The sequence below is a fragment of the Pelophylax lessonae genome (assembly GCF_965119305.1).
Source record: "Pelophylax lessonae genome assembly, chromosome: 9".
In the NCBI taxonomy this organism is placed as follows: domain Eukaryota; kingdom Metazoa; phylum Chordata; class Amphibia; order Anura; family Ranidae; genus Pelophylax; species Pelophylax lessonae.
The window spans coordinates 96,295,041-96,425,265 of NC_138776.1; the positions used below are offsets into that span (position 1 = coordinate 96,295,041).

General features: G+C 44.2%; 1 protein-coding gene across 1 annotated transcript; it reads left to right on the forward strand.

Moving 5' to 3' along the window:
- Window positions 1-68,058: 68,058 nt before the first annotated feature.
- CYP17A1 (cytochrome P450 family 17 subfamily A member 1) lies at window positions 68,059-105,832 on the forward strand. Its single transcript, XM_082268287.1, has 8 exons — window positions 68,059-68,398; window positions 72,234-72,372; window positions 78,505-78,734; window positions 90,779-90,865; window positions 91,889-92,101; window positions 93,553-93,722; window positions 96,244-96,347; window positions 104,933-105,832. Exons 1-8 carry the CDS (start codon window positions 68,084-68,086, stop codon window positions 105,208-105,210), a joined length of 1,536 nt encoding a protein of 511 aa, XP_082124413.1. The 5' UTR covers window positions 68,059-68,083; the 3' UTR covers window positions 105,211-105,832.
- Window positions 105,833-130,225: the final 24,393 nt, after the last annotated feature.

Sequence of the window (130,225 nt, forward strand, 5' to 3'; positions counted from 1 at the left end):
GTAAACACTACTCATAGATAAGGTGAATCTCCTAAACAGGGGGCACAGGCAGCAATAAAAACTGACGGGTGTTCTACTCCATCTCCACTCTATCCAAAGCTAAAAAAAGGTTTTACTTTTAGTCAGGGCTGGCGCTACCTGTAAGGCGATCCAGGCAGCCGCCCCCGGTCCCGGAATCGGTATGGACCGGCGGGTGCGGGCAGCGCCCCTCATGTTGTGCTGTGCCTGTGCTCACCTGGGTGCTTTTGTGAGCTGAGTGAGTCAGGGGGTTGAGGGCTCCAGCATCGGAAATCTTCATAGAAAAGCATTGAGGTGGTGCCACGTATGCGCATTAGGTTTTCCCCTGCCGACGACGTCAGCCAGCGGGGGGGAGACCTAATGCGCATGCGCGACAAAGAACAGCGGAGTAGTTTGACTCTGCGCCGACACCACCGAGGTAAGTCACTCACTGAAGGGGTTTTAACCCCTTCAGCAACTTGGGATGGGGGGCTGGTTAGCACTGGGAGGGAGAGAGTGGCGCTGACACAAGTTTAAATTAAAACTGCCAATCTGCCACACACCCCCTGTTACATGGTCTGACTGAAACAGACTGAAGTTTAATGCAATATAGCAAAACGTTTTGTGTTGGGGCCATACACTTCCATAACATGATGGTAATGTCACATTACCATCATGTTATGGAAGTGTATGTGTAGTGTACTACACGACATGGTCTAACTGTAACAGACAGAAAGTTTAATGCAATAGTAAAACATTTTGGGCTTATGGAAGTGTATGTGTACTAATGCGCATTGTGCCGCACATTAACATTAAGGTAGCCTGTTCGTTTGAAAGACCCGCATAAAACACCAAAAAAATGTACATTCAGCATTTTAGGCAATGCAAAGCATGTTCATGTTTTTTTTATAAATTCTTTATTTAAAGGCATGCGGTACAAACAGAAAAAAATCAACATGACAAAATAGTAAAATACAAGTGATTGCCACCGGTGGTAAACCTCAAGATATGAATCGGTCTAAGAGTGCATATCATCGCAGCAGATATGGCAAGTGCATAATAGAACGACAACATAAGTAAATACGACCAAGCATGTTTTCCTGCTCTTTGTCATATAGAATAATAAGATAAAGGAGCATCCGGGCATGCTGGGGGGGCTCCAGGAGTGACCTCCACCGGCATCTGTCTTGAGGCCGGTAAACGAGGGCGAAAGAGTTCAGCCCGGGGGCGACCACCAACACACGCACCACAGTGTCATCCCGAATTTAATCATACCCGAGGACCAAAAACATTTTTTCAAATGTCAAGTAACAAGGATAGCACCTATAAGTGTACAGAAACAGAAACGAGCAGAGATAAACAGAGGGAAAGTCATGGTAGAAGAACTGGAGAAGAGAGAAAAAAAAAGGGGGGGGGGGAATGTAGAGAGGACCTGCCGCGAAATGAGTGTCAATTTAGGTGATGAGATTCCTGTACTCCGCAGAGTACACTAATTCATGCCAGTAAAACCACTGATCAAGAAACTGGTCCCTTGTGCCCTTCTCCGTGGCGACAAGATCTTCCCCTTCATTAATGTGGGCAACCTTCTTCAGCCACACGGCCACTGAGGGGGGTTGGGTCTGCTTCCAGAACATGGGGGATACAGCTCCTAGCTGTTGTAATTAATATCTGCAAAATAGATTTCTTGTAGGATGCCCTCGGGAACTGGTGATGATGCAACAGAAAGAGTGCAGGGTCTAAAGTGAGTTTATGGTCAGTGAACTTCTGGGTGAGTTCCAATATCGCGGACCAATACGCCTGCAGGAGGCGGCATGACCAGAAGACGTGAAAGAGAGAACCAGGCTCCTCCCCACATCTCCAGCATAGGTCGGAGCAGAGTGGAAACATTTTATGGATCCTGGCCGGGGCATAGTTCCACCTGGTTAAGAGTTTGTAACCTGCTTCCTGGTATTTAGAGCAAACAGAAGTTTTATAAGAGAAGAACAGGAGCCTCTCCACCTGGAGATCCGTAAAAGACAATCCCAGGTCTCGTTCCCAACGCTCAATGTATGGGGGCCAATACGTAGGCATGGGAGTTGTCAATAAGCATGTTCATGTTCCGATGCACATTGCGTTGCAGATCATATGGGTTTGTGATATCACATCGTGAGCCGAGCATATGGGGGGGTGGCAATTTTTGTTTTGCCTAGTGCGCCAAGAATATTTGCATCGGCCCTGCCTTTAGTTATACTTTAATGCATAGCAACCAATTATTGTCCACCACATACAGTATGTACCCATGCTCTTCAAGTGCTTTCTTGTGCCCTTAGTTTGGATAGACTCTCCATATTCACATGACCTTCTAATACTAAGGTCTTAAACGCTTTGCCCCAAACAGGGCAATTCACACTTATTTCACCCAAAATGTCCTTAGGATTCCAAACTATCAGATCCACATTAATAGATCAGGAATACTGTAGATAAAACAGGAGATTCTCCATAGTGTAAACCATTTCCTTTAACTAAAGGACAAAACGCGTTGATACAACTTCCGGCTACGGGCGAGACGCATCGTCACTTCCTGGTCACACTGTGGAACGCACGCCAATTGCGGCGTCCACGAGCTTGTGATACATGCGATACCTAAGTACTATGTTTGTGAGTATGTTTTTGACTTTTTGATTGGCAATAAATTGTTAAAACATACTTCACTATGTGCGGTCCTTTCATGTTTTAATGGTAGATATGGAGGCGGATCACACCTACCTTTATCCAAGGATATATGAACACACCGAATGATCCCTGAAAGAAGGCTTTTGTGTAGCATATAATTCAAGCGCAAACAATCTGGCATTGTGGTGAGTGGGGAACCAAGAGGGGTCACCTATCACCTTGGAGCACCTTAGAATTATTTTTGCACCTGAGCTCTTTATTTGGATCACTTCACAAGGACTTTTTTATCAATTGATTTATTTATTTTCATTTATATCAATTTATTTATTTATACTATATCACTTGAATTGCTATTGTAGTTTTTTATGCCAGCGCTGCTTAATTTTGGTTTTATATATGTTTCCTTTAACTGATTCCTGTCCAGTGACGTACCGGTACATCCCTGGATAGGAAGGGTGATATCTCGGACATCACTGCTATGGAGTCACTAGATTACTTTTACAGGTGGCTAAATGGGGTCCCATCCCCTTTACTGAGCTCTCCGGGGAGACTGGTAAGGATGTGATCGGCAGCATCCGGTTCCTGGGACACAATAAGAGGATCTGATGTTGTTCCTCCCACTGTGTGACGTCAGAAACCAGAAACTACTGGTTTCAGTCTCATGTAAACAAACCACTACTGGCTTGTGAAAGCATCAGATCAAACCGTTCTTGGTTTGATCAAATGCTTTGGAGGCAAAAGGAGAGATATGGGGCCTAATAGACCCCAGATCTGTCCATAAATAGAAATACTAAAAAGGTGTAATGTATATCAGCGCAACTAAATGCGTATCAAAATGAAGTATCAAAAAATATTGTGGCTGCAATATCAAAGTGGTGAATCACTACACATAAAATCAATAAATATATAAAGTGATATTGCGCTACAATAAAGTGCTAATAACAAAATTTGCTGTTCTATTCGAACAGCAAAAAATGCTGTGCAGTGCAAATAACAAAAGTTGCTGTGCAAAGGTGCAATAATTAAAAGGGTTGAAGAAATTACTGAATATATCAACAAATCAATCAACATAAAATAAACATAAAACATATGTGTCGATATGACTCCTTAGTATGAACACTAAATTAATCGATACGCGTCTAGGGGGCGGAGACACCACGGGCGAGATCCAGCTACAGGAGCTCAATGCCTACCCAACCCGCACAGCTTATGTGCCTACAAATGTGAGTTTTAATATTTGGATTATTTAATAAATACCTTATATACAGAGAGCACTAGATTTGTTTTCCATTTATTCCCATTTTATGACGGAGAATGGGGAAATACAGTGAGGACAGAGCCACCCTAATTATCGGTGCAGCAACCAGGGAGCACTCAGGACCTAATGAGAGGATTGAGTCTACCCATTTGTCTGGGGATACTATAAAGCTGTTTTTGAGCTAGTGGTGAAACACTGGTCAAATTATAAGGTGAGAGGCCATACATCACTGGTGGTGGGATCGTGAGCACCTGAATGATCCATTGCGGCAGCTGCACTTATTTTGGCACTTTAGAGACTGTTTATTCACTTGAAATCACTTTAATGGACTAGCACCTTGCACTTTTTCGATTTATCTTTTCAATTGATGCGATTAAGCTAATTTTGACATGTTATTTTAGTGTTCATACTAAGGAGTCATATCGACACATATGTTTTATGTTGATTGATTTGTTGATATATTCAGTAATTTCTTCAAACCTTTTAATTATTGCACCTTTGCACAGCACAGCAACTTTTGTTATTTGCACTGCACATCATTTTTTGCTGTTCGAATAGAACGGCAATTTTTTGTTATTAGCACTTTATTGTAGCGCGATATCACTTTATATATTTATATTCTCTCCATAAATAGGACCTGTCATGGCCCATGCTATTACAAGGGATGCTACTTCAGAACTTTTCTGATACCTTGGTGGGCTGCCTCACGAACTTCCTGGAAATCAAAACCCCCTCTGCTTCACCTTGGCTGGTTTGAGACACTTTAAATGTTTTTTTTTTCTGCTATGTCTGACACCTCCATGATGGCTGAAGTCACTTGAAATGATGAAAAGAAATGTAACTAGTGTAACCATCACATCAAAGAATTGGTAAGTTGCAATATAAATAAAATGTTTGCTTTGGCTTTATTACCATTCAGTGCCAAGGTGGATGTACATGCATCAGACAGTGGCTCTGCACAGAGGACAGGACCCAGCACTTGTCTGAATGTGCCCTTATATCACTGTCAGCAGAGTTCATCCTTGCACTGTACTCTGCACACTCTGATGTAAACGGGCTCTGGAAATCTTAATTTAAGGTGGAATGCTGATGTAAGGGGGGATGGGGGGGTACTGATGACCAGAGACCCCCTTACATCATATTTCCTTTTTACACCAGAATCTGCAGAGCTCCCTCTTATATCAGTGTCCTCCTCAAACCCCTCTTACTTTGGGGTCCCCCAGTCATACTCCCCTCTTACATCTGTGTCACTTCCATACAGTAATCAATAAAAGACCCAGCGACCAGGAAACTTGTGTACAAAAAATTTTTTTTTTTTTTTTTTTAAATACATAAACAGAGATGCGGCCGTTGATCCATAGCAGGCTATGTGAAAAGTGAAGAAAATATAGTAGGCACAATATCTGTTAAATGAATTGTTAGTGAATTATTAATAATAATTAAATATTATTTTAAATGATGAATAATTCTTAATAATAATTATTTATATAGTATTTTAAATAGTGGATATTCAGTGAATAAAAACTAAAATCTCATGTGCAGCATGAAGTGCCTGTGTTCCAATAAGTTAATATATATCTATAAATAATAAATATTAAATATTCATAAAACCCCCAACAAATATGTGCCAGTGAACAATTGATGTGATGCGGTAAAGCAAATAAATCAGAATCAATATATATATATATATATCCAAAAATACAAAAAAATTTAAAATATTTTTTGTCCACACAAAGTGCAGGTGCAAAAAACAGAAAAAAAAAAGTCAAAAAAATCTTATTAAAGTGCAATGCATAGATAGAAAATATTCACCAGGTTAAATAATGCCATCTTAATTACAAAATTAAAGTTCAATTAAACATAGTCCATGTTGTAATCCTCCCGTGACAAAAGTGCCAATGTGCTGATTAAGACAATTCCAAGGTACTCACAGTGTATCAGTGAAGATCCTTTCACCACAATAATCAATGCGCCTAGGTAAACTCACCAGATATTTTGCTGGTAAAACCAGCAGCCAAGCCTTATTCACATTAAATTACACTCTGGACTCCTCTCTCCTTGATCTCCACAGCTCAGCTCAATCAAATGTAGAATCACATGGAGGAACAAAGAGGAATGCCACACATAGTGTTACACTGTATGACTATAGGTATTTTATTTACAATCTAAGTTCAAAACACTCACACTAGGGATCTGTGCTTGTATATTATGTCCACTGCTCTAATCGTCTGTTAGCAGGGATAAATTGTAGCAGTGCTTCCTTCCAATCAGACGGTGCTGTCTCAGCTTCCTATCGCCACGCCCTACAGGTTTCGTCACCTGACTTCTTCTTCTACTGCCCGAGAAGTAGTCAGGTGACGAAACTGGTAGGGCGTGTCGATAGGAACCTAAGACAGCACCGCCTGATTGAAGGGAAGCACTGCTACAATGTATCCCTGCTAACAGACGGTTAGAGCAGTGGACATAATATACAAGCACAGATCCCTAGTGTCTGGCAGACACCAACTATTGTGAGTGTTTTGAACTTAGATTTTAAATAAAATACCTATAGTCAAACAGTGTAACACTATGTGTGGCATTCCTCTTTGTTCCTCCATGTGATTCTACATTTGATTGAGCTGAGCTGTGGAGATCAAGGAGAGAGGAGTCCAGAGTGTAATTTAATGTGAATAAGGCTTGGCTGCTGGTTTTACCAGCAAAATATCTGGTGAGTTTACCCAGGCGCATTGATTATTGTGGTGAAAGGATCTTCACTGATACACTGTGAGCACCTTGGAATTGTCTTAATCAGCACACTGGCACTTTTGTCACTGGAGGATTACAACATGGACTATGTTTAATTGAACTTTAATTTTGTAATTAAGATTGCATTATGAAACCTGGTGATTTTTTTTTTTTTCATGCATTGCACTTTAATAAGATTTTTTTTCACTTTTTTTTTTTTTCTGTTTTTTGCACCTGCACTTTGTGTGCACAAAAAATATTTTGAATTTTTTTTGTATTTTTGGATATATATATATATATATATGCACAGTGCCTTGCAAAAGTATTCAGGCCCCTTGAACTTTTCGACCTTTTGCCACATTTCAGGCTTCAAACAAAGATATAAAACTGTAATTTTTTGGGAAGAATCAACAACAAGTGGGACACAATCATGAAGTGGAACGAAATTTATTGGATATTTCAAAGTTTTTTAACAAATAAAAAACTGAAAAATTGGGCGTGCAAAATTATTCAGCACCATTAAGTTAATACTTTGCAGTGCCACCTTTTGCTGCGATTACAGCTGTAAGTCGCTTGGGGTATGTCTCTATCAGTTTTGCACATCGAGAGACTGAAATTTTTGCCCATTCCTCCTTGCAAAACAGCTCGAGCTCAGGGAGGTTGGACGGAGAGCGTTTGTGAACAGCAGTTTTCAGTTCTTTCCACAGATTCTCGATTGGATTCAGGTCTGGACTTTGACTTGGCCATTCTAACACCTGGATATGTTTATTTGTGAACCATTCCATTGTAGATTTTGCTTTATGTTTTGGATTATTGTCTTGTTGGAAGACAAATCTCCGTCCCAGTCTCAGGTCTTTTGCAGACTCCATCAGGTTTTCTTCCAGAATGGTCCTGTATTTGGCTCCATCCATCTTCCCATCAATTTTAACCATCTTCCCTGTCCCTGCTGAAGAAAAGCAGGCCCAAACCATGATGCTGCCACCACCATGTTTGACAGTGGGGATGGTGTGTTCAGGGTGATGAGCTGTGTTGCTTTTACGCCAAACATAACGTTTTGCATTGTTGCCAAAAAGGTTGATTTTGCTTTCATCTGACCAGAGCACCTTCTTCCACATGTTTGGTGTGTCTCCCAGGTGGCTTGTGGCAAACTTTAAACGACACTTTTTATGGCTATCTTTAAGAAATGGCTTTCTTCTTGCCACTCTTCTATAAAGACCAGATTTGTGCAGTATACGACTGATTGTTGTCCTATGGACAGAGTCTCCCACCTCAGCTGTAGATCTCTGCAGTTCATCCAGAGTGATCATGGGCCTCTTGGCTGCATCTCTGATCAGTCTTCTCCTTGTATGAGCTGAAAGTTTAGAGGGACAGCCAGGTCTTCGTAGATTTGCAGTAGTCTGATACTCCTTCCATTTCAATATTATCGCTTGCACAGTGCTCCTTGGGATGTTTAAAGCTTGGGAAATCTTTTTGTATCCAAATCCAGGTTTAAACTTCTCCACAACAGTATCTCGGACCTGCCTGGTGTGTTCCTTGTTCTTCATGATGCTCTCTGCGCTTTAAACAGACCTCTGAGACTATCACAGTGCAGGTGCATTTATACGGAGACTTGATTACACACAGGTGGATTCTATTTATCATCATTAGTCATTTAGATCAACATTGGATCATTCAGAGATCCTCACTGAACTTCTGGAAAGAGTTTGCTGCACTGAAAGTAAAGGGGCTGAATAATTTTGCATGGCCAATTTTTCAGTTTTTTATTCGTTAACAAAGTTTGAAATATCCAATAAATTTCGTTCCACTTCATGATTATGTCCCACTTGCTGTTGATTCTTCACAAACAATTACAGATTTATATCTTTATGTTTGAAGGCTGAAATATGGCAAAAGGTCGCAAAGTTCAAGGGGGCCGAATACTTTCGCAAGGCACTGTATATATATATATATTGATTCTGATTTATTTGCTTTACCGCATCACATCAATTGTTCACTGGCACATATTTGTTGGGGGTTTTATGAATATTTAATATTTATTATTTATCATTTATAGATATATATTAACTTATTGGAACACAGGCACTTCATGTTAGCACATACTTGCAATAGCAATTTTTTTCATATGCTGCACATGAGATTTTAGTTTTTATTCACTGAATATCCACTATTTAAAATACTATATAAATAATTATTATTAAGAATTATTCATCATTTAAAATAATATTTAATTATTATTAATAATTCACTAACAATTCATTTAACAGATATTGCGCCTAATATATTTTCTTCTCAATTCCATACAGACTTTAAGGTGCTGTGGGCAGGCTTGGGTGTGCTGCAGGCTGTTGGTCCACTTTCCCCTTACTTCTGGTCTAATTCAAACTAAAGAAAAAAGCAAGCAAGCACCATGATCTCACTGTGCACCTTTCCGGATCCACCCTGCCGCCCTGGCTGGCTCTGCAACTACACATGCACAGTACAGAGCCGCTGGGAAACCAGCAGATTTTAAGGAGCTTTTCTACTGTTCAGGGACATTTATGGACAGGAGAAATGTGCTCTGTTTTTACAAACTGTCCATGAATGTAGTCATTTGGCAACATTGTAAGTCACCTTTATGAAGGATGCAAGTCAGCACAGTAATATGACATGCAATATATAAATGTACTGAATACAGTATACAAATGTCATATTGCAGTTCAGTACTGTAGATCTCCAGACATTCTGGGGCCACAAGTCTACAGCCATAGTACCTAACAGAGTTAGCAACAAAATGGAAAAAAACAGAAACCTCAGCCAAATCGCACAATTCTGTAGGAAATGTGTGACTTGGCATTAGATTTGGAGTAGAGGTCAAATATATGAGCCTGTCTGAAAATTACATTTCATTCTTCAACAGTTTAGATTAGTCAAAACAATGACAGATGACTGTTAACTGGCTGCCAAGAATCACATCATTTTGTCTATTGCTCTTTGACTTTGAAAAAAGTCCCAGCAGTAAATGTGTATAGCCAGATGATGAACGTGGTATGTGGAGTACATATAATAGATCCTTGGATCATGGTGGCAATACCTTGACATCATCATGTGTTTGAAGACCTTGAAAGCTGCAGCTGGATGTAGGAGAGCTAGACAAATCAACAAGCAAGAACAAAACATTAGAAATCTTCAAGGCTTTCTGTACTTGTAAAACTGAAGTGCTCTAGAATTTCCTGGTAGAGGGCTGCGCTGACTTTGGACTTGATAAAACGCACAGGTGTGTCTGGGCACACCCTAATTACCCTGTGAGGTGCAGATTCTGACTGTGAAAACCCCTAGTATTTTACCAAAGCCCCCTAACAGGGCTCCTAAAAAAAATTGTAAAAAAAAAAAAAAAAAATTGTAAAAATGTATAAAAATAAAATAATACAAATAAAAACTACTGACACCATCCACTGCCCCACTGACACCAATCTCTGCCCTACTGACACCGCCAGTATATATACACATGCGCACACACACACACACATATGTGTTTGAGCTTTGAGGTGCACAACCTAATGCGAAAGGCTATGCATACCTAAGGTCATCACTGACTATGGAAACTTCAAACTGGGCCTCATGCAACTTAGATTCTGTGCCTCCCCACTTTTCCAGACTCTGGGACCTTGATTTCCAAATGAAATGCTAAATTTTCCACAGTCCATGATGATTTGGGGAGCCATGTCATCTGCTGGTGTTGGTCGACTGTTTTAACAAGTCTCACATGCCAATTGTAGGCCTATCTATCTACAGTACGCCAAACACCACTGTCCCTGTCCCCATAACCATCTGTACCAGTGCACAAAAAATTATGTCAGTGTCCCATCACATTTGTACCAGTGCACAAAACATCTGTCAGTGTCCCATCACATTTGTACCAGTGCACAAAATATCTGTCAGTGTCCCATCACATCTGTACCAGTGTACAAAATATCTGCAATAGTGTACCATTGTGACATCTTTCAGTGTCCACTGGAGGCCGATCAACATCTGTCAGTGTACAAGTGCACAAAAACCTCTGTCAGCGTACCAGTGTCCCACCAATAAATAAAACATTTCTAAAGCGCCCCTGTCCCACCGTGCAAAGGTGAATGCACAGGTTGGTCCCGTGCACATACATAAACAGCAATAGCACTACACATGAAAGGTGACGCCACGAACGTCAGAGCGAGAGCAATAATTCTAGCCCCAGACCTCCTGTGTAACTCTAAACTGGTAACCAATAAAGGCTTATAAAGCTTTGCATATGAAGATTTTTAAATACTGAAGTTTGACGCCATTTTACAAGCGTGCGCAATTTTAAAGCATGATATGTTTGGTATCTATTTACCCGGAGCGACACCATATTTTATATTGTACCAAAAATGTGGGTATTATATTGTCTCTGTTTGCATTGCAATTCATTAAAATGTATTTATGCGTTAGTGTGTAAAATTGCGTTTGAAAACTGCTGCACAAATACCATGTGATATAAAAATTAGCAAAACCCACCATTTTATTCTCTAGGGCCTACAAAATATATAATGTTTGGGGGGTTCTAAGCAATTTTCTAGCAAAAATACAGATTTTTACTTGTAAACAAAAAGTGTCAGAAGAAGGCCTGGTCTTAACCACTTAAAGAGGAAGTAAACCCTCCTCTGACACTTGTACCTATAGGTAAGCCTATAATAAGGCTTACCTATAGGTACTGTAAATATAGTTACATAGTTACATAGTTAGTGAGGTTGAAAAAAGACATCAGTCCATCCAGTTCAACCTATGATGTGTGTGTTTGCTTTTAACCGTACATTGTATACCCCTGTATGCTGTGGTCTTTAAGGTGCCCATCTAATAGTTTTTTGAAACTATCAATGCTCCCTGCTGATACGACTGCTTGTGGAAGAGAATTCCCAGGGCCAGATTAACGTAGGGGCTATTGGAGCTGCAGCTCCAGGCCCCTACCTTTATATAGGCCCCGGGTTGACCATATTCACTGTTACCGCTCTTCTGTCACTTGTAAACACAGAAGTCTGGCTTCTATGCTCGCTTCCCCAGGCAGCACCCTCAGAACCTCCCCACACAGCACGAAGGCCGGACAAGGAGGGACAGTTGCCGATGCATGGATGTGTTTATGGGCTTCAGAGACAGCATCCCATGTTGAATTAGGCATGCATGGCTGCACCCTTCCTCCTCTGGGTGCATGCCAAGGCACGGCCCTTAAGGCCCTTCAAAATCCTCAGCACCAAGCCCATGATGCTCTTAATCCGGCCCTGAGAATTCCACATCCTTACCGCCCTTACAGTGAAGAACCCCTTACGCATTTTAAGGTTAAACCACCTTTCCTCTAGTTTTAGTGAGTGGCCACGTGTCTTATTGTATTTCCTTACTCTGAATAGTTTGTTCCTTATGCTAGGGTCGCCAGTACAGTATTTGTACATTGATATCAGATCCCCCCTCAAACGTCTCTTCTCTAGAGAGAATAGGTTCAGTGCTTGTAGTCTTTCCTCGTAGCTGATGTCCTCCATTCCCCTAATTATTTTTGTTGCCCTTCTCTGGACTCTTTCCAATTCCAGCACATCCTTCCTGAGAACCGGTGCCCAGAACTGGACAGCATACTCCAGATGTGGCCGGACCAGAGTCTTGTAGAGCGGGAGAATAATCTCTTTATTTCTGGAGTGAATCCCCTTTTTTATACATCCCAGTATTCTGTTGGCTTTGCTTGCAGCTGCTTGGCATTGCATGCCACTGCCAAGCCTGTTGTCAACCAGTACCCCCAAGTCTTTTTCCATCCTAGACTCCCCCAGAGGTTCCCCCCCTAGTGAGTAGCATGCTTTCTGGTTTCTGGCTCCCAAGTACATTACTTTACATTTATCAACATTAAACCTCATCTGCCATGTAGTTGCCCACCCCGTTATTTTGTTCAGGTCCGCTTGTAAGGTTTCCACATCCTGCATAGAAGATATTGGCATGCTTAGTTTAGTATCATCCGCAAATACTGAGATTGTACTAGATATCCCCTCCTCTAGATCATTTATGAATAAATTAAACAGGATTGGTCCCAGGACCGAACCCTGGGGGACCCCACTTTCCACACCCGCCCAATCCGAGTATTCCCCATTAATCATCACCCTCTGGACTCTCCCCTGGAGCCAGTTCTCTATCCAGGTATTCACCTTATGGTCCATACCTACCTTCCTTAGTTTGTACAGTAAGCGTTTGTGGGGAACGGTGTCAAAGGCCTTTGCAAAGTCCAGATACACCACATCCACAGGCTTACCTTTATCTAGGTGGCAGCTCACTTCATCGTAGAAGGTTAATAGATTGGTTTGGCAAGAACGATTTTTCATAAATCCATGCTGATTACTACTAATTATATTGTTTTCATTACTAAAGTCTTGTATGTGGTCCCTTAACATCCCCTCCAAAATCTTGCAGACTACAGATGTTAGGCTGACAGGTCTATAGTTACCCGGGATACACTTCGGCCCCTTTTTAAATATTGGTACTACGTTGGCCTTTTTACAATCTGCTGGCACCATACCCGTCTGTAAACTATCCTTAAAGATCAAGAATAATGGTCTGGCAATCACCTGGCTGAGCTCTTTAAGAACCCTCGGGTGCAAGCCATCCGGTCCTGGTGATTTATTTATGTTAAGTTTCTCAAGTTTAGTTCTAAGTCTATCTTCTGTTAGCCATGGGGGTACTTCCTGAGGTGTGTTGTTTAGTTTGGCCTTACAAGCTGGGTTCGTGTAGCCCCCCGATTCTTTTGTGAAGACTGAAGAGAAGAAATTATTTAACACTTCCGCCTTTTCCCTGTCCTCAGTGGCCATATTCCCTTTGTCATCTTTTATGGGGCCAATGTGTTCTGACCTCGCTTTCTTACTGTTTATATACTTAAAGAACTTCTTGGGGTTCTTTTTACTCTCTTCCGCTATATGTCTCTCGTGTTCTATCTTAGCCGCCCTGATTTCATCTTTACATTTCTTATTACACTCTTTGTAATGCTTGAATGCTGCCAATGACCCCTCAGCCTTGTATTTTTTGAAAGCCTTTCCTTTAGCACTAATATGCATTTTTATGTTGGAGTTTAGCCACCCAGGGTTTAATTTTGCTCTTTTAAATTTCTTTTCCTTTGGAATGCACTGGTCAATACCCTTGTTAAGTATGCTCTTGAAGCACTCCCATTTTTCCTCCGTTGTACCGTTTAGGAGATATTTACCTTAGATGCATCCAGTGACGTCACTGGCGCATGCGCTCTGAAGGAACGGCTGCTGGTGCCGTTCCTTCAGAACTCCGTGCCGTGACCATCCGCTCCCGCGCGTGTGCGCGACATCACTGCGGCTCCGGTCAATCAGATGGCCGGATGCCGCGATCCCGGAAGACATGTCCAGTCGCCCGTCATCCAGCTAAGCGGGCGGCACGGCGGGGGCTCGTTCTAAGGTAAGTATTTCATAATGAGCTAGTATGCGATGCATACTAGCTCATTATGTGTTTCTCTTGCAGGGTGAAAAAGAAAAGAAAAAAAAAAAAAAGGGTTTACAACCTCTTTAAGTCCCGGAAGGTTTTACCCCCTTCCTGACCAGGGCCTATTTTGCGATTCGGCACTGCGTGAATTTAACGGACAATTGCGCGGTCGTGCGATGCTGTACCTAAACTAATTTGACGTCCTTTTTTTCCCACAAACAGAACTTTCTTTTGGTGGCATTTGATCACCTGTGCGATTTTTTGATCATGCGCTATAAACAAAAAAAGAGCGTCAATTTTGCAAAAATAACAATATTTTTCACATTTTTTTATATGAAATTCCCCCCAAAAAATATGTAAAAATCTAATTTTTTTAACATTTTAGGCCAATTTGTTTTATGCTACATATGTTTGGTAAAAAAAAAAATTGCAAAAAGCCTATTTTGATTGGTTTGCGCAAAAGTTATTGTGTTTACTAACTAATGGAAAGATTTTTGTCATTTTTGTTGTTTTTTTTTAACGAGTAATGGCGGCGATCTGCAATTTTTTTTGCGGGACTGCGACATTGCGACGAGACAGATCGAACCCTTGACTGACATCTTTGACACTTTTGGGGGTACCAGTGACATTTCTACAGTAATCAGTGCTATAAAATATGCACTGTTACTGTAAAAATGACACTGGCAGGGAAGGGGTTAATTTTATTGGAGAGGGAGGGGTTAATGTATGCCTGGTGCTTACTAACGTGTGTGGGGGGAGGTGACTGAGTGACACAGGGACAGATCGCATGTTCAGCTATGCTTAACCCTGCAATCTGTCACTGTTTGTCACTTAGGAGATCTCCAGACTCGATTCCCCGACGATCGGGGAAGAGCGGCGGTGATGACCGCCGCTCCTCCCCTGGCCCGACTCCCGCTGTGACTGAAAACAGCGGGAACGAGCATCCGGCGGCGCGTGAGCGCCGCCCACAAGGGGAGGAGTCCAGCGACGTAGGTCTACGTTGCTGGACGGAATCGTGCCACTTTGCTGCAGTACAGTCCCAGTGACTGGCCGGCAAGTGGTTAAAGATACTAATCATCCAATTGCTTGGTACTTTGTCTGATGTGTCTGACAGTACAGCTGACGTAGGGTCGCTGTACACTATTATTAACCATAAGGATGCATTGTCCTCAGTAAAATGGGCATTATCTGGGTCTGATCTCTCTCGTAGGCACTCCAAGTATTTGCTGGAGAGTCTGAATTTCTGCCTAATAAAAAAATATTTTTGGTATAATAGGGACTTCTATTTACAAACCAAGAGAGTCGCCATGGGGGCTCGGTTTGCTCCCAGCCTAGCAAATATTTTTATGGCACACTGGGAGGAGGAGGTTATCTTCACAAACCGACCCCTCAACTCATTTGCTATCGGCGATTCATAGACTACCTTATTTTGATCTGGAAAGGGGACCTTTTGAGCCTCGAACAGTTCATGGGAAGGTTGGATGCCAATAGCAGGAATATCAAATTGACTTGGAATGTTAGCACAGAGAAAACGGTCTTTTTAGACCTTGTAGTTTTCAAGGAAGGTGATAGGCTTAAAGCCCGTACCTTCTTTAAGCCGACCGATCGTAACTCTTATATTTCTAGAAAAAGCTGCCACCATCAGCTGTGGTTGTGCAACATTCCGAGGGCGCAATTGCTCCTCGGATGTTGATTACAAATCACAGTCTCAGATGTTGGTGGCCAGATTTCTTGATAGAGGTTACGATTCCCCCTTTATTAATGAGGAAATAATAAAGGTCGGCTCTATTGAAAGGGAGGAAATCTTAGCTGGGTCCCGTAGGACATCACCAAGCAATGAATTTAGCCTAATATTGGACTTTAATGTCCAGTATAAAACATTTGAAAACATTGTGGCTAAACATTGGTCTATATTGAAGAATGACCGTATTCTGGGTCCTGTTCTCCCAGCACGGCCCAAGTTTATCTACAGGAAGGAAGGCCCCTACATTACGGGACCGTGTAGCACCAGGGGTGGTTGATCCCCCAGTGACTGTAGATAGAAGGTTATTTCCCCTTCTGAAGGGTTTCTTTGCATGCGGCAAGTGTGCTGCATGCAGGAACTCTAAAAATAACCTTAAGAAAAGGAAGGAATTCACAGCCACTGCTACCGGAGAAAAGCACCTGATAAAGCACCTGATAAAAGATTTCATAACTTGCGCCACACAGGGTGTCGTTTACATGCTGCAGTGCGGCTGTGGGCTGCAATATATTTGGAGAACATAGAGGGCCCTTCAGGTGCGAGTAGGGGAGCATATGAGTAAAATAAGACAGGGTAAAATCAAGCATAGTGTCCCCAGGCATTTTAAAAAATGCCATCAGCGTGACCCTTCAGGTTTGCAATTCTGGGGCTTGGAAAAGGTGGAACGCCATTGGAGGGGTGGGAACATTATCCGCAAGCTGAGCCAGAGGGAATCCTATTGGATTTACCGCACACACGTATTATCACCTGGAGGTTTGAATGCCGATTTCGATTTGAACTGCTTTGTTTCTAATAGGTAGAATCTTTCTTTGGGTATAGGTGTCATTATATGTTTTTGTATATGTATTTATTAAGGATCTTTTATTGCTGATTTTAGCTTGATTAATTTATTGTTTTAACATATTTTAATATAGTCCTTGATATTCTTCTCTTCCTCAATTAAATTATGTAAATGGGTGGCCGTGGTTTACGACACACTCAGTGTTATATATAGTGTCACAACACTATTTATTATACATGATTTTATGCATTTTAAGGAGATTTATTTATTGATTATCAGTTAGGATGCCCTGCTTTGGAAAGATGGCATCCGGTGTATCAATTATAATATTTTCCCCTTTTTAGTGTTATATATATTGTATTCAGCAGGCTTTTTTATTTAACATCCGGGGTTAATAACAGAGGGCTGGCCTTTTCACGAGGAGGACGCATTTGTGCTGCCTTCCCGACTTCCTGGTTTGCCGTAGCGTCGCGTTGCTAGGCTATGGCATACTTAACATCTGGGGTAATTAACATAGGGCTGGTCCCATTATGAGGAGGACGCATCCATGCTGCCTTCCCTACTTCCTGGTTTGCCGGAGCGTCGCGTTGCTATGCTACGGCGTATTTAATGAGCGGGGTCATAGAAGCATCTCCAACCCCGCTGACGAAGTCCCGCCCATTGACGTAACGCGTATGGGGGGAGGAGTGTGGCGTCGCCCGCGGCCGTCTATGGAGAAAGAGGCTCCACTGTACATGCCTGCATTAAGCACTGTGTCAGTGCTTTGTTTGTAAGTAAATTTTTAACTCGTTAAATAAAAGTTTAAGGGAGACAGAGAGCACTTAGATTGTATTCTTTCTCCCCTGTATGGATGACATGACCGTATTGAGCCCAGTATCGTTGCAGAGGAATTTTGTCGTTAGTGCTGATCGTTTTTGCCTGCTGACCCCTAGTGGTCAATTGTAGGAGGTGAGAGCGCTGATACTCACTGGTGGAGGTGTTCACTAATTTGGTGTGTTGTTCATCCTCTTTACACTGAAGGCATCTTGATCTTGGCACCCTCATATTTCTCTCTGGACCATTATGGACTTTTTACTATACCATATATTTGTCATCAATTTTAGTGCTGCACTTATATTTGTTTATGTTCTCTTTTGAGGTTTTGTTGGTTTGACCTTACCCTAGTGTCCAGCTGCTTTGTTCTGTTTAGGGTAGTGATTAAGCGCTGAATATTTTTTCTGTTTATTATGTAGTTGCAAGTATGCCAATGCTGGGTGTGAGAAATAACTTGTTAATGTGACATTTTTTGAAAATAATAACAATTTCATTTGGGTACAGTGTTGCATGACCGAGCAATTCTCATTAAAAGTGTGAGAGTGCTGAAAGCTGAAAATTGGCCTGGGTAGGAAGGAGGTGAAAGTGCCCAGCATTGGGGTGGTTAAACAGGTGTCCAGCAGACAGTTGATTATAAAAGGACGTTACTTAAGAAAACCCCTTCCTATTTCATGCTATCAGCAATGGCACCATAGGGAAGAGAAATGTCACAACTTTGAACATGGCATGGTTGTTGGTGCCCGACGGGCTGGTCTGAGTATTTCAAAAACTGCTTATCTACTGGGATTTTCACACACCACCATCTCTAGGGTTTACAGAGAATGGTCCGAAAAAGAGTAAATATCCAGTGAGCGGCAGTTGTGTGGACAAAAATGCCTTGTTGATGTCAGAGGAGAATGGGCAGATGATAGAAAGGCAACAGTAACTCAAATAACCACTCATTACAACCGAGGGATACAGAATACCACCTCTGAATGCACAACACATCAAACCTTGAAGCAGATAGGCTACAGTAGCGGAGGATCACACCAGGTGCCACTCTTGTCAACTAAGAACAGGAAATTGAAGATACAATTTACACAGGTTAACCAAAACTGGACAACAGAACAGGGGCGTACCTAGAGCATTTGGCACCCGGGGCGGATCCTATATCTGGCACCCCCCCCCCCCAGGGAACGAACATTGACGTGTCATGTGTAAAATGTATGGAGACCCCCTTTTACATTACACAGAACCCTTACCCCTGGACCCCTTTACATTACACAGCCCCCGTACCCCTGGACCCCTTTACATTACACAGCCCCTGTACCCCTGGACCCCTTTACATTACACAGCCCCTTTACCCCTGGACCCCTTTACATTACACAGCCCCTGTACCCCTGGACCCCTTTACATTACACAGCCCCTGTACCCCTGGACCCCTTTACATTACACAGCCCCTGTACCCCTGGACCCCTTTACATTACACAGCCCCCTTACCCCTGGACCCCTTTACATTACACAGCCCCTGTACCCCTTTACATTACACAGCCCCCTTACCCCTGGACCCCTTTACATTACACAGCCCCCTTACCTCTGGACCCCTTTACATTACACAGCCCCTGTACATTACACAGCCCCCTTACCCCTGGACCCCTTTACATTACACAGCCCCCTTACCCCTGGACCCCTTTACATTACACAGCCCCTGGACCCCTGGACCCCTTTACATTACACTGCCCCCTTACCCCTGGACCCCTTTACATTACACAGCCCCTGTACCCCTGGACCCCTTTACATTGCACAGCCCCCTTACCCCTGGACCCCTTTACATTACACAGCCCCCTTACCCCTGGACCCCTTTACATTACACAGCCCCTGTACCCCTTTACATTACACTGCCCCCTTACCCCTGGACCCCTTTACATTACACAGCCCCCCATTGGAACCCTTTACATTACACAGCCCCATCCCCCATACAACCCTTTACATTACACAGCCCCCCAATATAACCCCCTTACAATACAAAGCCCCCACCAATAGAACCCCTCTACAATAAATCCCCCCATAGAACCCCTATGCAATACAAAGCCCCCCCCCCCATAGAACCCCTATACAATACAAAGCCCCCCCCATAGAACCCCTATACAATACAAAGCCCCCCCCCCCCATACAACCCCTATACAATACAAAGCCACCCCCCCAAAAAAAGAACCCCTTTACAATACAAAGTCACCCCCCCTCAAAATAACCCCTTTATAATACAAAGCCCCCCCCCCCCCTCAAAATAACCCCTTTACAATACAAAGCCCCCCCCGCCCCCCCTCAAAATAACCCCTTTACAATACAAAGCCCCCCCCCTCAAAATAACCCCTTTACAATACAAAGCCCCCCCGCCCCCCTCAAAATAACCCCTTTACAATACAAAGCCCCCCCCTCAAAATAACCCCTTTACAATACAAAGCCCCCCCGCCCCCCTCAAAATAACCCCTTTACAATACAAAGCCCCCCCGCCCCCCCCCCTCAAAATAACCCCTTTACAATACAAAGCCCCCCGCCCCCTCAAAATAACCCCTTTACAATACAAAGCCCCCCCGCCCCCCCTCAAAATAACCCCTTTACAATACAAAGCCCCCCCGCCCCCCCCCTCAACTAACCCCTTTACAATACAAAGACCCCCCGCCCCCCCCCTACCTTTTTAGGAGGAGAGCAGAGGAGGAGGAACTGTTTAAAGCAGAGAGGATGTGAGAGACTCACTGTCACTCCCGAGCCCTGAATACACAGCGATCGGCACCTCGGCGGGAACTGCAGAAGTTACTATGCTGGTTAATGAGCAGGTGATTGGTTGATAGGCGGTCCTAGCAACCAATCGCCTTCTCATTAACCAGCATAGTAAACTGCGGCAGCGCCGATCGCTGTGTATTCAGGGCTCGGGAGTGACAGTGAGTCTCTCACATCCTCTCTGCTTTAAACAGTTCCTCCTCCTCCACGGTGGAAGCAGTCTGGCGGCCGGCCCCGGGTGTCACCCTGATCTTCCCTGACACACTGACACCCCCCTAATGTGTGGCACCCGGGGCGGACCGCCCCCCGCCCCCCCTATTGGTACGCCACTGCAACAGAAGATTTGAAAAATGTTGCCTGGTCTGATGAGTCTCGATTTCAGCTGAGACATTCAGATGGTAGGGTCAGAATTTGGCATAAACAAAATAAAAGCATGGATCAAACCTGCCTTGTATCAACGGTTCAGGCTGGTAGTGTAATGGTGTGGGGGATATTTTCTTGCCACACTATGGGCCCCTTTGTACCAATTGAGCATCGTTTAAATGCCACGGCCTACCTGAGTATTGTTGCTGACCATGTCCATCCCTTTATGGCTACAGTGTACCCATCTTCTGATGGCTCCTTCCAGCAGGATAATGCGCTATGTCACAATGCTCAAATTATCTCAAACTGGCTCTTGAACATGATAATGAGTTCAATGTACTCCAATGGTCTCGATAATCACCTGATTTCAATCCAATAGAGCACCCTTTGGGATGTGGTAGAACCGGAGATTCGCATCATGGATGTGAAGCCGAAAAATCTGCAGCAACTGCGTGATGCTATCATGTCAATAGGTACCAAAATCTCTGAGGAATGTTTCCAACACCTTTTTGAATCTATGCCACGAAGAATTAAGGCAGTTCTGAAGGCAAAGGGGGTCCAATCCAGTACTAGCTATTAGGTACCATAAGGTGTACCTAATAAAGTGGCCAGTGAGTGTATATACACTATATTGTTAAAAGTATTGGGACACCTGCCTTTACACACACACATGAACTTTAATGGCACCCCAGTCTTAGTCCATAGGGTTCAATATTGAGTTGGCCCAGTCTTTGCAGCTATAACAGCTTCAACTATTCTGGGAAGGCTGTCCACAAAGATTAGGAGTGTGTCTATGGGAATGTTTGACTATTCTTTCAGAAGTGCATTTTTGAGGTCAGGCACTGATGTGGATGAGAAGGCCTGGCTGGCAGTCTCCCAGAATAGTTGAAGCTGTTATAACTACAGAGGGTGGGCCAACTCAATATTGAACCCTACGGATTACTGCTCCACTGACACCATCACAGCCTTTTTGACACTGTCCAACTGACACCGTCCATATTTTAATACATTTTAAAATGTTTGCTTACAATACATACATATTTACACACACACACGTGTGTGTTTGAGCTTTGGGGTGTACACACGCACACGCACACCAATGCATTTTGTGTAATGTGTGTTCACATTAATATTACAATGGGGTGTGGAGGCACATCATTTATCCCAAGCTTCACAAATAAAATACTAATAATGTGAATACTACATTATTAGTAATTCAGCAACATGTCAACTTATTATTCTGCCCAGCCCTGAGTTTCAAGAGAAAGCCCTGTTTACATTTTAAAGAGTGGAAATGCACACTCCTGCTCAATTTTTTTTTGTGTGATTTACACGCATTTTCGCATGTTACTTCAAGAGAAGTAAGGCCCTGTTCACATTTCACAGAGTGTGAGCGCACTCCTGTACACTCCCTAAATAAAAAGGCCAGACAGGACAGCGAAGAAGGCAGACAAGTGGCGCTTCCCCTTTTGGGTGGAGCGCCACTTTAAATTAGTATCTGACTAGGGTTGAGGGAACCCGGACTATTGTTCGGGTTCGTACCGAACTTTTGGGTATTCGGTACCCGGACACGGACCCGAACATTTCACTGTATGTTCGGGTACTGTCCGTTGTTCGATAATGTTATTTGATGTTTTGGCGCGGTTTTAAAGGCGCGGTTTCAACAGGTGCAAGGCAGCCAATCAGCAAGCGTTTAACTAGTGTGCCCTTAGAAGCCCCCACAGCCATGCCTACTAATGGCATGGCTGTGAATGGCCAGTGGAGCATGTGACCCAGACTCTATATAAGCTGAAGTCACATAGCGCCGCGCGTCACTCTGCTCAAACTATACTAGGGAGAGGTTCCTGATACTTTTGCTGAGGGAGAGATAGGTGATTACTGTAGGGTCAGGCTGGAGATTGCTTTGAGGGAAAGAATAAGAAGAATCTTCTTTAATCAGACAGCGATCTACATTGATTGTATTGTTTGGGGGTGCAGTGCATGATCTTTTTGCCTGGAGGGAGAGATAGGAGATTATTGTAGGGTCAGGCTGGAGATTGCTTTGAGGGAAAGAATAGGAAGAATCTTCTTTAATCAGACAGCGATCTACATTGATTGTATTGTGTGGGGGTGCAGTGCATGATCTTTATGCCCTGACCTGAGCCAAGTGAGGAGGAGAATGGAGAAAAAAAAAACTTTTATCAGTCTGTAAGGTGGGCGGCGTGCGGTGCTGCACATTCAATGCAAGCTGAGTGCATATGTGTCTGCTTAATCTGCATTTAAAAAAGAAAAACTGGATTTTTGACTTACCGTAAAATCATTTTCTCTTAAGCTCATTGACAGACACAGAATCCATATCTTGATATCCATAGGGTTATACTGCCCCCTACAGGAGTAGGACACTAGGCAGAAAAAAAGTTCTGGCCACACCAATGGGCAGTCCCAGGGGGTATACCCTCTCTCTCCCTGCTATAGGATGTAAGTTATGTAACAAAGCAGTGTCAGAGACTCATACCAACCCAACTCAAAATAGAGGGGCGGGTACTGCGTCTGTCAATGAGCTTAAGAGAAAAGGATTTTACGGTAAGTCAAATCTTAATCTGCATTTAAAAAAGAAAACCTGGATTTTTGACTTACCGTAAAATCCTTTTCTCTGTCGCTCATTGACAGACGCAGAATCCATATCTTGATATTCATAGGGACGTCCAAAGCAGTGCCATAAATGAGGGGTGGGATAACAGAAAAAAACCCAATCCAGAAGGCCAACAGAGCCAACTAGAAGAACAGAGAACTCATCAAAACAAGAAGATGAGACCCACCTGGAAAAAACAAAACCCCCGAGGTAGACCAAGGTCCCCTCAAACAGCAGCCTGCAAAACCTTGCGGCCAAAAGAGGCATCCGCCGATGCCAGCACATCAACCTTATAAAATTTAGTAAAGGTATGAACCGACGACCAGGTAGCCGCCTTGCAAACCTGAAGCACCGACGCCTGATGGCGGAAGGCCCAGGAAGCACTAAGAGCCGAGTAGAGTGCGCCTTAACAGGGAACGGAGGAACCTGACCCTTAATAGAATAAGCCTGCACCACCGTCTGTCTGATCCATCTGGAGATAGTCGCGGCAGACACAGGCAATCTAGGGCCATCCGTGATCACAAAAAGTAAATCAGCCTTACGAAAAAAGTAGCCAAGTACACCCTAATCGCCGAACCACATCCAAGGAGTGTAACGCAAACTCCCAAGGATGACTGGGCTTAGGACACAGGGAAGGCAACACAATATCCTCATTCAAGTGAAAATCGGAAACCACCTTAGGAAGGAAGGATGGATTCGGACAAAGAACCACCTTATCCTTATGAACCACCAGATAGGGGGAACGACAGGACAACGCAGCCAGTTCTGACACCCTGCGTGCAGAAGTGATAGCCACCAAAAAGGCCACCTTCTGGGATAAGGTAAGCAAGGGAATCTCCCTAATATTTTCAAAGGGAGGTTTCTGGAGAACCGGCGGGAAGGGCGCGCGCACCGGTGGAACCAGGTGCCTCACCCCCTGAATGAAATTCCGCACCAAAGAATGAGTAGCCACTGGCCTCTGGAAGAAGATTGCCAATGCTGAAACCTGACCCTTGATAGTGCTCAAGGCCAGCTTCTGCTCAACCCCCCGTTGCAGGAAGGCCAATATCCGAGCCACCGAGTAAAAACGCGGAGGAACCCCGAGGGACTCACACCAAGCGATACAAGACTTCCATGTGCGATGATAGATCTTTCTGGAAGTCGCTTTCCTCGCTTTAATCAGAGTAGGAATAACTGAAGCAGACAAACCCCTGTCCTTCAGCATCTGGCTCTCAACAGCCAAGCCTTCAAAGCCAGCGACCGTAAAGCAGGATGGAAGATTGGTCCCTGAGACAGCAGATCCTCCCTGAGAGGAAGTCGCCAAGGAGCGTCCGCGACCAGCCTGACCAAGTCGGCGTACCAGGCCCAATGAGGCCAGTCTGGAGCCACAAGGATGACTGGAATTCCCTTCGCCTCTATCCTGCAAAGAAGTTTCGGCAGCAACTTGAGAGGAGGAAAGTCATACAGCAGCTGATACTGCCCCCACGGAGCAACCAGTGCGTCTGTGGCGTCCGCCAGAGGATCGCGGAAGCGGGCTACAAACCTCTTCACCTTCCTGTTGAGCCGAGATGCCAACAGATCCACATCCGGGGTGCCCCAACGAAGGCACAACTGGTGAAACACCTCTGGATGAAGAGACCATTCCCCTTGATCCAAGGTCTGACGGCTGAGAAAGTCCACCTGCCAATTTTCCACGCCTGGAATGTGAACTGCGGAGAGAGATGGAACAAACCGTTCCGCCCAACGAAGAATGCCGGCCACTTCCATGGCCGCCAGAACACTCTTGGTGCCCCCCTGGTGATTGACATAAGCCACGGCCGTGGCATTGTCAGACTGAATCCGAACCGGGCAGCCCCGAAGATGCTCGGTCCAGTGAACCAGGCAAAGCCTGATCGCTCTCAGTTCCAACACATTTATCGGTAACCTGGATTCTTCCAGGGACCAGAGCCCCTGAGCAGACAGCCTGCCGAGAACCCCTCCCCACCCGGATAGACTGGCATCCGTGGTGACAATCGTCCAATAGATCGGAAGAAAGGACTTCCCCTGACTGAGCATCGGAGACCGAAGCCACCAAACCAGAGACTCCCTGGTCCGCCCGCTCAGCCGGATCCGATTGTCCATTGAATCTGGATTCCGGTTCCATTTGAGAAGAATCTCCTTTTGGAGCGTCCGCGTATGAAACTGAGCAAAAGGTACTGCCTCGAAAGATGCCACCATCAGTCCCAGAACCCTCATGCAAATCTGAAGGGACAAGCCAGTTGGTGGACAGTAACAACTGAGTCGTCGACTGAATCTTCTGGAGTTTCTCCGCAAGGCGAAACACTTTGGCCAAGGACGCATCCAAAGTCAGGCCCAGATAGTCCAGCCTCCTGGAGGGAACCAGGGATGACTTCTGCAGGTTCACCAGCCACCCAAACTCTTCCAAAGAGGTCATGATGATCTCCAAGTTTGCCAACAAAGCCTGCGGAGACTCCGCACGGAGGAGGAGGTCGTCCAGGTAGCCCAGAACCGTTATGCCCCGCTGCCGCAACAGTGCCAGAACTGGGGCCAAAACCTTTGTGAAGACCCGTGGGAGCAGAGGTGAGACCAAAGGGTAACGCCACAAACTGATAATGGTCCTCTCCCACAGCAAAGCGCAGAAAACGCTGGTGTCCTGCGTAAATGGGAATGTGAAGATAGGCATCCTTGATGTCTATGGACGCAAGAAAATCCCCCTGATGCAGGGAGGCCACCAATGTGCGAATGGACTCCATCTTGAATTTTTTTCCCGGACAAAACAATTGAGCGCCTTTAAGTCCAGAATTGGACGCACCTTGCCCTCTTTCCTGGGCACTGTGAACAGGTTTGAGTAAAAACCCCCGAAAACGTTCTCCACAGGGAACCGGAACCACCACTCCTTGTTGCATCAAGTCCTGCACTGTCCCCAACAGAGCCTTTAGGCGATCTGGGGACAGTCGCATATTGGAAGGGAAGAACCGCATCGGTGGAAGCGATCGAAACTCGATCTTGTATCCCGACCGTATGACCTTGTTAACCCATTTGTCTTGAATCCTGGAGAGCCACGGGTCCGGGAACCGGCGAAGACGCCCCCCCACCCCTGATATGGGTGGGGGCGCACCTTCAGGCTGAAGTGGTCTTATCCTCAGGTCTGGAAGGACCGGATTTTTGCTTACCAGACCAGGGTCTCTTGAAACCCCCTGGGGGGGCTTTGGAGGGCTTCGCCTTGTCACCCGCCCCGGAGGAGCGAAAAAACTTCTTGTGAGCTGAAAAGGAAGGTCCCCATCTGCGACGAGGTTCCTTACTCTTAGTAGCCTGTGGTAGAAAGGTGCTCTTGCCCCCAGTGAGACCCTTGATAATCTCATCCAAGGTAGCACCAAACAGGCGATCCCCCTGAAAAGGGAGATCAGTCAAGACTTTTTTGGAAGCCTGATCCGCCGACCAGCACTTCAACCATAGCATGCGCCGGAGGACCACCGCCGAGATCGACATACACCCCAGCAATGGAGCAGCGTCCAGCGCGGCGTCACAAACTGTAGCCCCTGCACCATCTGCTCCAGCAACTCCGCCACGGCAGGGGGAGACTTCTCCCCTCCAGGTCATGGCGTAACAACTTGGCCTATTCCGTCAACGTCTGCGAAACTAGAGCAATGGTAAACACTGGCCTCAAGGCCGACCCTGCCAGGGAGAATATGGAGCGGGACACAGATTCCGCCCTACGATCAACCGGATCCCTAAAGGACGGGGAATCCTCATACGGGATAACAGTAGCCTTATTTAGTCTGGAAACCGGCGGATCCTCCGAAGGTGGCACAGTCCATTTATTAAGGAGGAACTCTTCAAACGGGTAGCGCCTAGCAATCCGTTTGGGCATTCCAGGGGGTCGTTTTGGACGGACCCACTCCTTTTTAATGATATCGTCAAAGCATTTGGGAAAGGGAAAAACCTTCGCCACCCTGGAGGGCTTGCGAGTGCCAAAGGCAACTTCCGTAACAGCTGCATCCGCAGGTGCAACCTCCAGTTTTAGGGTCTCCCGGACAGACACAATCAGTGCGTCCACCAGCGCCCTGTCTTGCGCTATGGCGGAGGCAGAAAGGTCATCCTCACTATCGGAGGAGACGGGGCGCGAGACAGCAGCCCCAGAGGAGGGACCCGCAGCAGCAGCAACTGGCTCAGAATCAGAATCTGAGGCATCAGACGAGACAGGGTGTCAGGTCACCTGTGGCCAGGTGACAACTGCACCCTGTTGGAGGCAGGGGCGCAGCGCAAGGTAGTGAACCCAATAGCAGACTGCTGGGGATGGACCGGAACGTGAGCCCAAGATTCCCCAGGGCGCGGGAGTCTAAGACCCAGCAGGTGTTCACCAGAGCCTCTAGTGGTGAGGATAGTCTTGGCTGCAGCTGGGCCCAGGTCGCGGCCCCTGGGGTCCCCCAGGTCACGCTCCGTAGGGAGAGAAGGGAAGCAGCCACTCAGGACACACAGAATGGTGATGGGTAAGCCGAGGTCGGGGCTAACAGGCAGACAAGGGTAGTCAAGGGACAGGCCAAAGGTCAGGGTAACAGGCAAACAGGAATAGTCAGAGACAAGCCAAAGTCGGTACACAGAAGAGTAGTTCAAGCACACGGCAAACAGGAAACCGGAAACTAACACTGTTGAACAGCAAAGCAGACCTGCAGTGCACTGGTTAATATAGACTTCCTGTGATCACCTGGGCGGGGCAGGAACAGGAAGGAGAGGTGATAAAAAAGGAACCAGAAGTGCAGTCTGACCTCTAATACAGACATGATGGGACAGGTAAGCTTGCCAAACTATTGCAAGTCCATGACAGTACCCCCCCCTCTTACGAGGCCTCCCCCTACCCCGCCTGGGCCCGGGTTTAGAGGGAAACTTCAGATGAAACCTTTTTAACAGACGAGGTGCAAAGACCTCCGATGCAGGAACCCAAGACCTCTTCTCAGGACCAAAGCCTTTCCAATGAACAAGGTACTGGAGAAAGCCTCTACAGAGTCGGGAATCCAGAACTTGACTGACCTCGTATTCCTTAGGAATGGGCAAAGGCATGAGGAGACCAGCAGGAGGTTGTGTGGAGGATTGAGACTGAGCACAGACATGACAAGCCTTGACATAGTCTTTGACCTCCGAGCGGAGATTAGGCCACCAGTAGTGACGGCTGATGAGTAAGAAGGACCGGAGAAAACCCGCCACCTTGGAATCATGTCCCCAACGGAGAATCTTAGCTCTTAGCTCAGTGGGGACAAAGGTCTTACCAGGAGGAATTTTTGAGTCCAGGGTGGTAGAATGGGCAACAATGCATGAAGTTGGGACGATCGTCTCAGGTTCAGGAGTGGACTCCTTGTCCAAAGTGTCAAAGGACCTGTGGGGAAGAATCACCTCATCTGATTTCTTACAAAACGCATCCCAGTAATCGCTGTATGCAGCGGGAAGGTCAGAAGATACTGATGTGGTAGCAACCGGAAGTCTCTCCTTTGGAGTCATCTTGGAAAGGCATGACAGAGACATGAGGAGCCCCAAGCCAGGATCTGCCCAGAGACCCAGTCCACATGGGGAGAGTGGAGCTTTAGCCAAGGAAGGAGATGACATCGTCCAGACCGACGGGAATGGTTCTTCCCGCTAATTCGTCCTTCACTCGGTCAGAGAGACCCTGCAAAAAGGTAGCGACCAGGGCCTCATTGTTCCAGCTCAATTCAGAACTGGAGAGCATATTGTCCCACTGAACGGGATTCTTGGCGGAGACGTAAAAGAGCACTTGCCGCTGAAGAACCCCGAGCCGGCTCCTCGAAGATGTTACGAAAGAGGTTTAAGAAGTCGGACAGGTTGGAAACTACCTGATCATTCTTCTCCCATAGGGAGGCAGCCCAGGCTAGAGCTTCACCAGAAAGGAGGGAAATAATATAGGCTACCTTTGCCCGATCTGACTGGAAGTTTTGCGGCTGAAGCTCAAAATGGATGGTGCATTGGCTAAGAAACCCCCTTGCAGGCCTTGGAGTCTCCAGAAAAACAGATTGGAGGAGGTAATTGCAGCGAATGCGAATCTGCGACATGGGCGACAGGCCCAACCACTGGTGGCTCTTGGGGTTGCGGATTCGGGGTTCCCAACGAGGTCTGAAGCTGTTCAAAGCGGGAAGCCAGATCCTGTAGGAATCGCATCACCTGATTCTGATTAGCTTCTTGCGTCTCGAGTCTGCGAACTAAGCCCTGTAATGGATCGTCTGGAGGGTGCGGCACGTCGGCCGGGTTCATGGCTGTTCAAACTGTCAGGTCACCTGTGGCCAGGTGACAACTGCACCCTGTTGGAGACAGGGGCGCAGCGCAAGGTAGTGAACCCAATAGCAGACTGCTGCGGATGGACCGGAACCTGAGCCCAAGATTCCCCAGGGCGCGGAGTCTAAGACCCAGCAGGTGTTCACCAGAGCCTCTAGTGGTGAGGCTGGTCTTGGCTGCAGCTGGGCCCAGGTCGCGGCCCCTGGGGTCCCCCAGGTCACGCTCCGTAGGGAGAGAAGGGAAGCAGCCACTCAGGACACACAGAATGGTGATGGGTAAGCCGAGGTCGGGGTAACAGGCAGACAAGGGTAGTCAAGGGACAGGCCAAAGGTCAGGGTAACAGGCAAACAGGAATAGTCAGAGACAAGCCAAAGTCAGTACACAGGAGAGTAGTTCAAGCACACGGCAAACAGGAAACTAACACTGTTGAACAGCAAAGCAGACCTGCAGTGCACTGGTTAATATAGACTTCCTGTGATGACCTGGGTGGGGCAGGAACAGGAAGGAGAGGTGATAAAAAGGAACCAGAAGTGCAGTCTGACCTCTAATACAGACATGATGGGACAGGTAAGCTTGCCAAACTATTGCAAGTCCATGACACAGGGGTAGGCGGGGGTCGCTTTTTAGCCCCCCGTCCCTGACAGGCCACCTCCACCCGGGACACAAATGACTCCAGGACCGCCGAAAGCGCATCAATTGTGAGCGGAGAATCGGAGGGCCCTGCGGCCACCTCGAGGGGATCAGGTGGGGACACATGTGCAGCAGGGTCCATGGCAACACCAGGGGAACCCGTCAGCAAAATATGACAAAATTGAGAAAAAAATTATTTCTTTTTTTTTTGCAAAATGTCACCCAGCGCTACAGCGCCCCTCAGTGGTCAGACAGCGTGCCTCGAGACCCCTGCAGAGAGAGAAGAGAGACCCCCAAAAGGCTCACCACACAATGCACCAGAGTTCAAAAGGATAGCTCTCAGCGCTGTCCACATGAAAAGGAAGTCCTGTGGAGTGATCTTCCCGAAACTAGGGAGGGGCTACGCCCCCTCACACACCCCCAGTAACTCCCACAGCAGCCCAGCTCTGCAAACAAACGAGCTGTACCAAGATGGCCGCCACCATGAGCCACACGAGTGACAAAAACTGACTACCTATCACAGTTTCGGAGGCCCTAAAATTCCAAGATAGCACAAAACCCCCCCAAATGACCCCATTTTGGAAAGTAGACACCCCAAGCTATTTGCTGAGAGGCATGGTGAGTCCATGGAATATTTTATATTTTGCCACAAGTTCCGGGAAATATATATATATATATATATATATTTTTTTTTTTTACACAAAGTTGTCAGTAAATGATATATTGCTCACACATGCCATGGGTATATGTGAACTGACACCCCAAAATACATTCTGCTGCTTCTCCTGAGTATAGGGATACCCCATGTGTGAGACTTTTTTGCAGTCTAGCCGAGTACAGGACCCCGAAAACCAATCATCGCCTTCAGGCTTTCCAAGGGCGTAAATTGTTGATTTCACTCCTGACTACCTATCACAGTTTTGGAGGCCATGAAATGCCAAGACAGCACAACCCCCCCCCCCCCAAATGACCCCTTTTCGGAAAGTAGACACCCTGAGCTATTTGCAGAGAGGCATGTTGAGTGTTTTGCAGATCTCACTTTTTGTCACAAAGTTTTGGAAATTGAAAAAAGAGGAAAAAAAATGCATTTTCCTGTTTTTTCTTCATTTTCCCAAAAAAATTAGAGCTGCAAAATACTCACCATGCCTCTCAGCAAATAGATTGGAGTGTCTACTTTGCAAAATGGGGTCATTTGGGGGGGGTTTGTGCAATCTTGGCTTTTTATGGACTTCAAAAGTGTGATAGGTAGTAAGGAGTGAGATCAACAATTTACGCCCTTAGAAAGCCTAAAGGTGCGCATTGGTTTTCCGGGTCCTGTACGCGGCTAGACTGGCAAAAAGTCTCACACATGGGGTATCATTGTACTCAGGAGAAGCAGCAGAATGTATTTTGGGGTGTCATTTCACATATACCCATGGCCTGTGTGAGCAATATATCATTTACTGACAACTTTGTGTAAAAAAATAAAAAAAAATAAAAAATTTTTTTTCCCTCGAAACTTGTGGCAAAATATAAACTATTCCATGGACTCACCATACTTCTCAGCCAGTAGCTTGGAGTGTCTACTTTGCAAAATGGGGTCATTTGGGGGGGTTTTGTGCCATCTTGAAATTTCAGGGCCTCTGAAACTGTGACAGGTAGTCAGGGGTAAAATCGGCAATTTACGCCATTAGAAAACCTGAAGATGTGGATTGGTTTTCGGGGGCGCGTACACAGCTAGGCTCCCAAAAAGTCTCACACATGTGGTATCCCTGTACTCAGGAGAAGCAAAAGAATGTATTTTGGGGTGTCATTTCACATATTCCCATGGCATGCATGAGCAATATATCATTTAGTGACAACAAAAAAAAAAAAATAATAATTTTACCGAAACTTGTGGCAAAATATAAAATACTCCATGGACTCACCATGCCTCTCAGAAAAAAGCTTTGGGTGTCTACTTTTCAAAAAGGGGTCATTAGGGGGGTGTTTGAACAGTTCCGGCATTTTATACTCAATCTTATCCACACATCACCCACTCTTCTAACCACTTGAAAACCAAGCCTTTTCTGTGCCTTTTTGTTTACATGAAAAAATATTTTTTTTTTACTAGAAAATTACTTTGAACCCCCAAACATTATATATTTTTTTAAAGCAGAGGCCCTATAGAATAAAATGGTGGATGTTGCAAATTTTTTTTGTCACACGGTATTTGCGCACAGATTTTCCAAACGCAATTTTTGCGAAAAAAATACATTTTTTTTAATTTATTGCACAAATACACTATATAATTCCAATTTTTTTGGTAAAATTTAAAAGATGATCTTATGCCGAGTTCATAGACACCTAACATGACATGCTTTAAAAATTGCGCATGCCTGCGCAGCGACAAAAACGTATGTACATTTTTGAAAACCTTTAAAAGTCTCTACAGGTTACCACTTTAGACTTACAGAGGAGGTCTACTGCAAGAATTACTGCACTCGATCTGGCGATCGCGGCGATACCTCACATGCATGCTGCAATTGTGGTTTACATATGACACTAGACCACCGCTTGCGTGCGCCATTGCGCGCAAGCACCGGGGGTAAGGGGGGGGGCTCAATTTTTTTTTTTTTTTTCTTTTGCTTTTTTATGTTATTTTGACACCTTTCCTTTAATTTTTTTTTTTTTTAAATCATTTTTATTGTTATCATAGTGAATTTAAATATCCCCTATGATAGCAATCTGTGGTGACAGGTACTCTTTTTTAAAAAAATTGGGGTCTTTTAGACTCTAGATCTCTCCTCTGACCTTAACGCATCTGACCACACCAAAATTGGTGTGATAAAATACTTTCCCAATTTCCCAATGGCCCTGTTTATTTCTGGCGAAACAGAAGTCATAAAATGCTCGTAGCCTCCGGCATCTTAGGCCATAGAGATGATTGGAGCCATTCTCATCTCCAATTAGCTCTATGGTTAGATAATTAAACCACCGGCTGCACTCTCGGGTTAACCGGTGGGACAGGAGAGCCAGAGAAAAACCATGGAAGGCTGCGGAAGGCGGCGGTGGGGGGGGGAGGCCCCTCCCACTGCATGTAAAAGCAGTCTAGCGGCCAATTACCTGCTAGAATTGCTTTTACATGTAAGCCGACCGCTGGCTGTAAAAAACGATACCAAGATGATGCCTAAATCTGCAGGCATCATCCTGGTATAACCACTCAAAGTCCAGCAACGTACCAGTACATTGCTGGTCCTTGTTTGGCATATAGGTTTTTTTTTTTTCATGCAGCCTGTGGGCTGAACGGAAAAAAAGAGAACCTATCAGAAATCAGCACAGGAATAATGCGTAGTATTACTCATCATTAACCGCCCAAACAACCACCCACTGAATTTAATGATGGGTATACACGACACTATCCACGTATACCAAAATAGGATTTTAACTGCAGTGCTGAAATCAGAAAATCACCACAGCTGCTATCAGCAAAGGTATCCATATATGCTGAGCGCAAACGCTGTTTGTGTCAGAATATATAAAATCAATGCGTGGTAGCCGACAAGGGACCTGCAAGAGAAACAGGTCACAAAAGAATGAAAAAACAAACAAAGGACATTGAAAAAAAGTATAGTAGGAAGGAGTAGAAGGACATATAAAATGACTGACAACAACAGTTTTTGGATCTTCATCATTAACCGCCCAAACAACCACCCACTGAATTTAATGATGGGTATACACGGCGCTATCCACGTATACCAAAATAGGATTTTAACTGCAGTGCTGAAATCAGAAAATCACCACAGCTGCTATCAGCAAAGGTATCCATATATGCTGAGCGCAAACGCTGTTTGTGTCAGAATATATAAAATCAATGCGTGGTAGCCGACGAGGGACCTGCAAGAGAAACAGGTCACAAAAGAATGAAAAAACAAACAAAGGACATTGAAAAAAAGTATAGTAGGAAGGAGTAGAAGGACATATAAAATGACTGACAACAACAGTTTTTGGATCTTCATCATTAACCGCCCAAACAACCACCCACTGAATTTAATGATGGGTATACACGGCGCTATCCACGTATACCAAAATAGGATTTTAACTGCAGTGCTGAAATCAGAAAATCACCACAGCTGCTATCAGCAAAGGTATCCATATATGCTGAGCGCAAACACTGTTTGTGTCAGAATATATAAAATCAATGCGTGGTAGCCGACAAGTACCTGCAAGAGAAACAGGTCACAAAAGAATGAAAAAACAAACAAAGGACATTGAAAAAAGTATAGTAGGAAGGAGTAGAAGGACATATAAAATTACTGACACCACAACAGTTTTTGGATCCTTTTATTTTTCTTTCTAACTGTTCCTTTACTTCTTGATTTGGGAGGGACTGCGATCTTCTGCGATCTTCTCTTCCAGCTTGGGTCTCTCAAAATGTCGATGGACATCCAACATCCTTCGAGACCCTGTGTTTATGTGCCCTACACTGTGTCGTGCTGTACCCTACGCTAATAATCCACTAGTGTATGGTAGCGCTCGAAACATTCCCCGATGCAGAGACCAGGTTGGTCAGGACATTTGGGACAATAATAACGGGTGTCACGCCTAAATCCGCGCTTGCTACAGACACGACATCTTCTTTGGGGCCATCTTTGGGTAGGGGTACTCGGGAGGACATGTGAAAAATGCCTCTCAAGCAGCCGGCTCACTGCATCTGGAAGGGGAAGTTGGGCAGGCATGCCTCCTGGGTACAGGTAGGCAAGGATGATCTCTTCCTGGAATTCCCGGAAAGATCCAGTTCGTCCTGACGCCCTGTATAGGACAAAGGCGTTCAGCATAGCCAATTGGTATAGGTAAACAGACACTTTTTTGTACCAGCGTCTGGCTTTACGGGCAACTAAATACGGCGCCAAAAGCTGGTCGTTAAGGTCCACCCCTCCCATATTAAGGTTATATTCGTGGACACAGAGGGGTTTCTCCATAACGCCAGTTGCCGTAGGAATTTGGATCGTCGTGTCTGGGTGAAGGGAGGACAGAACATAAACATCCCGTGTATCCTTCCACTTCACCGCAAGTAATTTGTCCGTTTTCAAGCAGGCTCTCGCCCCCCGACTAAGACGGGAATCTACAAGCCGTTGGGGGAAGCCCCGGCGATTAGGTCGCACGGTGCCACATGCGCCAATTTGTAAATCGAGAAGGTGACTAAATAGTGGCACGCTTGTATAAAAGTTGTCCACGTACAAATGGTACCCCTTTCCGGATAAGGGTGACACCAAGTCCCAAACGATCTTACCGCTGCTCCCTATGTAGTCTGGGCAGTTGGGGGGCTCCACACAGCTATCTTTTCCCTCATAGACCCGGAAACTAACTGTATAGCCTGTGGCCCTGTCACACAATTTATACAGTTTGACCCCGTACTTGGCACGCTTGCTGGGGAGGTACTGTTTCATAGCAAGGCGGCCAGTAAATTTAATCAGGGACTCGTCAACGCAGACAACTTGTTCGGGGGTAAACAAGGCTGCAAACCGCTGATTGAAGTGGTCTATGAGGGGCCGAATTTTGTGGAGCCGATCGTATGCAGGGTCTCCCCGAGGACGACAGAGTTTATTGTCGCTGAAATGCATAAATCGCAGAATTTGCTCGTATCTCGTCCTGGACATAGAGGCAGAGTACATGCGCATATGGTGAACTGGGCTAGTGGACCAATATAGCCGCAATTCACTCTGTTTAGTTATGCCCATGTGGAGGGAAAGGCCCAGAAAGATCTTAAATTCGGAAACCGTTATAGGTTTCCAGCCGAATTGTCTGGCAAGGTGTGAATTTGGGTTGGCGGCGATGAACTGTTGTGCATATAAATTTGATTGATCCACAATAGATCTGTAAAGATCTTCCGTGAAGAACAGCTCAAAAAAGTTCAGGGGCGTAAAACCAGCTGTCTCCACGTGGATTCCAGGTTGGGCGGTGAATGGGGGAAGTACTGGCGCTGTAGTATCAGTGGGTTGCCAATTAGGAAATGCCAGCGCATCAGGGAGGGCACTATGGGCTCTACGGGCCTGTCTTCGAATACGCGGTGGCTGCGGGCCACTACTTGTGCTAGCCACCGCACCAGCTTCAACTGCACTTAGGGGACTCGCCACGTCACCAGGTCTTACTGCAGTGCTGGTTGTACTAGGTCCAGGTTGTACTAGGCCGCTGGCGCTTGCCAGGTCGCCAGAAGGATGAGCGGCACTAGTACCCACACTCTGCTCCATACGAGCACCCTGCGATTCCTGCATCACAACAACTTCAGAATGGGGTCGGGTACGCCTGGGTCTAACAGGGACCCATCTGTCGTCGGAGCTATCTGTCAGGGAGCCGCTGCCGTCATCAGGTTCATATACTGACACTAATTCGGTCATTGTAGCTTCCCCTTCGCTATCAGATGACTCGGTCAGCATAAAACTGATAAGCTCTTCATCCCTGTACGAACGTTTGGTCATTTTGGTAACTAAATTTACTCGTACAGTGATGCGACTCACAGGTAATAAAAGCACCTGGTTGTCGAAGATTATTTCAAGCGCTACAAAAAAAAAAACTGCTAATGCTAGCAGGGATCAGGCCTGACTCTGCTAACACAGCGGTTTTGTGTCTTGTGTTTTTTTGCAAGTGACAGTAATCTATTGATTACTACACTTGCCTGGGTGAAAGGGTTAAACGCAGGTGCTGGCCGGAATCAGTACTGATCGTGCAAACACCGCGTTTTGGGAACCCTAAACTATGGGGGCGCTAGTATAGTTCTGATCAGATCAGATATTGATCTGTTCAAACACTATACTAGAAATGGAAGTGTAGGTGCGTGCGTGCGTGTGTGGCAATCAAGGGGTTACTTCTAAACTATGCGCTGGGGATCTGGGGGGGTGGCGGGGACCCTAAACCTCCTTTGGGAAAGAAACTAGCTAGCTAGCGCAACCTCAAGTCACAATGACACCAATACAAAATACAGTAAAAACAGTATATTATGTGTGTATTAGTGCTAATGTGACAGAGGGTGTAGGGGTTAACGGGATGTGATCAGGGGGGGATCAGGGGTTTAAATCTTTATTGGAAGGGACTGGCGGGTATCCTAAGGATAAAAGGAACGGTGGCAAGTGCTAAACCTGGTCACAAGTCACACTTATACGGGTATATAGAAAATGCTATATACTGTATACAGTGTGCGTTGTGGCAGGGGGTGTAGGGGTGATCAGGAGGGGATCAGGGGATTAAATCTTTATTGGGCGGGTGGCGGGGACCCTAAACCTCCTTGGGACACAAACTTAGTCGCCTGCGCTAATTCTGATCACAATGACACTAATACAAAAATACAAAAACACAGTATATTACGTTTGTATTAGTGCTGATGTGACAGAGGGTGTAGGGGTTAACTAGCGGTGATCAGGGGGGGATCAGGTGGGATCAGGGGCTTAAATCTTTATTAGGGGGGGGTGGCGGGTAATTCAAGTGGAAAAAGGGGGGTCGCAAGCGCTAGACCTGACCACAAATCACACTTATACGGGTATATAGCAAAATGCTATATACTGTATACGGTGTGTGTTATGGCAGGGGGTGTAGGGGTGATCAGGGGGGGGTCAGGGGCTTAAATCTTTATTGGGCGGGTGGCGGGGACCCTAAACCTTCTTGGGACAGAAACTTAGTCGCCTGCGCTAATTCTGATCACAATGACACTAATACAAAAATACAATAACACCGTATATTGCGTTTGTATTAGTGCTGATGTGACAGAGGGTGTAGGGGTTAACAGCGGTGATCAGGGGGGGGTCAGGGGAGATCAGTGGGTTAAATCTTTATTAGGGGGGGTGGGGGGTAATTTGAGTGGAAAAGGGGGGGTCGCAAGTGCTACACCTGTTCACAAATCACACTTATACAGGTATATAGGTATATGCTATATGCTGTATATAGTGTGTGTTGTGTCAGGTGCTGTTGGGGTTAATTGGGGGGGCGATCGGGGGTGAAATGTGCCTATCTAACTGTGTGTGGGTGTGCTTGGTGCAGTACTCACAGTAAGATGTGCTCTCCTCTCACGCTGGATCCAAAAAGACCGTTGTGGGGGGAGGGCACATCTCCTCTAAGCCTGTGTTTACATTTCACAGGCTTAGAGGATGATCTGATTGGGCAGGACCGATCAACAGGTCCAGACCAAAAATGATTGGCCTGGACCTGATGACTGATCGGTTCTGAACCCAATCGAGTCATCATCGGCGGCGGGGACGCGCGGGAGCGCGCACAGGGCCGGCAAATTGTGCTGACGTAGGCCTACGTCAGTTTGCCTGGCCGGGGCTGAGTGCCGACGTAGATCGTCGTGCGCCGGTCGTAAAGTGGTTAATTGCTTAGTTTTCAGCAGCTTAGTAGATGCTCCTTACTTATGCGTATGCGGTGGTGCAATACATGTTTAAACTTAAATGTGCTATTATTACATGCTCTGGATGGCATTGTGTTGCCGATATAGAAATGGCCAGCAGAGGAGTGTTAATTTTGATGATGTCAATTTTTTATTTAGTTTTAGTTATAGTCTTATGACTAAAATGCCATTTTAGTTTTAGTCGTATTTTAGTCTTAGGACTAAAATGCCATTTTAGTTTTAGTCGTATTTTAGTCATCTGAATTGTTTTAGTTTTAGTCGTATTTTAGTCGACTAAAATTGTGTTAATTTAGTCGACGAAAACGTTTTAGTCGGTTTTAGTCGACGAAATTAACACTGCTCAGAGCTCAGCAAACGTGGACCACGTGCATGTAAAAAATGATACAAAATTCCATAGCGTGACACTGTATGGTTGTTAAAAGTGCATATATCCCTAATGTGCAACCAATGATGAAGTTTGCACTCTTTGCAATCCACTTGATAGAAAATAAAGTGCTGGAGTGAAAAAGAATAACCTCCACCAATACTACAAACTGCTTACCAGACATGCAAATGAGTGTAGCCAAAGGGAGTTACACAAAATAAATGTGTGCCAAACTTCAATCAAAGAAGCGACCATCACCCACATGCACAAGCTGCTTACCAGATGCATACACTAAAGTGCCAGTATAAATTATCACTTTGCTTCAGGGAATAAACCCAGTGGCAGGTGATCCTATGGTGTGCCCAACCTTCAGTCAAGAGCGTGACCACCACCGACATACAAAAGCTCCTTACCAGATGTATACAGTAAAAAGGCAATCTCCGATGCCAGCGCACTCAAGATCATGCCTCCAAACGATATCCCCAGCAGGTATCAAGTCACAGGTTCCGGTCCCTTCATGTTTGTATTAGAGGTCAGACTGCATTCTGGTTCCTTTTTATCACCTCTACTTCCTGTTCCTGCCCCAAATTCTTCACAATACTTAATATTTTGTGTTACGGCACAGATTAACAGTTTAGCGCGGCTTACTTTGATATAAGCTGTGTAACTGTGCTCTGCGACTGATAGCTGTGTAACTGTGAAAAAGTAGGCGCTGGTAATCAGTGTGTGTTCCAGGTGTGTTAGGGGGTATTAGATTGTCTACACCAATCAATTATGTCCAAAAAGATAAACCTAATTTACCAATAAATAGATAGTGGACTTTAAAATGATCTATAATACCATAATGTGAACCATTTGTAATAACAACCTAGTAAAAAGGTGAAATATATATCTCTGTGTCTATATAAAATTGGCGACTTTTAGTGATAATAAAATTGCAATTAGTGACACTTGTGTTATAAAACCTTATGTGACATAAAAACGCATGTAATTAGCAATAAAATCTATAAAATCTGTAATTCATTTGTATTTTTGTGCAATAGTTGGAAGAAAGTCCGTGGTAAATTGCAATTAGTGACACTTGTGTTATAAAACTTTGTGTGACATAAAAACGCATGTAATTAGCAATAAAATCTCTAAAATCTGTAATTCATTTATATTTTTGTGCAATATGTGAAAGAAAGTCCGTGGTGATTAAATAAAATCTTCAAAGTGCTTTTGTGCTCAAATTTGTGCTCTTGATAAAATTCAGCAATATTTGCTTCTTACCAGATGGCTTTAGGCCACAAGGACCCAGATCGCTTTTGATCCCTTTAAGGATAGATCAATCCTCCACCGAGTTCATCCAATCCAGGGATAGGTGGTAAATGTTCCAATCTGGATCTAGACCACAGGATAGGGTCTAAAACCAGGCACCTTCACCATCTATAATCAGCTGTGTAACTGTGCTCTGCGACTGATAGCTGTGTAACTGTGCTCTGCGACTGATAGCTGTGTAACTGTGCTCTGCGACTGATAGCTGTGTAACTGCTCTGCGACTGATAGCTGTGTAACTGTGCTCTGCGACTGATAGCTGTGTAACTGTGCTCTGCGACTGATAGCTGTGTAACTGTGCTCTGCGACTGATAGCTGTGTAACTGTGCTCTGCGACTGATTGCTGTGTAGCTGTGCTCTGCGACTGATTGCTGTGTAACTGTGCTCTGGGCCTGATTGCTGTGTAACTGTGCTCTGAAACGGATTGCTGTGTAACTGTGCTCTCCGACTGATTGCTGTGTAACTGTGCTCTGCGACTGATTGCTGTGTAACTGTGCTCTGTGACTGATAGCAATCTGTGACTGACCGTGCTCTGTGACTGATAGCAATCTGCGATCTGTGACTGACTGACCGTGCTCTGTGACTGATAGCGATCTGTGACTGACCGACCGTGCTCCGAGATCGACAGCGATCTGTGACTGACTGTGCCCCGCAACTGACGGTGCCATGCGACTGACGGTGCCCTACGACCGACCGTGACTGACGGTGCCCTGTGACTGACTGAGCGTGCTCTGTGACTGAGTACCTGGGAAGACTGGTAAGTATATTAGCAACTGGTGAGTATCTTAGCGACTGGTGAGTATCTTAGCGACTGGTGAGTACCCCAGGTTTAGTACCAGGGGAGATAGAGGTAGTGTAGGTAAGGAATAGCAGGTCGTTACCATTATCCCCATAGAGTAGTGGGTAATAATGTCCGACAGGATTGCGGATGCCACTTAGTGCACTTCTTGCTCCATGTATGCGTTCCTTGATGAACCAATCGAGGACGAATACTGCTGTGCAGGATGTGTGCGACTTGTTGCTCTGGAAACCCAGATCCTGGATCTAGAAAACATAGTGGCAACACTGCGTAGCATCAACAACCTGGAAAGGAGCGTGGACATTACCCATCAGGCGCTGGCAGGGGCTGGCATAGAGGAGGGAGGAGTAGAGGAGACGCAGGCATCAGAGGTAGGCAGCTGGGTCACCTTTAGGAAGGGTAGAGGGATGAGGGTCAGGGAGGCCAGTCCTGAGTTGGTACACCCTAACAAATTTGCCAAGTTGCAGGTTGAGGGGGATATCAGCTCAGGAGGGGCAGTGCTGGAGCAGGCGCCCTCCCCCAGCTGCCAGGGGAGTGGCAGCTGCAGGAGGAAGGGGGGCCGAGATTCAGGAAAGGTTAGACAGGTTGTGGTAGTTGGGGACTCAATCATCAAGAGGACAGAGAGGGCAATCTGTCGAAAAGATTGCGGTAGCCGGACAGTATGTTGTTTACCGGGCGCTCAAGTTCGGCACATCGCGGATCGGGTAGACAGATTACTGGGCGGGGCTGGGGATGACCCAGCGGTCATGGTGCATGTGGGCACTAATGACCAAGTAAAAGGAAGGTGGAGGATCCTAAAGAATTATTTCAGGGACTTAGGTAATAGATTGAGGAATAGGACCTCCAAGGTGGTTTTCTCTGAAATACTGCCTCTACCTAGACCCAGACAGGAGAGGCAGAAGGAGCTTAGGGAACTTAACAAGTGGCTGAGGAATTGGTGTAGGAAGGAGGGGTTTGGGTTCCTGGAGAACTGGGCTGACTTCTCAGTCCGCTACCGGCTCTTTAGTAAGGATGGGCTGCACCTTAATGGGGACGGTACAGCTCTTTTGGGAAGAAAGATGGCCAACAAGTTGGAAGGGCTATTAAACTAGGAGACGGGGGGGGGGGAGGGCTCAGAAGTAAAGTTAGTCAGGAGGGAGCAAAGGACAGAAGGCAGTAGTAGAGTCAGCAGTGACAGTAGTTCCATAATGTCAATTGGGGGGTCTGTGCGGGAAAACCTCAGCCCAAACAGGAATAAACATAATCACCATTCACGATCAACTTCCACAAAACTAAGAGGGGTATATGCTAATGCCAGGAGCCTAGCTAATAAAATGGATGAGTTGGAAATGTTAGTACATGAGGAAGACATAGACCTTGTGGGAATAACGGAGACTTGGTTCGACCCCTCACATGACTGGCTGGCCAATATCCAAGGGTATTTAGTGTACCGGTAGGACAGGTTAGGAAAAAGAGGGGGAGGGGTATGTCTCTATGTCAAGAACAATGTAAGGGTGGTAGAGAGGAGTGATATTACGGAAGGGATGAGTATGGAGTTAGAATCCGTGTGGGTAGAACTCCATAGGGAAGAAGAAAAGGGAAAAGTAATTGTTGGGGTTTGCTATAGGCCACCCAACCAAAGGGAGGAGGTAGAGCTGGAATTTTTATCACTGTTGGGTAAAGTGGCAAAATTAGGATCAGTCATCATATTGGGGGACTTCAATTATGCCGACATTGACTGGGAAGAGGGGACTGCACACTCACAGAAGGCCCGTCTATTCACAGAAACCTTACAGGACAACTACATGTCACAGTTGGTGGATTTTCCTACTAGAGAAAATGCAGTCCTGGATCTATTGATCACTAATGACCCAGACCTAATCTTGGAGGTAGGAGTCCAGGACAACCTGGGCTCTAGCGATCACAGGATGATCACATTTAGTGTAAAATAACAATATAACAAGGCAAGTGGGGAACATAAGAACCCTAAACTTCAGAAGGGAAAACTTTCCAAAATTGGGCTCATTGATGGAAAGGGTAAACTGGGACCAAACCCTGGGATCACTGACCACGGAGGAAAAATGGGAATGCTTTAGGAACATATTAAACAAATGCATCTTGCAGTGCATTCTTATGGGAAATAAATTTAGAAGAGACAAAGCCAAACCTGGCTGGCTAAACCGTAACATTAAAAAACTTATTAGGGGAAATAAAATGGCCTTCAAGAAATATAAATCAGAGGGCACAGTATTGGCTTTCGAGCAATACAAGGAGGCAAATAAGAAAAGTAAATATGAAATCAAAATGGCTAAAATCAACTTTGAGAGACAAATAGCGGAGGATAGTAAAAAGAACCCAAAGAAATTCTTTAAATATATCAACAGCAAAAAAACTAGGGCAGAGCATATTGCACACATAATTAACGATGATGGGAGGATGGTTACAGAGGACACTGAAAAATCAACCGTGCTGAAAAGGAGGGGTACACTGACCATGACTGTATAGATTGTAGTAATACACAGGTCTTGCCGCTATGGCTAACAGAGGGTGAAATCAGGGAAAGGCTGGATAAAATTAACACAAACAAATCACCAGGCCCGGATGGCGTACATCCAAGAGTACTCAAGGAACTCAGTAAGATTATATCTAGACCACTGTTCCTGATCTTTGCTGACAGTATTATGACAGGAAATGTACCAGGGGATTGGAGGAAAGCTAACGTGATACCGATATTCAAAAAGGGGCAGAGGCATATCCCGGGAAATTATAGGCCTGTCAGTTTGACATCGATAGTATGTAAACTTCTGGAGGGGATGATAAGGGACTATATCGTAGAGTTTGCTAAAGACAACAACATCATCAGCAGTAATCAGCACGGGTTTACAAATGGGCGTTCTTGTCAAACCAATCTCTTAACATTCTACGAGGAGGTGAGCTGTGAGCTAGATAGGGGCACACCAGTGGATGTGGTGTCCCTGGATTTCGCTAAGGCGTTTGATACAGTTCCCCACAAGCGCTTAATTTATAAAATAAGGTCTGCAGGTATCGACCCCAGGGTTTGCTCTTGGATATGGAACTGGCTAAAAGGGCGTGTCCAAAGGGTGGTAATAAACAGCGCATACTCAGACTGGTCTGAGGTGGTAAGCAGGGTCCCCCAAGGCTCAGTCCTGGGACCAACCTTGTTCAATCTATTCATAAAGAGGACGGGATCAGTAATTTCGATATCAGTTTTTGCAGATGACACAAAATTGGGCAGGGCAATAACTGCACAGCATGAAGCAGATATCCTACAGAATGACCTGGGTAAAATAACAGAGTGGGCAATGACATGGCAAATGAGGTTTAATGTGGAGAAGTGTAAGGTTTTGCACTTGGGGACTAAAAATATAAAAGCACAATACACGTTAGGGGGGAACCCTTGGGGGGAATCAAAAATGGAGAAAGATCTGGGAGTCTTGGTAGATGATAGACTAGGCAATAGCATGCAATGTCAAGCGGCAGCTGCCAAAGCCAGCAGAATATTAGCATGCATAAAGAAAGGGATGTATTCCAGAGATAAGACTATAATCCTTCCACTTTATAAAACTCTGGTCCGACCACATCTGGAGTATTCTGTCCAGTTCTGGTCGCCAGTCCTCAGGAGGGTTGTGTTGGAGCTGGAGAGAGTCCAGAGAAGGGCAACTAAACTGATTAGGGGATTGGAGGACCTTAATTATGAAGAGCGTCTGCAATCACTTAATTTATTCTCCCTGGAGAAGAGACGCCTGAAAGGGGACATGATAGCAATTTATAAATATCTCAATGGTGATCTCGGCATAGAAAAACAGCTATTCAGTCGAAGGGATTGCATGAGGACTCGAGGGCATACAATGCGATTAGAGGAGAAGCATTTTAACCTCAGGCAACGTGGGGGGTTCTTTACTGTTAGGGCTACAAGATTGTGGAATTCTCTACCACAAGAGGTGGTTTCTGCGGGAAGTATGGTGGCTTTCAAAAGACTCTTAGACGTACATCTCAAGGATCAGAACATTCAGGGGTATGTGAGATGATTACAGCCACACACACCTACACAGATTGAACTGGATGGACTATTGTCTTTATTCAACCTCCCCTACTATGTAACTATGTAACTATGTAATAAAAACCCATTTAGGGGGAAAAAAGTTAATTGCGGCCTAGTCTGCATATGTTACAGTGAGATTCACCCATTGCATACTGTTGTATTGGGCATTGCAATAAAAACCCATTTAGGGTAAAAAAAAAGTTAATTGCGGCCTAGTCTGCATATGTTACAGTGAGATACACCCATTGCCTACTGTTGTATTGTGCATTGCAATAAAAACCCATTTAGAGTAAAAAAATAAATAAATTGCAGGCTAGCCTGCATATTTTACTGTGACATACACCCTTTCTATACTGTTGTTCTATTCCGCTATTCAATAAACACCCATTTAGGGGAATAATATTAAATTGTGGCCTAGTCTGTATCTGTACGTGTGAGATACACCCGTTGTATACTGTTGTTCTATTCCGCTATTTAATAAACACCCATTTAGGGGAAAAAAATTAAATTGCGGCCTAGTCTGCATCTGTACGTGTGAGATATATCCTTTTAGATACTGTTGTTCTATTCTGCTATTCAATAAACACCCATTTAGGGGACAGAAAGATATTAAATTGCGGCTTAGTCTGTATCTGTCCATGTGAGATACACCCTTTGGATACTGTTGCTCTATTCTGCTATTCAATAAACATCCATTTAGGGGACAGAAAGATATTAAATTGCGGCTTAGTCTGTACCTGTACGTGTGAGATACACCCTTTGGATACTGTTTTTCTATTCTGCTATTCATTAACCACTCTTGTAGGTCTGACGACGTAGACCTACGTCGCCAGACTCCTCCCCCTGTAGGCGGCGCTCGCGCGTCGCCGGAGGCGCGCTCCCGCTGTTTTCATTCACAGCGGGAGTTGGGCCAGGGGAGGAGCGTCGGGGAATCCAGTTTGGAGATCCGCCCGCCTGTGTAAACAGAGCGGGCGGATCTCCTAAGTGACAGGGAGTGACAGATCGGAGTGTTCAGCATAGCTGAACATCCGATCTGTCCCTGGCTCACTCAGTCACCTCCCCTCCCCACACGTTAGTAAGCACCAGACATACATTAACCCCTCCCTCTCCAATAAAATTAACCCCTTCCCTGCCAGTGTCATTTTTACAGTAACAGTGCATATATATAGCACTGATTACTGCAGTAATGTCACTGGTACCCCCAAAAGTGTCAAAAATGTCAGTCAAGGGTCCGATCTGTCCGCCGCAATGTCGCAGTCCCGCAAAAAAAATCGCAGATCGCCGCCATTACTTGTTAAAAAAAAACACCAAAAATGACATAAATCTTTCCCTTAGTTAGTAAACGCAATAACTTTTGCGCAAACCAATCAAAATACGCTTATTGCGATTTTTTTTACCAAATATGGGTAGCAGAAAACAAATTGGCCAAAAATGTAAAAAAAAATTGGTTTTTACATCTTTTTTGGGGGGAATTTCATATAAAAAAATGTTACAAATATTGTTATTTTTTCAAAATAAACGCTCTTTTTTTGTTTATAGCGCAAAAAGTAAAAATCGCACAGGTGATCAAACACCACCAAAAGAAAGCTCTGTTTGTGGGAAAAAAAGGACGTAAATTTCGTTTGGGTACGGCATCGCATGACCGCGCAATTGTCAGTTAAATTCGCACAGCGCCGAATCGCAAAAAGTGGCCCAGACGTAAGACAGCAAAATGCTCTAGTGGTAAAGTGGATAAACACCCATTTAGGGGAAAATTAATAATTTTGCAGCGTTTGCTGATTATGTTACTGTGGGATATACCCTTTAAATTTGTTTGGCGCATCTCCTTCCACCACCGAGGATTGCAGGGAGCTTCAGTTGGCCTCCTGTTGCTAACTCCACCTACTCCGCTTCCTCATCCTCATCCTCTACCGCCTCCGCATCCGGAGCAGTGATCATTTCCAAGGCTTTCAGGGCAGTCATTCACAAGTGGCTACGAGGGTGGGTTCCTGCACCCACAAACGCCAGGTACACAATTATCCAGCAAGGGCACAGTTCTGGAGGATGACGAGGTGGAGGATGAGGAGGAGGAACCATGTTCACAGCAGGGTGGCACCCAGATAACTGATAACAACAGATACTACACTTGATCTCCGAGGGTAGGTTCCTGCACCCACAAACGCCAGGTACACAATTGTCAAGCAAGGGCACAGTTCTGGAGGATGACGGAAGTGGAGGCTGAGGAGGAGGAGGAGATGGAGGAGGAGGAACCATGTTCACAGCAGGGTGGCACCCAGATAACTGATAACAACAGATACTACACTTGATCTTAGGCAAAAGGTCGAGAAGCGATGCTGGTGGCATTCCCACCTGACAGCGGGGGCACAGTGGAAGCACAAGGCGAAGGCAGAGGAGGAGGTCGCCAACGCATTCAGGGCACCGCCAGCACCTCAGAAGGCAGGGTTAGCATGTATGAAATGTGGAAAAGCTTTGTCGGCACGCCAAAACAACCAGGACCACCAGCTGTTTATTATTTATTTTTTTTAAGCCCCTGGTGTGTGAACACACTCAGACTATCACCCGGTGGGTGCATAAAAAGGTGCACACCAAAAAAGTGAAACACAAAAAGTGCACAGGGTGTACACATGGTCCTTGACCCTGATCCCCTGACAAGGCTCCTGACAAGGACTAGGGTACTTACACTGGCTAAGCTGGCCAAAACCAGGCAGCCCCGTTCTTTAGGAGGTTTGCTGAAACAGACCACCCCAAGTACTAGGTGGGGCTCTCCCGAAGTGAGACCCCATGAGAGAGGGCGAACCAAGCCAGAAGGCCATATCCACCCCCTCCCAAGACTTTCAGGGACAGGCCCAAGGACCTACACCCTACTAATCACGCTGTGCAAAATAAAGTGTACTGCCACAATAAAAAACACAAAACGTGAGACACACAACACATAAAAGTGGGTAAAGGGATAGTGGAGAAATGCAAGGTTAGTGCCACGTTGCAATACTATGGCAGGCCCTTCGGCCAGGAATACAAAATTCCTCTGGTCCTGACTCCTGACCAAAAGGCCCGGCCCTAGAGGCAGGTGTGAAAAATTTGTGTAGGAAGTGCAGTCTCCTTGGTGCCATACTCAGTGTTGCCATCCACCGTGAATTATGGCACCCTTAGACTGCCACTCCAGGGGCACATACACCACAGACTTTTCAGAATCCCGGTCCCTGGCAAGACCAGTGCAGCCCCCGTCCCTACCAGAAGGCCTCAGAACTTAGACAGCTTTGGGAGAGCCCGGCCCACAACCAGGGACACACACCTTTTCCAAGGCCAGACTCAACCCAGAAGGGAGAAAAAGCCCCCGCCGCCATCACCGTTTCTTACCATATACAGTTCCTTACCATTCCTTACGTACTATACACGTACTGAGTGACGGGTCTGCCCCCTTCAACTTCTGGGTCTCCAAATTGGGCACATGGCCTGAGCTTGCCCTTTATGCCTTGGAGGTGCTGGCCTGCCCTGCAGCCAGTGTATTATCTAAACGTGTATTTAGCACGGCTGGGGGCGTTATCACAGACAAGCGCAGCCGCCTGTCCAGAGCCAATGTGGACAAGCTCACGTTCATTAAAATGAACCAGGCATGGATCCCACAGGACTTATCCGTACCTTGTGCAGAATAGACATATATACCGGCCTTACCCAGCCATTGTTGGATTTGATCTTTCTTACTTTTTTGGGGTGTACCCGAATTTACATTTTTTTTTTTTATTAAAAACCAAAACCTGTGTTGGCTACCTCGTCTTCCTCCTCCACTGCCGCCGCCGCTTCCACCTACACCGCCATATCCACCGCCGCCTCAACCTCCGACTCCATATGGGCCTCGTCCTCCTCCTACATGATGCAAGATGATTATTTTTAATTTTTCAGTTTTATATGTTATTTTTAGTTATTTCCCTATCCACATTTGTTTGCAGAGCACTTGTCATGCTCTTAAGATGATTTTGCTGCCATTTGCAGCCCTTTATCCCTTTCCATGTTTGTTTTAGAGCCATTTTAGTGCTCAAAAGTTTGGGTCTCCATTGACTTCAATGGGGTTCGGGATTGGGGTAAAGTTCGGGTTAAGTCCGGTTCACGAACCCGGACTTTTTTTTCAAGTTCGGCCGGACCCGCCGAACCCGGACTTCCAGGTGTTCGCTCAACTCTATATCTGACCCTCTTTCATCCATAGCTACACTGAATGTGATCTTTGTTTCTACAAAATGTATGTATGAGAAACTGTTTTCTCCGGCAGGAGAACTGCATATTTTGCATCTTTGCTCCTTGTTTTTTCTAAAAACTGAATAAAAAGATTTAAATACAAAACCTGAATTCATAATCATTACAATGTATTTAAAACACAGATACTTGCACTAAGCCAGAAAGGAATGACAGGCTGATAGCAGGCACTTCTCCATCCAGCTCCATGTGAGATTACACATTAACAGATGCGCCCGCTGTCAGCCTGTCATTCATTTGTACAAGTTTTCTGGTCGGAGCTGTTTTCCTACCTCATCACCTGTGTGAATGTAGCCTACACAAGAAAATAAATTATGAATTCGATATCTTATTTAACCTCTTCCGGTCTTGCGGCAGGCTGGCCCTCCTGCGCGAACCGACTTAGCCCTACGTCAGTTGAGCGCCTGCAGCTAGGGGGCGAGCGTGCGCTCCCACCCCCACTCGGCAGCGAGGACTCCGATGCACAGGGCAAGTGGCTCTGATTGCTGCCTGCCACCCGCGATCGCTCCCCGCTGAGAGAGATGGACGGTCAGCTATTGTAAACACAGCTGACCAGTCTTCTCTCTGGAATGATCACAGAGCGCCTGTGATCCTTCTATATAGGATCACAGGTCTCTGATCATTTCAAAAGCCCAACCCCCATACAGTTAGAAACACTCCCCTAGGCTTACATTTAACCCCTTGATCACCCACTGTGTTAACCCCTTCCCTGCCAGTGTCATTACAGTAACAGTGTATATTTTTAGCACTGATTACTGTCACTGGTCCCCCCTAAAGTGTCAAAAATGTCAGTTAGGGGTCCGATCTGTCCGCCGCCCCGCTAAAAATAGCAGATCTCCACCATTACTAGTGAAAAAAAACCCAATAAAAATGACATAAATCTTTCCCGTAGTTAGCAGACGCGATAACTTTTGCGCAAACCAATTTTTTTTTACGAAAAATATGGAGCAGAAAACAAATTGGCCTAAAATGTTAAAAAAAATAGAATTTTTGTAAGAACTTACCGTAAAATTATTTTCTCTGAGTCCTCTGACAGTCGCCGCCAATCCATATAAGCCTTCACTATTGGGGTAATGGCGCCCTCTGCAGGAGTAAGCTAGGCAGATAGAAATTTTTCTAAAATTTTTCTCTAAACACAGCTGACCTTTCTTCTCCCTGCAATGATCATAGAGCCCCTGTGATTCTTCTATATAGGATCACATGTCTCTATGGTCATTTCAGAAGCCATGCCCCCGCCCCCCCACAGTTAGAATCACTCCCCTAGGCTCACATTTAACTCCTTGATCACCCATAATGTTAACCCCTTCCCTTCCAGCGTCATTATAACAGTAACAGTGCATATCTTTAGCACTAATTACTGTAGTAATGTCACTGGTCCCCCCAAAAGTGTCAGTCAGAGTCCGATCTTTCACAGTCCCACAAAAAAAAAAATCACAGATCGCCGCCATTACTAGTATAAAAAAAAAAAACCAATAAAAATTACATAAATCTTTCCCGTAGTTAGTAGACGCGATAATTTTTGTGCAAACCAATCAAAATACGCTTCTTGCGATTTTTTTCACCAAAAATATGTAGCAGAAAACAAATTGGCCTAAAAAGTTGAAAAATTTTGATTTTTACATTTTTTTGGAGAATGTCATAGCAGAATGTGAAAAGTAGTTTTTTTTTTTTTTCTTTTCAAAATTGTCGCTCTTTTTTTGTTTATAGCACAAAAAATAAAAATCACACAGGTGATCAAATACCACCAAAAGAAAGCTCTATTTGTGGGAAAAAAAGGACATCAATTTTATTTGGGTGCAGCGCCGCATAACCGCACAACTGTCCGTTACAGTAACGCAGTGCCGAATCGCAAAATAGGGCCTGGTCAGGAAGGGGGCAAATCTTTCCGGTCTTACAGTAGTTAAGGGGGCAAATCATTCCAGTCCAGAAGTGGTTAAGTAACACAAGCTTTTAAATTACCATAACATTTATTATTATTCAGTAAAAACATTTCACAGGCACTAGATAATTTTTTGCCATTTCTATTATATTATGTATCCTTTTATTACAATAAATATTTACCATGTACTTCCTGACGTGTGCGAGTTTTATCTCAACTAATTGCTTCATTGAGTACATTCAGGGTCTTTTGTATCATCTAAATGTGTCAGTGCTTTCCAAGCAATTCTTTATGCTTTTAAAACAACCAGATTTGGTTTGTGTCATTTTTAGTTCTTACTAGACTGTCAGACCAGTTCTCCTGAGTTTAAAGGATAAGTCCACCCTAAAACTAAAATCCATGCATCTATAGATCTCCACGTTCTAACACTAACCTATCTAGCCCTGTAAAGAAGAAATCAGTATACTTACCTTTTTTTTAAGCCAATCCAACCCGATCTCCAGTGGCAGAAGCTCTGCAGAGGACATGGCCGACAACAGCTGTGAAATATATAGGGTGTGACGTCACCCATATACTTACTATGGGGCTTCCGTTGTTGGGTGTGTCCTCTGCATCTGCCTCCACTGCGAAGCTGCGGGCTAAGGTCAGATCGCTTTGGCTTCAAAAAAGGTAAGGTATACTGGTTTCTTCTTTACAGGACTAGATCAGGCATTTCTGGCACTAATAAATCAGAATTTTTTGCTAGAAAATTACTTATAGCCCCCAAACATTATACATTTTTTTTTAGCAGAGACCCTAGGGAATAAAATGGCGATCGTTGCAATATTTTATGTCACACGGTATTTGGGCAGTGGCTTTGCAAACGCAATTTTTTTTTAAAAAAATACACTTTAATAAATGAAAAATAAAACACAGAAGATTTACTCAATTTTTTTGTTTAATGTGAAAGATGATGTTACGCCGAATAAATAGATACCTAACATGTCACGTTTTAATATTGTGCACACACATGAAATGGCGACAAACTACAGTACTTGAAAATCTCCATAGGTGATGCTTTAACCACTTTACCACTAGAGGATTTTGCTGTCTTACGTCTGGGCCACTTTTTGCGATTCGGCACTGTGCGACTTTAACGGACAATTGCGCGGTCGTGCGGCGCTGTACCCAAACGAAATTTACGTCCTTTTTTTCCCACAAACAGAGCTTTCTTTTGGTGGTATTTGATCACCTGTGCGATTTTTTACTTTTGGCGCTATAAACAAAAAAAGAGCGTTTATTTTGAAAAAATAACAATATTTTTCACATTTTTTTTTTATATGAAATTCCCCTCCAAAAAAATGTAAAAATCAAAATTTTTTTAAATTTTTGGCCAATTTGTTTTATGCTACCTAGGTTTGGTAAAAAAAATCACAATAAGCGTATTTTGATTGGTTTGCGCAAAAGTTATTGCGTTTACTAACTAAGGGAAAGATTTCTGTCATTTTTGGTGTTTTTTTTTTTAACGAGTAATGGCGGCGATCTGCGATTTTTTTTGCGGGACTGCGACATTGCGGCGGACAGATCGGACCCTTGACCGACATTTTTGACACTTTTGGGGTTACCAGTGACATTACTGCAGTAATCAGTGCTATATATATGCACTGTTACTGTAAAAATGACACTGGCAGGGAAGGGGTTAATTTTATTGGAGAGGGAGGGGTTAATGTATGCCTGGTGCTTACTAACGTGTGGGGGGGGGGGGAGGTGACTGTGTGACACAAGGACAGATCGAGGGTTCAACTATGCTGAACCCTGCAATCTGACCCTGCCTGTCACTTCAGAGATCCGCCCGCTTGTGTTTACACAGGCAGGCGGATCTCCACACTCGATTCCCCGACGATCGGGGAAGAGCAGCGGCGATCGCCGCTGCTCCTCCCCTGGCCCGACTCCCGCTGTGACTGAATACAGCGGGAGCGAGCCTCCGAGAAAGGGGAGTGTCTGACGACATAGGTCTACGTCGTCAGACGATAACGAACCACTTTGCCGCAGTAGGCTCAACGTAAGCAGACGGCAAGTGGTTAACCAACTCCCACCCGGGCCATAGTACATATACGGCCGGGTGGGAGTCTCGCTCCTTCTGAATGGACGTTCCCGAACGTCCTTCAGAAGGAGGGAGATCGCGCCGCCGCGGGCACGCGCAGTGGCACGATCTCGATGTGCCTGTGTCCCTAGGACACAGGGCAACAAGACTCGGCAGGAGGGCCCTGTGATTGGCCCTCCTGATCACATGACGGCTGTGACCAATCACAGCCGTCATGTATTGTCAATACAGCCGTTGTAACGGCTTCGATCTCTTCTCCTCCTGACAGATCCTGTCAGTGTGAGGAGAAGGAGAGGATCGATTCTACAGCCGGGGTGATCAGTGAGTATTTCTAATTACTCACTGATCACAGGGGGGGTCTGTGTTGGTAATCAGATGATTACCAGTGCAGCCCTGGGGGGAGGGGATGCCACTAGAGCCACCAGGGATGCCCACCCATGACCACCAGGGATGCCTACCATGGCCACCAGGGATGGCAAACAGGGCTCAGAGAGCCTGCCAGTGGTGCCCCCTATCAGTGCTGCCCACCAATGCCATCTATCAGTGGTGCCCACCAGTGCCCGTTATTGCCATCTATCAGTGCCGCCCACCAGTGCCCATTCTTGCCCACCAGTGCTGCCTATCAGTGCCCATAAGTGCCCCCCATCAGTGCCAATCAGTGCCGCCCATCAGTGCCACCCATCAGTGCCGCCTATCAGTGCCGCCGATCAGTGCCCATCAGTGCTGCCTATCAGTGCCCATCAGCGCTGCCTATCAGTGCCCATCAGCGCTGCCTATCAGTGCTATCTATCAGTGCCACATATCAGTGCCCATCAGTGCTGCATATCAGTGCTACCTATCAGTGCCCATCAGTGCTGCATATCAGTGCCACCCCATCAGTGTATCCTCATCAGTGCCTGTCAATGCGGCGTCATCAGTGCTCATCAGTGCAGGAAAAAACATATCTATTTACAAAATTTTATAACCTAAACAAAAACACTTTTTTTTTTTTTTTCAAACTTTTCGGTCTTTTTTTATTTGTGCACCAAAAAAGAAAAAACCTGGCGGTGATCAAATACCACCAAAAGAAAGCTCTATTTGTGGGGGAAAAATTACACAAATTTAGTTTAGGTACAGTGTTGCATGACCGCGCAATTGTCATTCAAAATGCAACAGCGCTAAAAGCTGAAAAATGGTCTGGGAAGGAAGGGGGTTTAAGTGCCCAGTATTGAGGTGGTTAAACACCTCTATAGGTTACTTGTTTAGCATTACAGAGGAGGTCTAGCGCTAGAATTATTAAAACATATTAGTTCACTTCAGCGTGCAAACACAGAGAGATGTGTTCACTTTAAATTTTCTTTTATTATTTTATTTACTTTATATTCTATTTTTACACTGTCCCTTTATTTCATTTTTTATCACTTTCATTCCTTTACAAGAAATGTAAATATCCGTTGTTATAGAAATAAGGATGGCAGGTCCTCTTTATGGAGAGATCTGGGGTAAAAAAAAGACCCCAAAATCTTTTCTTTAGCTTTAACCACTTTCAGACCGGAGGATTTGGCTGCTCAATGACTAGGCCCTATTTTGCGATTCAGCACTGTGTGACTTTAACGGACAATTGCGCGGTCGTGGGACACTGTACCCAAACGAAATTGATGTCCTTTTTTTTTTTCCCACAGAGCTTTCGTTTAGTGGTATTTGATCACCTGTGCGATTTTTATTTTTTGCGCTATAAACAAAAAAATAGTGACAATTTTCAAAAAATGACAATATTTTTCACATTTTTTATATGAAATTCTCAAAAAAAATGTAAAAATCTGATTTTTTTAACATTTTAGGCCAATTTGTTTTCTGCTACATATTTTTGGTAAAAAAATCGCAATAAGCGCATTTTGATTGGTTTGCGCAAAAGTTATTGCGTTTACTAACTATGGGAAACATTGTTTTATTGTTTTTTTTTTTTTTTACTAGTAATGGCGGCGATCTGCAATTTTTTCTTTTGCGGGACTGCGACATTGCGGTGGACGGATCGGACCCCTAACTGACATTTTTGACACTTTTGGGGATACCAGTGACATTAGTACAGTAATCAGTGCTAAAAATATGCACTGTTAGACAGACAGGCAGAGATGTCAGAATTAGTGTCTAAAATATGTACCTTAGAGGCTGCCCACAAACAATCAAGAGCGGAACAAACATTCCGAGAGCTGGCCGAGGCCAGATCCGATCTAAGAGATATTCTAGACACCAAACACAGAAAACGGTTAACTCTTTCTCATAAATTATTTTACGATCAAAGCAATAAATGTGGTAGATTTCTCGCAAGATGTATTCGGACGAGAAAAGCTAACTACAATATCCACTGCATCAAAGATTCCTCAGGCCAATCGTTTGTGTCAACCCCTGACATTGCCAGGCAATTTGAGATCTTCTATTCTGAGCTCTATAACATTCACGATAACTCCCCGACGCTATGCAACTTATCCAAACGTGCCCAACTTATACACTCCTTTCTTGCCCAACACGGCCCGGTCCGATCAACCAAGAGGAGGCGTCCAGACTTGAACTTCTGATCGCGGAAACAGAATTAAGACAGGCCGTAAAACAACTATAGACAGGCGAAAGCCCGGGCCCGATGAGTTCTCGGACACGTACTATAAAACTTTTTTAGACCTCCTTTCCGCTTCTCTGCTTAAGGCTTTTAATTCCCTCTCTTCTCCCCTAACCCACCCAAACAGACTACTTGAAGCTCACATCACTATTATACCCAAAGAAGGGAAAGACAACACCGCAGTATCGAACTATAGGCCGATATCCCTATTGAACGTGGATATAAAAATGTTTGCAAAAATTCTAGCTAATCGAATTCAGCCTTTTCTCTCCTCCCTGATTTCAAAAGACCAAGTGGGGTTTATTCCTGGAAGAGAGGCCAGGGATAATACCCTGAAGGTGATTAATCTACATCACTGGCTCACCTCATCGCAGAAACAAGGCTTCTTTCTCTCATTAGACGCAGAGAAGGCGTTCGACAGGCTGGCCTGGGACTATCTATCGGCTGTACTTCAGCATGTTGGAATACAGCCCACCATGCATGCGTTCATTATGTCCCTTTATGAATCGCCCTCGGCACGAGTGAGGGTTAATAGCCACCTGTTGAACGCCCTAGATGAGCAGGCACTGATGGGCAGCACTGATGGTGCTGCCCATCAGTGTCCATCAGTGCCCCCCATTAGTGCTCATCAGTGCCACCCGTCAGTGTCCATCAGTGCCACCCATCAGTGTCTATCAGTGCCACCTGTCAGTGCCGCCTCTCAGTGCACATCAGTGCCACCTCTCAGTGCCCATCAGTGCTGCCTTTCAGTGCTCATCAGTGCCGCCTACCACTGCCACCTATCAGTGCCCATCAGTGCAGCATATTAGTACCTCCTCATCAGTGCCACCTCATCAGTGCCCATAAGTGCCACCTCATCAGTGCCCATAAGTGCCACCTCATCAGTGCCACCTATCAGTGCCCATCAGTGCCACCTTATCATCACACATCAGTGAAGGAGAAAAGTTATTTATTTTCAAAATTTACTCACAGAAAATAAGAGCTTTTTTTTTCAAAATTTTCTGTTTTTTTTTTGTAAGAAATAAAAAACCCAGCAGTGATTAAATACCACCAAAAGAAAGCTCTATTTGTGTGAACAAAAAGCTAAAAATGTCCTATGGGTACAGTGTAGCATGACCGCGCAATTGTCATTCAAAGCGTGACAGCGCTGAAAGCTGAAAATTGGCCTGGGTAGGAAGGGGGTGAAAGTGCACTGTAGGCAAGTGGTTAAAGGAACAGGATCCATTTTTTTTTTTTTTTAGGGTAACAAACGCTTTAAGTAGACTGGCAGGTCCTGAGGAAGTGGACATATTCCATGAAACGTGTCAAGCCAAAAAAGACCAGCACATGTCTATACTACTACTAAGAAATTATGTTCTGAAACCAATGGTTATATTGTATCATAGATCTATTTTATGATATGATGTATAGTAGAATAGCATGTTTTATATGTATTTTATGGAAAACAACTGTGCCTCAATCATCCAATCCTCCAATGATTAGACAGCGATGATGTCTCACTGTTGCCGACCTGGTCTTTGCTCCAGCTTACCCAATCTCAGGCTGCAGAGGCAACACCCGCCCCTTGCCCATGTGCAGCTGCAGGGGCAGGGAAAGCCTCCCGACTAGCTCAGGCGGGTTTGGGCTCTACTCCGAACACGCCCGAATGCTTCCTATGGATATTGCACGCTTATCACCTCTGGCCCTCCTACCCAATCCAAGGATACTATGTGGGAAGGTGAGAGAGGATTGCCGGCACAAATTAGTTGCCACTGCACCTTCGCTGTGCCACTCTGCACTATAAACTTCTATGCCCTCCCTAACACTCCAGCCCTCCTGACACAACAGCTCCTTCGGATGTCCCAGGACCATGCCCTTTTGACACCACAGTACCATTCCCCTCTGACCCCCCAATACCATACCCTCCTGACACCTCAGCCCTCCCGATCCCCCGAATACCATACCCTCCTGTCCCCCCAGTGTCATGCCCTCTTGAGACCCCAGCCTTCCTAAACCCTCTGTATTGTACACCCTCCATATCTCCAAATACCATACTCTCCTGACCCCCCCGACTCCTACCATACATCCTACTGACCTCTGTACACTGCGCTACATCCTACTGACCTACACTACCCTATCTACTAAAGAACCCTGGACACTGCCCTACATCTTACTGACATCTGTAAACTGCCCAACTTACTACTGAACCTTGGACACTGCCCCACATTCTCCAAAACTCTGTACACTGCCCTACCTACTACTGAACCCTGGACACTGGCCTACATACTACTGACCTCTGCACACTGCCCTACATGCAACTGACCTCTGTACACTGCCCTACAAATTGCTGACCTCTGTAGGCTACCCTACCTACTACTGACCTCTGTACGCTGCCCTACCTACTACTGACCTCTGTATGCTGCCCTACCTCTCCTGACCTCTGTATGCTGTCCTACATCCTACTGCCCTCTGTACACTGTCCTACATCCTACTAACCTCTGTACGCCGCCCTACATACTACTGACCTCTGAATGCCGCTCTAAATATTACTGACCTCTGTACGCCGCCCTACATACTTCTGACCTCTGTACACTGCCCTGCCTACTACTGAACCCAGGATGCTGCTCTACCTTCTACTGACTTCTGTACACTGCCCTACATACTTCTGACCTCTGTACACTGCCCTGCCTACTACTGACCTCTGTACACTGCCCTACCTACTATTGACCTCTGTACATTGCCATACATACTACTGCACTGGCCAGAAATCAGAGTGAGCAGCCAGGCCTGAAACTAGTAAAGAAAATCAACCTGCAGTGCCAGATGTTCTGCTTTTATAATGAACTCTGACATCAGACTTGTGGAGGTAACCAATTACTCCCCGGGCATGAAAAAAATTGTCAATGAAAGTGAATGCTGAAGCTTACTTTTAGGGTAGGCTAAGTTTATATTTTTGCAGTTTTAGCGGATTTAGGTTTGTTCATACTGTCTTTAATTTTCATTGGGGGCTTGCTAGTTAATTAAAAAAAAAAAAGAGGGGGGGGGGCGCTGCACCCCAATGATCTCTTTGATCCCTTCAATGTTGTCCAGGTAGATCTCCATCTCTCAAAGGTTGCCTACGCCTGCTTTACACTGTAGCATAGACTTATTCAATATATAGGGGTGCGGCACAGAAGGTTTTTTACCTTCCTGAATAGAGTGCATGAAGGTAAAAAAAACCTTGTGCCTTTACAACCACTTTAAAGTAATATTTCTTCTTTAATGTTATTGTAGAGGAGATTACCGGAGGCTGATATTACGGGGGAAAAAAATCCACTAGCTGCCTTAAAAAATACAATTAAAAGGAAAGGGTACCAAGGAAATATGGAGGCACCATAATAAACCAGTAATTATGGAATCAACCACAGGTGTGTCCGCTGAGCACCATGGGAAAGAATAGTAAAGCCCCTTTCACAACGAGACTGATCCGATTTTGCTCAGCAGGGGATCTGTCCGCTGATCCCCAGCTGAGTTAATACAGAGTGGATACGGACACTGCCTGTTCTGCTTTATAGGCAGCCAAATGGTAATGAACCAGCTGTCTGTTTACACCCGACTGCCCTCCAATCCAACCCAGACAGACGGAGTGGATTGGATCCCCTATAGTATTTTTTTTTCCAGATGAGATCAGACCCGGAGGTAGCCAGGTGTAAACAGACAAAGTTTACATTTACATCTGACTGCCCAAAGAAGAGAATAGAGGGACGGTCCGATCAGGTCAGGCTGAAAAACAGACAGCCGGACTAGAATGGACCTTTCATGTGAAAGGGGCCTAAAGCAAAAACACTGTGTAGCACTGCAAATGTGGACATGCCTATGTAACAAGCAGATACGACTGCCCTCATGTACATATATCACTATAAATCATACATAAAGAAAGATGTTTTTAAACTATTAACATTTAATAGGATAAGGATAGGATTGTTGATATCAAACTGATTTACACATTTATATTAATATATTTTGAGGACTATACATTCCTTTTAATGGTATATAACAACATCACAAAACTTGAGAAGGAAAAAAAAAGTGTAAAACATATTTTAATTTATTTAGTATACATCTGTGAATGAGTTGCTCCCATTCTTACAAATTAAAATATATGAAAATAAAAGGATACATGTACATAAATAAAACAAACAATTCTAGTAAGATTAATATTATGAAATTGTTCACTGTGGCTGGGTAAATCTACCGTATATAAAAAAAATTGTTAATTCAACAGTCTCATTTTCCTATTACTAAGATTTCAGATATAACTTGGAGAAAAAGGTTTAGGATATAAATATAACCATAAACCCTTGCCTGTTGATAAAATAAACCTGATTGTTGTATAACAGTTCAGATCTGTGCCACTCATTTAAAAAAAACATGAAGGCTGCCTATCCAGACTTTGCTACTTACAATTCTGGTTGTTTGGCTATTATGCTGATGTAATGGCTTCAGTTCTTCCTTAAAGCGGAGTCCCAGGGCATGCCCAGAAGCTGTTTAGCAGGGAATGACGCGCCTGCACCGGAACTGACGAGCGGGGCCGGTGCAGGCGCATTGAGTCCTGGGAGACGTTCAGCTCCCAGGAGTCAATGCAAGTAGGAAGTGACGGCACGGGCCGCGGCAGAAGAGGGAGGAAGTAGAAGGAAGGGAAGTATTCTTTCTTCAAAAACAAGATAAGTAAAGAAAAAAAAAATCGGGAGTATCCATTTGTTTTTTAGGGGATTTACAGCAAGCGGATGGGCCAAAGTTGTTTTTGAGCCCGGAACTCTGCTTTAATCACTAAGCTGGAATAAATATGTGAATATGACCCCTTTCACACTGTCAGAGTCTGCCAGCGAATGTGCCCTCTTAGCTAGTGATCTCTCCACCTATACCCGCTGAGCAAGCTGATGACAGGTCTGTGTCCGCTCCATTTTTGCAGAGTGGATACGGACAAAGAAATGGATATATTCCAAAGGGAAGCTGCCACCGTCCTAGGTGGTTGAATGGAGCACCTAAAAGCCAGATGATTAGAATATGTAGAAACTGTGACAGTGAGAGAGATTATGAGAGCCAGACAGCCACTATTAAAGAGAGATTTCAAGAAAAGGGCTATAAAACTTGTGAAAATCAGAGAAGTATGAAAATTAGAGAGGGACAAAATGCTGGAAAAGAAAGCAAAAAGTACTAGTAGTGAACATGGACTAGCCTTTATGACCAGATTCCGAGGCAGTATAAGGAGGTAGAGAAAATTTTACAAAAATATTGGCCCATACTTAAAAGATCAAATATTGGATACCAATAATTAATATTTATTAATATAATATTAGAGTTAGGCTGCGGGAGCACATTAACTATATCAGAAAGGGCTTTAAGAACCACAGCTTATCCCTGCATTTCAGATTGGCCCACAATCAGGACCCAACGTTACTGAAGTTTTGTGGCATAGACAGAATAATGCCCAATTGGAGGGGAGGCAATATGAAAAAGGATATTTCCCAAAATGAAACTTAGTGGATATATTTATTAAATACAATGAGCCCCAAGGAGTTGAATATAGAACTGGACCTCAATTGCTTCCTTTCCAATTGGTAATTCTTGTTTTTATCTTTATATTTATTTTTATATATTTATTTTTTTAAAAATTTGATTATTCTGACATCAGGAATTTCCACATGATTTTGATAGGTAAATTTATTAAATTTTTCAAAAATTGTTTTTTATATCTTATTTTTGATGATTGGAATATACATATTTGGAGATTGGTTGACATTTAATATTGGTTGACATTTAATATGTATTTTTTTTTTTATCAGTGCACAAGTGTTATATCATTAGTGTCGGTTCACACTACCGCGACTTGTCAGGCGACTTGTCAGCCTGACAAGTCGCGGTCCATTCTGTGCTACAGGAACCGTTCTAATAGTAGTGACTCAAGTCGCTCTGACTTAGAAAATAGTTCCTGTACTACTTCGGGGCGACATCGGAGCGACTTGCATTGACTTACATTATGTGAAGTCCGTGCAAGTCGCGGTACACACGACTTTACAGGTTGCCCCCGAAGTCGTGCCGCGGTAGTGTGAACCGGCACTTATATGGTTCTCGGCTGTATGTCAACAGTGGAATGTAGTTAAGAAGTAGCCTATATGGTAATTGCGGAGTCGAGTACACCTACATGTAGGCAGGAAGTAAGCCATTGTGTTGAATATGAAGCCAAGTACACCCTAATGGATATTCTATTTGGGTCATGTGAACGTAAGGTCTCCCGCATGGCTATTTAGCATGCTGAGCAACCAAGAATCACTTGGAGGAATAGTAGGCAAGATGCACAATGTCCTTATATGCTTAACTACAAGACTCTACAAGCTATTATAAACAAATAGCAGGAAAAGTAGAAGGCTGCCAGTACAGAAATAAATGCAGGTCATAAATGGTTAATGATGGTACAGCGCCAATTTGTATCAAACACAAATGGTAGGCAATTCAGATTAATGTATAAGAAATAAAATATGTAGCGCTAAAACATTATGAACAAAGTCCATAAATAAAGTCCATTTCCACCAGTGATATTGCACGGCACCAATTTGCAGTAAAGTGAAAGGAATCCACCACCAAAAGGAGTGTTTAAAACACGCTTACCAGATAGTTATATGCATTGGGCCTTGAACTATCATAGGCTGGACGCCTACATGCAATAGAGGACATTGGCTGCTACCTTGCTAACCGATTTGGAACCACGCAGGTCGGCGTGTGATTCGCACACTATACCCTTCTCAAATGTGAGTGCTATATATTTTTGCTTTACATCCAATAAAGTTTATGGAAATGACTGCACTATGAGGGGTTTTATTTCCTTCTTTTGAGTGGCTCCCTTAAGGTATACTGTCAAGGTATCAATTCTGGGATTTATCTTTGTGAAGAGGTCCGGTCCAATTCGTCACCGAGTGTGTTGCAGTTCTATGACAGTTCAAGGCCCAATGCATATAACTATCTGGTAAGCGTGTTTTGAACACTCCTTTTGGTGGTGGATTCCTTTCACTTTACTGCAAATTGGTGCCGTGCAATATCACTGGTGGAAATGGACTTTATTTATGGACTTTGTTCATAATGTTTTAGCGCTACATATTTTATTTCTTTTTTGTTATATACATATGCTCAGTGTATGATTTGAGTGTAGCTGCTTTGTTAATTATTTTATTGTGCGTTTAATCGCTTACCTTTTAAGTTTTTTAGCACAACTATACCCATATTTTATTCAGATTAATGTATAGTCCCACAAAAATGCAGATACACTTCAAAGGATGAGATATCAAGAAGTCCAACACCAGGAGATGGGATCAAAGTAGGAGAAGGGGATCACCACGTGCATCAAAAAGTAAAAATGTCCGCTTACCGGAACAAATTGTCCGCTTACCGGAATTCAAATATTCCCTGGAACAGGCAAATCTCCGGAAAGCAATCAAATCAATGCAGGTAGCGGTTCCAATGCTCCACTCAGGTGTTCAGCCTCACATAACCCATATACCTCCAAAGGTAGAGAAGAAACTCCAATGGCATAGTAAACGTCTTTATTGAATATAAAAAGCAGATAAAAAGTGGCAACTCACATGTCAACCAATAAGACAGCCAATCCCTTACGAGATCCTTCGGTATGGATAAAAAAAGCGTCTGATTTTCCAAAAGACTCAGTGGTCTCCAGATAGACCCTGATTGTCCAAACCACATCCAAGGAGTGCAACGCAAATTCCTTAGAATGTTTGGGCTTAGGGTAGAGCGAAGGCAACACAATGTCTTCATTCAGATGAAAATCAGAAACCACCTTAGGAAGAAACGACTGATTAGGTTGAAGTACCACTTTATCTCTGTGTATCACCAGATAAGGTGAGCGGCAGGACAATGCCGCCAGTTCAGATACTTTGTGAGCAGAAGCGATAGTCACCAAGAAGGCAACCTTCTGGGACAACGAGAGCAGAGAAATCTCCCGAATGTTCTCAAAAGGAGGCTTTTGAAGAACAGATAATACCAGATTGAGGTCCCACAGAGGTAGCGGAGTCATTCTCAGAGAAGCCATATGGCGCACTCCCTGGATGAAAGTATGAATCAATGCATGCATAGTCAATGGGCGTTGGAAATATATAGCCAAAGCCGAGACTTGGCCATTGATTGTGCCCAAAGCCAACCGCTGTTCAACTCCTTTCTGCAGAAAGGCCAAAATCCTAGCTATAGAAAACAAGCAAGGATGCCCCTTCAGTGGTTCACATCATGAGAGGTATGACTTCCACGTAGGATGAGAAATCTTCCTGAAAGCCGACTTCCTAGCCTTCAAGAGCATAGGAATCACAGAGTCAGAAAGACCCCTATCCCTCAACACCCGGCTGTCAACAGCCATGCCGTTAAAGCCAGCAACTGTAAAGCAGGATGGAAGATTGGCCTTGAGACAGCAGATCTTGGCTCAGAGGAATCTACAAGGAGGAGGAGTTTCAAGGGAGGAAAGGCATAAATTAGCCGATACTGGCTCCAAGGAGCCACCAGTGAGTCTGGTGTCGGCCAGAGGATCTCAAGACCTGGCTACGAACCTCTGAACCTTCTTTTTGAGGTGAGAAGCAAACATATCGACCTCGGGAGTCCCCCACTGAACATACAGAAGATGAACACCTCCGGGTGCACAGACCACTTCCCTTGATCCAACACCTGATGACTCAGGTAATCCGCCTGCCAGTTTTCCGCACCTGAAATGTGTAGAGCAGAGAAGGCTGGAACAAAGCTTTCCACCCAGGCCAGACTCTCGGCCACCTCCTTGGCTGCCAAGACACTCTTGGTGCCCGCCTGGTGATTGATATAAGCCATAGCCGTGGCGTTGTCTGATTGAATCCGAACCGGTCCCCAAAGCAGCCTCGCCAGCACAGTGTCCCCAATGCAGCCTCGCCAGCGCAGTGTCCCCAAAGCAGCCTCGCCAGCGCAGGGTCCCCAAAGCAGCCTCACCAGCGCAGGGTCCCCAAAGCAGCCTCGCAAGCGCAGGGTCCCCAAAGCAGCCTCGCAAGCGCAGGGTCCCCAATGCAGCCTCGCCAGCGCAGTGTCCCCAAAGCAGCCTCGCCAGCGCAGTGTCCCCAAAGCAGCCTCGCCAGCGCAGTATCCCCACTGCAGCCTCGCCAGCGCAGTGTCCCCAATGCAGCCTAGCCAGCGCAGTGTCCCCAAAGCAGCCTTGCCAGCGCCATTGCAAAATACATATACACGCCATTGCACGGCCAGAGCAGCGATATATTAAAAAAACAAAGCTGGGCAGCGCTGAGGCAGAGGAGGCAGGCCGGGCCAAGGAGAAGGGAGGATGAGCGGCTGCTGTCATCTGACGTCCTGGCGCCTATGATAGATGTCCCACATCCCACGTCCCGGCATTGGGCCACTGTGCTGTCTATCATAGGAGGTGGGACTTCCTATGACAGCAACCGCTTGTCCTTCCTTCTGCTCAGCCCGGCCCGCCCCCCTCCTCTGCTTCTCAGCGCTGCCCGGCTTTTTTATTTTTTTCATATATCGGCGTATAACACGCACTGGTGTTTTGCCCTCCATTTTTAGGAGGAAAAAGTGCGTGTTATACGCTGATAAATACGGTATATAATAATAGCAGAGCAGATGAGGAAAAACCTCAGGAAAACCCAGGAAAAAACATTACCAGACCACAAGAAGCTGCCAGCACAATCAGTGTATGATAGTGACTAAACAGGAAGAAGAAGAGAAAACTCTGCTATTACTATGTGTAAAAAGCCATGCCGAAAACATGTCTAGCCCATGGACCTCAGAATCATACATTCTCAATGGGGAATTATATAAAATGGCTGCCCATACTATCTTAATGGGAACATAGAAATCATGAACCACAGCAAAATGGTGGCCCCCATGGCGCGTCATGCAGTCTCCAGGAGCCCAAAAAGGATCCCAGAACAATAGGCATCTAAAGGTCCCTGACCAGGAACCAACACAGGACCATCCACCCCCCTCAAATAAGAGCCATAACGAACGCGTTATTACCGTCCCCCCCCCCCCCCAAGGTAAAAACTTGCTAGGGGTGGGGGAATGCCGAGGGGAATACCAGACTAGTCCTCTGAGGTGCCAGGGAACCAAGGGAGCCCCTAAGGCCCGACCATTCCAGGGAGGGGCCCACAACCACCCTGAGACCGCCAGGGGTTTTGGAGGGCAACATTTACTCACCATACCATGGTACCAGATGGGCGCCGCTCCGAGACAGATCACCTCCCACCCGGGATGGGGGTGCTGTTAGCCAAGGGGGCGTTCCAGGTCATGTGCGTTCCAGTGTGCGTCCCAGCGAGACCATCCACTCGCAGGCTTGTCCCCATCCATCAAGGCACTGTCGTGGCGAAGCCTAGTTTTGGACTATAACCTGCTCACGCTCGATGGTCCTTAAGACCTTAAGGATCTAGATTATCCAGTTCGAAAACCATAGCTGGCTGTTGTTTGTAGTTCCTCTGGATCTTGGTCCTCAGAAACTAACTAGTGAAAAAAAAAAAAATCCAAAACCTTCCCTGTTACAGCTAAGACCGAAGTCCCAGCAGGGCTAGATCCTATTCCTAACACTAGGCAGAACAAACTGATTAATGATAGCAGAGTGTGAGGGGTTATGCCTGCAGGGACAGCCCCCATAGGTGTGGTTAAGCTTTTTCCCTGCCTAGTGCCTATGTCTGATGGGAGGAGCATAACCCTACTAGTAATGAAGATGGAGCTGCGTCTGTCGATGAACGATAGAGAAAAGCAATAGATTGATTGCGACCGGTAATTGCTAGAAACGGTGGCTAATCATGCACTTACCACAAAAGCCAGGTGAAGTCAGCTAACAGCCACCGTAGAGGCATCTAGGCAGTCATCGCCAGGTGAGCATGGGAACAGATCAATGAGCCACAAAGGGTCTATTTATATATAAATTTAACAATTAGAACAGTGCCCAGAAAGACACTCAAAGGGATAATAGTCTAAAAGAAGTACACATACCAAAATAATTAAAAAATCCAGGTACAGTGCCTTGCGAAAGTATTCGGCCCCCTTGAACTTTGCGACCTTTTGCCACATTTCAGGCTTCAAACATAAAGATATAAAACTGCAATTTTTTGTGAAGAATCAACAACAAGTGGGACACAATCATGAAGTGGAACAAATTTTTTTGGGATATTTCAAACTTTGTTAACAAATAAAAAACTGAAAAATTGGGCGTGGAAAATTATTCAGCCCCTTTCATTTCAGTGCAGCAAACTCTCTCCAGAAGTTCAGTGAGGATCTCTGAATGATCCAATGCTGACCTAAATGACTAATGATGATAAATAGAATCCACCTGTGTGTAATCAAGTCTCCGTATAAATGCACCTGCACTGTGATAGTCTCAGAGGTCCGTTTAAAGCGCAGAGAGCATCATGAAGAACAAGGAACACACCAGGCAGGTCCGAGATACTGTTGTGGAGAAGTTTAAAGCCGGATTTGGATACAAAAAGATTTCCCAAGCTTTAAACATCCCAAGGAGCACTATGCAAGCGATAATATTGAAATGGAAGGAGTATCAGACCACTGCAAATCTACGAAGACCTGGCCGTCCCTCTAAACGTTCAGCTCATACAAGGAGAAGACTGATCAGAGATGCAGCCAAGAGGCCCATGATCACTCTGGATGAACTGCAGAGATCTACAGCTGAGGTGGGAGACTCTGGGACAACAATCAGTCGTATACTGCACAAATCTGATTTGCAGCAGCACTTGGTTTTCTCACGGCCACCAGTGATTATTTTTGGAATTTACATGAACACTGGACTTCATTTGCACATTCATCTATTTAGCTTTTTTCTGGTGGAGTTGTTCACGGAAAACATATAGATTTGCAAGAGAAACCAGAGACTTTGTTCACTCACATTTTCATTTGTTTTAAATTGTTTCAAATTGTTTGTACACTATTTTGTATGCATGATTGACATTGTTCATTTTATTGCACTTTAGTAGCGCACCAGACTTTTTTACACTATTTCATTTATACACCTTTGGTAGCAGCATACTCACATTTATCAGCGCACTTTTTCATTTATATGTGATTGGGTGTTCTTTGCAAAAAAATGTTTTACCTCATTTAGTCTAGCAAAGAGATCCTATTTACCTTTAGTAAATCAACCCCAGTGTTTCTTTTACACATGTAGAAGCTGTGATCTTCGAAAGTGCGTAATAAACACATTTGACTTATGATTAAAAGGAGGAGATAGAATAATTTGAGAAGTACAGGGGTTAATAACCAGTGGGCTCTGATTGGCTGCAGGGGAAAGCCCCCATAATATTTATTTGGCAAGAACACTGAAGTGATCATTTCAAGGTGATTAGGACTCCAGCATGATTGTGTGGCTTGGCTGTGCTTTGCTTCTAGTCTCAGTGCTATTCCTCATCTCTGTCTGGAGAATGGGATTCAGGAGCCATGGAGATGTAAAGTACCCCAAGAGCTTACCATCATTGCCTGTCATTGGGAGTTTACTGCACCTTGGAAATAAGCTGCCTCCACACATACTGTTCTGTAACCTGCAGAAGAAGTATGGCAGCATGTACTCCTTCATGATGGGTTCCCACTATGTGGTTGTAGTGAATAACCATGAAGACGCCAGAGAGGTCTTGCTGAAGAAAGGCAAAACATTTGGTGGGAGACCACGCACAGTGAGTATTACAAAATTTAAGGGGTGTGTAAATCATAGATCATGATGTTAAATAGAATCCAGTTGTTTGTTTTTAGGTTTCGCAATTTATTTAATACTATATACATTCTGTTGGTCTGTGTTTAGTTTCTTAAAGATATAGCATTAAAAATATACCAGACAGAAAACAAAATGTCTAGTCTAATAAAATCCCCAATTTCAAGAGCTATATTCTAAATAACAACCAGCCAGATCTCATCTCTCTTGACTACAGTAAACTGAATGTAGATTGGTTGCCTTACCCTATGTTACCCTATTCTGCACCTCCTAGAATCTAGTAATTCATTTGCACCCGAATATGCTGCAATAATCTGCTTGAACACAGAAAAAATATTGCTTCTGCTTAACCACTTTACCACCGGGGGATTTTGCGGTCTTACGTCTGGGCCACTTTTTGCGATTCGGCACTGTGCAACTTTAACTGACAATTGCGCGTTCATGCGACGCCATACCCAAACGAAATTTACGTCCTTTTTTTCCCACAAACAGAGCTTTCTTTTGGTGGTATTTGATCACCTGTGCGATTTTTATTTTTTGCGCTATAAACAAAAAAAGAGTGTAAATTTTGAAAAAATAACAATATTTTTCACATTTTTTTATATGAAATTCCCCCCCAAAAAAATGTAAAAATCTAATTTTTTTTTAATTTTTGGCCAATTTGTTTTCTGCTACCTATGTTTGGTAAAAAAAATCACAATAAGCGTATTTTAATTGGTTTGCACAAAAGTTATTGCGTTTACTAACTAAGGGAAAGATTTCTGTCATTTTTGGTGTTTTTTTTTTAACGAGTAATGGCGGCGATCTGCGATTTTTTTTGCAGGACTGCGACATTGCGGCGGACAGATCGGACCCTTGACTGACATTTTTGACACTTTTGGGGGTACCAGTGACATTACTGCAGTAATCAGTGCTATATATATGCACTGTTACTGTAAAAATTACACTGGCAGGGAAGGGGTTAATTTTATTGGAGAGGGAGGGGTTAATGTATGCCTGGTGCTTACTAACGTGTGTGGGGGGAGGTGACTGTGTGAAAAAAGGACAGATCGAGGGTTCAGCTATGCTGCAATCTGACCCTGTCTGTCACTTAGGAGATCCGCCCGCTTGTGTTTACACAAGCGGGCGGATCTCCACACTCGATTCCCCGACGATCAGGGAAGAGCAGCGGCGATCGCCGCTGCTCCTCCTCTGGCCCGACTCCCGCTGTGACTGAAGACAGCGGGAGCGAGCCTCCGGCGGCGCGCGCGCGCCGCCGAGAGAGGGGAATGTCTGGTGACGTAGGTCTACGTCGCCAGACGATAACGACCCACTGTGCCGCAGTAGCAGCACAGTGAGCAGTGGGCAAGTGGTTAATTTTTCTTTAACGCAATGCACATTTTGTGTTGTGTTGCGCTGCAGGACTCTGTAGCAAAATGAATGTCACCTCAACACATTGCACTATGCTTCACATGCTACCGTCAATGGCAGTAATTATCACAACCCGATGGTGTGAACAGACCCCAAGGGTAAGATAACATTGCCAGCCCTTGTTTAGCAATGAGCCCCAGTATTCTTTACCTGTCAGCAATAAAACCACCAGGCCCGATAACACTGCTGGGAGAAAGCTATTTCACTAAAATAAGCTATTAGTAACAGTCATTAATAGTAATAATAAGAACCCCTGGAACTAAAATAGGACTGTTTTATTTGAAACCTGAAATGGAAAGTTGTTGAATACAACAATACAGACAGTTCTCCTGAAAGACAAGAAATAAAGACTTATTTTTTTGTGGCTACAATTGTGCCATTACAGTTACATATTACTTAAACTGTTTAATGGATAAGAGTTTTCTCATTTTTTTTATAATGACAACGGATGAGCACATAAAAGATTACCAGCATATATTTGAAGCTGGAGTTTAGGTATGGCAATTTACTACATGGTTACATTGATTTACCTTGGACCAATGTAAGCACTGTATATAAGTGTGAAAACCAGTGGCGTCGCTACAGGGAGGCAATTGCCCTCCTGGATTATGCCTTGCCCCCCCCCCCCCTCCCCAATTAGGCTGCTAGGTAGTACTGTGATGCCGGCAATGATCACGTTTGTACAATGGATCCTACCATTCTCCCCACTCAGGGTCTCTAGGAGCAGCTGGTTACTAAGGCTGTGCACAGAGCCAATAGACAACTTTCTGCACAAAAAAATTGGCGATGGCATACTGTGACTGGCAGCAGCACAAGTCATGGAGAGCGAGGGACAATCTAGAGCTCTGCCCTCATGCGTCTCCATGGATGCAGGAGAGCTAGCAGGCTGGTCACATGGCAGAGAATTTGGCAGGAGTGTCACTGTAGTGGTATATGAGAGAGACATGGAGAGAGGAGTGGGAACCATGTAGGGGTATATGTGAGAGACAGAGGGAGGAGTGGGAGACATGTAGGGATACATGATGAGAGGGATATGGAGGGAGGAGTGGGAGACATGGAAAGGGGGGGTCTGGGAGACATACAGGGGGGAAACTGAGAGACATACGGGGGGGACTGAGATACATGCTGGGGGAAGCTAAGAGACATACAGAGGTGAAGCTAAGAGACAAAAAAAAAAAAGGAGGGAACAGAAACATACAGAAGGGGGGGGGGGGGTGTGCTGAGAAAGACATACAGGGGGAAAACAGAGACATAAGGGGGGAACTAAGAGACATACACAAGGGGGAAACTGATATACACACCGGGGGGGGGGGGGGCTGAGAGACATATGGGGGGAAACAGAGACATGCAAGCAGGAAACAAAACAACATACAGGAGAGGGGGGCCTGAGAAATACAGACATGGGAAAGCTGAGAAACATACGGGGGGGGACAGAGACATACAGGGAGAACTGAGAGACATAAAGGGAGAAACAGAGACATGCAGGGGGGAGGGGGGCTGAGAAGGACATGCAGGGGAAAACAGAGAGACAGGGGGTGGACATGAAGGATTAGGGCCCAGAGGAGGTCCGCTGGTTCTACAAGGGGCCGAAAGACCTAGAAGCAGTTTTTTGGCAAAACGACTCCCTCCAGCCTCCTGCCTATCAGTCCCGCAGAAGAACACTACCGACCATTATTTTTACTGTCTTCTAGCAGTTATTGTAGAGCAATGAGCTACATCCAAAGCTACACAATTGTATAATAGCTGGTCTTTTTAAAAGTATTATTTTATTTATAGATAGTCTGGTGTCTGGAGTCAGCATCTGACTTCTCATATGTCAAAGATATTTCAACACTAAGATCTCCCTGCCACAGTTTCCAACTCTGTTCCTGTCCTCCTGAGAGTTTTGGGTGCCCCTACCCAACTTTGCATTTTTTCTACGAGTATATAGATATATATATATATATATATATACATACACACACACACACATACATACACACTGTATATATATATATACTGTATATATCTATAAAGATATATATACACACACACACACACACACATACACCATTCACATAAAGTAGTAAACCATTTATGAAAATGATACAAGTATTGAGGAGTAAAAGTCAACATAATAATCCATACATAATATGCAGAGTTTGATGAAAAAAAAAAATGGTCCAGTATAAAGCAGAAAGTGAAAAACTTTCAACTTACAAAGATCTACCCACAGCTGGCTGAGTAAGCTCTATTCTATTATCAAATGGAATGGGCAGACAGGAGACCAGCACTGGCTGCATCATAACAACACCCAACAGGTTGAGCTAAGCTCATTTGTTTGGTGTATTGATGAGGGTTTTCAGTGGGCGGTCAGTGTGTAATGTGCCTAATATTTCTTTAATTTTAAGGTGACAACAGATATTTTGACAAGAGATGCCAAGGACATTGCATTTGCTGACTATAGCCCAACCTGGAAGTTTCACCGCAAAATGGTCCATTCAGCACTGTCTATGTTCGGTGAAGGGACTGTTGCCATTGAGCAGATCAGTGAGTATGCAGACATCACTACAGCTAAGTTCAGACACGACTGCCAATATGAACTAATCCAAGCTTTAGTTTCACGATCAAGAAAAATCACTGGAGGAACTCCTTGAGGCAAGGTTCATAAATGGGTGATGAGGAAGCGCACACAAGTTGCCACATTTTTTTTTTTTTTTTTTCCCCCTCATTACTGTGTTTTATGGTAGGGCAGCCATTCATTTCAACAGGCTGCCTAAAGCATCTACATTGCATCAAATAAGTTCATGAGCCTTTTTTTAATTGTGTGGCACCAAAACACAGTACTTTCAATTTACAGGTGGAAGTTGTGTCCAAACATAACGCAGATGACTAAAATGCCTGCATTTGAATTCAGATTAAATACAGTAACGAGTTATTGCTTTGTGAATTCTCTGTTTATCCCAAAGAGAAGCTCAGGTGGAGGAGACTGACTCCCACATTCTAGATTCATCAGAAAAAAGCCAGTAGATAGACATAGGCCCTACAGCCAGGTTATTTCAGCCACGGAACTGTCAAGTGGGGTCATACTTTGGTGTGTATATGTACATACCATATGGTACTAAATGTGGGAATTTTAGTGCTGGATGAAATTAGCCTTTCATTTATTGAAGCACTGTCTTAATCTCAAATCCATAAGAAGAACATACATTTTTTTCTTAATAGTCATCTCACAGATGAGCAAATCTGAATGATCGCCATGTATAGTTTTTTCTGCTCTCTTCCCATATAGAATATGCTATTACAGAGCATGATCTACTGTAAGGTAGGCACGTAGTCTATGAGGGTATTATGCACTTGATACCATACTGAATTTTTATATTAAGTCCTCCCATTTTAATGACAATAGTATGGCATATTCATGACATTTGTTCTATTTTGGTTAAAGAAAACCTTTAATGAGAGCATATTGGGTCTTTCAATGAAGACCTCTCCCTCTGAAGATGCTTTTTAACTGGCTGTCATGTTGCTGCTTTAATATTCTCTGTCCTAGAATAAGAAAACAGATGTAGAGTTTTGACTGCCTGGATATGTATTCTAATTAGTGACCACGAAAGTTCTGAAGCAACTTGTGACCAAGTATTTTTAAAGGTTAACAATGGCAGCCTCCATATTTCATTCAGCACAGTTACTTGAGTACAACTTTTAAAGCGGAACTAAAGCTTCACTGTTGCTCGCTGCAAGCAGGCAAGTTTTTTATTGTCAAATAGACATGTAATGTCTCCACTGCAATAAAATATACTTACCTGCCTGTTTTCAGCATCCCCAGCATGTAAACTTAATTGTGCATGCGCAGCCCAACTTGCAGTGGCTAGCCCAATCTTTGTGTGCTGGAATGGTGGCCTCGTGTGCATGTGCAGGAGTGACATCACCTCTTCGACGCCCAATGAAGCTGGCCAAGTACCAGTACACAAGAGAAGATGCCAGCACCAGTGAGGGACAGGGCCATTGGAGGAAAGATGAGCATAAACTTCCTTTAGTTCCGCTTTAGGTGAAAGGTTCCCATGCTTTACAGTGCTGGGATCCTGGGCTTGTCTCCCAAAAGGGACACCACATTCAGTGTTCTTACTTTTTGGCACAAGTTTTCTTCTACTGCATGAAAAAGTTTTAGATTATTCACCCGATACTGTGTATGTATTTGTGTGTTAGCTAGTAGTAATTAGCCACATACATGACATGGTCTGGGCACACATGCATGCAGTAACACACACATCAATGTGGATAGAGCTCTGCTGACATCTAGTGGTTAAGTTGTTCATGACATACATCGTAAGGGCATCCCAACTGCTACAGATGTTCATATTCACAGTTCAGTCAACAGGTTGTCTTGCAAATATTAAATATATATTTTTATTATTATATCAATACTATATTTACATAATAATAGACAGCCTGTGACTCGGAACCCATTACCTATTGAACAAGTTTTTTCATGTGGACCGGGAGTTTAAAAGGCATTTAAACCCTGACAAAGATTCTGGGTTGCAGTAATTTGTACCTGCTGCTAGCTGGAAATAAAGTTGCACAATGGCCCCCATAGTTATCTGTGCTTTGTTTTTTCTATTTAGATACATGGTATCTTACAGGTGCGGAACCAATGGCAGCATTTTTTCATTTCAGAGTAAAAGCAAGAACTGGTGAACATGGAAAGTGCTTGTTACAAGGATATTTTTTTAATAAGGGTTCTTTCATTCTCCAAAGAATGTTTAGTTTAGTTAATAAATGGCACTCTGTATCTAGTGTAGGACTAAGAGAACAATGGACTCTGGGAGTATTTTTCCATAATTTGATGAAGATTTCCAATTCAAGTCCTGCATCTTAAACCCACAAGCAAATGTTGGGTAATTGTTTTGGTTAACAAAATAATGAACAGTTACAGAAGCAAAAAGGTGATGTTTGACTGGTGTATAGAGTAGTGCTGAGCAAAACATTTTCCATAATTAGTAAATGTCAGACCTGTCATTCCTGGCTTGTTACTGAAAACTCAAGCTCCAGAGTGGACATTGTCTACTTTCTAAATACCTTAAAACTGCATTTTAAAGGCTTTTTATTTTTAATAAGTTGAACAAATGGCGAAAAATATAAACAAAAAAAAAATATTTTGTTTTTTTATAACAGTTTTTAATCAGTCTTTGACCATTCATTTTTTAACTACGCATTTTTTCACTGTGATACTGTAAACACTGTATCTCTTAAACCTGCATGGCACTGTGCCTACTTGTCTGTGCAGTCACTGTGCACAGAGAGAGAGGTACAGTGCCATCTGCAGGTTGGAGAAGTTGTTTTGTAACCAAGCTTTCAGTGATCCCAATGCTTGCTTATTATTGTGGTCACATGACTATCAACCATGTTGAATTGTTCCAGATTGTTGTCAGAGACCTGTTGTTGATAACATTGTCTGAGGACTAGGAGCCTGCACAGTTGTGATTTCTTTAAATGTCAGCATTAACTGACATTAACTGACAGGGAGCTGGGACTGAGAACATTATTTAGCAGAAATCAGATCCAAACAGTTATGTGCTACTTTACCATAGAGTGGGGAACTTGGGGTAAACAGCTATATACCTACCAAAAACAAATATATGTCAACTATTTTACCTGCCAGAAAATGCACTGGAATTGTTCTGGAATTCTGTTCAGCCAGTCACATTAGCAAGGTTTATGATCTTGAGCACATTTCAACATCACAGCTTGGTCAAACATTCACCCCAGCATGCTATCTAGACAATAAAGAAGCAGCAGATACTGATAAGGGCATTTCTGTTCTCCTGTACTTCCCACACAATATAGCACAAGGTATGTGGCAAGGGACATGCCTCTGCCATACCTCCAGAAAATTGGACCATGAGGATTATTGTGCAAAAAATGATTGGTTTAACCCCAATTGTATTAATTTTTTCTTATTTCGATTTTCAAAACAACAGATAAGCTTCCAGAGTTCAGTTCCTCTTTAAGTTGCATACATTAATAAATTATTAAACGTAAATTTAACCACTTTCTGCAAAATCACGTATCTGTACATCATTTTGAGGAAGTGGTTGTACCTGGGTGCTGCCTGCAGCTAGAGGCATCACTCTGGTGCCGTTTTTTTAGAGCAAACAGTCGGCTTTCATGTGGTAACTCAAAGAACCCCTAGTAACCTCTGAAGGAACCCTGGTTGAGAATGGCTGATCTATAACAATAACAGGAAAACAGAGGGCATCTATCCAGCTGTAATGTCTGGAATAGCTGGGTGAACCTTAGAAAAGGAAAGACTAATACAAATACAGTATTTTGTTGGGAAAAACAGCTGCCACATATGCATTAGGGATGATCGAACTTTTCAAAAGTTCGGTTCGGCCAGAACATCCGAACTTCCTGAAAGTTCGGCCGGATTTCAGAACCCCATTGAAATCAATGGGACCCGAACTTCGGTAATCAAAAAACTTAATTTTGAAGCCCTAAAACCCAATAAATGCCCCTAAAAAGTGCCTAGGGTTCTGGGTCATACCCCAGGGACTATTAATCACACAAAAAAACGTTCTTAAAAAGTGTCATTTTTCATAGAGAGCCAATTATTGAAAAAATTTAAAAAATTAAATAAAAAAAATAAAATTCTTTGGATTTAGTATCTGGGGGGTCTAAAAAGTGTACCTGTGAAGTTTCAGCTCTGTAGCATGTCCAGAACCATAAAAAAAAAAAGATTGTTTGTATTTTGTCACTTATAGAACAGGTTAGTGGCTTCTCGCTTTTCACACCTTCCCGGTTTAGTAGCAAGCGTTTTTTTGGGCATTTTTTGGGGTCTTTTCAGGTAGGCAAAACATCTGAACTTGTGTATACAGGTATATATACCACTATACACAAGTTCAGATGTTTTGCCTGCCTCCAAAGAACCCAAAAAAATGCCCAAAAAAAGGCCTGCTATTAACCGGCAAGGTGTGAAAAGCGAGAAGCCACTAACCTGTTCTATAACTGACCTAATACAAACAATCTTTTTTTTTTTTTTTATGGTTCTGGACATGCTACAGAGCTAAAACTTCACAGGTACACCTTTTAGACCCCCCAGACACAAAATCACACAAAAAAAGTTCTTAAAAATTGTCATTTTTGATAGAGAGACAATTTTTGAAAAAAAAAATAAAAAAAATAAAATAAAAAAATAGAAATTCTTTGGATTTAGTATGTGGGGGGTCTAAAAAGTGTACCTGTGAAGTTTCAGCTCTGTAGCATGTCCAGAACCATAAAAAAAAAAGATTGTTTGTATTTTGTCACTTATAGAACAGGTTAGTGGCTTCTCGCTTTTCACACCTTCCCGGTTTAGTAGCAAGCGTTTTTTTGGGCATTTTTTTGGGTTCTTTGGAGACAGGAAAAACATCTGAACTTGTGTATAGTGGGATATATTCCACTATACACAAGTTCAGATGTTTTGCCTGCCTCCAAAGAACCCAAAAAAATGGCCAAAAAAACGCTAGCGTCAAAAAAAAAAAACGCCCAGGTGTGTTGTTGCAGGCATTTTTTGGGGGTTTTTGGAGGCAGGCAAAACATCTGAACTTGTCTATAGTGGTATATATACACACATACTTATATGTATATTACACTTAGACATATATAGGTGTGATAGGAGCGTAACTATATTGGTGTTAATTATTTCATTAGCGCAAGTAGTTTTTTCTGCTCCTTTCACACCTATATATGTCTACGTGTATATATACATACATGGGTGTGTATATATACCCCCTATACACATGTTCAGATGTCATGCCTGACTCCAAACATGTGCTCAAAAGATCCCTATGGACGCCTGCAGCCAAAAAGAATGCTGGCGGCGGTGAAGCCATATTACTGCAGCGAAAGTGACACAAGAGAAACTAGCTTTTCTCTATAGCGGTCACCCTGATATGGAAGGGTTTTGTCACCCTGCCATAGCAGTCACTGTCAGTTAACCCTACACTACCCTACGGGCCCCTTACACTTAACACTTTCCCTACAGAAACTGAATAAATTAAAGCCAACTAAAGTGTAAAAGAGCACCCTAACTACACTAGATATCCCTTTCCTCACACTAAAAATTGCTAAACGACACTTTGTAACAGAAGTAACAGAACAGCATTCCACTCTCTTCCATGTCCCGTATAAGAATGCTAGGAATTTGGCGGGGGCTATCTTATATACTGGGGGGCGTATTCACTAATGATTGGTCTATGGACCCCCTAGTCACTCCAATCACATTCCTAGCATTCTCCTGCCCCCTCAATTGGCTTTTGCTAATGGTTCTGGTCCAATCATGGGCTTTTAAAGCCCATTTCCTGTCCCACTGCATTTTGGTCGGTTCTGGTTGCCGAATTCCGAACTTTTTGGGCAAAAAGTTCTAAATTCGGCCGAACCTCGAACAGCAAATGTTCGGGTCGAACCGATGGTCGACCCGAACCGTTCGATCATCCCTAAAATGCATTTCATCTGTGTATTAAGCTGTTTGCCTGCAGTTCTGCTTTAATTTATATATGATTGACAGACCTAATATTTGAAGGAACTTTCCACCAAAGGAAAAAAAGCTTGAACACAATAACACCCAATGGATTGTAAGAGCAGCGGTGTGGCTTGTTTTACCCTGATTTTAATTGTGGAATTATTTTTCTATCAAAGTTTCCCGTGAAGCTGCTTCGATGTGTCAGACTCTCGCCTCCTTCCAGTCAACCCCTTTGGACATGGCTCCAGAGCTCACCCGAGCCGTCACTAATGTGGTGTGCTCCTTGTGCTTCAACACCAGATACAAGAGAGAGGATGCAGAGTTTGAGACCATGCTGAAGTACAGTAAAGGCATAGTGGACACAGTGGCCAAAGACAGCTTGGTGGACATCTTTCCCTGGCTTCAGGTATGGAAATAATGTGTACATTTACTGTGCTTTACTGTACATGTGTTATATCCATGCAAAAATACTTTTTTCCTTCACTCTCCTGCTGCTCATTTCAGCAGTCAAGAACAAAAAAGTACCCTGTACTTCTGGATATGGACTAGCTTGTGACATGTGACATCTCTGGGCCAGTCACCAAGCACCATTGTTATCACATTTGGAGAGTCCATATCCTTGTAGAAGCTTCTCCTTCTCCCAGAGTGGTGGGGGAGTAAAGTAAAACGGAGTATTTGCTGCTGAAAATAGGGGAAATAAATGTATGGGCAGAGCATATGTTCACTTTAACCACTTCAATATAGGGCACTTTCACCCCCTTCCTGCCCAGGCCAATTTTCAGCTTTTAGCGCTGTTGCATTTTGAATGCAACACTGTACCTAAACCAAATTTATGTAATTTTTTCCTCACAAATAGAGCTTTCTTTTGGTGGTATTTGATCACTGCAAGGTTTTTTCTTTTTTGCTAAACAAATAAAAAAAATGACCGAAAAGTTTGAAAAAAAAAAAAAAAAAGTTTTTTTGTTTATGTTATACAATTTTGTAAATAGATACGTTTTTTCCTGCACTGATGAGCACTGATGAGGCTGCACTGACAGGCACTGATGAGGAGGCACTGATGGGGTGACACTGATGGGGTGGCACTAATATGCGGCACTGATAGGCAGCACTGATGGGCACTGATATGTGGCACTGATAGGTAGCACTGATATGCAGCATTGGTGGGCACTGATAGGCGGCACTGCTGGGCACTGATAAGCGGCATTGATGGGCACTGATCGGCACTAATGGGCACTGATAGGCGGCACTGGTGGGCAATAATGGGCACTGGTGGGCCGCACTGATAGATGGCAATGATGGGCACTGATGGGGAGGGCACTGGCGGGCAGCACTGATGGGGAGGGCACTGGCGGGCTCCCTGATCTGATTACCAGTGCAGACCCCCCCCCCCCCTGTCAGGAGAGCTGCAGATTGGCTCTCCTCTACTCGTGCCTGTCAGGCACTAACTAAGGAAAGCCGATCAATGGCTCTTCCTGTGTACTATGTGACCAGCTGTGATTGGACACAGCTGGTCACATGGTAAAGAGCCTACATCAGTAGGCTCTTTACCGAGATCTGAGATGCGGTGTGTCAGAGTGACACGCTGCATCACCGATCGCCGCTCAGCGCGCCCCCGTCATATGACGTCTGATCAGGATAATGCAACCACTTCAAAGGCTGGGCAGATGTAAACACTGCCATTGCTACGTCTGGGAAGCCAAGACCTTTTTTTTTATCTCAGGTTTTCCAGCCTGGAGGCGAGGCCTGGGGACTTTTAGACCCCAGATCTCGCTGTAAAGAGGACCTGTCATGCTGTATTTCCATAACAAGGGATGTTTACATTCCTTGTAATAGGAATAAAAGTGATAAAAAAATAATAATTTAAAGGGAAAGTGACAAAATAAAAAATAAAAGTAAAAATAAAAATGAAAGCTCCCCGGTCCTCGCGTGCTCACACGCAGAAGCGAATGCTAATGTATGTCGCGCCATCATATGTAGACGGCGTTCAGACCACACATGTAAGGTATCGCCCCGAACGTTAAGAGTTAGAGCAATAATTTTAGCCCAAGTCCTTCTCTGTAACTCTAAAGAGGTGACCTGTAAAAAATGTTAAAACGTCGCTTATGGAGAATTCTGAGTACCGAAATTTGCCACCATTCCACAGTGTGTGCAATTTTAAAGCGTGACATGTTAGGAATTTACTCAGCGTAACATCACTTTTCACATTAACCGGTTGCCGACTGCTTACCGCATATTTACTGGGGCAGTGTGGCTCTCCCAGGCAAACTGAGATGGGCTACGTCTGTCGCTTGGAGGCAGCTAGGGGTCGAGCGAGCGCCGCCAGTGGCGCACGCCCGCCCCCACCCGGCAGCGGGGAAGCCGATGCACGGGTCAGGCGGCTCCGATTGCCGCCTGACACTCGCGATCGTTCCCTGCTGAGTGAGAAGAATGGTCAGCTGTTGTAAACACAGCTGACCGTTCTTCTCCCTGGAATGATCATAGAGCCCCTGTAATCCTTATACACAGTTAGAATCACTCCCCTAGGCTTACATTTAACTCCTTGATCACCCACAATGTTAACCCCTTCCTTGCCAGTGTCATTATTACAGTAACAGTGCATATTTTTATCACTGATTACTGTAGTAATGTCACTGATCCCCTCAAAAGTTTCAAAAATGTCAGTTAGAGGTCCGATCTGTCCACCGCAATGTCGTAGTTCCGCTAAAAATCGCAGATCGCCACCATTACTAGTAAAAAAAAAAATGAAAAACAATAACAATGACATAAATCTTTCCCGTAGTTAGTAGACGCGATAACTTTTGCATAAACCAATCAAAATACGCTTATTGCGATTTTTTTGTTTTACCAAAAATATGTAGCAGAAAAAAAATGTGCCTAAAATGTTAAAAAAATTTGATTTTTATTTTTTTTTTTTCAGAATGTTATATAACAGAATGTGAAAAATATTGTTTTTTTTTTTTCCAGAACTGTCGCTCTTTTTTTCTTTATAGCGCAAAAAAAAAAAATTGCACAGGTGATCAAATACCACCAAAATAAAGCTCTATTTGCGGGGAAAAAAAAGGACATCAATTTTATTTAAGTACAGCATCGCATGACCGCCCAATTGTCCGTTAAAGTAACGCAGTGCTGAATCGCAAAATATGGCCTGCTCTTTAACCACTTCCATATCGCGCCATAATAAAATGACGGCGGCAGGAAGTGTTTCTCAATCCGGGCGGCCGTCATATGACGTCCGCCCGCTCTCTCGGGGGCGTGCAGCGCGGTGATCAGGGATGAGGCTCATCCCTCGGACATAGCCCATCCCTGATCTAGGTAAACAGCCAATGAAAATTGGCTGTTTACCACATGATCGGCTGTGTCAATCATAGCCGATCACATGAGCGCTCGTTCTTTCTGCAATGCACGCCCCCGGGGGCGCACAGAGCAGCGACCGGGGACGAAGCTCGTCCCTCAGACAGAGCCAATCCCCGATCTAGGTAAAGAGCAAATGAAATTGGGTTTTTACCACGTGACCGGCTGTGTCCAATCACAGCCGGTCACAAAGGTCAACAAAGCAGTGGTAACTCACTGTTACCAGGCTCTCCTCCTCACACACCGATCCAGTGTGAGGAGGAGATCTGCAAACAGTGAGTTACCACAGAGTACTGTGAAATTACTGTGCCCTGATTGCCCCCACCAAATAAAGAGGACCTGTCAGCAGAGTACCTGTCACCTGCCCATCTGAGTACCTGTCACCTGCCCATAAGCGTACCCGAGTACTTGTCCCCTACCCATCAGAGTACCCGAGTACCTGTCACCTACCCATCAGAGTACCTGAGTACCTGTCACCTACCCATCAGAGTACCCGAGTACCTGTCACCTACCCATCAGAGTACCCGATTACCTGTCACCTACCCATCAGAGTACCCGAGTACCTGTCACCTACCCATCAGAGTACCCGATTACCTGTCTCCTACCCATCAGAGTACCCAAGTACCTTCCGCCTGAAGTACTTGCCGCCTGATCATCAGTAGCCGAGTACCTATCACCTGCCTGTCACCTGGCCATCAGAGTACCCAAGTACCTGTCACTTGCCCATCGGAGTACCCGAGTACCTTCCATCTGCTCATCAGAGTACCTGCCGCCTGAAGTACCCGAGTACTTGCCGCCTGCTCATCAGTACCCATCACTGCTCATCAGTACCCATTAGTACCTATCACCTATCAGTATCAGTACTGATCATCAGTACCCATCAGTACAGTATCAGTATCACCTATCAGTACTACTCATCAGTACTCATCAGTACCTATCACCTGCCTGTCACCTGGCCATGAGAGTACCCGAGTACCTGCCCCCTGCTCATCAGTACCAGAGTACCTGTCACCTGCCTAGCAAAGTACCCGAGTACCTGTCACCCTTCATACAGCCACCATGTCCAAGTCCAAAAAGGTTTTCACTGCCGAAGAGGCCTGTCAATTATTAACCCTGACGGATGAGAGCAGCGGGGAGCTCTCACTTTCCGATGCCAAAACTAATTCTGAATCTAGTTAGGAATTTGAGCTCTTTGAAGGCTTTACATCGGGAACTGAACTGGAGGAAGAAGAAGTTCGGCCTAAAAGACTCTGCACTGAAAACCAGGCAGACACCAGCAGTGCCAATGGCCAATCGGCAAATGCCAAGGGCGCTGGACCCCAGGATTAAATGTCCAGTACAAGCACTGGAATTTCACACCAGCCCCAAAGAAGCAGAGCCCATATGCAGCTTCCGGATGCCTTGGCAAACCCATTGTGGCTGCCTTCTAGCTCTGGGTCAGCTACAATCCCCCCCCTTCACAGCACAGCCAGGTTTGCAGGTCAACACCCAATATTTTGTTCTGATTGATTTTTTACATTTATTTTTCCCTATGGAGTTCCTTCAAAGCATTGTGGACCAAACAAATATTTTTGCCCAACAGTTCAAAGAGAACAACCCCACCTCATATCATGCCTGTCCTTTTGAATGGAGACCCCTAACAGTAGAAGAGTTAAAAGTGGTTTTGGGCCTTACCATCAGTATGGGGGTTACAAAAAAAAAGCGAGCTGCATTCTTATTGGTCCACCAAACCCATCCACCATATGCCACTTTATTCATCAGTCATGTGCAGGTCCCGCTATGATATTATAATGCGCTTCCTGCATTTTAATGATAATTCGCAGTGCCCTCCCCGAGATGATCCCAGTTTTGATAAACTCTATAAAATTCGCCCCCTAATTGATTTATTTTCTAGACGGTTCCCCGAAGTTTATGTCCCTGACCAAAAGATCGCTGTGGACGAATCATTGGTCCATTTCACAGGCCGGCTGGCATTTAAGCAGTACATTCCCAGCAAGAGGTCTAGGTACGGCTTAAAACTTAACAAGCTCTGCGAAAGCAAAACTGGATATGTGTACTCCTTTCGCGTGTACGAAGGCAGAGACTCCGAGCTCCAGCCCCCTGAGTGCCCAACGTACATGGGAATAAGTGGGGAGATTGTCTGGGACCTAGCCTTCCCACTGTTGCAAAAGGGGTACCACATTTATATGGACAACTACTACACCAGTTTGCCCCTTTTCCACCACCTGTACCTGAAAAAAACCTTGGCCTGCGGTACAGTAAGAAAAAAACGGAAGGGCTTCCCGCAGAGTCTTGTCACCATTCCATTACAAAACGGGGAATCCGCAAGCCTAAGAAACGAAGAAGTAATGGCTTTGAAGTGGAGGGATAGTAAGGACGTTTACATCACATCCACCATTCACAATGACACCTCAGTGGAAATTTGAAGACGACACGGTCCCGTTCGAAATCCTGCTTGTATCCACGAGTACAATAAGTACATGGGGGAGGTGGATTTAAATGATCAAATGCTGCAGCCCTATCTCCCGACACGAAAGACCCTCTTTTGGTACAAAAAAGTTGCAGTTTACTTTTTCCATTTGGCCATGTACAACACATATGTCACCTATAAAAAGTCCACAATAACACCAATCCCCTTCCTCCATTTTATTGACGATATTGCCACTACCCTAATTTACCAGCAAGGATTCCCCCTCAGAAATCATTCCTTCTGATTGTGTCAGCAGACTTCCTGAGCGCCATTTCCCTCTTCATATCCCACCATCAGAAACTGGAAGAAGACGCCAAAAAAAAAGTGCCGGGTGTGTAGCAAAAAACCAATTAGGAAAGACACCAGTTTTCATTGTACCGATTGTCCCTCCCAACCTGGCCTATGCATCGGAGAATGCTTCAAAATCTATCACACTGCCCTAAACTTTTAGCCCAAATTTCAATCAGACTGCCATTTTCCCTTTTTCAATTTTTGTGCTGAATATTTTCCTGCTGCCTCAACCAACCATATCACTGCCTACCTTGTGAACCGACCCTGGCCTGTATATCGACTATGCCTCTGCCTGCCGTCTGCATTGTTTATCCGCCATGTTTCTTCCTTTCACGTGAACTGACCCTGGACTGTTTATCGATTATGCCTTAGCCTACCGTCTATTTCTGCCTTTTACCTGCACTGACCTCGGCCTGTTACGACCATGTTTTTTGCCTGCCACTTAGACTGATCTTTCGCCCTGCTACTGTAGTAGAGGGATTCAAAATAACACAGGGGTCTCACTTTTGTGAGGGGCTTCAGAATATAGTGTTCTGATATGAGAAAAACAGTTTTTGGTTTTCTCTGGGTTTGTAATCTCAGAACAGGGCCTGGAGTCCGGAGGCTTCAAAGCGTTTTGGGTGGGAGAAGCCTCTACCCCTGTCCCCATTCTTTCCGACTGAGGCCCTAAGCTTGATGGTCCTGCCTGCTGCCTGGACCAATACTTTGGCTGTGCTGATCATATCCCTGAATGCACTGACCCAGGACTTTTTATGGAACATGTGCCTGTTGCCTGGACCAATACTTGGGCTGTACTGACCATATCTCTGCCTGCTGCCTGTACTAATTATGGACAGTATTCCTGCCTGCTGCATGGACAATCCTTTTTCTGCTGCTGACCATATCCCTGCCTACTACCTGGACCAATGCTTTGGCTGTGCTGACAATATCTCTGCCTGTACTGACTATGAACAGTATTCCTGCCTGCTGCCTGGTCAATCCTTTCACTGTCGCTGTCTACGTTCCTGCCTGCTGCCTGGACCACTGCACTGCTAAAACCACAGGTAATCTTTTGTTTATCCTTTGCTCAGCAGAATATATTTTGGTATGTATTATGCTATGTGTTAGGGGCCTTCAACAATGTGATAGGTTGTCAGGAATTTATGTGTGTGATTTATGTCCCTAGGACACATGATGGTGCTCCTTGGATGTTGGGCCCCTCTATATGGCTAGGCTGTGAAAAAGTCTCACACATGTGGTATAGCCATACTCAGGAGGAGTGGCAGAATGTATTTTGGGGTGTCATTTTTGCTGTGCACACTATGTGTAAGGAATATCCTATAAATTGACAACTTTGTGTAAAAAAAAAAAAAGGTTTTAATTTTTTTCCCACATTTTCCAAAAACTTGTGGAAAAAAAATGACACGTTCAAAAGACCCATAATGCCTCATAGAATATAGGTTGGAGTGTTTGCTTTCCAAAATGGGGTCATTTTGTGGGCTTTTCCATTGTCTTGGTGCTCTAGGGCCTTCAAAAGTGTGATAGGTAGTAAGAAAGTTTTATGTGTATTTATGCTCCTAGAACACCTGAAGGTGCTACTTGGATGTGGAGTCTCTTTTTGTGGCCAGGCTGTGTAAAAGTCTAACGCATGTGGTATCACCATACTCAGGAGGAGTAGCAGAATGTATTTTGGGGTGTCATTTTTGCTGTGTACATGCTATGTGTTAGAAATAGCTTATAAATTGACAACTTTGTGGGGAAAAAAAGAAAAAAAAAAACATTTTTTTCTTCATTTTCCTAAGAATTGTGGGAAAAAATTATAACTTCAAAAAACTCACCATGCCTCTTACTAAATACCTTGGACTGTCTTCTTTACAAAAAGGGGTCATTTGGGCGGTATTTGTACTGTCCTGACATTTCAGGGCCTCAAGAAAGGAGATAAGCCGTCAGTACATCTGGTGTGATAAATTTTCAGTAATTGGTACTATAGCTTCTAGACTCAATAACTTTCACACAGACTAAATAATATATACTAATTTGGGTTAATTTTACCAGAGATATGTAGCAGTATAGATTTTTGGCCCAAATATATGAAGAAAATTTTATTTTTTTTGCAAAATTTTATAATAGAAACTAAAAAAAAAAGTGGGTTTTTTTCAAAATATTTGCTTTTTTTTTGCTTATATCACGAAAAAAAAAGCCAGTTGTGATCAACCACCAAAAGAAAGCTCTATTTGTGTGAAAAAAATGATAAAAAATTTGTTTGGTTACAGTGTAGCATGACTGAGCAATTGTCATTCAAAGTGTGAGAGTGCTCTGTATGTTTTTGAATCATTTTGAAACATTGCTGCGCAAATACCGTGTGACATGAAAAAATGCAACGACTACCATTTTATTCTCTAGGGTCTCTGATAAAAAACATATATAATGTTTGGGGGTTCTGAGTAATTTTCTAGCAAATAAATTATGCTTTTTACATGTAGGAGAGGAGTGCCAGAAAAGGCTTGGGCTGCAAGTGGCTAAAGTCAAATTTCAGCTATTTGTTAGAGAAAAGGCTCCTCAGAGATTCTGGAAGATATTTTGCTTTTCTAACCCATGTTCTCACTGCAGAGAATTCCATTCCTTTATTCTCAGGGACAGATAGAAAAGAAAAATATTACTTCTGGGGATAGAGACTAGAGATCGACCGATTATCGGCAACACCGATATATCGAGGGCCGATATGCAGTTTCCCCGATATATCGAAATCGGCCTTTGATTTACCGATATTGCCGATATTTTCGTGACGTCATTCCGTATAATGCGCGCACACGTTCTGCCTTCTAACACCGCCTCCCATGCCTGCGCGGCCCGTACGTGACGCTATTTCACCACGCGCACTGCACTTAAGACCGCCTCCCACAGCCTCGCGTTACAGCCAGCTGCAGTCCAGTCCGGTCACGCTGCCAGCCATCCACCCACCCACAGGCCCTGGCCTCAGCCAACCACCACAACAGGGTGCCAGCTAAAGCGAGCAAGCAATCAGCCACCCAGATGACACCAAGCCAGCCACCCGCAGCCACCCGCCACCATGACCAGTGTTCCAGCAATTCTTACATGCCACTTTATTGACAGCAGATGGACAAAAAGGCAATTGGTATTGAATACAAAATTGATGCAAGGATCCCACACAGCTGAGTACAGTAGAGAAATGTTTCTAGGCATGCTTGAAGAATGGGGAATCAACAAAGACCGAGTGATGCTTGCGCAACTTAGAGACAGTGGAGCAAACATGCCTAAAGGAGGGAGGCTTGCTGATACGTCAGACCTCTGTGTGATCATGGCACACAACACCCTCCAACTTTCAAATGATGGTCTTTCATGCCAAAGAGCTTTGCTTGATATATGTTTTGAGAAGCATGAAGAGAATAAACATGTTGTGCTAGCAAGTCTTTTGAATCCTCGATACAAGAACCATGCTTTCTCTTCTGATGATGTATTGGCTAAGGCAAAACAATGGCTGACAGAAGATATGGAGGTGCAGGAGGTTCCTGCCAAAAATAAAAGTCCAGAACACTACTTTTATGAACAGCAGCATGCTGAAAAAACAGACAAATATCCAAAAATACGTCTAGAACAGAAGTGAATTTGCTTCATCGTCGTCGAATTGATCAGGACATTTTCTATGTTTTATTGGGGCATAATGCGGAGGATTCAATTTCTTCTGAATCTGCAACGATGAGCCTGGATGATGAACTTCATCTCTATTTGAAAGAATCCGTAATTGACAGAATAAGTCATCCTCTTCAGTGGTGGAGAGAAAATGATGCACGCTACAAAAGACTTGCTTCCCATGCTAGAAGATACCTCTCTCTCTCCGCTCCTCTGTCCTCCACTCCTGAGCATGTTTACGAAGTTGCAGCATTGTTTCAACAAAACAGAAGACCTTTAACAAGTAACCATGGACATGCTGAAATGTTCCGCTTTCTGCTATATAATATTGTTCTACTTAACTGGGAGTATTGAAAAGAGTAGTGTCCACTCCACTGCACTCCAATCCACTGTCTAGCTGTTGCCTACCTTTTTTTCTAGCAGTTTTGCACTGACTGCTGTAGTTGCAGTGAGTGCCCTACTGCAGAGGTAGTCTACTGACTCCAATCCAATCCACTGTCTAGCTGTTGCCTAGCTTTTTTCTAGCAGTTTTGCACTGACTGAACTGCATTAGTTGCAGACAGTGCTTTACTGCACAGGGTAGTAGTCCTCCACTGACTCCAGTCCAGTCCAATCCACTGTGACATTGTGTAGCTGTTGCCTTGCTCTTTTCTAGCAGTTTTGCACTGACTGCTGTAGTTGCAGTGAGTGCCCTACTGCAGAGGTAGTCCACTAACTCCAATCTAATCCAATGTCTAGCTGTTGCCTAGCTTTTTTCTAGCAGTTTTGCACTGACTGCTGTAGTTGCAGTGAGTGCCCTACCGCAGAGGTAGTCCACTGATTCCAATCCAATTCACTGTCTAGCTGTTGCCTAGCTTTTTTCTAGCAGTTTTGCACTGACTGAACTGCATTAGTTGCAGTCAGTGCCTTACTGCAGAGGTAGTCCTCTTCCACTGACTCCAGTCCATCCAATCCACTGTATGTCTATTTTGTGTAGCTGTTGCCTAGTTATTTTTCTAGCTGTTTTGCACTGACTGCACTGCAGTAACATATTGCAGTGTGTGAGTCCACTATCATAAAAGTACTGAAGTAGTGGACTCTCACACTGCAGTCAGTTTTATGCATTAATGCACAATCAGGATGTGAAATGCAAACCAAATGTCCCTGGAATTGAAGTTTTCATATCAGTTTTTATGCAGTTAAGGTGTGAAGAACGAGCATCTTAATGTTAAAAATGTTAATAAATAAAGATTAACATGTTTATTAAGAGATTTCTGTCGATTTTTGTGTTTTTTGGGTAATTTTTACATGTGTGAAAATATCGGCCGATACCGATATGCGATTGGCAAAATATCGGTATCGGTAACGAAAAACGATATCGGACGATCACTAATAGAGACGACAATAAAAATCCAGACAGAGGTTCAAACGTTTCTCCACTCTTTTCAGAATTAATTGTTTTGGCTCTAATCAAAACGTTGTCATCAAGGAATTTTGCCCCACAAAATTATACAACATATATGCTTCCATCTGCACCAGTATTGTTGTCAACATATGGGCAGGAAATTAAACATCCATTACTTATCTGCAAGAATGCCAACGCTACATACCACCATGTTCCATTCATAACTAATGCAATAAAGACACCAATTTGAAGACACGTTTTGCTGTTCTGTTCTCTTTGTGATCATGGTTCCCCAACCAAAGACTTCATTGTCTATAAAGACACAATTGTAGCACCCTCTTGGTAGGTGCTATTGAGAGAGTATAGTTTTTGGCTGTGTCTGCCAATCAGAGAAGTAGAAGGCAAATCTATATTGCTTTCTGCTTACCAGAGAGAAGGATCTGGGAGTTAGGTCTGCTCAGTGTACTCAGTATGCGATTCATTGGGTCTAGAGAGTGTTTCACACTGGTCCAATAGGGAGGCATGTTGGACAGTGGGAGGAAACCTGACCAATGGATACATAGGCTTTGATACAGTCCTGGTGATTGGTAGAGACAGGTTGTTTCAGTGCATTCTGGGATACTGTATAAAAGCCAGGAGCACATGTGCTGCGGGGTCTTTGGCTGGTGAGCAGAGTCCCGGAGGGAGGGTGGCAGCTGCCTCCTCCTCGGTAGCAGGTGACATCAGGAGGTCGTCCTGAAGGCCAGAGAAATGGAGCTGAACCCAGAGGTCCTGAAGAACAGACTGAGGGGGAGACACTGGAGACCCTGGAAAAATGTTATCGTGAGTACAGGGGATCGTGTCCAGGGGCCTGACCTGAGGGGGGCTACCCTGGAGTAGGCTAGTCAGTGGACAGGTGTCAGCAGTCAAGAAAGGGGATTCTGAGGAGAGTGTCCCGAAGATAAATGTAGTTCACCAAGTCTTCTAGCAAGAGACTTAAATTCAAATCTACCTAAGTGGCAAGGTGGATCAGCAGCCTGGCTGCATAATCAGAGTGTCCCACTATTCCCTTCTGCCATACCCATTTAAAATAAAACACCAAAAACAACTACATACCCCTGGACTGATCATTGACTGAGCCAATTAGTAAAGTGTTGAATTGTGAATGCCAGTGTTAACGGTAACCCAGGGGGACCCGGAAGTGTATTATCCAGCAGTCCTCCATGGGGAAGTGCTACACAATATAAATGGATGTTTTGTCTATTGAGATCACATATTTATATACAGAATACTGCATTACTGTATACTGTAGGCTTCCTAATACATTTTTTTTTTTTTTTGGCAGATATTTCCAAACAAGGATCTAGACATTTTGAGGCAGTCAGTGGCAGCTCGAGACCAACTTCTTCAAAGGAAACTAAAGGAACATAAGGTAGGTATTATAATCGTGAATTCTTAAAAAAAGTGTGAATCTGTGCTGTCAAAGACAAACCAAATTGCGCCATACAGTATACATAATAATATATACTGTATGGCACAACTTATTTTGACCGTATTAGTATAAATATTATTGTATTTTTTTCAATGAACATAAAACAATCTCTGATTAGAAGAGGTGGAGAGAAGTGGCAGATTATGTCACAATCTACATCTAATTAGAGAATGCTGGTATTTGTTGAAATAATATGAGGCATTCTATGAATGGCAGTAGTGCCAAGCAAGTAACCCCCTTTGTCTAGTGTGCAGAGGGGAAGCCACTGAAGCACCACCCAGAAGATCACAGCTATCACTTTATTTAGTGTGGACCACTAGAGTGATTTTCAGTATTCCCATCGGCCCTCTGAATATCAGATATAGGTACTTAAATTGAGACAAGCTGGACCATTGTAAGTTTGTAAAAAAAAAAAATATTTCCAGGCGTTACTCCTTAAACTGGCCATATATTTTAAGGGGCTGATTAAGAGAAATCTAACCGGTTCCTCCAAACAGTGTGTAAGGAGGAATCTTCCCTGCTATCTATTGTATTCTGACAGCCAGCACCCTTGGCTGTCAGAATACCTTAACACCATGTGCATCTGATTGCATTTAGCCACTGTTCAGCTGACAATTTTTCACTTGACTCTGATTTTCAGATAAGGGGATCCAGGACAGGAGGGTACCAACAGGGCCTTCCCACTGCTCGAATTTTGGGATGGTTCATCTTGAACTGGAAGAAATTTGCTCTGTGTATGGCCAGCTTTAGTATAAGAAGACTACTAGTATAAGAAGTATACAAACAGTTATTTGTACTGTTAGTATCAGAAGACACTTGGAGCTTTGCTCGATTGTGCGATTACAATCATACACATTTTATTCCTTCTGTACACCATATAATAAATTATAAGGCACAAAAACAATAACGTTGATTTGTGCTTTCTGCATTCCTTTTACATAACCGCTTTAACTTACTTTGTAGGATGCATTTTGTGGTGAAACTGTCAATGACTTGCTCGATGCTCTTCTGAAAGCCAAACTAAGCATGGAAAACAATAACAGCAACGTATCGCAAGATGTAGGGCTCACAGAGGATCACATTCTCATGACTGTAGGGGATATATTTGGAGCAGGAGTGGAGACCACATCTACAGTTTTGAAATGGGCTGTTGCATATTTACTGCACTATCCAGAGGTGAGTAAAATTAGTAGATTGTATAAAAACAAAGCACAGACATGAGCGATAGCAAAGTTAGAAAAAAGATTTGGCCCTAATTCTAAATCTTTCCAATGAGATAATTGCTGGTCACTTTATGAATATGCTAGTTGCCTGACTCATTCCTTGGCTTTATTGCTTTCTTAGCCATTGTCTGGGAACAGGTATGAAAATCAAAGTCAAGGTAAGTGCCAGAGTCAATGAACTCATTTCGGATATCAGTTTGAGACATGTCTGAGATCATTCAGATATCATTGATAGGTGTACTTGACCTGCTTCAAGCTGTTTTTGTATCCCCATAGACTTGTATAGGTAGAGAAGACCTTCAAGCCTGGTACACATTGGCAGATCGCTGTACCAACACAAGCTGTACCCCCTGGCCACACTGATCAGCGCTCGCAGACATTGGCTACAAGTGCTGATCGGATACTTATTTCCAGCATGTCCGCTCAAAAAAAGCGGGAAGTTAGATTGGCTTCTGTCGGACAGGCAGCTATACACACTGACCAGATGTTGGATTTTCTGCCCGTGTGTACCCAGCAATATTCGTATGTGGTCTTAGCAGTATACATGTTCTGTGTTATTGATTCTCAGGAAACAGAAAAATAAAGTTTTTCTCTGGATAGAACACTTTCTGACTTGATACTTTCAGCTACTGACCCACAAGACATACATATGTAGCCAGTGAAGCCAGGATTTTTAAAATCAATTCTGAATCCATTGGGTCATCACGATAGCTAGCAACTTCAATTTTTAGATAGAGTGGTCAGCAATGGTATCCAGTATATCTTCCTTTGCACATTTCCTTTGATTGCCAATTCATCAAAAGCTGTGATCAGTTTAATGCTTGGTGCCGGCCTAAAGTGCACATCGGTCAGGGACGGACTGGGCCGGGGGGCAGACCCAGGCTGACATGGCCGGGACGGCCAAGCTGCATGTATTTCTGGGGACTAAGGCATCTGGGCTGCTCCTTGGGCCAGCACACCTCACCCGTCCTCTCCATGGCCATCTGGCGGCCGCCTGCCCATTCAGTTTACTGCATGGCTGTCGGAGCCAGGGGACGGGAACTAGATGTCAGCTGACCATGAAGGGGGAGGGGCTGAAGAAGACCCCCATCGGCCTGATGTCAGCACAGGTGACTCTGCACCCGCAGACACCAAGGCCTGGTCCGCAGATAAAGTGAGTTGCACTGTGCCAGACTGCCAATTTTGTTTTTTGTCAAACTAGACAATTGTTTTGTCACACATGGTTTGTTTAATGCTCTGCTTTTGTCTATATACTACCCTAGCCTGTCCACATAGTGAACTACAATCATGGCTTTTCTTTTAGGTATCTGTACAAAATTATAGGTGGTAATGTACACCACATATACCACACAGACATTGGGGCAGGCGAGTTACTATACTGTATGTTTTTTTACAACAAAACAGGTCCAGAAGAAGATCCAGGAAGAGCTGGACACAAAGGTCGGATTTGGACGATATCCACTTATTAGTGACAGGAAAATCCTCCATTATACAGAAGCTGCCATCTCTGAAGTGCTGCGAATTCGTCCCGTATCACCATTGCTGATTCCACACGTGGCTTTAAAAGATTCCAGGTGGGATTTTCAACAGCTTAGTTTAGGGCATTTCCACTTTGCAGCCAAAATGCTTCTGAAATTTTGTTCAAGTTATCTGAATGCTGTGAACTTACATATCCTGATTTAAAAGCAGAATTAAAACCTTTTATCCTTTACAGCTAATGTAGCTGTCATCTTAGGGTCTGTTTGATCTGCAGCTGCCATGATGTGATCAGATATGACACCAGCCATTTGAAGCCTTGACAGTTGGTTGATAAATAACATAAGCACAATAGTAACTGTAACAGTTATAATTCATGGCAAACCTTAAGGCATGGTATACACTATTGTGATTGGCTGCATGTGTGGAAATCACAACTGTTCCCGCACCTAAAACGCGCTGCTGTTGAAAAATGCAGGGGACTGCCATTCATTCTTAATGACACCTCCATGCATCAAAAAAAAAACAGTGTGTTTGCAAGTGCAGGAAAGAAGCACCATTCGATTTTCTGGCTGCTGCACTTTCAAAATGGTACAGCAACTTTTTTACTGCACGAAATGCAGCCACAGTAGGCCATTCATATGTGCGGGCTGCTGTGCCTGTGCAAACACGGCCCGCAGACCCGTGATAATGTATACCAGGACTAAATGTAACTGATTTAAGAAACAGTTAAAGTGGTTCTAAAGGCTAAACAATTTTAACCTTAATGCATTCTCTGCCAGTAATTGTATCACCCCCTCACCTTCCTGAATACTTACCTGAGACCTATCTCAATCCACGCTATGTCCGTCTGTAGTAGCTCTCTCCTCTCTCTCTGCTCATGTAGCCATTAGTGGGAGCCATTTGCTCTTGCTGCTGTCAATCAAACCTTGTGAATAGTGAGTGAGGGGGAGGGCTAAGCCATGCTGTGCGAGTCAATAGACACACACAAATGCTTAAAATTGGTGGGTTTAATTCTGCTATAAATTTAACTTTTAGTTTAGATATGCTACATACATTTCAGGGACATCAAAAACAATATTGGTGTTCAAAGTCTTACAGTTTTTTTGCTATAGAAACAGCTGCAGCCTAGATAGAAAATACTGTCCCCTGCCAGCAGCTGCAGAATGAGACCCTTGTTCTCTATGTGGAAACACTGGTTTCTCTGCAGAGGTCTGATGCACCTATTGCTTAGGCAAATCTATAGCTCTGAAATCAGCATTCAAGCTTAAAGTGTAGGCATAGCTAAAACTTTTTTATAGAGTAGGGAAGGGTTAAAACACCTACCGGTTTACTTTTTGCTGTTTGTATATCATTGGGGACTTCCTGCCCCAGAGACACAAGACAAAACAGGGAGTTAAAGGAAATCTTCCAAAGTGAGGAGAATTTCCTTTTCAGACAGTTGTCTCCAGAACATTGCAAGATTTCCCCTTACTCCTTGTTCTGGGGACAACTTTAAAATTCAGAATGTTCCCTGTTGCATCCAGATTAAAAGAAAGAAAAAAAAACTTTATGCCCCATGCGGTTTGGAAAGTTCTGGCACCTACTCAGCAGGGGATGTGTTGGAACGTTGTAGAGAGAACGCTGCTTCTACACAGTGAGGTTAATTTACTAAAACTGGAGTAGTGCAAAAATCTGGTGCAGCTCTGCATAGAAACCAATCGGCTTCTAACTTCAGCTGGTCTAATTAAGCTTTGACAAAAGACCTGGAAGCTGAGTGGTTTTTAGCAGAGCTGTACCAGATGTATGCACTCTCCAGTTTTAATAAATAGACCCCAGGGGATGAGGATGAGGCTGTGCCTATTTTCTAAGGTAAACAGACTACAAGACTTTGAACACCCTTCATTTGATGCACCTCTATTTACCTGATTTAACTGGGCTTTAAAGTGGATCTTAAATTAATGATCAAATTTAGGTCTGCTGCTTTGGTAAAATAAATGACAATCAGGCCCTGAAATACTTAGATATTTGCTGAAGCATTTGCTTTGCTGAGCAGCTTCCAGAACAACCACAAGTTTCATTCAAGTTTCTCCTGCACCAGACAAATTCAGACAGCATATTGTTTATAAGTTATTGTTTTCCTCCAGTCACTGGAAGATGGTGGCTGATTGCTAGCACTGTGTTGTCCTGGGCTCAATTCCCTTCAATTATATTCAAGAGGCACTATGTGCATGAAGTTTTTCATTTTCCCTCTGGGATTGTGTAGGTTTTACTCCATAGTTCAAAACTATACTGGCTATATTGTACTGTAATATACAATAGGCCTAGACAGGGCCTGACCTATCAGATCAGTCAGATGCCTAGACTGGCCCTGGCCTATCAAACCAATCAGCTGTCTAGACTGGTCCAGGCCTATCACACAGAATGGCTGCCTAGACTGGCTCTGGCCTTTCACCAGTGGTGGGGCCATTAGATGTAAGCTTCTTTGAAGGCAGACTGCTATGCCTGGTTCAGCATTCTCAGAAAAGCTTTTTGAAACTTATAAAAACACTTCTGATAAAAGCAGGAACACCATATGTACCTCTTGTGATGTAATGCCTCCAGTATGATCAGCACTAATCATACATATATCTTGGACAGCATTGGAGAATACACCATTCCTAAAGAAGCCCGAGTGGTTATTAACCTCTGGTCTCTACACCACGATGAGAAGGAATGGGTCAATCCTCATCTCTTCAATCCAGGTGTGTATCTTTGTACAGTCAATGTAACAAATCCACCACCTTACAAACCTCTTTAATACTCTTAATAGGCCAATTTAGAAGTAGCAGCCAGCATTAGAATGTGTCCTCACGTTATCTTTGTACAGTGCCAAACGTTCCATAATTTCTATATGCTTTCTATGTTGTCAAACATGTATCCAGAATGTGGTTTGTATACAGGTAATGACTGCATAACAACAGTGTTTAACAAGAAACAAACATTTTCATTCAGAGCTGTCCATGAAAAACCAAAATATCAGTTTTCAGTGGATGGCAGAATGCAATAAAGCAGTTTTGTTATCTATTGGGTCTGAAGGTTTGTCCACCTACATTATGAGGGGCACCAATCTTGTGTTTATTCATCTTTCATTTGTTCAGGGGCCGGTCCACATCTATATCATTTACCATTGCAAAGTAATTTTATGCATTAATTCCCACAGGTTAGCATTCCTTGAATAAGCATACATTACTGAAAAGGCGTAACGCCATTGATCGAGGGTGTAGACCAGCCTTTATCAACACAGAGGAACCCTTGAAATCAATTTCTGGTCTCAGGGAACCCCTGCTAAAAATTACAAATCTACAACTCAGGACACAGTGTGACAGTCAGTGGGAAGCTAGCTCCTAACTCTTGTCATCATTGGGAACAATTACCCCCTTACAGATAGCTAAAAGAAACAATGGTGTCATTGGAAACTTATCTGAGAGTCAGAAACTGCCAATGCTCAAGGAACCTCTACCAACCTCAGGAGGAAACCTTGTTGAGAAACCCTAGTATAGACTGTGCGAATATCTTTTTCTCAGGCCACAAATGTGCCAGATGTAATGAGGTTGAGTTTACTGCCCAGTGAAGAATATATAAGAGAGATGCCCCCCTTTATCATGCCAGGATTTTGAAAGAATTTAGCAATGCTGTTGGGAGGAGAACAAGTTGGATTTGTGCATCTCCTCATGAGAGAAGACATTTGTAAATAGGTGAACTGCTCTTTATCAGGTAGGTTAAACTCAGTTTGGAGATCTGTAAAGGATTTAAGGATACCCCGAAGAATATAGGGGGGGAATCCATTTCTCCCCTCTACACTGCCATTCATTTAGGTTGAGGTTCGGGATAGGTAGGAGGCAGAATTCTAGGGGGAAAGGTATGAAAGTTGGTGTCTCGCTATGTTCTATGGTCAGTGTTTTCCAAGCCTTTAGAGATGCCATGCGTCTTATGAAATTCCAATAGCAAATTGCAAAGATCAGATCTAAGGGTAAGTAATCTTGCACTAAGGGTGGGGTTTGGATTGGTTTTGTTTTGCATTTTGATGGATCTTATGTCAGAGAGAAAAGAATCCATCCGCTTCTGCCTCCTTCTCTTAACCCCAGACCCTAATTTGATGAATATATCCCCTCATAAAGGATTTGTGGGCATTCGACATCGTAAATAAGTCTGAAACTGAGCCTGTATTGATCTGGAAAAAGTCTATCAGGCTTTTCTCTAGTATGGATTTAGTGTCCGGTGATTGTAGCAACGCTGGGTTTGTCCTCTAGAGGAAGGTGGATTGTGCGGTGAGTGACTCAGCAATTGATAAGGACAGCATGTATCTGTTGGAGAAGCCACTTGTCAACCAAGAAGAGATCTACCCTTGAGTAAGAGTTGTAGGAAAAGGAGAAGTATGAATAATCTCTTTCTGTAGTGTGCAAGCAGCGCCATGTATCAAAGAGGCCGTGGGTATGTAAGAAAAGTAGAAAGGACGCTGTAGTGCGCCTCTGAGAGGAGGTGGAGTCAATTTTGGGATCCAGGAGTATGTTAAAGTCCCCACATAGAAGTAAGGAACATTGTTTAATTTTGTCCACTTTCTTCAACAATTTGTGTAGAAAGCGGAGTTGGTGGTTGTACGGAGGATATAGATTCACAACTGTGTACCTAGTTGAATTAATATCGCAGATTATAATGAGAAATCTGCCTGCTGGATTCACTATTTCCAATACCAGATGAAAAACAAGAGTATCTCTAATTGCCACCATTACGCCTATTTTTTTGTAGGTATAGAGGCAATGTAGATGTGTGTAAAGCTGGCATGTCGAACTATCAGAGGAGACAATTTGTGAAAATGTGTCTCTTGAACACATAGAATATCGACTTTCCAATGAAGAGTTTCTCGCCAAAGTGATCTAAGCTTGACGGGATCTCATTTATGGATAGAATATTGACATTGGGAGGTTATTGTGAGGTTATTGAGGAATGCTGGGGTCAGTAGATAAAGGACTTACTTGGAGCTTGGAGGTAGATACTGATGATGAGTCTGGAGTGCAGGAGGGTAAAGAGCAAGGTACTTCAGCAGCATCAAAGTTCTCAAATTAATATTTGTCAAGTGATGATTTCTCGATCTCCCAAAAAAATATAGAAAAAGAAAGAAAAAACAAAATAATTCAACATGAGTCTAAAAGAGTGGATTCTAATATTCAATTGCAGTGAAAACTGGAACTGCACCAGTGGTATGGGGGAACAGTCACTGGCTAAGGGCACTTAACCTGTGACCCAGGGAAAACTCACATATTAAAGGTTACAAAGGCTATTATGATGTGTGATGTGTCGGATGATGGAAGAGCTTGTTGCCAATCAACAGATGATTTTTGAGGTTGTTTAGATTTTTTAGCATGAGATGAGTATTCGGGGATAATCCCCCACTCTTTAAGGAGCTGCAGTCCTGCTTTCATGGAAGAAATTGTGTGATTCTCTCCGCCCTTAATCATCAGTAGTTTAGTAGGGTTCCCCCACTTGCAAGTAAGAGTGATTTCGCAAAGCTTTAGTAGTGGATGTTCACTTTCTGCGTAGCTGCATGGTGTATTGGGAGAAATCAGCAAAAAATTGCAATTTCTTGTACAGTGCAGGAAAGGAGCTTTAGCTGCGAGCAATAGACATTATCTGGTCTTTCACATGGAAGAAATGGACATGTATTAATACTTTCAGGGATAAAAGATGGTTTGGGGATGAGATGTACGCAGTCTATGAGCAGTTCAATATCAGGAATATCTGGCAATAGTGTTTTGAGCAAATCCAAAGCATACTGTCGAAATGCAAACAGCTGAACTGCCTCAGGAATACCTCTGATTTTCAGGTTATTACGCCTGGCTCTGTCTTCCAAGTCTACTAGTTTAGCTTTAATCCACAATTGATCATCAGTCTGTTCCTCATATGCATCAATGAGATCATTAATAGTTTGCGCATATTCGTCCATACTAGTCTTCACATGATCCACTCTAGACCCAACGAAGTGTATCTCCTCTGTAAAGTGTTTTGTCAGGTGCATAATGTCAGAATGGATGGAACTCTGGAGAGACACTAACATGTCCTTCACTGTTGTATCCATGAGCGGTTGGTTGTTCGTCGGGGAAAAAAAAATAGAGTCAGGGAGTTCTCTAGTGATATTTAAAGAGTCATGGCTGGTGGAGAACTCACCATGAAGACCGATTATCCAGTCTTGGTTTGGATTTGGCCGGGCTCCTGCTCAGAGGAGTGGGATGCCAATAGAGAGTGTGCGCTGCCTCATGAGGCAGGGGAGCTGGCGCCATCTTGCCTGTTTCCCCCGCTGGCCTGGTGAAAGAGGGCCGTCAATTTTTTTGGCCGGGATTGCGCTTTCCTTCTGCGGGAAATGATCACGCTCGTCTCGGGGTGTTTTATCCACCTTCGTAGGTCACTTGGAGACTTTTTCCCCGGGCACCTTTGTAGATCGCCTGGTGACTTTTTCCTCGGGCACTGTATGGAGCTCTGAATCTATGCATCCATCGGCCATGCGGCTATACACCCCCCCCCCCCACCCCAATGTATTTTCAAATGAAAACAGGATACATAAAATATTAAAAAAAACTGCTCTTAGGGTATGCCAATAAATATATCCTTAAAGACAGCAGCACTCACTGATATTTAAATACTAAATATATGTAAAAAATGTGTTACTCTGTCCCTGTATTATGCATTTGCATGTATGCATATGTATTTAAAGGATAAGTTTTGAATGTAAATAAAATGTGCATTTATTATTTTTTTCTAAGGAGCCTGCAGAGCATTGCACCCATGATCAGCAGAACACAGGTGCAGTCTCAGGCTCCTGCAGACTCTCAGCTATCTGCTCATACCTTGTACAGGCAGGCAGTTACCTGAGAGTAGGAAGATAAAATAGCTACAGGGCGCTTACCAGCACCCTCACAGCTCATTGAGAACTACAAGCTGTAAGCCATAATGGCTGATGGTACTTGTAGGCATTCCTTCACTGGAAACTGTGAATGAACACAGTGCGGACGTTTGGGCAGAGCGCCTCACAGCTGCGCTGTTTTCAAATTGTGACAGTAGGTGCAGGGGATCAATCCCTGTCCACTATCACAGGGATGGGGGAGAGGCTGCAGATGGTGGAACATGTTACATGTTTCGTTCTAAAAATGGTTGGAATGGGTAACATGTTCCAAAGGTGAACCTATTCTTTAAAGGCAGTGGAGCACTGAAGCACTCGGACGGATAAAACTGATGTTTGATTTATTGACTTTATCTACTAAACATTTTTGCATGGAGCACTTGGTTCATTCGAATTCATAAGTACCTGGGTTTGACCTGGTATCACCCGCTTGCGGTCTCTGTACAGCAAGGCTAGAGTGCGGGATGACGAAGTAGTAGAAGAAGCTAATAACTTTTCATGCTGACAAGGAGTATGTTGATTGAAAGAGAGCAGAGAGAAAGAAAGAGATGAGCTCAGCACTGTACTGCTTCTGCTTTTACTGTCCAGTCACAGACCAGGGGAGTCCAGCAGGGGAGGACTTGGCAAGGGGACAGGGGCTATTCCTAAAAGGGCTGCACCGCTTCTGCCACAGACATGCCTAAAGGATTCCTAGTGAAGGGAAGTAAAAAGTCGCTATCGCTGACCAACTGAGTGTGGGATGAAGACAAGGAGAGAGCGCTATTTACTGCTATATGGGATCTATTAAGCTGGCCATATATGGGTAAGCTTTTTTTGTTCAGCCAGCAGGTTGAATGAAAGAAAATGATTCGATTACACCATCCACACATTTGATGTGGATGCAGGATTCCCCCCATAATCAGAATAGACTGATCAGGGCTGCAGCTAATTGACTGCAAGGGCTGATTAAATGGAAATTTTACAGCAGGACCATTTAGAAAATGTCAATTGACAGATTTATGTATGGTCAGCTTTATGAATGGCCACAGATTGTTTGAAATTTCACTGAATTTTGATCTATGTATGGTCAGCTTTAGGGAAATTTCCCCTCACTCCCTGTCTTGCTCAGAATGTTTTACCAGACAAAGTGAGGGAAAGTTTTCAAAAGCAACAGACAAAAATAAAAACCCCTGATAGATTTCTATTTACTTCTTTGTGTCTGTTGCAGATGTTTTGTAAAACTGTTGTTAGTAGGTTAGGAAGTGAAGGAAAATCTCTCCAAGGAAGCCCAAGATAGCAGTAAGAATCTTTAACCCAAAATGGTGTAGCACAACTCTCTTATAAAACAAATACCATAAATCAACAGTGTCAAAAATACTTTGCATGTAACGTATAAATGTGCATCAAAAATTAGGGAATTTCTTTAAAAAAAATATATATATCTGTAACGCAGTCCAACAAATGTCATATGCAACTAATTATGTGAAGGCCTATTCATTTTTTCTATAAATTAAAAGGTGCCGCGCAATCAAAGTGCTATAAATCTATGCAGTATATACATAAATACAAATAAAGTGCTATCATGCCAGTTCAAACGTGCAAAAACCGTGGTTGGAAACACTGTGTGATTCCTAAATAAAAAGCATAGCATAAATATCAAAGGTAAGCATATATAAATATGGATATATAATGTGGATTACATATGATTTATTATACTACATATTTATATGCTATGCTTTTTATTTAGGAATCACGCAGTGTTTCCAAGCACAGTTTTTGCACGTTTGAACTTGTACAATAGCACTTTATTTGTATTTATGTATATACTGCGCGGCACCTTTTGAAATAATTTATTTTTCACTTATGAGATAGTGAAGTGCTTGCACCAGTTGAAAGGTAAAATCCCAAAGTAATTGGGATTTGATATAGCGCTTGCTAATACTATCCAGGAATGGTTAACTGCTTGTCAATATCCTGGGTAGAAAAATGTGGGCAAAGGTTGAGTGGTTCAGAATGATTAAATGAATAAACCCAATAAATAAATGCGTATTAAATGTGACTGAATGAATAATATAAATCACAATAAAAATCACAATGTAAAAAATAGGTCACAGTAAAAACCATATGAGTGCCATAAAGTGCCAAATAGTGCCAAAAAATTATATATGTATATAGTCCAAGTAAAAAGTTCATAAGTGACTTCAGTGAATAAATAAATAAAACTGGAGTGCCAAGTAAGGGAAAGTGCAGGTGCTTTGTGCTGGGTCCTCGAATAGTCCAAATGCTGGTACTTGTGGTGTCAACCTTGTGGAATAATGGGGGGTATGCACTCACCAGAAGTTGTGGGTCTTAAATATCGTACGGTAAAAAGACCTATTGAGCCTTATGGCCTCCTAGGCCGGGAAGGTAACTGCTGGGCTTTGTAGTCCCATACGATCCGGGATCCCTCTCCTGGATGGCATGGATCCTCGGGGTCCGATCAGGGCAAAGAATAAAAAAAGCTCCAAATGGTGCAGTACCGTTAAAATATCCTTTAATAAATAAGTTGCGGGATTCACAGTACATAAAAGTATAAAAACTCGAGGGTTACGTCTGCCAAAATGATGCCTGCGAGTGGAGAGCGGTAACTACCGGCTTGCGTTCCACCAGGCTCCCAGGACGTGCAGCGTGCGTTCCACCTGACGTGCGTTTCGTCAGTGCGTATGACGTTTTCAGAGACCTCTGAAGACGTCATACTCACTGACAAAACGCGCGTCAGGTGGAACGCACGTATATTAGACCTGCGTAAAAAACTGACAGGCGGATCTGATCGGATCGTTCCGTGTGAAAGGAGCCGAAAGCATGTTAATGCCTGCAGAACGTTGAAAAAAGTTTGCTTAAAGCTACAGCCAGTCATCTTATTAGGAGTCTCTGTAGCAAGAATAATGCAACTTTTGTTCGCCCATAACGGAATGATCGTTTTTTGGTAGACTTTGGTTAACTCTTTATCCATGCTCAAACTGCAGTAAACAATCATAACTGCTCTAACTTACTACACTTTAAATCCTTTTTTGCCTCGGTACTGCTGTTCTGAAAAATATCTCAGTTGCTTACTAGATCCCCTTAAGGCAGCCCATACATGCGTCATTTTTTTTTATCAAACAGTGGGTTGAAAGAAAAAAAAAAAAAGGACTCGATTTCCCCATCCACACACTTGATGCTTGATCCTACCTGCTGAGGTAATGTATCTTGACAGCGAGGAGACTTTCCCACCATCAAATTGGTTTGATCAGTGCTGCTGGCTATATTTGGTGGCACTGGTCGATTGAGAAAAGCCTGACAGGCTGGATGTACAGGAGTCAACCAGTAGATCAAATTCTGTACAACCAGCCTGCCCATACATGGATCAAAATTTAGCCCGTCACTACTGAACTGGGCATATTTCAGTCCATGTATGGCTGGCTTTACAGATAACTGGAGATAAGAAAAAGGATGAGGAGAAGGAAGTGTTGCTGATAGCAGGCAATCAGAATTTAATTTAAAAAAATCCACCATCTTAATAAACCAGCATGTGTGCAGTACCATTACCCAATGCTATAGTTTGAAACTGAATTGCAGGCAAATTAAAAATCATGTCCTGTATTCTAGATCCATATTATACTGAACCAGTCGGGTATGGCTGTGCGAACGTGTTCTTACAAAACATATTCCATGTACTATGTAGGGGGAAATTAGGTAGGTTTGCAGGAACAAGAGGAAGAGTACAGGGTTGTTAAGCTGGTCATAGACATAGAATTTCATTCAAAGTTTTTTTAGTTTTAAGAACATTCGTTTGAATTTCTAATCATTAGTGGTGTCAAATTGATGTTCATTTTCAACGGCAGTGACAGGAAAATTCAAAGCAGCCAGGTGGTAAATTTTTCTCAAACAAACAAATTTTTTACATTTTATGTGGCTTTCATTTGGTAAAGTTCAGTATTTCCAAAATCAAATGTTAAAGCAAACAAAAAGTATTTTCAAATGACCTTCGTCAAGTCATTGAATGTACTGGAAATTCTTGTACAAATTTTCATTTGAAAGTTTCCTACAAACATTTTTTCAAAAATCCACTAGTGTACAGCCAATGTTGTTGCTCATTCACAGTACAGTGAGTAGAATAGAGACAGAAAGGACACAGAATTTTAAGTAGTGGGGGTCACCCTCTGGGTATACAGTGGGGCAGGGGTGTGTGATTCACAGTTCATGTATTGGTATTGGGACTGCAGCACCATGTTATTTCAGCACAAGATTCACAGGGTAGGAGATATAGAGAAATATTCTCTATGTTCTTGTTGAAATAAATACATGAAGTCACCTTCTGCAAAGAACCAGAATATCCCAGGGCTGTGTCATGATTACATAATGCCTAGATCTCAACATGAGATTTTTTTCTTTCAGATCGATTCTTGGATGAAAATGGAAACCGTGTGTACTCCCCAAATCAGAGTTACCTTCCCTTCGGAGCAGGGATACGAGTTTGTCTCGGGGAAGCCCTGGCCAAGATGGAGGTCTTCTTGTTTCTGTCTTGGATCCTTCAGAGGTTCACACTGGAGGTTCCGGAAGGAGACCCTCTGCCAGATATGGAGGGGAAGTTTGGTGTTGTGATTCAGGTGAAGCCATTTAAAGTCATCGCTAAGCTGAGAGAAGTGTGGAAGAAAATAGAAATCAATACATAATTACCATATGGTGCCACTTTTTACATCGTGTTTAACATAACGGAAAGTGGTACAGCCTTGTAAGGATTTTGACTTGATAGCACTTGTGTATATTATGGGTAGAGATACCAATACGAATCATAGCAAAGTCACCAAGCCCCCAAAAAGTACATTTCACATCTAAATTTCAAAATTAAAGGTTTTACTCAGATAGGAGTTTTCTGTAAAATCTCTTTCCTTTATTGTTATATAATATACCATCACTAAGTTCCTATGGCACATCCTGCAAGTTATATCTGTACACAGTATGAACATTTTTTGACTACTTTACTCTTATTTAATTGGTAAATTATACATCTTATCTGGACACAAACAATTCTATTTGGTTTGATGGCACCCACAACTTTGAGTTTTTGGTAGAGATTGTAGCTTCTGGTTCTACACAGGAAGGGTAATCATGCCAGGCAGTTTACCCAGATATATATCTGTCTGTCTTTTGCTGTTGGTGTCTGTGTATCTGTCACAGTCTCTTATCATCCATTTCAGCCCCAATCTGCACCTGTCAATTCTTGTGACTGTGTTATGAACAATAGTGTTAACTCTTCAGTTAATCTTGAAAGCTGAAGTTGTATGTTGATTCATCTTGGGGGGCGGCATAATTATACATATGTCATACCTGAATGATCCCTGTGTAAGCTGCAAATCACTGTAGCAGTCACTGCTACTACAGTTGAGAGCAGCAGTGTTATAGGTCCAGTGCCAAACTTCCCTTCAGCATTTTAACCACAGGGGGTGACTTGCTCGGGGCACTGCCACAATCCAGACAAAGCCTTATATTTTTTTAAGAATACAAGGCATTCTGTGACTGGATGATATCGAGAGGCAGAGCAGTGACATCACAATCCCCACCTCCTCTGACCAGAGAATGCCTTGTATTCAATCAAAAAACTACAAGAGATTCTCTGAATGATCGCAGCGTTGTGTGAGTGACCCCCCCCCCCCCCCATTGGTACTATGCAGGAGGGCAGCCATTTGACATTGGACACAGAAGATCACTGCTATGACTGTAGAAGCGATTACTACAGTGGTTAGCAGCTTGAACAAGGATTGGACAGACATGAGATATGCATACTGGGAGTAGTGTAACTTTGCTATAAAAATCATTCCTAAACTTCAACTTTAAGGATGTTTGATTTACTTCAAAGTTATACAGCCTTTTAAAGTGCTTATCATGCAGCCTTATGAATTACAGTAGGATGTATATTATTCCATAGTTCATTTGCTTTAGGTTTGGAAATATTAGCATACCTTCTTTGGCACTAATGATTCATGATGGTATTCATATGCATTATAATGTAGTATTTACTGTCTTGATAGTATATATTTTTTGCCTGTAGTATCATTTTGGAGTAAAGCTGCTTGCAAACAATTTTTGTGCCAACATTTCTATTTGCAAAGACCCCTTTCAGTTAGGACTTGTTAAAAATACACTCAGCTGAGCCCAAATGAACAAAACACTTAGGCCCCTTTCACACAGGCGGACTGTTCAGATCCGCCTGTCCGTTTTTTTGGCGGATCTGAACGGTCCCCCCATGCATCTCTATGGGGGATCGGATGTCAGCGGAGACATGTCCGCTGACATCAGATCCGATCCGTCAAATCTGGACAGATGGAAACCCTATTTTCCATCCGTCCAGCGGATCGGATGAGAACGGACCAACGGTCCATTCCCATCCGATTTCCCCCATAGAGATGCATGGGGAACTGACAGCTGTGTCTCCGCACACAGCGCGGAGACACAGCTGTCATCCTCCTGCTCAGCAGGGGATAAGCGGCTCAATTCCCCGCTGAGAAAAATGAAATCCGTCCGACGGACGGATAGTGTGAAAGGGGCCTTACCCTGACAAGACCATGGAGGCCTGTGTGACCATTTGGACAATGCTTATAAATCTCATTCATTCAGACAGGGAATCAATCAGCAGATGGCCCTGATCTATGTCTAAATCTGGGTATAAACAGACAGATTCTCCCATCCACACATGCAAGGTGGATGGATGGATGGATGGATGGTGGATTTGAGGATTGACAACACCCCCCCCCCACAATTCAAAATTAAAGCGATCCGTGGCTGCAGCTGCCAATCGTTAAACATTTTCCAACATTCTTCTATGCTTCTATTGAACAGGGACACTGACACACATCAGAATTCAGCCTGTTCCTACTGAACCCGCAAAATGTCGATCTGTCTATGGCCAATTTAATTTGACCATACACTGATAGTTTTTTTTTTTTTTTCGTTCAGCCTGCAAGCTGAACAAAAAGATCTAAAAGGTTCCTTCATCCATGTTATACAGTGGTGATGGATAAATATACAGTGCTGGCCTATTGTTCTCTGACAGCCGACCCCAGCAGCTGTCACAATACCCAAACAATGCCTGCATCTGACTGGATGCAGACGCCGTTCAATTGAAAAATTTACACCTGGCTGGCTCCTTCAATTTTTCAGTCAAAGGATGTCAAGCATGCAGATGCCAACAGGGCCACCAACAAAGCAAACTTTGGCAGCTTAGTGACCCGCTTTTTTCCCCACAGTTTTATTTATAGTGTACTGTTCAAAATGAATGTCCATTATACAGTATGCTTACTTGTTTTATATTGGAAATGATGATTATATCTTTTGGTAATAAAGATAATTTGAATAACCAAAAGCACTGTGTGATTTTCGTCTTTCTGTTTCTCTTTTTACACATATTGGAGACAGTTCTTGTTTTTTGATGGGACATTTTGGTTGGATGTTAGATGGAAGATTAAAACATATTGCAGTTAAATTGTAACAGATAGAGCATTTCATATGTTCATACACTGGATCACAGAAGTGAGTACACCCCTAAGTGAAAATATCCAAATTGGGCCCAAAGTGTCAATATTTTGTGCGGCCACCATTATTTTCCAGCACTGCCTTAACCCTCTTGGGCATGTAGTTTACCAGAGCTTCACAGGTTGCCACTGGAGTCCTCTTCCACATTATGGCGCTGGTGACTGGGGAAAACTGTGTTCACAGCTTTCTCCCAGTTTTGTAATCCTGGATTGGGGCTTGAGCTTGAAGACTTCAAAGTGTCTTTGGTGGAAAACAGCCTTCAGCCCTGTGTTCAGGTCTTCCTGGAGACCTGCAGTATGTTTGGCTATGCAGGTGTATATATTTGGGCATAGCTCAGGGCCCTTGTTTGGAGAGTAATGTGTGCATTTTTTTGGCGATAGGTGTGGGCTTCAGCCAGGAGAGATTACCACTCGAGAGACAAAAATCCATGTTGCAGAGATTCCTTACCTGCAGGACTGGGAGAGTTGGGATAGCTAAGCGAGTCTGCAGGACTGAGAGCTGAGGCAAATAGTGAGTCCAAGAGACTAGATGAAGTCTGTAACTCCCTGGAAGAGAGAGAGAGAGAGAGAGAGGCTGTGGTATCTGCTGGATGCTGCAACAAAAGGCTGATTGAGCCAGGAGAGCCAGAGAGTTAGGAGTTAGTACTACAAACTGAGAGAGCCATGTGGCTCGATATTTTCTGTTTTTTGCTTTTCTTTTTGCTGTAAAATAAACCCCCTGCATCTGTGGGTTTGTTTTAATCTTTCGCTTAATGAAAGTGAGTCTGAGCTTTAACTTTAGTTCAGACTGGCATGACTCATTTAAAGCGGCAATACCACTGAGCTTAAAGTGGTTCTAAAGGTACAAGGCTTTTTACCTTCACGCATTCTATGCAAGAAGGTAAAAAACCTGTGTGCAGCAGCCCTCAGCACCCCCTTATATTTATCTTAGCTGCATCACGATCCAGCGACATGCACGAGAGCCTTGACCAGGGGCGGACTGGGCCAGGGGGCATTTTCCCCCTGGGCCGCGCTGATCTCCTGTACAAAGGCCGCTGTGTGCGCATGTGCAGTTCCGGAGCTGGCCGAGTGCGGCTGTACAGGCTTGAACTCTTATCCCTCCATACAGCACTGCGATGCAGGCAGGCAGCGATGTGTGCTGTCACGGGGCTGACAGTCTGTGTTACAGAGTGAGTTACCCAGCCCCTCCCTCCTCCACACAAATGGCTGGTAGGGGATCTGCTCTCTCTTTACCCGCCCACATTCCGGGAAGCTCGTGTGCTGTCTGTGAAGAGGATGTGTGGGCGGGAAAGTTTAACCACTTTACCACCGGAGGATTTTGCTGTCTTACGTCCAGGCCACTTTTTGCGATTCGCGCTGTGCGAATTTAACTGACAATTGCGCGGTCGTGCGACGCCGTACCCAAACGAAATTTACGTCCTTTTTTTCCCACAAACAGAGCTTTCTTTTGGTGGTATTTGATCACCTGTGCGATTTTTACTTTTTGCGCTATAAACAAAAAAAGAGCGTTTATTTTGAAAAAATAACAATATTTTTAACATTTTTTTATATGAAATTCCCCCCAAAAAAGATGTAAAAACCAATTTTTTTTTACATTTTTGGCTAATTTGTTTTCTGCTACCCATGTTTGGTAAAAAAAATCACAATAAGCGTATTTTGATTGGTTTGCGCAAAAGTTATTGCGTTTACTAACAAAGGGAAAGATTTCTGTCATTTTTGGTGTTTTTTTTTTTAACGCGTAATGGCGGCAATCTGCGATTTTTTTTGCGGTACTGCGACATTGCGGCGGACAGATCGGACCCTTGACTGACATTTTTGACACTTTTGGGGGTACCAGTGACATTACTGCAGTAATCAGTGCTATATATATGCACTGTTACTGTAAAAATGACACTGGCAGGGAAGGGGTTCATTTTATTGGAGAGGGAGGGGTTAATGTATGCCTGGTGCTTACTGACGTGTGGGGGGGGGGGTGACTATGTGACAGAAGGACAGATCGGATGTCCAGCTATGCTGAACACTCCGATCTGTCACTCCCTGTCACCTGGGAGATCCGCCTGCTTGTGTTTACACAGGCGGGCGGATCTCCACACTAGATCCCCGACGATCGGGGATGAGCGGCGGCGATCGCCGCTGCTCTTCCCCTGGCCCGACTCCCGCTGTGACCGAAAACAGTGGGAGCGAGCCTCCGGCGCCCAGAAGGGGGAGTGTCTGACGACGTAGTACTACGTCGTCAGACGATAACGAGCCACTCTGCCGCAGTAATATTACAGTGGGCGGAGGTAAAGTGGTTAAACTGAGCAGTCTACTCGGCAGCCAGATAATGGCACAGCTCACTTTGAACTCCACCTCATTTTCATTACTCTTTGTAGGTATTAGGCATTGTTTGCACTTCTTTTACCTAAAGAGAGTTATGGAAATAAGATGGAGTTCAAAGTGAATTTCTACACCTAAGTGGAGCATCCCTTTTAGAAGATTTGAGGGTATTATTAAACCCAGAGACTGGTGGACTTAAGCCACCATCCATAGACAGATTTACATTTCTGCTGAACCGGCAGAATTTCAATCTATGTGTAGACTGGTTGTACAGAATTTGATCAGTTGACTTCAGTACAACCAGCTTGTCTTTATTTTTTGTCAATCACTGCAGGCTGCTATAGCTGCCAGCAGTGTTCACCGTATTCTGATGGCTGGGAAACGTTGTTTACAGAGCACACCCCAATGCGTGGCTCCAACGGAGGCTTGGTAAATCAAATGCTAGGCTTCCCTAGCATTACACCTGTGCAGCTGCGACCAGGTCTGGGCACAAGCCAGCACAGGTTCCTGGAAACAGAGGAGAGTGGCCAGTAAGAGGAGAGCTGGGATATTATGTTACTTACTGTACGTCATATCCATGCCACTCCTAAACCTACTCCTCTGCAGCATCAGGCCCACAATGCCCTTAATCTGGCTCTGGGGGCCCGCTGTACCTGCATGTGCTTTTCTCACTACCTGCAATTGACACAGGTTGAGCCGGGGGGGGGGGGGGGCGGTGGACCTGCATGTGCTTTTCTCCCTACTTGCAATTGACACAGGAGGAGCCTGCAGCCTGGAGAATCTGGGGGTCGTGCCCAGGGAGACAGCAGGACTTGCGTGTTTAGGCTGCTGCACTTACTGTAACTCTCGGCTACTCTGCTCGCTTGGCTTGCCCAGTGGTGTGGTGCTCACTCACCAGAGAAGGTCCAGACTCCACAAGTAGCGCTTAGTGTTGCGGCAGTGACAGCACAGTATTTTGCCTTCATCTTCCTGCAGTCTCTTTGATCAGTGTAATTGAAGCGGGGAAGGCGCAGGCTCTCTGCCTCAGTCTCTCTGGTGGCATTCATGCGGAGCAGTCTCTCAGAGATTGCCACTGCTGAGAGAAGCTCCCACAGAGAGTGACCGCTCCACTCTGCCCGCACAGAGAGTGACCGCTCCACTCTGCCCGCACAGAGAGTGACCGCTCCACACTGGCCGCACAGAGAGACAGACTGCTCCACATTGTCACCAGTGCTATCTCCCTGTGCAGGCAATGTGGAGCAGTCTCTCTCTCTCTCTGCAGGCAGTGTGAAGTGTTCTCTCTCTGTGCAGGCAGTGTCAAGCAGTCTCTCCCACTCTTTGTGCAGGCAATGTGGAGCGGTCTCTATCTCTCTCTGGGGCAATATGGGGTTGTCTCTCTCTCTCTCTCTACGGGCAATGTGGAGCAGTCTCTCTCTATCTCTCTGTGCAGGAAATGTGGTGCAGATGGATGGTGAGCCGATTCGGTGGTTCAATGGGCCACTTGACTGGACTTGCCTCCCAGACCTAAGGCTGCCAGCCCTCCCCTGGCCTTGACTGAGACAGCAGCGGGAGCCATTGGCAATGTCAATCACAGCCAATGAGGCAATAAAGAGAGAGAGGGGGCAGGGCTGAGCTGTGCCTCTGTGTGTGAATGGACACGCAGAGCAGCCGCTTAGGAGCGAACCTGCTTGGGTGCCCTCAGAGCAAGCGGTTTGCACTGGGGGCACTTGGCAGGAGGGAGGGGCCAGGAGCACCGGCGGAGAACCCGAGAAGAGGAGGATCACGGCTGCTCTGTACTTACCATTTAGGAGATATTTACCTTACATGCAGCCAGTGACATCACTGGCGCATGCGCTCTGAAGGAACGGCCGCTGGTGCCGTTCCTTCAGAGCCCCGTGCCGTGACCGTCGGCTCCCACGCGCGTGCGCGGGAGTGACGTCACCACGGCTCCGGCCAATCATATGGCCGGATGCCGCGATCCCGGAAGACAGCGACTGAACATGTCGCCCGTCATAGAGATAAGCGGGCGGCACGGCGGGGGCTCGTTCTAAGGTAAGTATTTCATAATGAGCTAGTATGCGATGCATGCTAGCTCATTATGCGTTTCTCTTTCAGGGTGAAAATAAAAAATCGGGTTTACAACCTTTTTAAAAGCTGGTAATGGCTTGTAAACAAACCAAAACCGGAAACTACAAAATCCTCGTTGCTTCTGGTTTCTGAGATCAGGGAAGAGGGGAAGGAACTTCCATGCCTTCAACTCTTTGCACTGCATCCAATGTGACCAGACTCCCCAATTGGATGGGGAAGGCCAGAAAAGGTGGCAGGCTGTGGCAGGAGGGGGGAACCCACGCCTGTAAAAGTGGTTCCCCCCTCAATACAGTCAGTGTTGATGGGGGAATTCCTCCCACAGTGCTATTGTATTCTGATGATGAGAATTGTTTCCCAGCCATCAGAACACAGCGATAGCAGCCAGCAGTGATTGACAAAAAAAAGACAATGACAAAAAATGGTTGTACCAAAGTTAATTAATAGATTGAATTCTGTACAACCAGTCTGGCCAAAGATAGATTGAAATTCTGCTAGTTCAGCAGAAACTTTGATCTGTCTATGGTGACTTAAAGCGGACCTTCTGCCTCCCGAAGATAATCCTGCCTCTTCACCCCTCCATCACAAACACCACCATCAGGTAGGCGGAGCCCACCAGTCTTTGGGTTTAACAATATCCCCAAATCTTCTTAAAGCGCTAGTATACTCCGCTTTTTAACTTTTACCTACAGGTAAGCCTATAATAAGGCTTACCTATAGGTAAAATCAATATCTCCGTCCTAAACCTGCAAGGTTTAGGAGATATTCGCCCTGCATGCAGCCGCTGACAGCGGCACATGCGCTCTGAAGGTCCGGCAGTCCTTCAGAGTTCCTTGCGGGCTCCTTGTCGGAAAGTGAACTCCCACACACATGCGCGCAAGTGACGTCATCGCGGCTCTGGCCACTCACAGCGCCAGAGCCGCCGAACCCAGAAGAGATGCCGAGGGAATATGACAGCTCCCTCAGCGTTGTCTGGGCGACCGTGTCGAGGCTTCGTTTTAAGGTATTTCATAATGAGCTAGTATGAGATGCATACTAGCACATTATTCCATTGTCCTGCAGGGTTTGTTTGTTTTGTGAGGATACAACCGCTTTAAAGGGATTCTCCACTTAAATGTATAAATCAACTTATTTCCATAACTCTCTTTAGGTGTCAGATGTGCAAAAATGAAGATGAGAGCACATCTTATACCTACAGAGAGTTATGGAAATACAGTGGAGTTGGAAGTGAACCGTGCCATTACCTGCAGGGATCAGCATTTAGGAGGTTAAAACAGGCAGGGAGGAAATGTGATATCACCTCCTTTCTGTCTGTCACATGCCTCTGAAAAGTGACCTGAGCATGCATCACTTTTCAGTGGAGTGGCAGTGCCTGCTGTAAGTGCATGAAAGCCTTTGGGCTCACACTGGTGTGCTGCGGTTTGGCCCGCAGTGCAGGTGTACTGGCAGTTTTCCTTAGACACAGTCGCATTGTCTTTTTTTCTAGGTTGTGCATTTTTGCTGCATTTTCTGAAAGTGCACCACCAAAGATGCAGCGTGCTGGACTTATCGAGCACTTGCAGAAAATGCAGCAAAAATGTGCAATGGAATAGAAGTCTACGGGACTGGGGGTAACATGAAGGAAGACTGCGTGTACGCCAGCACTGCAGCCAAACCGCAGCACACCAGTGTCAGCCCAATGCATAGCACACAGGACCAGGTACTCTCACAGGCTGCTGGGAGACATTCATTTAGCTGCGGATAAGGAAAGAGGGAAAGGGAGAGGAATTTGGGAGGGAGGGAGGAGAGGCTGGTCACAGCTCACTCACTCAAATGGAAGGTCACTGGCTCAGTCAGCAGCAGAGCAGCTACATGTTCACAACGCCGCTGCCGTTACACCATCCTGTCAGTTTTAACTTTCCCGCCCACACATTCTCTTCACAGATTCAGCACACGCACTGCCCGGAGTGTGGGCGGGCACAGGGAGAGAGGGGCGGGAGGAGGCAGAGCTTATCAACCCTGTGACTGTCCCACTCGTGTGGAGGAGGAGGGGGAGGCTATCCTGGCTGAGCATTGTAACACAGGAAGACAGACTGTCAACCCTGTGTCAGGCACACACCACATCGCGGTTTTCTGTCAGAAATCTGCTACCAGATTCTAACACCGGAAGTGACGTGTGGACCGGAACAACTTACTGCGCATGAGCTATGCGTTCCAACAGATTTCCTAATGTGACAGAATACAAAGCAGAGGCATATATCTTCTTACACCAACACAAGTCCTGAATTTTACATTTATTTTAGCAGTAAACTCACCTTATAGAATAAATAACAGAATTACATTTGTATTCTAGTAAGTATAGCAAGAAACCCAGGGCAGCCATCAGAAATTTTGGGGCCCCTTACACAGTTTTAGGCCTATGCCTGGGGCCCCTGGGCCTGACCACCAACATTCCGCAGGGCCCACCTACCGTGTCATCGTCCTCCTCCATTCCATGTCCTTTTTTTACTCCAGTCCCATGTCCTCCATCCCAGGAAAATAAAGGTGAATGGTTCTAGTAAATTTCGCCCCTCCTGTCCAGGGGTGAACAACTGGAGAACAGGGGAGGGCAGGGCCTACAGCTGTGTGTGAGGGCTAGTGAGGGACAGGACCCACAAAATAGTGCCAGTCTGCAAGGGAACGGCAGAGCATACAATTGAATGGCATTGCAAGACCGGTGGCAACCATACCCTGTTTGGGGCCCCTCGGGACGCCCGGGCCCCCTACATGTGTATGGGCTGTACCGCCCTGATGGCGGCCCTGAAGAAACCTGCAGGTAGAAGGTGGCGACGGCCATCTTGCTACACCCCACACTCCTTAGCGACAAACTGATTATATATTGGAATAGACTATTTCATTCGGTCGCAGTGAAATAGTTTATTTTAGTATATAAGGTGAGTTGGTGAAGGGGAAAAGGTGCGCAAATTGAAAGTGAAAAAATGGAAAGCAGCCCTAGACAGGTGAAAATAATGGTGAATATACAAATAAATAGTGCGCTAACAATATTAATTGAAAAAATCAATACATGATGAAAGAAATGTATAAATAAATTAAATTAATTCTCTCATATAAACGTTAAAACAACTATGTACCTGCGCTGCTTATGTGTAAACACCTCAAAATATATGTGATTATATAAAGTGCTAGTGCAAAATTATACTGAGTGCAGCCTTAAAAAAACTATATGTATATTACACAAGTACACACAATAAATATCAGTTATGAATACCATATATGAAAATACCACATAAAAAAAAAACTTGTGCAAATAAAAAACTTATAAATACAAATATGTATTATATACTATATAGTCCATGATAATGTTAAAGTGAAAAAAAGTCTCTGTGCTTAATTTAAGTGCTTCGTGCTCCAATAATATTAAAAAGTGCTCGTGCTCAATCCAGGTGAAGTGGTGCTCCCCTCTCAGCTCCCCACTCACCAGAAGTTGGATGAAAAAACGCCTTATCAGTAGATAAAAATGGAGTAGATCCCTCACTGGATCGCCAACAGGAACAAGGTACCGCACCACAAGCCTCTCACTCTATCTCCAGGTTATGTTCTCACGATTCATAAAAAGAAAGGGCCATCATGGTGCAGTATATCAGACTTGTTTATTCACACGCAAAACCAAATAACACTTACACTGTACAGGAAAAATTATCGCCTTGTGCAAACCCGCGGGACGCCAAACAAATGGCCGTGCGTTCCACCCGCGTAACCGGAAGCCGGAAGCCGGAAGTGGTTGCAGCCGGAAGTGATGTATTACGTATTCGGACGGCTTGACGCGTTTCGCTCCGCCAATCAGAGCGTTCTCAAAAGCTCTCATATAAACGTGTTAAAACTGTAAATGGTTTACAATCAATGAATAGTGCTTGATGCAAGTCCATGCATGAGTAAGGTAATAAGAAAAGAAACAACTGCGCTAATTCAAAACAAAAGAGCAGCAACTTCAAGTGCGACCGACACCCCAAAACAAATATATAAAAACAAGTTGCGCTGTGAATTGAACCATCAAATGAAGTAGTCCATAAATGTCCAAAAAAATGATGAATGAAGAGACTTGTGCAGGTACCGCTTACCAAAAGCTGAATAAAGGAAAGCCAAATATAGAGTGGTTCCAACTGTCCTCAGGAAATGTGGCACGATGGACCTCGACGGTTCCGGTGTGGATCTCCTCAATAGGACGTTATATAAAATAAAGGAAAGCAAACACCATAGTGTAAATCCAAAAAGTAAATTGGGAATAACACCCAAAATTAAATATATGACTTGTGCAGGTACCGCTTACCAGAAATATGAAAAAGAATGGCCAAATAATAAAGGGTGACTCCAACACGCCTCAGGAAATATGATCAGGGGACCTCACGTTTCCGATGTAGATCTCCAACAGTGTGATGTATATGGTATTATATGAAAAGAAAAAGGGCAAACGCCATAGCGTAAAACCACAAAACAAAAATATGAAGACAACACCCAAAGTGATGGGAACACAAAGGTTCTAGTGCAAAAAAGTGAATCAGTGTGGATAAGTGAAGCACCAACACCACCAGACTCAATAGGTACCCCTTACCGAGTGCTGTAGGATAATAGCAAAAGGTTTAAAGGACACCTTCCCCAGTGGAAATGGCCGCTTACCAGAATGACCTTAATGGAGAGCGTAGAAAGAGGGGGGATCCCAATCGTGCAAACCAGGGGAGCGACAATATGTGTGGGTACTCTTACCAACTCCAGATATTAGGTAGGCAGGGGTTCAAATAAACACTCAGCTGGGACCTCCACTGCGAACTTCACCATAGGGCTCAGGATACATTGCAGGGGTTACCTCCTCTGCTTTTACTTCCAGCAATGTCTCCTCTCTACTTCCTCCCAGCTGAGTGTTTATTTGAACCCCTGCCTACCTAATATCTGGAGTTGGTAAGAGTACCCACACATATTGTTTCTCCCCTGGTTTGCACGATTGGGATCCCCCCTCTTTCTACGCTCTCCATTAAGGTCATTCTGGTAAGCGGCCATTTCCACTGGGGAAGGTGTCCTTTAAACCTTTTGCTATTATCCATGAGTAAGGTGTCAACCTAAAAAATAAGAATAACACAAGTCTCTCAAATAACGTGAAGCAAATATGACATCAAAAGTGAGATAAATGAATGGGTTTGCTATATGGCTGCATAGCAGAAGGAGATTGACAACACCCACTGCAAGCCTGATTTTCATTTGCTGTTGGCATATTGCAACTCATCAGATTTTAGGCACTGGCTGAATTGAAAAGTGACTGTTAAAGGAATATTGGACCAGCTTCCAGTATTCTTTGCTGGATTTCCTGTTCTCTAGCAGTCCAAGCTCATGTCTCCCTGATTTCTGGTAAGAATCCACCTTATGTATTGGGTGTTATCACTTCATCACCTTGTCACGTCCATCACTTGAATGCTAACTTAGAAGTCCTTTGCGGTAAGAGGCCACACTGGCAATAAGAATATAATTTTATGTGAAATACCATCATCTGCACACTGCGGCACGTCACTTTGGCACGGATTCGTTTATCTCACTTTTGATGTCATATTTGCTTCACGTTATTTGAGAGAATTGTGTTATTCTTATTTTTTAAGTTGACACCTTACGACTATTCATTGTTTGTAAACCATTTACAGTTTTGACACGTTTATATGAGAGAATTAATTTAATTTATTTATACATTTCTTTCATCACATATAAGGTGAGTTCACTGCTCAAATAAATGTAAAATTCAAGACTCACGTGGGTGTAAGAAGATGTCCGCCTCCGCTTCGTGTTCTGTCACATTAGGAAACCTATTGGAACGCATAGCGGCCATTTTGAAACACATGGCGCATGCGCAGTAAGTTGTTCTAGTCCGTACGTCACTTCCGGTAGCAGAATCTGATGTATAGCGGTATTCTGACAGAACACCTGTGTAATGTCGAATAATGCTTCTCATAGAAAAATGCATCCGACAAATTGCGCATGAGCAGTATGTGACGTCACACCAGCTGATATCTCAATCAGCTGGCGTGACGATTACACTGCCATGTGCAGTTTGTTGGATGCATTATCCGACGAGAGACAGAGCGCGGAGGGACTAGAATCTAAATGTCAGATTATGCCTCCCTCTGCGCATGTGCGCGACGGAAAACTATTCTTATTGGGCGGATTATCCTTATTTGATATTCATATTGGGAAATTGCAGGAATATTGTTCTGAATACAGAACACGCGGCTCTTACCGGACACATAAAGGGGAACTCTGACGGGGTCCCATAAAGGGGAACTCTGACGGGGACACATAAAGGGGCACTCTGACCGGGACACATAAAGGGGCACTCTGACCGGGACACATAAAGGGGCACTCTGATGGGGACATTGATGTAAAGGGGTACTGTGACAAGGACACTGATGTAAAAGAGGACTCTGATGGGGACACTGATGTAAAGGAGGTCTCTGATGGGGACACTGATGTAAAAGGGTACTGATGGGGACACTGATGTAAAAGGGTACTCTGATGGGGACACCTGATGTAAAGGGGCACGCTGATGGGGACACTGATGTAAAGGGGCACTCTGATGGGGAAACCTGATGTACAGTAAAGGGGCACTCTGATGGGGACACCTGATGTAAAGGGGCACTCTGATGGGGACACCTGATGTAAAGGAGGTCTCTGATGGGGACACTGATGTAAAGGGGCACTCTGATGGGGACATTAATGTAAAGGGGCACTCTGATGGGGACATTGATGTAAAGGGGCACAGTGACAGGGACACTGATTTAAAGGAGGACCCTGATGGGGACACTGATGTAAAGGGGCACTCTGATGGGGACATTAATGTAAAGGGGCACTCTGATGGGGACATTAATGTAAAGGGGCACTCTGATGGGGACATTAATGTAAAGGGGCACAGTGACAGGGACACTGATTTAAAGGAGGACCCTGATGGGGACACTGATGTAAAGGGGCACTCTGATGGGGACATTAATGTAAAGGGGCACTCTGATGGGGACATTAATGTAAAGGGGCACTCTGATGGGGACATTGATGTAAAGGGGCACTCTGATGGGGACATTGATTTAAAGGAGGACCCTGATGGGGACACTGATGTAAAGGGGCACTCTGATGGGGACATTAATGTAAAGGGGCACTCTGATGGGGACATTAATGTAAAGGGGCACTCTGATGGGGACATTGATGTAAAGGGGCACAGTGACAGGGACATTGATTTAAAGGAGGACCCTGATGGGGACACTGATGTAAAGGGGCACTCTGATGGGGACATTAATGTAAAGGGGCACTCTAATGGGGACATTAATGTAAAGGGGCACTTTGACGCGGACACTGATGTAAAGGAGGTCTCTGATGGGAACACTGATGTAAAGGAGGTCTCTGATGGGGACACTGATGTAAAAGGGTACTGATGGAGATTTGCCAAACACAACTCAAGTGAATTAACCCCATACACGCCGAGCAATCTCCTGGATCTGGATGACAGCAGGACACAGCGAGACACAGGCTGCATGATGAGGGGACACAGGCTGCAAGATGGGGGACACAGGCTGCATGAAGACGGTGGGGGCATGGGCTGAATGACAACGGTGGACACGGGCTGCATGACAGCGGGGACACGGGCTGATTGACGGCGGGCCGAGGGCCACAAACTCTCAAGTAAAGAGAACAGAAAAGCGCTCTAAGTGCAGACTGCTTTATTAATTACAATATAAAAACAGAAAAGCAGGAACTCACAAAACCAGATGGTAAATAGCTGTCATGATGTAAAAATAGTGGATTCCTCCAGGTGGTGCCATCTCTCTGTATGGCATGTATCTCTGTGGAGCCGTCGGTAGCAGAAAAAGTGGCCGGCTTATCTCTAGGCTGTCTGGGTCCTCCGACAGGACTGCACGGTGAGAGTGGAGATGGAAGTCAAGGCTGTAACACCAGGAACCGGAAGGATGCACAACGCGTTTCTGAGCATGCACCAGGTACAGGTCGGACATGCAAGCTCTTTCCTCAGGTGCAGGGGAAGAATCATACTGACCGGTGTTAAATAGAGGAGAGTGAGTCACTACTTGGTAATCAAATAAATTGGGACCTTCAGTAGGGGAATAGCTATTGGTCAAAATCCACAATGGGAACTTAAATAAGACTACAGAAATTAAAAACACAGCTATATGTATATCTAAAAAGAGCTATAAAATATATATATGATTATATATAAAAACAGGAATGTAAAAGTGAGCAATATACTTATACAGGTACAACCTCCAACCACAAAAAAAAAAAAATATATATATATATATATATATATATATATATATATATATATATATATATATATATATATATAGTGTATATAATATATACAATAAATATATATAAAAAAATTATTAATAAATAAGTGCAACACACTTACAAACTTTTTTTCTTACAAACTCTCAAGTGGCCCTGGACATAGTTGACCAGGAAATTTTGGGCTAGTGACTTCAAAATGTTTGATAAAAGGAAGACCTCCCCTACCTTCATGCCACATATGGCCCCCCCCCGACTCATTCGGGGCCAGAGCTGCGGTCCCTCAATTGTCCAGACTGCGACCATGCCAAAGTTTAACATAGCGAGCCAAGCTACTAATAATTTAGGGTGCTGCGGTACCCAAACCATGGGGGTTAAGGGGGAACATACTTGGCAAACTAATACTAGAGGACTTCTAGAAGCCACACACATTTTTTGTGTCCAATGCTTAATTTTTACATGGGCTGGCATAGGTATCGATTTTGGCCAAATACTGCTGAACATACTGTAGGTAATGCAAAGCTCCACTTCACAGATAGCTAAGTTGATGTGGATTAATATGGTACCCAGCACTGCCCGCTTTGTGGTATTGACTGGCAGCCATATGCTCCCAAGTGACCCCATAAAAATTTGACAAAGACATTTTGGACTAATGACCCCAACATTTTTGGGATGGTAATGTTAAACCTTCTCTACCTCTGTGCCAAATTTGGACCCCCCACCCCCAGACATGTTCAGGGCCCAAGCTGTGGCCTTGCAACTGTGCCCACTCCAAGCTTGCCATACTGCACAAAGCTGGCCTAACCCCAGGGGCACCAAATTTGGCACAGGGATACCAGAGGCCCCCAGAGGTATACCTCCCCTATCTCTGTGCCAAATTTGGGGCTCTGGACTCATTTAGAGCCCGAGCTGTGGCCCCTCAAAGTTTGCCTACCATGACTGCACCTATACTAACTTGACAGGCCCCCCACTCCTCTATCTGCTCATTCTGTCCCCCACTGACAGATACCCCATCTTCATGCTACAGCCGCTGTGAAATCGCCAGGGATAAACACTGACCATTCGGCATGCAAGGGGTGTGTCCCCCTCCTCATCCAGCCTGTGTCCCCGCTATCATTTAGCCTGTGTCCCCGCCGTCATGCAAACTGTGTCCCCTGCCATCATGCAGACTGTGTCCCCCCTCCGTCATGCAGACTGTGTCCCCCCTCCGTCATGCAGACTGTGTCCCCCGCCATCATTCAGGCTGTGTCCCCCATCGTCATGCAGCCTGTGTCCCCTGTCGCCATGCAGCCTTTGTCCCCGCAGTCATCATGCAGCCTGTGTCCCCGCCATCATCATGCAGCCTGTGTCCCCGCCCTCATTTATTCTGTGTCCCCCCATCATGCAGCCTGTGTCTCACTGTGTCCCGCTGTCATCCTGATCCAGTCGATTCCTCGGCATGTAAGGGGTTAATTCACTTGAGTTGTGTTTTGCAAGTCTCCAGCAGGAGGGCTGTGGGGAAACTGATTGGATTAGATGATCCAGCCTCCAGCACTTGACAAAGATCAGAGAATACAGGTGTATAAGGAGAGGATACAGGTGTATAATGACAGGATAAAGGTGTATGAGCAGATATAGCTGCATAATGAGAGGATATAGCTGTATTATTTAGCTCTATAATTTTTCTTGACCTCCCATAGAATGTTATGTACAGCTGATCCCTGCACCTCTCTCTATGGGCATGTCATTATTGGGTGGCGGGGCTGGATAGAGTGCTCCCGCTAACATCACAAGAGAGAGCTGCCAGTCTGCTCCGATCCATAGAAAAATTTTCTTCGACCCAAGAGCATCTTCTAGGCATGCACACTGTTGAATGACGCGGTCGAGGATTCTCATGGGTCGAGGAAAATTTTGAGTACACCGGCTCACAACACTGGATGGAGGATTGTTCCCGCCAGAAAAATAATCCAGCTATGCTGCTTTCCAAGCAATAGAATAGACTCGGCTAGCTCCCGAACTGCGCATGTGCAGGTCTGTGCTTGCAGCACAGTGCACTTTTTCCAGGTCATTAGAGCGGCCCGGGGGAAATTGCATCTCTGCCCCCCGGCCTAGTCCGCCACGGACTACAAAGCTAAACAAAAAAAATCTGAAAAAAAATGGATTTTTGACTTACCGTAAAATTCTTTTCTCTTAAGTTCATTGATGGACGCAGTTCCTGATGCATATCAGTAGGGTTATACTGCCCCCCTATAGGAGTAGAACACAAGGTAGAAAAAAAGTTCTGGCTATGACTATGGGCAGTCCCAGGGGGTACACCCTTTCTCTTCCTGCATAGGATGTCAGTTTTGTTTCAAGGAAGTGTCAGAGAAGTAATACCAACCCAACTCAAAATAGAGGGGCAGGTACTGCGTCTGTCAATGAACTTAAGAGAAAAGGATTTTTACGGTAATTCAAAAATCCAGCTTTGGGACATCCCAAAGCAGTGCCATAAAATGAGGGGTGGGAACAGCAGAAAAAAAAAGTCCCCAAGGCTAAACATAGCCAACTAGGCAACAAGGGACTCATAAGAACAGCAAGAAGAAGCCCACCTGAAACAAACAGTAAACACCTTCAAGGAAGGCCAAAAAGCCCTCCAAACCGCAGCCTGCAAAACTTTGCGGTCAAAAGAGGCATCTGTAGATGCCAGCACATCCACCTTATAAAATTTGGTAAAGGTGTGAACAGACGACCAGGTAGCTGCCTTGCAACCTGAAGCACAGATGCCTGTATGGCGAAAAGTCCAGGAAGCACTAAGCGCCTAAGTAGAAGGCGCCGAAACAGGGAAAGGTAGAGCCTGACCCTTAATTGAATAAGCCTGCACAACTTTCAGTCTGATCCATCTGAAAATAGTCGCAGCAGACACAGGCAGCCTTTTTCTTGGGCCATCCGTGAGTACAGAGAGCAAATCTGACTCATGAAAAGACTCCGTAGTCGCCAAGTACACCTTGATTGCCCGAACTACATCCAGAGTATGCAGTGCACATTCCTTAGGATGTTTGGGCTTAGGACACAAAGATGGTAATACAATGTCCTCGTTTAAGTGAACACTAAAAAAACACCTTCGGAAGGAAGGATGGATCTGAACGAAGTACCACTTTGTCTCCATGAACCAACATATAGGGAGAACAACCCTGTGCGCAGAGGTGATAGCCATCAAGAAGGCCACCGTCTGGGATAAGGTAGGCAGGGGAATCTCCCAAATTCTTTCAAAAGGAGGTTTTTGAAGAACCAACAGCACCAAATCAAGGTCCCAAGGTGGTGACTGAGGTCGCACCGGAGGTACCAAGTGTTGCACCCCCCTGGAGGAAGTTACGCACCAGGGAATGGGCGGCCAATGGCCCTTGGAAGAAAATTGCCAGAGCCGAAACCTGACCCTTGATAGTACTCAAGGCCAACTTTTGATCAACTCCCTGTTAAAGGAAAGCCAAGATCCGGGCCACCGTGTAAGAGCGAGGGGGAGCCCTTACTCCTGACTAGACAGGTTAAAACTGACATCCTATGCAGGAAGAGAGAGGGTGTCCCCTCCGGGACTGTACATAGATGTAGCCAGAACTTTTTTTTCTGTCTAGTTTCCTACTCCTGTAGGGGGCAGTATAACCCTACTGATATGCATCAGGAACTGCATCCGTCAATGAACGATAGAGAAAATTGGATTTTTGACTTACCATAAAATCTATTTCTCTGATGTTCATTGACTGACACAGCTCCTGGTATTCATAACCATTGGGTTATACTGCCCCCTACAGAAGTTGGACACTACGCAGAAAAAAACATTCTGGCTACGCCCATGGGCAGTCCCAGGGGTTATACTCTCTCTCTTTAATATAGCCACTCAGTTTTGTAACAAGCAGTGTCAGGAGAATAATAACTCCACTGAGGGGTGGGTGCTGTGTCAGTCAATGAACATCAGAGCAATGGACTTTTATGGTAAGTCAAAAATCCCATTTTCTCTTTCGCTCATTAACGGATGCAGCTCTTGGTATTTAATAACCATTGGGACGTCCCAAAGCAGTGTTAAACATGAGGGGTGGGAACAACCAAAAAATTCCCCAAGGCTAAACATTAGCCAACCAGGCAACAGGGGCTCAACCAAACAACCGGAGCCCACCTGAAAAAAACAATACACCCTCAAAGAGGTTTAGGTTCTCTTAAACAGCAGCCTGCAAAACCTTGCAGCCAAAGGAAGCATCCACAGATCCCAACACATCCACTTATTAAAACTTTGTTAAAGTGTGCACAGATGACCAACTGGCCGCCTTGTAAACCTGCGTCACTGGCGACGCCTGATGACAGAAGGCCTAGGAGGCACTAAGCGCCCTAGTAGAGTGTGCCTTGACAGGGAAAGAATTAAATATGGTAAGCCAAATGGTTATTTCTATGTCCACATCCCTACATCTACAAGGAGAAGCAGAACAATTCCCTCTAAATGGGATTTTGAAGGGCAATAAGTAAAGATATAATAGAAAAAGTTTATAAAAAAGATATCAGAGTTTATTACAAAAATATATAAGCTCAATGTTAAACAATCATACACTTAATAAAATACCAAGCGGTTCAAAGACACAATTTGACCAATACTCATATCCATTATCCACAGTAAAAGACAGTGTAGAACCCAAGGCGTTTCAAATTATAGTGTGTATTTTTCTTCCTCAGGGGTCAGTGAGTATGATACTTAATTCAATCCTGAGTTTAAGGTCAAAAAGCTGTTTTGTAGAACCGCAGTGTTTAAAATTTCACAGAAAAGAAACACCATTACATAAAAATCTAGTTGTCTCTCAGCAGTCTCCTATATGGACATCACCCACAGGGATCACCAGAGAATTCCACCACAAGGGGCAGCCAAAGTGAGAAGCTTGTGTCTGTTACAGGATTTTAAATTGTAGCGGTAGCAATTGCTTTGTTAAAATGGCTACATGTCTCTCTGAACTCCATGTACATAAGGGGTTCCTGCTACACAAGGAGTGTGTGATCGGTGGTGCGTTGAGAAAGTCCAGTATTGTTCATGAGCATTTACATTGGTGTGTCCATTGAAAATAGCAGCTCCAAATGTGTGGGGAAATATGAAATGAGTGTGCTTAGGGGATAAGAGTGGACCAGAATTGCAGAGTTAGACTGTCCGCCAAGAATAACAATTTGGCTACACTAAGAGTGATATCCTCAAATTTGGTGGCAAAATAGGGATTCGTGTTCAATGCCTACAGGAAGAAGGTATGGTAAGAGGCTCCCAGGATTGAAGCCAAGACCAAAGGGTCAAAATGGGTTCATGTCTACATGGGTTAAGGCCTTGTCTCAAAAAACCCCACTCAAAGAGCGAAAAGGCTAAATATACTGAAGGCAAAATGACTGTGTACCTTGCAAGTGCAGTTACACTCATTTTCCCCAGAGTTTAGTAAATGTGATAAAGCTCTGCCAATTTCCATCATCCAATCAAGTTCAAACAAAAATAATATATTTTTTTATTTTCCTTGCACCTGATTGGGTATCCATTACAAAGTGAAGCTTTACCACATTTACTAAGGAAAAAAAGAGAAATTGCACTTGCAAAGTGCACAGTCTATTTGCCTTAAGTAAATCAATCCAATTTAGAGCTCCTGGAAGAAGATGGGGGTATTGGCTAATAGACCACACATATATTACCCATGTGCTTGCCAGGGCACTTACCTGTCCAAGCATCCAGCGGCGTCCTCACCTGGGCAGATTCTTGAATCTGTCGGGTGCTAGCAATCTTGGCTAAGGAAGACCTACTGCACATGCGAGAATTGCATTGCGCTTTGTGAACGGGCCGGCTGCGGGGGGGGGGAAGGAGGGGGCCATGGTGACGTGAGCCGGAAGTGGGGACAGGTACTCACCCCCCCCCCCCTCCAAAAGTTCCAAATGTGGCAGGGGAGGGGAGGGGAGAGGCAGACAAGCAGAGCTTCCCCTTTTGGGTGTAGCGCCGTTTTATATTTGTATCCAACCTTTTTTTGACCCTAGTATAGCTACACTGAATGTGATCTTTGTTTCTACAAAATGTATGTATGTATGTATGTATGAGAAACTGTTTTCTCGGGCGGGAGAACTGCACATTTTGCATCTTTGCTCTGTGAAATAAAAAAATCTGAATTCATAATCATTACAATGGATTTAAAATGCAGATACCTGCACCAAGAATCTGCAGATTCCTGTGGCTGGAGAACAGCTCCTGCCAGAAATCCTGTACAAATGAATGACAGGTTGATAGCAGGCACATTTCCATCCAGCTCCATGTGAGATTACATATGAACAGATGCGCCCGCTGTCAGCCTGTCATTCATTTGTACAAGCTTTCTGGTCGGAGCCGTTTTCCTACACTTGTAAATCCAGCTGCAGGTATCAGTTGCATGCACCTCATCACCTATGTATTCGAATGTAGCTTACACTCAAGAAAATGAATTATGAATCAGACATCTTGTGGAAGGAACACAAGTTTTTAATTTACCATAACATTAATTACTATTCAGCGCTCGAATGTAAAAAACATTGCGCAGGCACTAGATCATATTTTGTCAACTTTATTATATTATGTATCCTTTTATTACAATAAATATTTGCCATGTACTTCCTGACGTGTGAGAGTTTATCTCAACTAATTGCTTCATTGAGTACATTTTTGGTCTGTAGTATCTTCCAAATATGTCAGTGCTTTGCAAGCAATTATTTATGCTTTTAAAACAACCAGATTGGGTTTGGTTTGTGTCATTTTTAGTTCTTACTGGACTGTCAAATCGGTTCTCCTGAGTTTAACCACTTGCCAACCAGGCTTTTTCTGGCACTTTTTATTTACAAGTTTAAATCAGTATTTTTTTGCAAGAAAATTACTTACAACCCCAAAGAGTAGATATTTTTTTTTTAGCATAGACCCTAGGGAATAAAATGGCGACCGATGCAATTTTATATCTCACATGCTATTTGTGCAAAGGCAATTTTTTTAATGAAAAAATATATTTTAATGAATAATGTGAAATAAGATGTTACGCCAATTAAATATACACCTATGTCAGGTTTTAAAATTGTGCAAGGCAGGCTCATGGAATGGCGACAAACTACGGTACTCAAAAATCTCCATAAGCGTTGCTTTAAATGGCCTTTACAGGTTACTTGTTTAAAGTTAGAGCAGGTCTAGCACTAGAATTATTGCTCCTGCTCTAACGTTCGTGGCGATACCTCACACATGTGGTGCAAATACCATTTGCATATGCGTGCGCTACTTATGTATGATTTCTCTTCTGCGTATGAGCACGGAAGGAGAGAGGCACTTTAAATTATTTTTTTTCTTATTTATTTTACTTTTTATATTTTATTTTTATATTGTCCCTTTATTGTTTTATATATTACGTTTATTCCCATTACAAGAAATGTAAACATCCCTTACATCTTACTGACCTCTGTACATTGCTCTACATACTACTGACCTCTGTACACTGCCCTATATCCTAATGACCTCTGTACACTGCCCTACATCCTAATGACCTCTGTACACTACCCTACATCCTAATGACCTCTGTACACTGCCCTACATCTTACTGACCTCTGTACACTGCCCTACATCCTACTGACCTCTGTACACTGCCCTACATCCTAATGACCTCTGTACACTACCCTACATCCTAATGACCTCTGTACACTACCCTACATTCTAATGACCTCTGTACACTACCCTACATCCTAATGACCTCTGTACACTGCCCTACATCCTAATGACCTCTGTACACTACCCTACATCCTAATGACCTCTGTACACTGCCCTACATCCTAATGACCTCTATACACTACCCTACATCCTAATGACCTCTGTACACTGCCCTACATCCTACTGACCTCTGTACACTGCCCTACCTACTACTGACCTCTGTACACTGCCCTACATCCTACTGACCTCTGTACACTGCCCTACATCCTACTGACCTCTGTACACTGCCCTACATCCTACTGACCTCTGTACGCCACCCTACATCCTACTGACCTCTTTACGCCACCCTACATACTACTGACATCTGTATGCCACCCTACAAACTACTGACCTCTGTACCCTGCCCTACCTACTACTGACCTCTGTGCACTGCCTTACTTACTTACTACTACTGACCTTTGTATACTGCCCTACATACTACTGACCTCTGTACACTGCCCTACCTACTACTGACCCTATGTACACTGCCTTACATCCTACTGACCTCTGTACACTGCCTTACATCCTACTGACCTCTGTACACTGCCCTGCCTACTACTGACCTCTGTACACTGCCCTGCCTACTACTGACCTCTGTACACTGCCCTTCCTACTACTGACCTCTGTACACTGCCCTTCCTATTACTGACCTCTGTACACTGCCCTTACATAATACTTGCACTGGCCAGAAATCAGAGCAGATAGCCAGGCCTGAAACTAGTCAAGAAAATCAGCCTACAGTACCAGATGTTCTGCTTTTATGATGAACTCCGGCATCAGACTTGTGGAGGTAACCAATTACTCCCCACACATAAAAAGATTGTGAATGAACATGAATGCAGAGTTTCTCACTGAAGCTAACTTTAAACCATTTTCCCCAAATTGACATTCCTGTGCGTCCTCGGGTTTCAGTGGTTATACCAGGATAGATTCCTGCACCTACGTGCATTATCCCGATATCATTCTTTTCAGCTGGCGATTCTGTTTCAGGCAGAAGTGATCCGAGTGGCTAATTAGCCACTCGATCACTTCTGCGTGTGGTGGAAGGGGTTCCCACCCCCCTCCCGTCGCCGCCTTTTCCAGGCTCTAATGTACGATTGCGATGCCCAGGGGCGACATAGCCGGCGGTGATGGCTGTCCTGTACAGAGATAGAGGAATGGAAGTCATTCTTCTCCCTCTGTAAACCTGGAAATTGGGAGCGACAAATTGTTTGTCACTTACTGTTCAGCCTCTTTGTTTACCTGGCCACCGGCGGCCAGAGAAGCAGCCAATCAGATTGTTCTCAGTCTGATTGGCTGCATGGGGGCCAGAGGAAATATTTGGGGTCTAATAGACCCCAAATCTTGACATAAAGAGGACCTGTCACGGCCCATGCTGTCACAAGGGATGTTGTTCATCCTTTGCGATAGCAATAAAGTGAGGTATTGTCGCGAACGTCAGAGCGGGAGCAATAATTGTAGCACCAGACCTCCTGTGCAACTCTAAACTGGTAATCTGTATAGGCGTTTAAAGCATCGCCTATGGAGAATTTTAAGCAGCGTTAGTTTGCCGCAATTCAACGGGCCTACACAATTTTAAAGCGTGACATGTTAGGTATCAATATACTCGGCGTAACATCATCTTTCACATTTTACAAAAAATTGGGCTAACTTTAGTGTTTTGTTTTTAGTGCATGATAGTTTTTTTTTTCCAAAAAAACGCTGCGCACATCCTGTTTGACATGAAAAAACTGCAACACCCACAATTTTTTTTCTATAGGGTCTCTG

Coding starts and splice junctions, on each gene's coding strand:
- CYP17A1 (XM_082268287.1), top strand. CDS start 68,084: ATGATTGTGTGGCTTGGCTGTGCTTTGCTTCTAGTCTCAGTGCTATTC. Junction 92,102..93,552: donor ATTTACTGCACTATCCAGAG/GTGAGTAAAATT, acceptor ACAACAAAACAG/GTCCAGAAGAAGATCCAGGA. Junction 96,348..104,932: donor TCCTCATCTCTTCAATCCAG/GTGTGTATCTTT, acceptor TTTTTCTTTCAG/ATCGATTCTTGGATGAAAAT.